The 144,179-nt window shown below is 38.8% G+C and overlaps 1 pseudogene; it reads left to right on the top strand.

The window, feature by feature from the left end:
* Positions 1-119,728: 119,728 nt before the first annotated feature.
* Positions 119,729-120,048, top strand: LOC110200300 (large ribosomal subunit protein eL36 pseudogene; annotated as a pseudogene).
* The last annotated feature ends 24,131 nt before the right edge of the window (positions 120,049-144,179 follow it).

Below are 144,179 nucleotides of genomic sequence, written 5' to 3'. Positions count from 1 at the left end.
AGCAACACTGGAACTCTAGGGGTACAATTGGGTAGTGTGGCTCCTGGAGATTTCCTGCTCACCTGGGCCTTTCCTTCCTTTCTGTTTCTTCAGCTCCTTTCAGATGGATGTTGCAGGGTGTTTATCCATCTGGGCCCCTTGAAGCACTGCTTCTGTTAGTTTTGCTGAGTCACTAGGAGAGCCAGTTGCTGTAGAATGCCGAGGCACCTGGTGGTTTTCCAAGCTGGTTTCCACCATTTCCCCTGCCCTCAGTGAGGCACTCAGGGGTCCAGGTGTTGGTGTTTGCCTGCTCCACCACCTGGGCTTCAGGATGTCCTCCTGAGGTGGGGCTTTCTGTCAGCTTGCTGGGATGCCTCCTGTTCTGCACTGCTCCCCTTCCTTCAGGGTAAGAGAGGCCTTTCCCATTAATCTCTCAAGCTATCTGGGCTATTGGACTGCTGTACCCTATCCTTCTTCTGATTCAGGTGTTCCAGGGTTTTTCCTGGGGTGATATTTTCTGGGCTTTCAGGGGTTAATAAGGGAGAGTAAGAGTAACTCACCTCTTACATCGCCATCTTGGCTCCCAGAAGCAGAAGTCTAAAGGGGATATTCCAAGCAGCATTGTTAGATCTTATCCATTTCCAACTATTCAGGATTTTTGTAAGCCTCAGAATCCCCTATGTTTGTTGAGATACATAAAAAGTTCTAACTAGAACGAATTTATGAACAAATCAGACTTCCATTACAATTTAGAAATAAAGCAGGAGAATAATTAACCTAAGCCTCACTCCAGGAGAGTTGTTTGCTTATCTCTTTTGTGTAAAAAGGGGCTGAGAAAGATTCATTAATGAATATATTAAGGAATTGCCTAACTCACTTCTTGGTCCACATAATGAAGTAAATTTCCCATTATTGATAGGCAACCCTCACAGGCTCTGGATTCTGGACTCCCAGGGAGAACCAACTAAAAGGATGGGATTTCTAGAGGAGTGGTCATGTCAACAACCCTCAGCCACTGAAAAAGAGGCAAACAAGTCAATTAGTGGGGCCCAAAGGGTAAACTCTGTTCCCTGAAATTGTTCTCTCATCTCATGATTGCTTCAGGAACCTTCTAATGTTTAAGTGACTCTTGACAGAGGGGATATATTATTTTCCTCCAAAATGAAAATATCATCCCATGTACTTTGGGCAAAAATAAGCCTTAGCTTAGATTCCCCTCCTGTTTCAGATGATTCCCCTCCCATCCCCTCTCTAGGCACTTCCCTAGTCTCCTATCCAAAGCTAAATTCCAGAAAATTGGCCATATTATACACTAGGTCAACACTAGTGTATCATGGTACATTAGGTGCCAATAATTAAATTGACACCATCTGGACCAAAACATTGACTTCTCCCTGGTGTTAAAAAAGCAAGGGCAGCAGAAGTTAGATTCAATGGGCTAGAAGCTTCTGAACACCAGGGTACTGAGGGATTCTGAAGTTAAACACAATACTTCAATCTAGGAGGCATTACTGTACATAGAAGAAAGACTTCAAAAAGCAAGTAAGAATATAAGCTCTTTGAAGGCAGGGATTATTTTGTTTTTGCCTTTGTCAGCATGCCTTTGAACTTAGTGGGTATTTAAATAAAGGTTTGTGGAGATGCATTGAAGAAGTGACAGATCTGGGTGATTTCTATTGATACCCTTTCCTATAGGCAGATCCATTACTAAGGAAAAGCAGCAGGGGTTATGTTACACTCCATATCACCAAAATTTAGAAGGTGCTAACATTAGGACTTCTTCAGCAGCATTGAAATAACTAAGCTTAGCACTACTTAAAGAAGGATGCTTCCAAATGACTTACTTTCTCTGCCCTTTACCCCCAGACTCGATCCCAGTTGACTTCCTTGTCAACCCTATCGTGTTCCTCTTATCCCTCATAGTAGCCTATAATGCCATTTCTTAAATGTATGACCTTGGGAAAGTCACTTAGCTTCTTGGGTCCTCAGTTTCTTTATCAGTAAAAAAGGAATAATAATAGTAGTAATTGTATTTTTGTTGTTCAGTTGTTTTAGTCATGACTAACTCTTTGTGACTCCTTTTGTAGTTTTCTTGGCAAAGATATTAGAATGGTTTATCATTTTCTTTTCCAGCTCATTTTACAGATGAGGAAACTGAGGCAGACAGGGTTAAGTGACTTGCCCAGCATCACACAGCTAGTAAGTGTCTGAGGCCATATTTGAACTCAGGTAGAAGAGTCTTTCTAGCTGTCTGTTTCAAATCAACAAGTGAAGGTAGAATTTCAAGGTGCCTCACGATGGCCGAAGCAATACCAGATAGGGTGGTAGCACTTAGTTGGGTAGCATTACCCTAGATGGGCCTCCATAAAAATTCTTGTCTGTTATTCAGATCTAGCAACCAACATCAGGTATTTACATTTACAAAGGAAGGGTGGTGCTTGAAGTTCCCAAACAGCCAACCTCCTTCTATACACCAAGAAAAGGGTTAAAATGTTATGCAAACCAGATATTCTAGAACACAGTGGGGCAGCTCTAGTTTAACTGGCCCTTGTATTGGATATTCTAGGGCTGAAGAAGATGTGGAAAGAACATCTAGCTTCCGCAGGAAACAACAGCAGAAAGATTCTTTGTTGTTTGTCCTTCATTCTCAAATTGGACCATGATGTCTGGGAGGTGACTCCATGATTTGCAAATGAATTGGCTTTAAGTGAGGGAGGGCTGTGCAAAGTCACCAGACTATCTTTCTCCTCAGGAGCCATCTGGGTCTAGTGGCAAGATAAAGATCAGGAGGACTGGAGATGGCCCTCAGAGTGGACAGAGCATTGATTCTGGAATCAGAGGACCTGGGTTCAAATCCTGCATCAGATGATGATTATGTTTGTGACTGTGGGCAAGCCAGTCACTTAACCTCCCTAGATGTCAGTTTCTTCATCTATAAAAAATGAGGCAGTTGGGCTAAATAGGCTTTGAAGTGCCTCCCAGCTCTAGGTCTGTGATCCCTTCTCTACGAGGGCCAGCTTGGCATAGTGGAAAGAGCACTGGAATTGATGTCCGAAGGACTGGGCTGGAGTTATGACTCTTCTCATGCTGGCAGTGTGACCTTTCACAATTTATATAAACTCTCCAGAATCTCTATTCTCCTTTAAGGCTCAGAGGAAGAATCATCTTCTACAAGAAACCATTCCTAATCTTCCAGGATTCTACTGTCCTTCTCCCCTCATCAGCTTGTATTCATTTTGCATACACTTTTATAACTACTTTGCTTATACCTATTTATCTACACATTGTTCCCTCATAAACTACAAGGTCTTTAAAGAGCAGGGACTGAATCACTTTTTTCCCCAGCATGTAGTCCATCACCTGACACATAGTAGGAGCTAAATGCATGTTGATTGATCTTTAAAATGAGTATGATAATATTTATTCTACCCTTTGTCTATCTGGGTGAGAGTTGCCATCTTGCCTTCTGATATCCCTTTGATGAGGGGCCAGGCTTCAGAACCTGACCAGTGCCTCTTGGCTCAGGGACATTGGTTCTTTAGAAATACAGTAGATAAGGGGCTGTCATGAGGATCAAATAAGAAAAAAAATACATAAAGCACTTCAAAAACAGTAAAATCCTTTGTAAAATGTTGGCTGTCTTTAAAATGGAAAGAAATCTTAGCCATCACTTCCTGAGCAAGTCATTTACATCTCTCTTTGCCTCTGTTTCCTCAACTGCGGAGGTAGGATAATAACCCCACCAACCTCCCAGGGTTGCTATGAGCATCAAATGAGATAACATATGTAAAATGTTCTGCAAATCTTAAAGGTCTATATAAATGCTGCTGCTGCTGCTGTTGTTGCATAACCAGGTAATGGTTAGGACTCAGGTCACCTAGCTTTAATACTCTTTCCATTCTACCTCATTGATTCCCAGATAGAACTATTTTATATGCATTAGATAAGATCACAAGCTTCTGGAGGGCAGGGACTGTCTTTTGCTTCTTTTTGTCTCTGAAGATCTTAACACAGTGACTGACATAGTAGGCATTTAATAAATGTTTATTGATTGATTGATTCATCCCAGACTTCATCTAGCTTATTTTTAAAAGGCTTTCTGGGATGCATTACATAACCCCCTATGGAAACCCTATTTACCTCACATCTGACATAAGAGGAAGAAAGAAGAGAGTTTTAAGAATGTCTCAGCCCAGCAGTGTTCCCTTATATCTCCCATCTTCTCTGCAGCTTCCAGCATTCAGAGTTCAAATTCCTACTCTAATAAGTTATATTTTATTTTTCTTTTCTAAAATTTAAAAGAAATGTCCTTGATTTCTAAAAAGGGGGAAAACTTGTTTTTTAAGAAAATGGGACTCTTTCTGTCATATAAGACATCTCTTCTTTCAGGAAGGTTCTAAAATTATAACAGGATAAGATAGGAACTAGAGCATTGATAGAATGATCTTCATGATGAGGAAAGCAGGTTTGCCCATTTTCTGCAAATTATAGTCTTCGAGAGTTGCCAAGAGAGTAAGTGATTTGCCCAGGTTTACACAGTCCGTATGTGTCAAAGACATGACTTGAACTGCAATCATCCTGGCTTTAAGGCTGGCTCTTGATCTACTATATTGCCATGCCTCATAAAATAAAAATAATTCATATTTACATAGTACTTGAAACATTTACCAAGTGTTCTCATCACAATAAATCTGGCATCCCCATTTTACAGATAGGGAAACTGATGGGGCAGAGAGAGGATAAATGACATGTTCTAAACATCATCAGAGGTACCAGATTTCACCCCAGATCTCTGCTGACTCCACAATAGCATACTGCCTTTCATGTAAGTCTCTTTAGTGTCTGAATCTAAGAGACTCCAAATTAAAAAAAAACAAAACAAAACAGGGATATAACCTGATGATGTGTTTGAGGCAGATAGGTGATGCAATGAACATGTTGTTGGACTTGGAGTCGGGAAGACCTAGGGTCAAATTCTGCCTTTGACACTTACTAGCTTGTGTGACCTTGGACAAGTCACTTAATTTCTCTTTGTCTCAGTTTCTTCACCTGAAAAATGGGGATAATAATAGCACCTACCTCCCAGGATTGTTGTGAAGATCAACTGAAATAACGCATGTAAAGCACTATATAAGTTCTAGCTATTATTATGACCTTGGGAGTTATATATAGCAGCAGTCCCCCTCATCGGGATTTTTCATTGCAATATATTGAAACCACTGGGCGTCTTAAGAGTGACTTCTGGTCTCTAGGACTGACACATCCTAACGTAGGTTATTGGTGGAGTTCCTAGCATGGAGGTGCTTTATAAAACTGAACAAATTTGGTTCTTGCCTGTGTTTGTGTGTGTGTGTGTGTGTGTGTGTGTGTGTGTGTGTGTGTGTGTGTGTGTAGTACTTCCAGAAAAGCAACCAGGACCTCAAGGAAGCTCATTTCCATATAAAAAGGGGGGCTTCCATCCTCTAATTCTTCCATGTCCCCCACCTACCCGGAAGATAGATATATGATAGATAGATAGATAGATAGATAGATAGATAGATAGATAGATAGATAGATGGATTGTTATGAAGCCACATGGGGACATGGGGGACAGAGGGGAAAGAGCTCAGAGAAATCTTCTCTCCTGCTGACTGCTAGTTAGCAAATCTGAGCTTTGGGGAAATCAAAAAACCAAGCTAATTTGCAAAACACACATCAAGGGCTTTTCGTGTGACTCTCAAGTATAACTTCCAATTTACAAGGCTTTCATCTCCCCTCACTTTTTCATCTGCCTTTCTCTCATCATTTGGCTGCAGTAGCTACATCAAGATGAAGATTCTGGAAACTGCCTAAAGGCAAATAACATTATGATTACTGAAAAAGAACAGACTTATCAATCTGGAGATTTCTTTAGTGCTTTTATCCATCATATTTCTTCCATTATCCATCTAGATACCAAGCTCTATTGATATAACTAATGCATGAAATTTAAATCCACCAGGGAGAATGGCTAGTACTCTGGATCAGAGCTCTGGAGGTGGGGAGAACTGGGGTCATATCCTGCTACAACTACTTACTAGGTATGTGTCTCTGGGAAATTTGCTTAATCTCTCTGAGACTTTGCTTTCTCATCTAGCACCTACCTCACTTGGTTGTACTAAGAGTCGAAAGAGATGCTGCATGGAAATTGCTTTGCAAACCTTAAATCCTATACATTTAAAGCAGTATGGGAGGTATGTGCTATTATTATCCCCATTTTACAGATGAGGAAATTGAGGCAAAGATTAAGTGACTTGACCAGGGTCCACAGCTAGTAAGTGTCTGAGTCTAGACTTGAACTCAGAGACTTTCAGCCAAGTCTTGGGATAAACGAATGGAAAGGCAGAGAAGGGAAAAAAAGAGCCCGTGGATCAGATGTGAAAGGAGAGAAGACAAGTGCATGATGGGGGTTGTCTGGAGCTGAAACCAAGTGCAATTGCTGGCAGTGGTAGCATTTGGGGCAATTGGTGAAAGGAATACTAATCAGCATTTCCTGTTTTTCCTGTTAGAGGTGGTCTTTTTAATAACCACCTCCTCACACCAAGTCGGCCTTCTAAATCTAATTTAAATATATGTCAGTGCCTCTACATTATTTGATAATGCTAATACAGTGCATAGTCATTTAGAGTGATTTTTGTTTAAATCTATCAGTTCAGAGTTTGAGGTGGAAAGAGGTAAAGCTAACCTATGGGAAGAGAGATTTTCATGGTTGACTCTGGGATGGGAGCCAAAATAAAGTTCCTGCAATTTTGGCAATTTTTGAAGATATTTGAGAAAACTCGCCTGCTTTTGAATCCAGGAGATAATGAATTAATAAGGAGATAAGCCAGTAGTACTGAGTGGGGTGAGGGAATGTTGTAACTGTCCACCTTACCGTACACACCCACACCTCAAAAGGGTTCAGACTAGCAAACATATTTCTCTTGTATTTAATACATAAAGTAGGCCAGGTGTCAATCTCTTTGTCTTTACACACATAAAAAGGTATTTAAGCATTGATCCAGTAGTGATCCTCACAATAGCTCGCATTTATATAATGTTTTAAGGCTTGTAATGCATTTTACAAATATCATCTTATTTTTGTCCTTACAATAAACCTAGAAATAGTTGCTGTTATTATCCTTATTTTACATTGAGTAAACTGAGGTAGACAGAGAGTAAGTGATTTGGCCAAGGTCACAAAGCTTGTATCTGAGGCTAGATTTGAACTAGATGGTCTTTAATGGACACTTCCAATTCTGAGATTCTATGATTCTTGTATATATATATAAATGTACAGATAACTTTGAATGCTTATTGTTCAACAAGCTGGATGACCTGCAGAAAAGAAGGGAAAACAGTAATCTATCCTCAATCTATATTCAGTTTTTCAGAGCTGAATGCCACATTGATTCCTGTGAGATTACACCCATGGCCACAAATTGTATACTGGTCATTACATGCTGTTTTTATTAGAGAAGGCATTGAGTTCTGCATGCTGGGCATTAAACTTGGGAAAGGCAGATAGAAGGAGTATTCATGTGTGAAGGAGATTAAAACAGGGAGGAATAAACATAAAATATGTGAGAAGAAAGATCTTCGTGACTGTCCCTGGTCAAATCCATATGGAGTATCCCTTTAGGTTAATGTGAACGTCCCTGGCAGTAGAACACCCCATGCTTCTTGTCCTGAAGAGACCCTGCAGAAATGAAGCCAGTACATATTTCAGCAACTTCCATTAAGCTGTCTTATAGCTTTCCTGTGCTTCCTGCTTCATGGCAGTTCTCTGATTAATAAGATCTCTTCTTGTCAATAAAGGAATTTCTCTTCTCATCCTCCCACCTTCTTGGCATTGCTCCCAAATGTCACATTCCAGCATTTTGGATCTGAATTGTCTAGGGTCCCTATGTGCATTAGTTACATACTTTTAAAAATAGATACAACCAAAAAATGACCCCAGGAGGGTTCACTACCTAGAAGGTTAGTGAATCACATTACAATGCCAAAGCGCTAAGGATTCCGGGATAAGGATAACAGGATATTAGATTCCATTTTTCTCAAACCGCCAACTAAATATCTTTTTGGCAGTGACAAGTGACAGCCAATTGACAATTGTATGTGCATGCGTATTGATGCCTGTCTATATGCAGGTACCTATATACTTGTATGTATACACACACACAAATATGTAGGATAAATATATGTTTATATATGTATACATACACACATGCATACATGCACACATATGTATCCCTCTAGGGGTGTTTACATACATACCCTCATGCATGTATGTGAAAGGCAGCGTAGTATAGTAAGTAGAAAGCCCGGCTCAGTGTCAGGAAGATCTGGATCCAAGTCCATATCTTGTGTCAACACATCATCTGAGCAATCATAAATAAGTCACTGAACCTTTTAACAACTTTCTAAGACTACAAATTGAAATATGTTGATACAGGTGGTTTCCTTTTTGGAAAACTGTTATATTAATGAAATTACTGGGATAATCTAGACCAAAAAGTAAACATGTGTATGTGTACATGAGGATACATGTTTGTATGCTAATAGTTTCAGTTACAACAATGAAATACTAACTGAAGATGGGATGCACATGAAGATCAGGACAGAAGCATTTAACCCCACCATACTGAACATGATGACCCAATATTAGAGTACTGACCCATAAGGAAATAATGAAGAATGAAGGAGGTGATTTTGGTCATCCAAGGTCTAGACATTTTCTGAAGGGACTGCATGACAAGCAAAGAATGGCACCAAAGGTTAGTGATGGCGCAGGCATTGGAAAGTGCTTGCTTTAGAAAAAGATGACATGGGTGAAGGGAGTCATGTGCCAAGAAGAGCATACAGAAAAATAGTATGCTTTACAAATTATAACAATAACAACAATAATAATAACTAGCATTTATATAGTCAAGGGTGTGCTAGTAAATATTTAACATCTCTCTCATATACATAATATGTATGTGTGTATATAATATGGATTATTTTTAAGTTCAATTTTCATTATTAGCACTTTGCTAAGTCTAGATAATCAGCAAAACAACAAATCAAATGCAGATGTAAATGTTCACACTGACACTTTAATAATTGGTTCAACGGGCTGCTTTGATCTGGCTCCAGCACACCACTATATAGTGCTTTAAGATTTGCAAAGTATTTTCCATGTATTATTTCATTTGGTTCTCATAAGAACCCTGTGAGGTAGGTATATTATTATCACCATTACAGATGAAGAAACGATGCTTAGAGAGACTAAGTGACTTGTCCAGAGTAACACAGCTAATAAATTTCTGAGGTAGGATTCAAATTAAGAGTGGAGTATTTGTCACCTTTGACCTAGACTTTCCTCCCAATACATTACATTTATGAAATGTGAGGAGCCCTGTAATTACTATGCATATGTATATACAATATATATATTTATATATATATATATACATGTAAATATATATATGTGTGTGTATATATATATATATATCCTTTATGGTTTTTAATGTTTTCTTTTCTTTTTTTAAATTAAACTTATTTTTAATTAACAAATCTATATTTTCTTCCTCTCACTCCCATTCCATTGGGGAAAAAAAGGAAAACCTTATAAAAATATACCAAGTCAATAAAAAAAAATCCCCTCACTCACTATGTTCAATATCTATGTACGTATAGATATTTCATCCTAAATCCATTACTTCTCTATCTTATATTATAGACATAATCTATATTTGAAAACATCTTATTCCATATTAAGAGTACACACACACACACACACACACACACACACACACACCCAGAAATTTCAGCAACTATACAACTTTGCATTAGCATCTCCTAACTTTGTCATTAAGCGTCAAACCTGACTGAGTATGTTGATGTTAATCCTATATTCTTAATAAAACCCACTGTAGCATAGTGTAATCATCCCTATTTGTAGATGGAGCAGAAACACAGAGATGATTTTGATCACTTAATTGCCCAGAGACAAATCATAATGGGGATTAGCACTTATGAGGTCCTGAGTTTTTAATTAGTCATACATAGTTGAAGAAATTGCATAAAAGTTATCTAGATATTTAGATGCACTGGTGATCTCATGATGGAAGCGTTCCCAGGGCAGATCACAACCATTATGCATCTTTTCTTCCTTATCAATTCTTGCCTACATCTTTCCATAAACCCTCTTAGAGAATCTATCTGACACTCAGGAAGCCCTACTGTGGCTCTTTTAGTATCAGGGGCCCTACTTCTAGGGCTCTATCCCAAAGAGATCATAAAAATTGGAAAAGGACTCATATGTACAAAAATATTTATATCAGCTCTTTCTGTGGTGGCAAAGAATTGGAAATTGATGGGATGCGCATCAATTGGGGAATGGCTGAACAAGTTGTGGTATACGAATGTAATGGAATACTACTGTACCATAAGAAATGATGAGCAGGCAGATTTCAGAAAAACCTGGAAAGACTTACATGAACTGATGCTGAACAAAGTGATCAGAACCAGGAGAACATTATACACAGTAATAGCCACATTGTGCAGTGACTAACTTTGATAGACTTAAGCTCTTCTCAGTGATGCAAGGATCTAAGATATCTCCAAAAGTCTCATGATGGAAAATGCCATCCACATCCAGAGAAAGAACTATGGAGTTTGAATGCAGATCGAAACATACTATTTGCTCTTTTTTTCCTTCTGTTTTGTTTTATTTTTTCTTTCTTGTGGTTCCTCCTATTGGTTCTAATTCTTCTTTACAACATGGCTAATGTGAAAATATGTTTAATAGGAATGTATATGTAAAGCCTATATCAGATTTGCATGCCATCTTGGGAAGGAGGGAGGGAGGGGGAAAAATTTATAACTCAAAAGCTTGTGGAAGTGATTGTTGAAAACTAAAAATAAATTAATTAAAATATATATGTCAGGAGACTTGATAAAGCCTAATTTGTACAGTGTAGAAGAGTTAAGTAAGGACATAGCAGAAGATAACGTTAGTGAGGTAAGTAGTATGTGGATCACAGAGGGTATTAATTACTAAGCTAAGAAATTCCAGTTATATTTCTCTTATAAATAATAAATATTTTTTAGATGACAATGCCAAAGTTTATATTCTATGAAATCAGAAAGTTGGTATTATCACGGACAGGAATAGAACAGTTGAGGGGAAAACGTGCCTCTCTGCTGTGGCTTTCACTTTTCAGTTTCTTGTTCCCCTCATCCCTAATACCCAGAATTATCACCCTACCTACAAACTCACCCACTAACTCCCCTTGTACCCTCATACTTATCCAGCTTGGCCCTGCCTCTCCCAAATCCTTTCCCATTTATACTTAGACTACCTACTTCTACTGCATCCTCTGAAACATCCTTTTTTCATTGTTGTTTACAAAAAATTTCTTCCTCATATATTTTTTCACCTTCTTGAATTAAATGAAGCCAACCATATCCTTGCAATCCTACAGATTCAATTCTTCAATGTTCTTTTTTTTTTCTCTTTAAAAAATTAGGACACTAGAGTGTTGTTTGAACTAAATATCTTCTTTTCTGTGAAGTTTTTTATAAGTTCTTAGTCTAAGGGAAAATAATCAACACCTACAAATTAAATATCAGATTGGCTAAAATGTTTTGAATACATTTTAGAAAATATAACTTAACAATGGATAATTCTCTTCTAGTATACTTTACTTAACTTTTTTTCCCAGCTATTCTAACTATATATTTACCTGTGAAATGATCAGATTTGTTCATATGGAGTCATCATCCCCAAAATCTGAGAGTCAAAAACCTAGGTTTGAGCAAAGTTCTGTCTCTGATATACCCTGGCTGTGTAACCCTGACCAAGTTGCTTAACTTCTGTATATCCCAGTTGATTCTCTAAGACTGTAAATTTCCAAGCAAATCTCAATCTGTTTTAGTAGAACAAGTTCCTTATCAGGAATTCCCTTTATTGATGAAATTATAACTCCAGCCCATACCCCCAAAAGAAATTTAAAAACATGCAATTAAGGAACACTCATTATTATTTTTTCTATTATTATTATTGCAAATTCTCTGTCTTGGGGAAATCTATGACATTAATAATTTCCTCCTTACATTTAGCTTAGGTAGCATTCCAGATTAGTTCTACATTAGTGGATATATTTCTAGGGATCAGGCTACCATGAAGCTGTTGGTACATATGGGGCCCTTCTTTCCAACTTGCAGGTGATTGGGTTCTATGCCTCGTGGTGAGATCTCTGGGTCAAAGGATATGGATAATTTTATGTATATCTATAAAAACAAGTGTCATGATCACAGTGAACCAGTATGGCATTATAAAGAATAAACAATTCCCAGTTAACCTCGTGTCCCTTTTTTTGGCATGGATGCTAAACAGGAGAAGTCTGTATATATAATTTACCTATATTTTAGAAAGCATTTGACAAAGCCTCTTATGGAAAGCATGTAGTAATATGAGCAAGATGTAAGTAGATTCAGAACTGTCTGATGACTAGACCGAAGGAGTATTCATTAGTTATTTTATGTCAGTTTAGAAAAAAATCTTTACTAGAGTGCCCCCAGAAAAGTCTACTTGACCTTCTGCTATTTCATCAGTTACTTGGATAAACAGCATCCTTGTCAAATTTTAAAATAGCTCTTAGCTGGTAGAAACAGCTAAAAGGTTTTCCATGATATTTCATGGAAAGTCATTTTTCATCATATTCTAAACACACTGGATAGCAGATCCAGAATCTAGAATAGGAGTGAGAAAATTATGGCCTGAAGGCCAAATCCAGCCCACTACCTGCTTGTGAACCATATGGAAGCAGGTGGTGGGCCAGATTTGGCCTTCAAGCCATTGTTTTCAGACCCCTGATCTAGAACATTGGACTCAGTGAAAGAAAATGATGTTTAATAGATAAATATAAAGTTTTACACTTGGGCTCAAAAAACTCAGGATTATAAGTACAAGAAAGATGAGGCATGGTTAGAGAACAATTTCTCTAAAAAAGTACTGAGAATTTTAGTTGAGAGCAAACTCAATATGAGTCAACAGAATTATATATGATAGTCCTTCAAATTCATGTATCATGTCTCCTTAAGTCCTGCCTTTTCCAGGCAAAATATTACCAGTTCCTTCCATATCCTTATTTGGTATGTTATCTAATTCCCTCAACATCCAGGTCACCTTATTCTCAATGACCTTCAGCTTGTTGTCCTCCCTAAAATGTGGCACTCAACACTGAATATAATATTCCACATATGTTCTAACAGGACTGAGTATCATAACTATCCCTTCCCATGTTCAAGACACTATGTATTTCTTACTGAAATCTAAGGTTATTTTATTTTATTGCTTCTATATCAACTATTGACTCATACTGAACATGGAGTCCATTAAAACCCCCAAATATTTGTCACATAAACTGCTCTTTAGTCCTGGCTTTTCCATTTTCTACCTGTAATATTGATTTTTTTTTAACCCCAGGTAATAGTTTCTCAGAAAGACCAATTCACAAATCATATATTAATTACCTGGAGTCCCCAAGTATAATGAAATGCACAACAATAAAAATGAGATGGGTCAACCATTCATACTTGAAAAACAAAGCAGATGAAAACACATATAAGGCAGGCTACGTAATGAAGCTACATCAATCAATAAACATTTATTAAATGCCTATTATGTGCCAGGCACAATGCTACCACTGGGGATTCAAAGATAGAAATGAAATAGACTCTTCCCTCTAGAAGCATACATTCTGCTGAGTGAGATAACACATATACATTTAAGTATATATCAAATTTTAGAAGGTAATTTGTGGGAGAGGCATGTACAGCTGAGGAAATATGGAAAGGTTTTATGTAGGAGGAGGCATTTGATATAAGCTTTGAAGGAAACTAGGGATTCTAAGAGATGGGGATAAAAAGGGTGGCACAAGAGTAATTCACTCACATGGGCTTTGCAAGCTGACAATGAGCAGGCTAAAAATTATATCAGAGAAAAATGTCATTTTTAATTACCCCAAACTGTCTGCTTCCAAGAAGCCCCTTTCTCTAACTCTAGCAATTTCCCAGTGATGCTCTATGGATGACGTCTCATAGCAAATAGTGTTTTTTCAACATCTAGGCCTATTCCCTCTAAAGACTGGTGGTAGTTATTATCATCACCATTGTTTTTGCCATTTTCAAGGAGGTAAAACCACACAAACAAACCTTTTCAGCATGCAGAGAGACTCACTCACCAACACTGCCATTTTACTTCAGCAAAATGTCATGAACAGAAACAAAAAGGCCATTTGGAATCCATACTCCTAGATGATAAGCTCCTTATTTCCCCCCAGAGCAGCCAGTGGGCAGGTGATAGAAAGTTTCAATTTCTGATCTGTTGCAGTTGTTATGATTGTTTAATATTCACCGAGCATTTGTGGGAGCACAGAGGCAGACAAGAGATGCGTTTTGACTCTAAATTTTCCTGGGAGAGAATCTTGAGTCTTAGCAGGTAAAGGAAAGAGGAAAGGGGTATCCTTTTTCTTTCTTCAGATCCACTTTTATCTGACTAGCCCCCGAGTCAAAACCCTCCCTCCTGCTACCTCAGTTTCTCTGTCACAAAATGAGAGTGCCAAAGACTAATGCTGTCCGTACCCAACCTCACAAATCTGGGTTAAGTCCCTCCAGAAAAAGATGGCTGAGCTCTCTTAAGCAATGCCTAGCCAGCCAGAATTCTCTCTGTATTTCCCCATAGTAGCCAGTCGGCTGGCGATGGGGAATTTCAAGCTCTGATCATCATTGTCATTGTGATTGTTTAATATTCATTGAACACTGACTGCACACTTGGTATTTGTTGGTGCACAGAAGGAGAGGGGGGATGCATCTCTACCAGCATGACACAGAGGTAGCTGGTGCTGGCTGCCTGACTGACTGAGGGTAGTACGTCCAATGGAGACCATCTGGAGCAGTGCAGTCAGGGGCTCCCAAGACACCTGAGGGGTTTCTGACTAAACCAACTTGCCTGGATTCTGATCAACTTAACATTAAAATTCTCTGAGCCTTCCTGTCTAAGATGCTAATTCTTTGCAAAGAGGCATGTGATGTGTGGGAGCTGGCATCCCTCAAGTGGCTGTTTACTGCTGTCTCCAGTCACTTCTGTCAACCAGATTTCTCCATTGTAACTTAGAACTTCGTTGTTTGAAAGAAAGTGAACTCCCAGCTCTGCTAGAAGCCTTGTCCGCCTCTCACCTAGCACATTACATAGGTGATGGTGGGAGTCCTCTGTTCTTTGCCTATTTAACACTGTGATCTAATAGAAAGAGAACTGGATTTGGATCCAGAAGAACTGGGTTAAATTCCTAACGATTCTACTTACTGCTTTTGTGACCTTGGGCAAATTGTTTAACCTCTCTGAAGCCTTCATTTCCTCACCTGTAGAATGAGAGGGTTGAACAAAAAGATCTCTACATGGAGATAGCATAGAACGCTGTACCTGAGGGAAGAGGACCTGAATTCAAATCCTGACTCTGCCACCTACCACCCATATGACCTTGGGAAAACCACTTAACTTCACTGGGCCTCAGTTTCCTCATATTTTAAATGGACTAGATCACCTGTAAAGTCCCTTCCAGCTAGAAATCTACGATCCCATGTTTCTATGATATGATGCAGAGAGGGAGACAGAGACAGAGACAGAGACACAGAGACAGAGAGAGTATTCTCTCTCTGAGAGAGAAAGTGTAACACTTGGGTAACTCACTTAAAGCCTCTTTCATATTTGGGGAATGAAAAAGATGAACAAGACAGACAAATCCATGGGCAACCTCAGCAACCTCAGGAAGCATTGATCTCTCAATTCCATCTTCCACTACCGGTGGTAGAACCAGTGCTTTCCCAATGCAGGGATCATCCTCTAGCATCCCAATTAGTGATAGAATTAAATTCTCTACAACAAACTGATGCTTGTCATTTTCAGTCTTCAGCTTGCCACCTGCCCATGGCCCTGTTCGGAGGCTTCTGTCTGAGTTTATTTTATTTTATTTTTTTTAGGCAATTGGGGTTAAATGACTTGCCCAGGGTCATACAGCTAGTAAGTGTCAAGGGTTTGGTCTGAGGCCAGATTTGAAGTCAGGTCCTCCTGACTTCAGGGCCGGTGCTCTATCCACTGCACCACGTAGCTGCCCCTTGAGTTTATCTCAAAGTATAGAACATTTGTTTGACAAACCTCTGCCATGCCTATGATGGAATGCTAGGTATTGGTGTTGTCCACATGTGTCATGCTGCCCTTTTAGATGCAAGTTCCATGAGGGCTAGGACAGAGTCTTATCTAAACTCTACATCTCTCAATCCTTAGCCCAATGCTCTGCTAACAAGTGATCATGGGGGCAGCTAGGTGGAAGAGTGGATAGAGTGCACTGGCCCTGGAGTCAGGAGGACCTGAGTTCAAATCCAGCCTCAGACACTTATTAGCTGTGTGACCCTGGGCAAGTCACTTATCCCTGATTGCAAGAAAGAAAGAATGATAGATAGATAAGAGAACATGAGGTCGCAGATCGTATATTTTAGAGATGGAAGGGACCTTCATGGTACCATCTAATCTAAACCTCCCACTTTACAGTTATGGAAACTGAGTCCCAAAGATTTTTAGTAACTTTCCCAAGGTCAGACAGGTAGAAAGTTGCAGAGTCAGGATTTGAAATAAATATTTGCTGAGTAAATGAATGAATCCTCATGTACAATTTGATGAGAAGGCTTGCATTGTAAAAAAAACAAATGACTTCAGTTTCAACAGGGAACATCTGAAACCTTCAGCATTCCATCTCTGGAGACATTTCAATATCTTAGTCGTGGCAAGCTTTCAGTTAGGACCCTGTTACCAGAACCCTCAGATAACCAGACTGTTATCTGTTGTTGATGTTATTTACATAATGCTAGAAGTGTACAACAAATGTAAGCAAATAGCAGACACTGATTAAAAACCCAAACCTGGCATCCTTCCTACGCCCTGAAATGAGAACACTTTCTTCAAGACATTCTGCAGCTAGTGCACTATGATCATTGATATTCATAACCAAAACCCACAGGAGCTGCAAAAACCCTCAGTCATCAAAGGAATATTCCGTTCAGCTCGCTATCCTCTAATATTAACAACTCATATTATGTAACATTTGATTTCCTCAGAGCAACCTTGTGAGATAAGTGAGGAAAGTATTATTATCCCCACTTTGCAGATGTAACAACTGAGCCTGATGAAACTTAGAATCATAGAATTATAGATGTAGAGCTGGAAGGAACCTTAGAGGTCATCTAGCCCGACTCCTTCATTTTACAGATGAGGAAACTAAGGCCCAGACAAGGGAGGTAACATGTCCAACATTACACAAGTACATGGCTAAGCTGAGATCTCAATGCAGTTTCTAGGTCATGTAAGGTTCAGCCCGTCAGGTCAACCAGTCTTGCCATTTCACCACATAAAGTTCATATAGCTAGGGGAGCAAGATTTGAATCCAGAACTTCTGGCTATAAGTATGGTCTGCTTTCCAGAATCCTGCACTGTCATTGTCTACTACAGCAGGAAAGTGGACTCAAATATTTTGATGAGATTTTTCAAAAAGAGAAAAGTTTTTAGAGCTCAATGTATTCTTTTCATCTGACATTTTTTGAAGTGCCTGCTATGGACAGGCTTTTAGAATTGAATTAAAAATTCATTTAAACAGAATTCTCCATTTTTTAAGCATTCCAGCTAATCAAACTTTGGATATAGTTTCCATTACAAAATGGACATTTTTCACTGTCATTGGAAGTGATCAAGCAGAAGCCCTCCCAGGCACTTGTCAGAGACGGTGAAAGGGATTCATGCTTCAGGCAGACTGTTAAGAACCTATGCTTCCAATCCACAAGAAAGGTATTCTTGAATTAAATTCTTTTCCGTGTTATCAAAGTCTTTCTAAGAATCCTGTTCTGGGGTTTCTTTTACCTTTACAGCCATAGTGAGGGGCAAGTCTTGTAGCATGCCCCTCCTTCTTTTCTGTCGTTCTGTACTCATGACTTCAGAACAATAAAGTTGATTTCCAAGGATGGCTTGTGTCAAAGCTTTAATTAAGAATTCTTGTGCTTAGGATAATTTTAGTTCAGTGAGCTGGCAGTGGAGCAGAGGACAGTTCAATTGTCGGTTCGCTTGTGCTAGGGGACAGGACATCTTCTTCCTCAGAGATTTTGAAGGTAGAGGAGACTATGGAGCTTTGGTGAGTCAAGGTGAGGAACAAGTACAGCGACAACTCTCAGAGGGTTTCAATCTGATAGTAGATGTGCCATGCAGTGATGAATGTCAACAGAAGGCTACCAAAAGACGGGTCATTGATATGAGGTATGGGAAAGGCATTTACCACAAGGTAAAATTGACCCACCCCTACCAAGAGGCTTGCACACCGGGCTGTGGTGCAGTGTTAGTTACAGTTCTGACTATTCTAACACATCTCATTATATTACAGTCTCTCTCCATTTCTGTCTCCCTCTGTCTCTGTCTCTCTATTTTTGTCTCTGTCTCTCATAAACACATACATACACACACACACATATACATGTGCACACGTGCACACACGCACATACGCACACCGCTTACTCAGGTTAGTCACCTAAAATGTTAAGTCCAAAGTTTGAATGAAATAAGAAACTCATAACACATCGAACAAGTTTTATTTTAAGGACCTTTACTTGGTTGGTTGGCTGTCCTTTGTTTGCAAAAAGACCAAAACAACATCACTACCCTACAGTCAAGACACAGAGTGTCTGCCTGTGGCTGCTCAGACCAATACGAGCTCAGAATGCTCTACCACAGGTTGGATACCGATAGTCCACGTGAACATTTGGGGTGGATTCTCTAAATTTGCGCATCATATCTTTCACTTAACTACTTCAAGTCTGCTTTGCTCACAGAGCACAGTGCCTTCTCTGATGTGGGCATGCCATGCTGAGCAGTTCTGTGCCAGTATCTCCCATGTCACACAATCAATTCCGAAGTTCTTAAGAGAGACCTTGAGAGTGTCTGTATTGCTCCTTCTGACCACCAAGTGAGCACTTGCCCTGTGAGTTCTCCATAAAATAGTCTTTTTTGGTAAGCGTATGTTTTGCATTCGGATCTTTACTTAGCCATAGCAGGGGAAGGAGATCCAGACCAGAGAATGGATAGCACCCTGGATAAAGCATTGATTCAGCTGAGCACAGATTCCCAGGGTTGGCCATGCTGTTGGTCTCCGTTCCCAAGCAAGAAGGGGGAGCTCCAGCTCCTCAAGCACGAGCTATTTTGTATCCAGGCAACCAGGAGGCTATATCAGTGACCCATGTTTGGGTGCTCTGAGCTAATTAAATCTCAAGGATAGTTTCAATATATTTTAAGAAAAAAAATTAGCTTGAGTTGGATGGAGAAGTAGGAATGAGGCTTAGGACATTGCTGCCATCATAGCCCTTCAATACTCCATGAATCAATCTCTCAATGTCCTTAAAGCTATGTCAATGCCTGTTCATTTCTCTTGTAAAAAACCTGGTTTTCACTTAAGTCTCATGACATTGTGATCACCTGTTGATACACAGTATAATAAAAAAAGATGATTGCATATGAAACTGCAAATCCATTATGTATAACTTGCTATGCAACAAGCTTATCATGTAAATTTCTTTTTTCTCTTTTTCCTCCTTTTTTCTTCCGTCCCCCTCTCCTCACCCTAGAAATGGCTACCATTAGACACAAATAGGCATAAATATTTAAAATTATTCTATTCATACTTGTATTCATAAGCTGTTTCTCTGGATGCAGATAGCCCCTTTCTTCACATGTCCTTTATAGTTCATTTGGGTATTTATAATAATCAAAATGACATACTCACTCAAAACTGGAGTTAAAACAACATTACCTTTACTGTATACAATGTTCGCTTGGTTCTGCTTGTTTCACTCTTCATTGTTTCATGCAAGTCTTTTCGTGTTTTCCTAAGGTCATTGAGCTCATCATTTGTTATAGCATAGTAGTATTCTGTCACAATCATATACTCCAACTTGTTCAGCTATTCCCCAATTGATAGGTATCCTGAAATTTCCAGTTCTTTGCCACTACAAAGAGAGCTGCTATAAATATTTTAGAATATATAGGTTCTTTTCCTTTTTCCCTAATCGTCTTTCATCATTGTTAAACCGCCTATACCATTTGACCCAGCAATACCACTACTAGGTCTATTTCCAAAGTTAACATCTTATTTTAAGAGCGTGAGGAAAGCTGGTAATCCAAGATTCCCATACTAATAATACAAATGATCACAATATTCAATAGCTAACGTTCATTGTGTTCCTACTATGTGCAAGGCACTGTACTGGGACATGAAGGCAAAAAAGCACAAAATGGTCCCTGACCTTAAGGAGCTTATATTCTATTATATTCTACTAGGGGAAAGAACATATATGCAAATAAATACAAGTTAATTTAAGGAGGGAGATATAGGGATGAGTAACAAATTCCTGCAAGGGTAAGCACCTAAGCTAACCCCTGATGGAAATCACATTGTACACATAGGCCATCCTCAACTCTGAGGTTCTTCTAGCTACCTTCAGTTTCAGTGTGGATGTTTTGGGTTGTTAGAGGTACAGATTTTGTCTTAATTCTTCTTTCCATCTAGTACATTCTCTATACCATGCAAAAACTAGCAAAGTATTTAATTAAGATAAAATAGGAAGATAACTGCAAGGAAAATAAATGGGCAACAGAATCATTCTCAGTTCTAACATCCTTTCACTCCTATCACATATAAAAATTGTTAAGAACCTCTTGAAGAGCATGTGTGAAGTAACAGCGAGTATTTCCAGGATAATGAACTCAGTGGAGGCAAAATTGTCCTTATTTGAATGAGACGAAGTGAGGATTCTTCTGTCTTCTCTTTTCTTAGTCTTTGCAGCCAGTATGAAGATTTTTAGTTACCTGTGAGGAACAGGGACTCTCTGGCTCCATAGGCCAGCTGGTCCTGGGTTGGAGGACACTATTACAAATTCAATCGTATGACCCCCTCCTTCTCTATTCTCTGACCAAAGACTCCCTTTCTCTTCAACATGTTTGTTGTGGTTAATAAGAACCTTTTGTTGCCACCATCATACTTTGTCTCTGTAGCTACCTTCTGCTTAAAAATAAGCCCCTACTTTTGGTTGCTATCCCTGTGTCTAGTCACAACTCTTAAGACATTCTGACATCCTAGAGCTTCCTTGGGTGAATGAATACTAGTTCGCTTGCTTCAGCCAGTATTGCCACTGGAAGTGGGCAGAGTCCTCTGTTATAGGCAAACCAATATACTCAATTGCAATTGGACTTAAAACTATAAGAAACCATATAGATCCTCATTCTAGCCAGTAAAAAGTATTTATTAAGCCCTTCCTATGTACATTCTAATCACTGAGGATACAAAGACAAAAATGAAACAGGCCCTGTCCTCAAGGAGCTTGCATTCTAATATGGGCCATTCAGTCTAACATAGTCATCTTACAAATGAAGAAAATGAGGCCTAGAGGGGATTGATTTTTGTCGGGTGGAAATGAAGAAGGAGTACATTCCAGGCCCAGAAGATGACTTGTGTGAAGCTATGGAGGTAGGAGATGGAAAGTATGGAAAATAGCTACAGTCTATTTTGGCTGGTTTTCATATATTGAATTGTCTTAAAAAGGAAAATCTCTGTACTAGCAAGCAGATATAACATTATCCTTACTCCAAGTATATGTTGGGGTACATAGTCCCAGGTCTCCGTTCTCATATTTGTTGTGGATTTAGAGTCAAACATTAAACTCTTGGGAGCAGAACGGACCTAGCCCCATAGAAAAGATGTAACCTGTCACAAACCATATAGTATGGGCACAGAAATGGTACCTTGAATCCTACTGAATGCTTTCTAAGTGTACACACATCTCAGGGAATAGAGAAAAGAGGAAGAGCCCAAGGAGGACTTGGTGCAGTAACCAGGCAGCAATAGGGACACTGGTGCATTTAACCTTCAGAGACTAGAACCGATTCCTGTTGCTGAGTTGCTGGGAGAAAGAGCTAATGTAAGCGTTTGGCAAATAGACAACTTTCCACCAAAGCTGAAAAGCTAATGATCACATCTTTTTTTTTTTGTATAATTACATCATGGTGCTTTAGTGGAAATGCAAACTTTTTTCTTCTACTTCTCAGTTGTTCCTAAGCCCAATTAACTAAGCAAGATGTGGCTATAAAGCAATAAAATGAATGTTCTTGGGCAGCTTCTGGAATCATCTCCTCACTTCCTAGTCACACACAATTTTGATTTTTGTTTTCAGCTGTGGCCATGGCCTGGCAAAGGGTCCATATATTTGAGATGGAAGGTAGCCAGGTAGGATGACACTGAAGCAGCTGCCTGAGTCATGTCTAAGAGCAAGGAATCTTTTATTCACTAGAGATGGGTTTTGTGGGGATTAGCATATTCATGCAAAGACAAATGTAATGAAGGTTTCTACTGGAGCATCACAAGGCCTAGAAGAAGCAAACAGGAACTGGAGAGGGAGATATGCTGGCATCAACCTGGCTTCAACCTTCTGATGTTTCAGCACTTTGGTTCCCCAAGAACGGGCTTCAGAAAGTATTGCCACCTTACTCAAATCATATTACTTAGAGGAGCATGGGTAAAGGTAAGCCAGTAACTAAAGCACCAAATAAAGACAGGGATGTGGAACTCATATGATCAAGCATTAAGAGCTGGAAAGAGCCTTAGAGGACTTCTCATTCTAAGGTTGTGTAATGGTTGTATAATGGATCTGGAATACCTGAGTTCAAAAACTGTCTCCGTTATTCAGCTATGTAAACCTGGGTAAGTCACTTAACCTGTCTGAGTGTCAGCTTCCCTACATGAAAAATAATGAGGATATACTAGATGACCTACAAGGTCCCCTTCCGCTCTGAATTTATCCCTTCCCTAGCCTCGGTTTCACAAGCCAACAAGCATTTTATTAAGTGCTTACCATGTGCCAGGCACTGGGGATACAGAGAAAGACAAAAACATTTTTTGACGTCAATTTCCTAAAACCAAATGACCTCTAATTTATCTAGCTCTAAATCTATTATACTATGTGTTATTTCATTTTCTGACTTCTTCCCATGTTCTTTAACATGCCCTTTTTGCCATAGTGTAATGGTTCTCTTGTCCATGGCTCTCAGAGGGCATCTGGAGAGTGTGGTGGGCTCCAGGATGCTGCGAGTTAGTCCCCATTTCTAATGCAGTAGAAGTAGACATTTAACAGCACTAGCAGGAAAATCAAGAAGGGATATTGTTGGATTAAAATGTGATTTGGTGTCATGAGAAACAGTTTGTGAGATGGATTTCTCTGATGTGAAATGGCAAATTAACCCAAACACCCTTCATCCTTATATAGTTTCACAAGATGTATTAACATTTTTAAATAGACCTCAAACAGGTGCCCAAAAACAGAATGACAAACCTACTTGTGAAATGGAAGAGTTGGGAGATGGAGCTGCATATGGTCATTCTTTTTAAAACATCCTCCTGAACTGGACTGTCGAGAAGTTTCATCCTTGCCCCAGCAAGCAGGTTGTGCAAAACTTGGATTTTTGGTATCCATGGACAGCATTTTCTCAGTGCTTTTAATGACTTCTGTAATTAGTCATTTAAACAGATTACCCTGTGATCCAAACCAGGGAGTGCAGGGAGATGAGCTGAGACAAACATTTCCTAAAGGCACTTTAGAGCTAATTGCAGAAAATGAGGCTTGCTTGTCTCTTTGCAGACTCCTTTGGGTCAAATTTCACTTGGTTGGGGGTAGGAGTGGGAAGTAAATATTCTCCTTGAAGTTGGTAGGATTATTTCTAAAGGTCTCTTTCACCTCTCAGATATATGATTTCTATTATGATTCCTAGGATTTAGATGATTAGGGGAAGTGAATTTGCACAAGGGTGATGTAAATCAGTGAGTTGTAAGACTTTATGCATTAACAAGATGAGCCAAAAACACCAATAAAAGCATGTCTATAGAAAGAAGCCATCCAAACAGGACAGAAGAGGGCTACTTGGAGATTGAGATGCATGCAAAATGGGACTTCTACCAATATGGTAAACACTGTTGGTGGGGTCAGAAATGGGTCCATCCGTTCTGGAAAATAACTTGGAATTAGGTGAAAAAAGTTCCTAAATGGCTCAGAACTTTGTTTTCATGACCTCTTTACGGGGCATGTACTTCAAGGAAGCCAGTTACAAAAAGAAAAGTCCTAGATATGCCAAAATGCTTATAGCAGGACTCTTTGTGGCAGCAAAAAAAAAAAAAAAAAACCAAAACCTGGAAGCAAAGTAGGTGCCAATGACCTAGTCTGACTTAATAAATGAAATGGACTATTATTGCTTCATATAAGTAATGCATGTGAACAATTCAGAGAAACAAGGGAAGATTTGAATGAAGTGATAGAGAGAAAAGAATGCAAAACGCTATGCTAAATGGCAACAGACTAAAGCAATGAACAAGGTTGGTCCCAGAGAACAGAAGATGAAACACATACTCTTACTATCCAAAAGAGAGGTGGGCAACTTTGAACGTACCGTGTTATGTACACTGTTACATGTGGTTCCTTCATCAGTTGGCTTTGCTAAACTGTTTTTCTTTGTTATAAGAGAAGGTTCAATGAAGGGATAAATTCATGTATATTAGGAAATAACTACAATGTAAAATAAAGGTATTACTTTGAAAAATAAAAAAGACTTGCCAGGAATGGAGGCAGAAATTGCATAATTATAACTCCCACCCTTATGATTACATGTCACTGTTATGATTATATATCATCTTAGCTAGTAAATGTTCATTGTATAGTTATTTTTACCATCTGTTGAAAAGTGGAAACAGAAATGTAGGACTTTGCATGGAAAGGGATTTGAAACTTTCATTAAGTCTGATAAATGTCTTCATCTTTCCCATCTTTAATTGTTTCTTCTAAAAGAAGGGACTCCTCAACTCTTACCAACAATGTTAGAAAGATTTTTAAAGGTCAGAATATGGACATATACGCAAGCATGCAAGCACAAGTCCCAGAATCATAAATGTCAGAGCTGAATGAGATATTAGTGACCATGTAATTCCACACCTGCTTGAACAAGAAGCTCCCAACATAACAAAGTGGTCATCCAGTACTTACCTGAAGATCTCAGATGAGGGGAAACCCACTATTCTCTGAGGTAGACCTTCTCCGGGCTATTGGACAGTTTAACTATTAGGAAGGTTTTCCTTAAATCAAGCTGGAATGTGCCTCTTTTCAACCTCTATTCATACACATATTAATATTTTGGCATACTGGAATACATCCACAAAGTATTCCTCTGAAGCTTCATCTTGGCGTAAGGGTGACTCTGAGTGCTTGAATGTTATGCCAGTAGAATATAACATCTGATCAACTCTAACAAGCCAGAAGGACTTTGAATATGCTCTCAGAAACAAACTATATACACTGTCCAAGGACTAGCCTAGTTCATTTGCCATGAGGCTGGCTATTTGGTGATTTAGCACTCACAAAGCAAAGCAAACTTCAAAGTGACCCTGGGTCTTGCATAGCCTTTGCTTCTGATTTTACAATACAGGTGACAGTGAGGGAAAGGGAGGAGAGAACTGTAACAATAGCTTGGCTATTGATACTTTAAGCATAAGTTCCTTATCCAGTGACCAATAAATGGCAATATTTTTGGAGAAACAGAATCAAATCTATTTTGACATTCTTGCTATAAATTAAATCAAAAGACAAAAGGAAACTGCTGCTAAATGGAAGGATGGCCACCAGCTTCATCTTGGAGAGGAAAAAATAGGAGCTGGAAGATTTGCTTTTATCAGACAATAGGAAACATTTCAGGAGACACTCTATTACATTGTTGTGCCCATGATATGCATTTGTAAAAAAAAAAAAAATCACCATTAAAATACCAAAGCCTACATATCAACATCCATTACAGATGATGAAGACAGTTTTTCTGCTTGTGTCTTCAATGCCTAGAACAATGCTTAACACGTAGTAGGAGTTTAATAAAGACTTGTAGTTGATAGAAAAAGAAATGTTCTATGAAGAACTTAATAAGACAATCTAAATTAAATCAATACATACATTAATACTTGGTTACCTTAATGCAAAGATACAAATGGGGAGGATAGTGAAATATATGTTGGAAAATATAATTCAGGAGTAAAGAATTAAAGAGATCAGTATCTTCTAGAGACCTTACATCAATGAATGTAATGATGATGTAATAATGAATATTCTTCGAGTAAGCAATTAGGAGGAGCTGGAAATAGAGAGAACAAAATGACCCCTAGAACAAAGTTTATGATATATTAGAAGAAAGGAAACAAATGGATACTGATGTTGAAGTCATTTCTATGTTTTGGGAGATATTTGGAATGCAACATCATGGTCCTTGGTGTGCTGCATTAGGAAGTAGAAATGGCATTGAAAAAAGATGCAAAGGGCAGTTGAGCTTGATTAGTCAAATGCAGAAGTCTGTGCTAGAGGTGACACAGTTGAGGGCACTGAGGGAACGGTTCTCAAGATATCTGAAAGTAATGACAGTATTCAATGGTTGGAAAAAATCATAGGTGCTGTTGTCAAAATAAACTAAGAAAGCATCAATAACTGTTCATGTATATATTTGATTTCCCATCTCTACAAAATAATTATGAAAATACTTTACACACACATCAATTATATTCAATTCAATATCTATTAAAACCTCATAGAACTTCAGAGTTTGAGAGTTGGAAGAGACCGTTTAATCCAACTTGTACAGAAAAAGAACAGAAAAAGTTAATGGCCAGTGAGCAGAGCCAGAAATGAACAGGAAGAAGAGAGGGGACCAGACTGCCTTTCAGAAGTTGTGCAATGTTTTTGATGAACCAAAGCTTCTCCTTGAAACAAAAGGTCACCTATTTAACATCACCAGTCTCCTGGTGTGGTATAAAGACAGCATGGTGTGGTATAAAGAGAATCACCCTTAGAGTCAGGAGTGCCTGTGTTCAAATTCTGCCTCCATCACAAACTGGCTATATGGCCCTGTATGGTCAATCTCTCATTTATTCAGGCAACTATTGAAGTTTATGCAGAGCAGGCATTGATCTGGATGAATAGAGGGGTGTTTCTTCATTGGGAAACCAATGAAATCAAATGTATAGTAAAACATATAATATGTTTATAAATTCACATATATACAGTACATATTACATATTTAGACACATATAAACATATTGCATATTATATACTGTTTGGCTGCATGTCTTATACCAAAATTCTGCAGAGTTAAAGTTGTGAGTCACCCAGAAGGAAATAGAGAAACACCATGTTGTTTATCAATGACAAATTGCTCAGGAGAGTGTCACCTTAGAGATGTAGGACCAGAAAAGAGTTGGGCTGATTATTCAGTGAGAGCAAGGGAAACCTAACATGCAGCCTATGTGCTGCATTAATATTCAAGTATTATCAGGAGATTTAAAGGAAGGCCCCCCAGAACACTGAGCAGATCTCCTTCAGAATAGTTTCAGGAGGAGATGAACAGAAGTCGCAAAGGATGAGGAGTAAGTGGATTGTGAGCTGCAACCAGGAGGGGAAACACATGAATGCAATCCCAGACACAGTCATCAACAACTGAAATATTATATGTGCGTGCATGTTCAAGTGTGTGTATATATATGTATAGATGTATAGATATGGTCATATGTATACATATATAAGCTTAACCTAAATGACATCACTGGAAACACCATTTTCTAGTACCTAGTTAATCACACATTAGTACATTATGACCAAACCCCATACCCAGAGGAAGGATATTTCTCCAGTCACAAATAAAAGTCAGTGATGATCTGATCTGACACTTGCATTTAGTTAATCAAAAAGTGTTCACTAAGAACCTACTTTGTCAGACACTGTACTAATCGCTGAAGACCAGGAGTTTGTGATCTATAGTAATTCCAGAGGGATTAACTCTCTTGTGATTACTTCTGTAATGCAGTTTTACCTAACCTCATATGCTCACATATACTATTATATTTCTCTCTCTATCCTTTCTCTTTCTCACTCCTTCATGCTATACTGTCCTCAGTTTCTTATCTACAGATGAGTCTTTTCAAAAAGGAAATGAGAATGGGTGATTTAAGGTTCTTTTCATTTCTAATATTCTGTGATCCTGTTTACTACAGTGCTTCTATATTCCAAGGATCCTTCCTTTGTGGGGTTTCAACATGCCACAGTATATACAGTACATATTACATATTTAGACACATATAAACATATTGCACATTATATACTGTTTGGCTGCATGTCTTATACCAAAATTCTAGCTAGAGAAGTCTTATTTTGGAACCCAGATATTTGGACAATTCAGGCACCTATTTCCCACTGAGGATGGCAATACAGTTGGAATGGTCTATGACTTGGTTTTCTAACCAACCTAATACAATATGCTGATCTATACAAGGGATATATTCGATGGATTTGGATTCTGGGATAATAGCTAAATCCCTGGCAGCAAGGAAGATCGGCTGTCTCCAAGTGGAAAAGCTATAGTACTTTTTCAGATATTCGATAGGTAGTAATACCAACTAAGCCTAGTTAATCTTCAGGAAGGCAGAAGATAGGGGGAGAAAGGGAATGAGATATACAGGATTCATATACAGTGAGCTATAGTCCTCTGATACTGCGCATCTGCTCTTTCCTCTTAAAATTATCACTGCTTTATCAAGGGGGAAAAAAAGAATAAAATGCCCAAAGCTTTTTGCCTCTCTGGCAGAGTTTCTTTGGGATTTTTGAAGAAAGTTGTCTTGAACTCATTTGAATTTCATGGTGGAACAACTCAAAGGACCAGCACAAAAATATGCTGCAGTACTTAGAAGTCCAGCAAGTCAGAACATAACCAATTGGGTTATTACAAACAAGCAGAGGCCAGGTGACCACTTTCAGGGATGCTGCATATGGAATTCCATCTAATTAAGGTAAGAGATGGATTAGTTTCTGTGATTTTGTGATTTTGAATTAAGATTCCATGGGAAAAAAATCATAAAATCCAGAATTTCAGAAGGGAAAAGGGATTTCTAGTTCAACCCCTATATCCATGAAGAATTCTAAACCAGGCAATCCATTACCTCTTGAGGAAATCAATTGATAAGCATTTAAACACAGACTGTTAAAGGTGAAAAGAACCTCAGACCACCCATTCTCACCTCCTCAGTTTCAAAAAGCCTCACCTGTAGATGTGTCCCTCCAGAGTCTAATATAATGACTAGTGCATGGTAGGCATTTTAAATGCTTACTTAAAAAGGACACCCCCATACCCTATTCTACTTTAAGATAGCCCCAATAATTAAGAAGGTTTTCCAGATACCTTGTTCAAATTTTCCATTTTGCAACTTCCCCTCATTGTAACCAGTTCTGCCCTTTGGGCCTGAGCAGAACATAAGAGAAAGGAAAGAAATGAACATTTATTAAGCATCTACTGTGTACCAGGGACTATGATAAGCACTACATAAATATTGCCTCATTCGATCCTCACAACAACCCTGGGACACATACTACTATCATCCCTATTTTTCAGTTGAGGAAAGTGATTTGTCCAGGGTAATACAGCTAGTAAGTGTGTGAGATGGGATTTGATTTCAGGTCTTCCTAACTCATGCCCAATGCTCTATCCATTGCACCATGTAGCAGCCTCATGGAAGCTGGAATCTCCTACCAGAGGCTAGCTGGTCCAACATTGTCTGTTAGAGATGAGAAAACTGAGGTGAGAAAATTTAATTTCTGCAAGGTCAGGTTCAGATTTAGGGTAAGAGATAGGATAGAAACATAGGTCATCCAAATCCAGAGCCTGTGCTCTTTCCTCAGAACCAGATAGTAACCTACCCAACCAAATTGTTCTCCCTGATGAATGCTTGCCGCTTGGTGTATTCCTAACTCAAAATAAAAAGTAAATATGTGTTTTAAACATAAATTTTAAAAAGCCCAAGTTTTGCTTTTTAAAAAAAAGTACTTGCTAGGGTGTTTGTTCTTAAGGACTTAAGAAAAAACTCAAACACTCTTTTCAACATGAAAAATGAAAAAGCCGGCTTCTTCAACAGTACTTAAGACACCGAAAGTAATGTGGTGACAGCTAACCTTTACCCCCAGGGAACAGGATAATGCAGGAGGCAGCTAGGTACTTGAGTGACTCTAATCTCTTTTGCCTAACATGTGTTTACTGAGGTAGGGAACAGGGTATTTGTCTCCCTGAAAGGAAGCTTCAGCTGCCAACAGAATGCCAAGTAGCTGTTTCAATGGTGCTGATTGATTCACGGAGAAGGAACTTCAGCAGTCAACTTGAATGTCCCCTTAGACCTCTAAAGTTTAGGGAAGTATGAGTACAGATGAAAAATAAAGGACTTACTGACATTGAATGAGTCCAGTACTGACTCGTGGCCAATAATTCTAGCAATTTACTCAGTCATTCAGTCAATAAGCAATTATTAAGCACCTATTTTGTGTCAGGTACTATTTAGGAATAAAAAGAAAAACAAAACACAATCCTTACTTTCAAGAAGCTCACAGTCTAACGGAGAAGCCAACATGAAAATAGCTATATACCATCAAGAAACACATGTGTGTATGTATGTATGTATATGTATATATGTATATATATATATATATATATATATATATATATATATGATACTCAATAGAAAGAAGACACTAGCTTTAAGAGGGATAGGGAAAGATTTGTTATAGAAGTTGGGATTTTAGCTGGGACTTGTAGGAAGCCAGGGAAGTCAGGAGGTGGAAATGAGGAAGGAGAGAATTCCAGGCATAGGGGACAGCCAGGGAAAATGCCCAGAGTCAGGAGATAAAGTGTCTTGTTCCAGAAACAGCAACTAGACCGGTGTCACTAAATTACAGAACTGGGGGGGAGGCGGAGGAAGGTGGGGGGGGGGAGTAAGGTGTAAGAAGACTGGAAAGATGGAAAGGGCCAGGTTATGAATGGTACTGAACACCAAAGACAGGATTTTATATTTGACCCTTGAGGTCATAAGGAGAGACTGGAGTTTATTGAAAGGAGTCTGATATGGTCAGACCTGTGCTTTAGGAAGACCAATTTGATAGCTGAATGGAGAGAGATTTGAGGAAGATAAAGCAATCATTAGGCTATTCCAGTTGTTCTTCTCAGAATAAGCTATTGTTTTCCTCTACTCAGTACTAGGCACTGAGAAGGCTACAAAAGGGGCCTTCAGAGCTTACACAAAAAAAAAAAATACATGGAAGAAGAAAGAGGAGAAGGAGGAGAAGGAGAAGGAGGAAGAGAAAGTAAGGAGGAGGAGGAGGAGGAAGAAGAAGAAGAAGAAGAAAGAGGGGGAGGAAGAAGAGAGGAAAATGAGGAGGAGAAAAAGGAGGAGAAAGAGGAGAAGGAGAAGAATTCCATATATAGAAAGAACACACATTTAGAACTGAAAGAAGAACCTCAGAAATCAAAAATCAGAAACTCAGAAAAATAAGTTCAACTTCTTCATTTTATAAATGGAGAAACTGATGCCTAGAGAAAGGAAGTGACTTGCTCAAGGTCATACAGACTTAAACAACATAGCTGGGATTTGAACCCAGGAACTCTTGGTCCAAATCCAATACACAATACTGACCTTGACAAGTCATCAAGAGTCCCATGCCTTCAGGTTGGTGTAGGTCTAAATAATTTTTAACATATTGAATTTTTTTGGTAGTAGCAAATGTATGAATACAAGTTGTTATTTGCTCTTTTCTTAAAAATCTCTAGGGATAGAGACTTCTGCATATTGATGGGGGGTAGGGGAGAGAGAGAGAAAAAGAGAGAGAGAGAGAGAGAGAGAGAGAGACAGAGACAGAGAGACAGAGAGATTTATGTGCGTGTGCACACATACAGGTGTGTGTTTTACAGCATAATACTCAGTGGAAAGAAGACTATTCTAAAAATAAGATCACTTGATTTTCCAAAAAGTGATGGGAAAGTGGTTACGTAACAGTTATCCATTCACATAGTCTTTCACTTTCTTCCTTCCTTTCCTTTGCTTTCCTTTTTTTCTCTCTTTTTCTCATTCAAGAATTAAGTCCTTATTATGTTTGAGGAAGTAAGCTAATTACTAGGGCTCCAAAGACAAAAGCAAAAATAGCTTCTGTCTTCAAGGAACTTAGGTTCTGATGTAGGAGACAGCATGCATACATATAGGCATACACAAGATAAATATAAAATAGATATATTCCTTAGAAGGGAAGGCATTAATAGCTTGGAGGTGGAGGGATAGGCCTGGGAAAGACATAGAAGGTGGTATTTGAGCTTAGTCTTAAAGGCAGCCAGGAATTCTAAGAGATGAAGGTGGGGAAGGAGAGTATTACAGGCATGGAGGAGAATTAGTACAATTGCATAGAGGTGGAAGATGGGGTGCTATGTATAAAGAAAAAAAGCAAGTAGACCAGTATAGTTAGACTACATACTCAATAGAGAGGAATAACCTTTGAGGAAACTAGAAAGATAGAAAAGGGCCAAGTTGAGAAGAACTTTAAATACCCCCTCACCCACAAAAAGCAGTTTGTATTTGATTCTAAAGGAAATTGGGAGCCACTGAAGTTTATTGAATAGGGAGGTAACATAGACCTGTGCTTTAGAGGAAACAACCTGGCAGCTATGTAGAGAATGGATTTGAGTCAGGGGAGACTTGAAGCAAGAAGACCAATTAGAAAGCTATTACATCACTAGGTAGAGGATGATGAGGACCTGTAGGGTGGTGGCTGTGTGGGTAGAGAAATGGGTATGTATGGGAGAGATATTGTGAAGGTAGAAATGACAAGACTTCCAATATTAAATTTGTGGTGAGTTAGAGTGAGGAGCTAAGGATTTCACCTAGGTGACTGGAAAGAATAGAGGACCCTGGACAATCTTGTTGTATGGTTACAGTTAGTGGACAACATAGATGAAGAGTCAAGAAAAGAGACTAGTGCAAGAAGGCATGGATTAGCCAGATAGAAGAGTGAAGAGAGAAAAGTGTCAGAAAAACAGAGATAAGAGGGAATTTTCAGGATGGAAAAGTTGTCAGGATTATCAAATGATGTAGATAAATTAAGAAGGATGATGGCAAAAATTCATTAGATTTGGCATTTAAGAGATCATCGGTAATTCTGGAAAGAGCAATTTCAATTCAGTGATAGAGTGGGAAGCCAGATTGCAGAGGGTTTAGAAGAGAGTGAGGAAAATGGAGACACAAAGTTATTTTCAATGAGGTTAGCTAAGAAGAGAATAGATATAGAAATGGCAGGATCTAGGGAGAATTTTTTAAGATGGGAGACTTTGGCATGTTTGTAGGCATCAGGGAAGGAGCCAATAGATAGGGAGAGACTAAAGACGAGTGTAGGGAAGGGCAAGGAGATGATAGTGGAAGCAATCAGCTGCATAAAACCCAATGAAATGTAATTAAATAGGTGATGTCTCTGTCTCCTTCCTTCTGTTGTGTCAGTCAGTCAATAAGTATTTTTAAAAGTCTATTATGTGCCAGGCACAGTGCTAAGCACCAAGGATACAAAGAAAGGGTAAAAGATAGTCTCTGCTTTCAAGAGGCTAATAGTCTAATGGGTCTTCTTCTCTCTTAGCCTGTCTGCCTGTCATTTTTCTCTCCCTCCATCTGACAGTGTGTTATTTTTGATATTTTGAGATTGTGTCCAGCACCCAATTTTCTGGAGGACCCTGAAGGTCCGTGTTCTGGTGTGCCTAGAAGCAAACTCTGATAATTCAGTGAGATATACCTTAGAATAAATAATAAATACACATCATTTACATGTCTCTATTTTGTGTAATATTACAATTCAAGTTTTCTGGGGGTGTTTACATACAACCAAAGAAATGATTTTTTAAAAAAATTTGCTCATTCTAATCTGCACGCTGACTACAAAGGTCTCCAATTGTTCATCTTGCAGACTCAGGTATAACTGGGGTGATAGGGGAACCTTGGTGTTTCTCAGCTTTGCTTTGAGATGTTCCAATTTATATTTAGATGCTATTATTTTTGTAATCCTCAACTCTATTATCACTAACACACAAGCTCAACTGGTTCTGTCTTTTAGCCTTCAATGAACTCGAGCCCTGTATTCCACCAATTCATGTCATCCAACACAATCCTTACACATAGCTTAGCTTATATCCTTTAACATAACCTACATTTCCCCTGTTTTCATTTAAGCACATCTCCCCTTGTTTTGTTGTCCAAGGACATAATGAAAAACTGCTTAGCTTCCTCTTCATAAAAGATTTTCATATACTTAGAGAAAGTAATTAAATTAGCACCCAGCCTTCTTTTGTCTAGGCCAAATAACTCTAAATCCTTTAACCCAAGGGTAATCCACTTGACCTAGGATGGGGGCTATTAGCATCATGAAAAAAAGTGCTGAAATAAATTATTTCTCATTGTAATATTTAGTTCCAAAACACATTTTTCTTGATTTTTTTTCATTAGAGTGTCCATATAAGTTTCTCTATTATAACATTATTTTTTGTCTCTTATATCCTCCTTATCCTCCTCTCTGTCTTCAACCAACCTCTAGGATTCATCTCCACCTTCCTTCAAAATGTTAGCACCTGGTCCATAGTCCTCTCTTTACCCTACCCCAACGATCATGCCTTGTGTCTTCAATATTCACAGTAATGACCCTTGCCATCTCCTGGTCTCATAGTTCCTTGACATCCTTCAAGACAGTGACCTTCAACTCTACCTCAGCCATCTACTACCACTTTGGATGTGGTTATTACCCAGAACTACTTGAGTGCTATGATCTTGTTCTCCTTCATGTCTTTAGACTCTATTACAGGCTCAACAGCCATGGCCCAAGCTCCTAGAAAAAAAAAAAAAGAGAGAGAGAGAGAGAGAATAGGGGCAGCTAGGTGGCACAGTGGATAAAGCACCGGCCCTGGATTCAGGAGGACCTAAGTTCAAATCCAGCCTCAGACACATAACACTTACTAGCTGTGTGACCCTGGGCAAGTCACTTAACCCCACTGCTTAACCAAAAAAAAAAAAAGTCAGAGAGAGAATGTAATGACTTCAACAATTCTTCATATAACATGATAACATTTTTGGATGTGAAAAGATAACTTTATAAAAATAATTCACAATAAATTTTTATTAGCAAGAATTCAAGTAAAATGCTCAACTAACCTCTTTTCAGTGCTTAGATAATGCCAGGTATTTAGATAACAACACCAACAAGATCAACAACATCAATAAAGCCCCTCTCAAGGCATAGAGCCCTAAGGTCGATACAATCTCATGTACCTTTTTTAGTTTCTCTTATAGTTCAATACAATGCTCAGAATTGTGATCCTCAGACACTGGAACAACCTTAATTAATAAAGAAAGATTCAGAGAATGTGGTACACAGTAACCGCAATACTGTTCTAAGAACAACTTTGAACAACTGGTGTGAGTATTATAAATACTCAAATCAGCTGCAAAGGACCTATAAAGGAAGATGCTGACCATATCCAGAGAAAGACCTGATAAACAGAAGTATGTCTAATAGTATGGTTTTACTCATATATACATATTTGTGTCAAATGGTAGCTTTCTCTAAGGTGGGGTGGGGAGGAAAGGAGAAAAAAATAAAAGATGCATAGCAGAGAACAAAAGAAAACTTAGAAGGAGGCACAGAAAAGCAGGGTAGCTTTGAAAAGTATGTGTTGCATTTATTACATAGGTTTTTTTTAAAAAAAGGTAAACAGTGTGAAATGCAAATTCATGGTTTTATATTGAATCTTCTTTTTATTGTGCTATCTATGAACATGGAAATGTTCTTTTTTTGTCCTATTTTGAAGTTCAAAATGAATGAAAAATGTTTTTGAAAAGAGATTCAGTTATCTTCATTATATAAACTTTGGTGAGAAAGAAAACACAATTTTTAAATACTCTCAACAAACAATTGAACAACAAATCAACTCAATTGATCACAAGGTTCAATTAAATACACTCCTTTCTCTTTCCTAATAACCACTCTCTACCTTCACTTCATGTATAATGAAAGCATCGGTTTAGTGACCCTAGACCAAAATACACAAAGGAATAGGCTTTCCCCCCCCCTCCATATACCTTGATACTTTCTTCCAACTCCAACATTTAATTCATGACCTTCAGGCAAAAAATGTAGTCAGCTTTTGATAATGGAGCTCAAAAGTACAAATATTTATGGTCATTGTAGATAACTTGGTCTAATGAGATGCTGTGTAGAGGTAGGCTGCTGCCAAAAGGAGATCAAGGAGTCAGAAATTTTTATCCCAGTATTTTGAATGATTTGCACTGTGACCTGGAACCAAATTCCCTTGCCTTTAGAGTTTTTGTTACTTTATAAAAATGTAATTCATTTGTAAGCTTTTCTTCAGTGGAGAGCAAAATAGGACAATGATCTCAATCATGCTTATCCTATCTTTGAAAACCAGGTAAATAAACAATATTATTTAAGCTCCATTTGGGGAAGGGAATATGGTTACTAGGAGAGACAAAAGTTATTCCCCAAATTACATAAGAAAGCATTTGGAGAGAATCATAGTGAAGACTGATATCTCTGGGAACCAGGGTTCTTCTCCATCTTGCTGTTTCTCTTCATTTCTGTTTCTCATGTTTCTTTGTCTCCTTCACCCCATGGCCATGCTTTTGATTGCTGCTAAGGCTGCATTAAGTCCAACTCCAACCAACCATCCCAGAAATAGTAATATGTGGATAATTTGAGGGATGGTTAGTTTTTTATTGCCTCTGGCTACAAACAGCTGTTATTTTTGGTCCCAGTCAAAAGTAATCTAGATACACATTTTATAATTGAAACGCAGCCATTGATGGATGTATAATTCAATTGATTGATAGATCTAATACATCTTCCTGCATGGTGGATAGAGCCAAATAAAGAATCATAAAAATGTTCATCGTACTGTGTCAGGAGTTTTTCAACTTCTTCCTCCAATTCCTTGCTACTTATGCTCCACTGGGTGGCATAATCCATACTGATGAATCGCCTCAGGTAGGCAGATGACACTCAACACCAAAGATGTTAGTCCTTGGGGCCTTGACAGAAGATACAGTCTGCTTCCTGGTCTGCTTTTGATTCTATCTGAATGGTAACTGAGTGAAGGGCAAAGCTGTTGCCAAGCACTTCCATAATCTTTTTCAGGATGAGCTGATGATCCTTGCTGGCTGCTGCTGACAAAGAACAGCCGAGAAGATTACCTCTGATTGTTCACATAGGGTTCTGCAAAGATTCCAGATTGCTTTTTTTACATACTAGGAAAAAAAGAATACTCCTGAGCCAGATTAATTTGGACCATTCCATTCTTTTGCACAAATTGGGCAGGGGAAACCTTGAGTAGCAGATGGATTCATAACTATGAGAATAACTCTCCCAGCACGGAAGTCCCCTGTGTGTCTGGAGATCCCTTAGAGTTCCATGTGTGAAGGGGGGAGATAAGTCCTGAAAAAGTGCAAACACTCAAGTCTAATTTCTCATTCAGCCCTATTCATTGGTGTCTAGGGATATCTAGGATGCAGTCTTTGCATCTAATCCTATTTATTTCTAAATCCTATGATGGGCACCAGGCAGAATTGAGAGTTGAAGTTTACAAATCATTGAGCAGTGTCTCTGGCGGTCATCTCCTTTTTTGTCAAGATGTCCCAAATTAGGTACCTTCAAGGTTTACTTAAAAGTATCAACGAAATATGAGCTGTCTATTAAAAAAAACATAAAGAAAATTTTGAAAGATTGATTGCTCGACTAAAGTCTTGCTCTGATGCTTTTTCCTGGCATGGCTATCTATGGACCTGGGTTCTCAAAGTCTATGCCAACGGAATTCAGCCTCTGGCAGGTTCTATGATGCTGGAAAGGCTTAAGATATGGGCCAAGCAATAGATAATGTGTCTAGCATCTGAGAACTAGACTAAATGAATTTGGAGAAGTCCCCGACCAGCTTGTCCATGAGTGACAAGTTTTTTGAGCATAACATTTCTCAAAAAAACATCTGTTAAGTTTAAAGGAATGAAATCTATGAAAGGTAGTGCCCACACTAAGAAAATCCACACATTTCGATTTTGATGTAAAATCATGACAGAGTGAAATCCTGCTGCTTTGCTGGGGCCAATTTTGAGTTTCACTTACAGGAGAGTAGGGTGTTATAAGGAATTAAAGGCTTCATTTGGCAGCCACCAGTGTTCCTATACCATACTCAGTCTCCTTAAATTGTTCCTAGGTGGTCTCTCATTCTCTGCCTTGTTTGAGATCTGTCCTGAAGTAAAGAATGTCTATTCCTGGAGTTCATCACCACAATCCTAGAGCAACCCTGTACGGGTGACTGGCTAAGTTGTCCTCTATTCTGAGAAATTCTTCTTTAATATAATTCTCACTTTAATGCTATAGATTAATTCAGTCAGTCACAGTCTCTAAGAGCCATAAGCTCATAAGGTTATAGAGTTAGAGATGGCAGGGACCTTACAGATCATTTGCTCAAACTAAGGTTCAGAGAACTACCAAGGATCACAGACCTTGTATGTATCTAAGGCATATTCAAACCTTTAGTGTTTCATCTATCTTTATCTATCCAACCATGCTATCTTTTACAATTTCCATGCAAATAAGGGTATTATTGTTCTTTAATTGATAGGTTACAAAGTCACCAAGATGATATATATGGAGTAAGACGAAAAAGAAGAAGAAGAAGAAGAACTAACATTCATTTAGCACTTTAAGGTTTGCAAAGTGCTTTAGATGTGTTATTTCATTTGATAGAACAATCCTGTGATATAGGTGCTATTATCCCCATTTTATAGATAAGGAAACTGAGAGTAAGGAAGGTTAAATGACCTGCCCTGGGTCCCACAGCTAATAAATGTCTGAGGCAAGAGTAGGATGAAGAATATCCCAGAGGCAGAGTGTAGAAAGGCGTGTTAAAGAAGGTGGGATTGAGCTGAATCTTAAAGGAAGCCAAGGAAGCTGTTTTTCTGCTGTAGTCCATCTCAAATAATTTTTCTATGGTCACTCTGTTTCTATGGCAACCTCCCTAAGGGGGAATTTTTAAAGGTCCTCTGTAGTATAAAAATTATTGCAATTGTTTTGACAGGCAACAGACTCAGATAAGTGGTTTTAACCAAAGGGGAAGTCACCAACTTTACAGAACATGAATTGAACATTAGTCCTCTGTTTAGATAAGCTCACTCACCTGTGGCAACACAAGCAAAGAGAAGCACTTGGTTCACTGTGAAAGACCAGAGGTGAAGGTGGTACAATCTCTACCATGTCCACAGCCAAGATATTTGCTTTGACAGCATTGTAATTCATTCACTTTGGCAGCCCTGACAAAGAGAGACACAAAGGATAAAGTGGAGACTGGTGATAGTCAACAAATACCTACTGAGAAGGGAAAAATGGTTACAAAACCCTCATCAAAGGGCTAAGACAGGTTTTGAAGGGCAGATTGCTTAACTTTTTGCTAGTTGTTGAAAAGCATCAAATGTTAAATTAGATTCATCTGGTTACCTTAAAGGGATACACACATACACACACAGACACATTTTGTGTGTGTGTGTGCGTGTGTGCGTGTGTGTGTGTGTGTGTGTGTGTGTGTGTGTGTGTGTGTGTGTGTTAGAAAGTTGGGGTCTGAACCTGTGATTTTATTGACATGGGCAATTAAGAGTTGGGTAACTCTCCACTGGTTCACTTCAGCAACTCTTGTTAACAGTCTTAAAAGTTCCTCCATGGTCACCCAGTTAGTAAGTCCCAGAAAGAAGAATTTGAAACCATGTCTTTCTGATTCTAAGATTCCCCCATGTCATTGTGCCTCTTAAAGGATTAGCAACAGAAAAAAAAAAGTCCATATAAATAAGCATTTGTAAACTTATAATAGGCAGCATTAAAGGCAGGTAGGTAGCACAGTAGATAGAGTGATGGACCTATAGTCAGGAAGACCTGAGTTCAAATCTAGCCTTAGATATTTACTAGCTGTGTAGTCTTATATTAAAGGTCATTGGCACACTAGGGGATATCCAAAAGATGGCAATCCCAGAATCATAAAACCTTAGAGATTTTGCTGTCATCTTTATCCCAGTCACCCTGAGCAGCTCCAGTTTAGTTTCAAACCCCATTTTTGTTGTCCTCAGCTTTTCACTTCCTCTCACTCTGGGCTCCTTGCTCCTCTCTCTACCTCTACCAAATTATAATGAACTTTCTTTTCCTTAAAGATTGAACTCAGGAACCAATCCCTCCATGAAGCCTACCCTGATCCAAGTACTTGAATATGATCTCTTCCCACTTAAATTTCTTATAGCATTTGGTCTAGACCTCTCCTTCTCCCTTATCATGATTTATTTTGTATCATACTTATTTATATATGTGTCTAATACCCCACCTTCCATTAGATTATAAAAATCCCTGGAGGGCAGGGATTAAATTGTTCATGAGGTTTTTTTTTTAATTTGGGTAAGCCTATAACCTTGCATGTATTAGGTTTGTATTAAATATTTGCTGACTGACCAAGTCTACAGCTAAGACCACACACTAGAAACAACAGAGATACAGATTTCAGCCCAATTATAAGAATTTTTTAATTAAAATGGTTCAACAATGGAATGGCCTCATGAAAAAGCAAACTGGATGGCACTGCAGCAGAGTTGGCAATGAGGCTGCCAATGACAAGGAGGATGAGTAATGGGACCAGAGAAGCATGAAGGAAGAAGTAATAAAGGAAGTCCAAACAGATTTATACTAGATTTCAAGGCCGTGCTGACCCAAGAGTGCTGTGGGAGACAGGAAGAAGACACTGAAATCATTGGCTCAGGAGATGCATGAGGGGAAAGGTCAAAAGGAACTCTGGGAAAATCACTATGATCAGTAAAATGTATTATATTATACACATACTCCCATGAACACCCATTAGCAATGAATAAAAGCTTGTGATCATTAGGGTATAGCTAATTAGAAGCTAAAAGAAAAGCACAGATGACCTCTAAAGTTCCCTGCAGCTCTAAATTGTATGATTCTATGTCATGTATCTGTATCCATGCACAGGGCATGGAAAGGATTGTTACAAAGTTTGAGGGGTGTCCAAACCTCACTCACGGTTTATTTCTCCTTCATGAAAGACACTGATCAAGGGTAAACTGTAAGAGCTTCCATTATGGGAAGTGTAGGAAAAGAAGTAGAAGGATTTTGCTGCAGTGGTGAGTGTCCCATTGGGTGTAAATAGCATGAAATTTATAGTGGACCAAGCTATCAAGGTTTGGGGACTCCTAACAATTTCTTTAGCATTTGGGGAGGAGGAGCTGAGAGACAAAATGGTGGGATAGGGTGGGGTAACACAAGATTTGGAATTAACAGGGCAAGAACAGCTAAATACCAAGTGGGCAAAAAGTTTGACAAAATCCATGTTGGTTTAGTTACTTCTTTTATGAACTTTTATGTCTGGGAGTCTCAGATTTTACTGTCATAATTATGAGATAATCTGCTGGAAGATAACCTCCCCTGGGAAATGCTTAGAAAAAGAGAAAATACAAAGAATATGACTTACCAACAGACTTGATATTATGGGAATCATCGACCAATTAGCCTGAAAGACATTGTGAGAATCTTTGTCCTTAGAGGAGGTCATAATTATTAACTGTAGGGGCTAATTTGCCTAATCCTGAAGGAATTATGTACCTATTAGAAGCTGGTGCCACTAGGGACCTCTCCAAAGTTCTTTTTGTACTTTAGAATTCAAGAGATTCAGTTGGGGACCATATTCTACATTCTCAGAATGAAGTAGAAGGTTCAAGCAAAAGATGAAATATCCTGAAGAAGGACTTGGGTAGGAGGTTGGTTTAGATGTCTTTCAACTTTAAGGTTCCGTTATTTTTATCTCCTTGTCAGAACACTTCATCATCCCAGCGCTACTACCCACTAACAGTGTGACCTTGGGTCAGTCATTTTACCCCTTTCAGCCTCATTTTCATTATTTGTAAAATGAGAGACTCAATCTATGATCTTATAGTTCATGGCAGTGGAACCATCATTTATATATGCCAACACCTCATTGAACTGCTCTATAATAATATGGAAATGGCATTAAACAAGATGAGGTAAGGAAGAGAATTGCATCTGATCAAATGCACAAAGAAAACTGCATAATGGGTCTTTGAGACTATCTGGGAATCATTTTCAAAATATCTCAGAGAAGAAGATTCTTAATAAATAGAAAAGATCATGGATGGTATTAATAAAATAAGGCAAATCAAAAAGCCATTAGCAACTACCAACACATTGCTTCTTTTCTCATCTCTAATAAAATCTTTAATAGAATGGTCTACATATATATTAAGGGTATCAGTGAAAATATGATGCAAAGAGGCAGAATTTTGCAGAGAAATGTTCATAGTAAACTATATTTGCACAGGCACACAGTAGAATCCAATACCCTCTCATGTCAATTGTTTGCTGATTACAAAAACAAAAAACCCAATACCTTATAACGCAAAACTTTCTCAAAGAATCAGTGCCAGCAAAGCATTTATATAATTAGATCTTACAAGTTCCTTTGACAGATGCAGCCCAGAGCTAACTTTATTTTATGATTCTTCAACTATCAATAACAAAGAAGGAAAAACAGAGAGCAATATACTTACCAAGAGTGTCATAAAGGATGCTCTAAATAGATTACAAATAAAAGAGGGAGTTCATGTTGATAGTGAGGTTCTGCAGAAGTTCCTGTTTTCAGACAATATTGTTTAGTCATTTTCAGTCATGACCAACTCTTTGTAACCCCATTTGAGCCTTTCTTGGCAAAGATACCAGAGTGGTTTGTCATTTCCTTCTACAGCTCATTTTACATATGAAGAAACTGAGGCAAACAGGGTTAAACAACTTGCCCAGGTTCATACAACTAATGAGTATCTGAGGCCAGATTTGAACTCAGGAAGATAAGACTTCCTAATTCCAGGCCCAGTGTTCTGTCCTAGATACCCCTTTTCATTACATAGGGAATCCTCAGTTACATGCATAGCTACTCAAGAGATTGGCCTAACCAACCGTATGAGGAATCTGACTGATTGCCTACATTTTAATGTAGGACCACAGGTTTTTGAGCTAGAAGGGACCTGGACTCCAGATGCACAATGAGCCAAGTCCTACATTGAATAGGAGGAGGAGAGTGGGCTTGATTACATGTGGGGAATTGTGTGGACCTTCAAATGATCCAAAGCTGAACACTGACATAGGAGGTTCTCTTTTCATCATCGAAATCTTTCTATTAAATCTACATGGCTACAAGTCTTAGAACAGCATGATACCCAAATAATCAAAATTGCAATTTTAGGTAATGGTCAACAGAGAATTGCAAGGATAGTATAAGTAAGGTACATTACAAGCAATGATTTACCAGCATGAGAAAGGAAGGGAAGGGAAGAGGAGGGAAGAGGAGAGGAGAAGAAAGGAGAGGAGAGGAGGGAAGGAGGGAGGAAAGAGAAGAGAATCACTGGAGCATAGCTGCACAGATAGGTACAAAGGCTGGAATGTAGTCATCTTGAATTTATACAAATGTATCTGCTCTTCCCTTCAAGGCCAATGTCTTCTTTAGCAGAAACAACATCTGTACCATACCACACAGCCTCAGCAAGGAAAACTCATGCATCTGCAACTTAGAAAAACAAATGCTTAAGCCCGAAGCTGAAAACTTTTAGTGCTAAGTGAAGTGTTATTGCATTAATGAAAACATTTCTGCAAATTAATCACCAACCAAAGTTTCTGGAGCATCCATTGATGGTGAAACCCTGAATTACATGGCATGTCATGAATCCCAACTTTGCTTAAAAGTTTCTTATTATGAAATTTGGGGATTACAGGAAATCTAAGGCTCATTCTACAGGATGCCAAATATCTGGATAAATTATTTTTTTTAAAAAGAGTCAATCAGTTATCTGGATATTGCAATTGTCTCAAAATTTGGTATCATATAGAGCAAATATGAGTATTTGATTGACTTCTTCAGTTGTCATCCAAACATTTGCGCTCATATGGACAAAGCTTGTGCGAAGACCAGAGCTGGAACCTGATCTGCCAACAGCGGGGACTTTAAGCAAATTATTCCAAGAGTCTTTATCACCTAGAATTGAGTAAAATAGCATTAGCGATGGTATCAACAGTGAGATGGCCAGTAATTAATTATACTGGATTACTTGGGAAACAAAATAAAATGCTAGGATAATATAGTTGACACATCCTAAGTAGAGCTCATAGTTTGAGCTAATTTTTGTTTTCAATAACAGTAGTTAGTAGTAGGTGAGGAATGTTCTCAAGCTCAGTTTTCCTGGTATCCAATAAGTCTTTGAAAGACTAGAGCATGTCATGTGGTCCACAGCTTCAAATATGAGATGACATGGAGTACAAGCCTATAGAGTGAGACAGATAGGAATGTAACTTATAGCAGGAATGATTCTTAGAAATATGTAATTAGTAGACAAAATAATGTGGCTTATTCTGTCTGGTCTCAAAGGAAAGGAAAAAAAAGAGTAATGAGTAGAAGTTACTAATATTAGTCTGATGTAAGGAAAAATATGTTCTAACAATTAGAGTTTAAAATGGAATGGGCTGCCTCAGGAGATGATAGATTCCTCCTTGATAGAGGTCTTTAATCAGACACAGGATGACTACTTGTTTACTTTTGTGCACATATTTGCGCATGCATGCACGCACGTACACACATGTTCATGTGCGTGCACACACACACACACACACATACATACATACACATACACGTCCTCCACATACTCTGCAATCTCAAAGCACTTAGAAAACATGGTGGCCCAGAAACAGGGCAGCTCTGGGAATGCCCTGTTACTCTACCTTAAGGGTGCCATTCCTCAGCTTGATCCTCATGTAATCCCACTCCCCTCAGCCATGTGGTCCAGACTTGGGGTTTCATCAGTGTAGGGAACCCCCACCATGGAAACTTCCTCTACCAAGGCAAATCAGCAACTCTTTGCAACTTACAATCTTAGATAGTTGCCTGAGGAAGTTAAATGACTTATCCATAGTTGCATAGTATGTGTCAGAGGCAGATCTTGAACCCAAGTCTTGCCCTGAAAGCTGATCTCTGTGCACCCTGCCACTTCTCCCACCACTATATATTTCATTTAATTTGTGCCTGTCTAACTTCGTTTAAAACCTAATTCTTCCTGAGATGGAAAAGACTAGAAACTTCACAAATTTCCTCATGACAAGGAACTGAATTATAAACTGCTTCTTGAAACAAATAAGTCAGCCCAGACAATCCCAATGGTGTTCATGAAATAGTCATTATAAGATGGTATACGCCTAAGACCCAAAAAGGCAAATGGGTGTAACTTCTCTGACCCTGAAGGTACTCTTGATCAATTTTCTAACTTACTAAATAGCCCATCTTGAAACATAGCAGGATGAAGAAACACATGCAAAGATACCAGTCTTCTGCCTTTCTGGTCTGGCTTTGACATGATTTGTCTAACAAAGATGTAACTACTAGAAAATAAATTTCCCCATGGCTAAAGGTTCAGTCTCTCTCTCTCTCGCTCTCTCTCTCTCTCTCTCTCTCCTCTCTCTCTCTCTCTCTCTCTCTCTCTCTCTCCCCTCTCTCTTTCTCTCATCATCATCATCATCATCCAAAAATCCATCAAAGTCACTTTTTATAGAGAAAAAATAGGCTAGCCAACTCTGATTTCTGAGATGATAATCATTATCATCATCATCACATTTATATGTCATTTTAAGACTTGTAAATCACTTTCCTCAAAATAGCTCTATGAGGTAAGTAATATAAGTATTGTTTTCACCATTTTACAGATAAGGAACATGAAGTGCTGTTGACAGATAAAATTAATTGCCTATGATCACATAACTAATAAGTATCTGGTGGAGATTTGAACCCAGATTCCAAGTCTAGTACTCTACCCACCGTGCCATGTTGCCTCTGTATTGAATACTTATTATGAAGGATGATAAACTCAGCAAAACTGACCTTGAAGAAGATTATCAATATACTAATTACCACACTGACACTCTAAATTGATTTCCTATAGAATACATAAAATCTGCCCAGACTCTGGCATTGACTTCAACTGTCTTGTGCTCCTTGAAGGAAAAGTGTCCCATTACTTTGGCCTGGGGATTATGTTCTGGTCCTGTCCAGTACAAAGTTAAACATAGTCTGAAAGACACTACAATACCACCAGCATTCGGGAAATTAATCTTTTAAAAAACATGTCATCATCCTAGAATAGTGGGCAGTGGCATGAATAACTTCAAACACGAGAACGTCTGCATGATCTTATACACACATTTAAGTATGACCATATCAGTTATTCTGAGAATTCCCAACACTTCACATGCATAACAAATACCATGCTGAAAAAGCCCATCCCTGATTTAGGTTTCTCATCATACTCCCTCAATCCTCCTCTCCTTCCTTCTATCCCCGTCTCCTGCCCCTTCATCACTGTGAGGGACACAGACAGCATCACCTCTCAGATAGAGGCTAAGCAACATATTAAGTTGCACTATACTCTAAAGGTACCAAAATATTACCTTAAAAGCAGTAGGCTACAAAAAGGCATAAAAGTAGCGAATTCTGTCAATGTAGGGAAGAGAGGAGAACCATCACTTATCAAGCGCCTACTATGTGCCAAGAACTGTGTTAAACACTTATAAATATCTTATTTGATAGTGTAGACTTAATCACTTATTATCTTTAAGTTAATGAGGATTTGAAATTTGAATAACTTCTCAGTTCCTAATTGAGTTGATTTACATATATAAGGTATCCCAATAAGTTTCAACTTTAATAATCTTGCACTAAGACTTTAAGCTTCAATAGCTTAAAACTGCACTGAGACTTTTAGAACGCTTGGTATAATTGTGTGCATTACACAAGCACACACAATACATATTTATTGAGATTGATAAATTTATATATATATGCATTTTATATATGTGTGTATATATGTATTTATATATATATACATATACATACCTATGTTATATACAATATATATTACATATACATACACACACACACACACACACATATATATATATATATATATATATACACATACATATATATACATACATATATACAGAGAGAGAGAGAGCGAGCAGAAGCAATCTTTCTTATGGCTTGATTGATTGATCATGGAAAGAGCATTGAACCAAGAATAAAGAAACCTAGGTTATGTCCTGAATCTATCTGACACTAACTATGCGACCTTGGCTAAATCATTTAACTTTCCTAAGGTTCTCTTTCCTCAGCCACAAAAAATGAAAGTATTGGCTGAGTTGATATCAAAGGATTCTTCTAGCTCTAAAACGCTGTTGCTCATTTTTATAAATGACTCGAAGGAAGGTACAGAAGGCATGCTTATCAAATTTGCGGTTGACTTAGGAGAAATCAAAAAGCTGTCTTCAAGCATTAGGAGGATTGTCATTTGGAAGACGGATTAGATTTGTTCTGACTCCCAGAGGGCAATACTAGGTAGAAGCAATAGATCTAAGATGGAGAGAAGATTCAGGTTTGATGTTAGGGGAAAAAATTCCTAATGTTGAGAGTTATCCAAAAGTGGAATACATGCCAATGCCTTGGATAATAATGGCATCTCCCTTCATTCAAGTGGAGGCTAGATGACCATATGTAGGGAATGTTGGAGAGAGGATTCTTGTCCAGTATAATTTCCAGATTCTGTGATTCTGGTCTATGATCCTACTACAACCTTCAGTCATTATTAGGTTCGTGTCTATGAAGCAGACTATTTTTTTGAAACAGGATCAACCACAGGTGAGATCATTAGAAACAAGTGCCATTCACACCCAACCGAAATAAGGGAGGAGGGCAAGTGTTTAGGACCACCAGTCCCTTGTATCTGGTTTTCACTCCGAGTTCCAGCTAGTAGACTGATTCCCTACGATAAAAAAATGTTATATACCCCCTCCACTTAGCCATTTAGAAATCACCTGTCATGGTCTCCAAGGGAGGCTTGGGTTTGAAGAAGGAGATTAGAAATCTGACTGACACTGCACTGTAGTCTGACTGCTGAGCCATGTGTCCAGGATGCAGCCACCTTTCTCCCTCCCTCCCTCCCTCCCTCCCCCCCTCTCTATTTCTCTCTCTCTCTCTCTCTCTCTCTCTCTCTCTCTCTCTCTCTCTCTCTCTCTCTCTCTGTCTCTTTCTCCTCAAAATTCGTACAGTACTAAGACAATCCTTCTCCTTACTCCCTCCAGTCCTGATCTTAAATCATCTTCCTGTGTTCCCAAGCTGGGGAAAAAAAAAATATAACTCCCAGGATCTTTGCAAGAACTAGTGAAAAATTGACCACCTCCTATCCAATTCAAAGGAGATTATGTATCTCAGTTCGAGGTGGAGATTATTCTTAGCAAGCATTTCCAAACCATATCCTATTATTTGAGCCTAAATACCTATTCTTTCAATTTATCTTTCCAGACTTAGAGAAGGATATTTAACTAGGGTCACTCCAAAGTCCATTGCTTATAAACCTTGGATTACCTTGCAGAAAGAAACAATATATGGCTTAGAATCAGTTGTACCCTATTTATAACTAAAAATTTGATCACTTTTAATATTGACTACTACTACACAGCCAAATATGATGAGCCTAATTGTCATCTTGATCTGATAATTGGGATATAGTAGGTGCTCAGAAGCACACTAGTTACCACTCAAATGCAAATGATGAACAGCAGGACACCAAGAGTTTCTAGGGATTCAAGGACAAAAAAAGAGGCTTTACTCCAATATTTCTTATTTCAAATGATCCACAATTTCACCAATGTATGCATTCCCTCTACCATGAGTGCTCCACCTCTTCATCTCTCCACAGACACCATCAAGACTTGCTATGACTAAATACATGAATGAATGAATAAGTAAATAAAATATTAAAATTAAATAAATTTAAAAATAAAATAGGTAAATAAATAAACAAGCAAAAATATTAACTAGTATCCAACATTCTGATAATAAACCTCATCAAACTTAGGAAGGCTAGGCCTTAAATGACAAGCTCACAGTCAATCACCAGGGCCATCATTGAAGCTTTTCAAAACTGAGAGAACTTTCCAGAGCTTGTCTCCCCAACCATCGCCTTTGTGAACCCAGATTCACTTCTGTGTCACTATAAGCCTCTAATGGAGTAGGACATCAGTAGAGAGCTCTAAGTTACTAGAAGTGAGATTTCGACAACAGGAATGATCGCGAGCCACATTTTTGCAGTTTGGAGATTTTCAATGTTCACATCAATCTTGTCAAGGAGTTTGTACAAGCATTATCATCGCCATTGGGCAATTAAATAAAATGAGACTCAGAGAGGTTGTGACTTTTCCATAAAATGAGTTGCAGAGTTGCTAAACATCTTTTCCAGTATCACCCAGTTCATGTCAGAGCCAGGAGTTGAATCCAAGGCTTTGTACTTCATGGCTAGTCCTCCAACCTTTCCCTTCCACTGCTTCTATATATGCCATATCATATTTTAAATTAGGTTTAGTGAAGCAAAAATTGTTGAGAAATTGAGAGAATAACCTACGGTACTTTGATGTCCCATTAGTAAAACACTGGCATCTGAGTTCATTATGCTCCATTTTACTAAGTATTTTTCTGCAAATTTTTAAAGCACGCTAATTGCTCTCTGCCCCCCACCATTTTCCTTGGGGCTCTCACTTTAAACAGGTGCTAAAATGATTGAAACTTATTAAGAGATGAAATAATGAGAAGCAAAGAGTAAAATGTGTTTAGAAGCTCTTAATTTTGCCATAAAACATTTATGACTCTCCAATACCGGCAGCTTCGGTGGAATAAAATAGTGAAAATAGAAGGCTTCAGAGAGTACTCAAGAAAAATGAGTTTCATTTGCCAACAGGATAAATTAGTCATACAGAAGAGAGCTCAGAGGCTTATCAACACACTAACTACATTTTAAAAGCAACTGGAAGGAAAGGAAACATCATAATGAAGGCATTTACATTAATGTTTAATGCAAAGACACCATTTGACCCATTCACTTATGTGGGGTATATTCACTTCTCTTAGAAGAAAAGCCAGATACCTTACTCTAGTTCCTGACTCAACCTTGCAGCTAGGCTGTAGATGAGATGCTACTATCTTCTCTCTAAGGTATTTTTCCTTGATAGTTCAGAGAAGCCACAAAACTTCACTAGGGTCTAATAATCAGCCCATTTCTCATTAGTCATCATCCCCCCAGCAACTCAATCACTCAGACTTGTTTCCCTCATCACTTACAAAGTTATGCAGACTTGCATAACTCCTACCAATGAGTGTACCCTTTCTTCTTGGAACAGAAGGACAAGAAGCATCTTCCTTATGCCTTTTCCTAAGGGAATTACTTAGAAAAAGACACAGACTGTCCTTAGACAGTGAGTGGAATTCCAGGTAGTTCACTGGACTTGGACTCGGAAAGACCGAGGTGAAATGTCACCTCAGACACTTAACTAGCTTTGTGGCAAGTCAGTTAACCTCTCTCAGATTCAGTTTCCTCAGCTGTAAAATTAAGACAATTTACCTCTACCTCTCAAGATTGTTGTGAGAATCCAATGAAATAATATACGTAAATCACTTTATAAAGCTTAAAAGTACTATACAAATGCTAGCTTTGTTTATTATTATTATTATTATTACAGACACACACAAAGCCCAAAGAAAAAGGACTTCTTAAATAATACAGAAACAAAATTATCTCCAGTACCAGATTCTGTATGAGCATCTTGGTGGTGCAATCATTCAGTTCCACATTCTGAGCAAGCTAGGAAAAACAGTTAATCAGATCACTAGTACAGGAGGAGTCCTTGACACTGATAAACATAACCTAAAGCTAACTGCCTTCAGCAGGAGGGGAAGCTAATCAGGACTAGATTGCATAAACCACGTGGAAAATTCAATAAACATCAATTAAGCACCTACTATGTGCCAGGCACTGTGCTAAACATTGGGGGTACAAAAAAAGGGAAATGCCATCCCTGCCCTCAAAGAATTTAAGATCTAATGGGAGAGACAACAAACAAATATATACAAAGCAATCTATACATAGGATAAATAGGACCTAATTAAAAGAGGGAAAGCACTGGAATTAGGGGATCAGGGAAGGCTTCTAGATGGAACTCTTGTCTTCACTAAATTTGCTCATTTGAAATCAACTGAAAAGCATAATCTGTGATTATGCCCTTGCAGTGTCATATGTCCCTCTTGGCATTTCCATTTTTAGAACAAGCTCCATTAAGTCTGACTAGTTGGTGGGAGTGGCTTTAAGTAAAGTGTGGGCTTGTGTATGTTTCCTGCCAAAAGCCTATAATCTGAAGCTCCAAGGCATCTCCTATTGGAATTGCCTTACCTCATGGATACTTAGAACCAGATAGCCTACACAAGGTTTTAAGCTGTTAAAGCTTTAAAATGCACTACAACTTTTGGGACACCCTGTAAACACTCTTTTCAGTCATCCCCATTCTTATTTACCAATACCACTTATCATTACTTGTCACTGTACTAAAAAGAAAGGAAAGAAATCTTTGACATTCCAAACTCACCCAGAAATATGTGTTGCTAAGACAAAAGTAGTAAAAAGGATGGACAGGGATTTTTGCAATGTTTTAGATGTTAACTAAATGCAAATATACACAAAGGACCATAATTCATGAGCCATGAAGAGGTATACCACCTTTTTTTTTTCACTCATTGAGAGGCAATAGAATTACAGAATTACATTTATAGTCTTAGAGAGCTAACGCTGAGAAGTTAAGTGACTTGGACAAAACCACTCAACAAACAATCATTAGAGATATCCCCTATCTTCCTGAGTCCAAGTCCACTACATCAGACTGCCTTTGATAAAACTTAAAGTGCTAAAATAAATATGTTGTTTTTTGTCTCCCCAGGTCCCACTATTGGTAAATAACAAAGCTGAAATTCAAACTCATATCTTCTCTTTGTAGATTCTGTGTTTTTCCCATTATTCCACACTGCTTCTCCATTTCTCTTAGCTGATATGGGGTAAGAAAGGTAAAAGAAGTCCCAAGTTATTTTCCTGACTTGTCTATGTAGTTGTTTTTCACTCAGAGCCAAGTCCCTTGGGAACTCTGTTCCTGCTTTTCCCTAGCTCTTCAATATGGCAAATAGTTCCTGTCACCTACCTAGACCCCAGGGATGCTGAGAAGGTTAATGAAGAAAACCAAAGCTATGAAAACACTGCAGGAATCATGGGAGAAACAAGTTCAAGGGATACCCTTTTCTCTGGTCCAATGGAAAAAGGAGGTACTAAAAATCTGGCTGCTTTTCTCAGTCTATGTTGAGAAAGTACATTCCCAAATCAACAATTTCTTTTTTCTTGAATACTAGCAATCCAACTCCACATACTATCAGAGAATAATGCCCTGCTTTGTACTTCTTGAGCTGGGTACTTGATCACATTATTCTGGTTTGCCATTGTCAAACAGTACGCAAATGTTACCCACTCTATGCCATCCCAAGGTCAGCCTTTTGGAAAGGGGTTTTGAGGATAACCACAGAGAGAGAAAGCCAAGCAGAAAGCTTGTCAAGTCAAGCACATGTGGTGTGGTGGGCCACATCAAGGCTCCTGGTGTGTCTACCTATAAGACTAGAATACTGCTTATCATAAGACAAGGAGCCAGAAGACAGTGAGACTTACATAGCAACAGATGTTTCTGTAAGACATGGAACATTGGCAGTTATGGGAAACTTAAATATCACTTGTCATTTAACATTGTAATGCAGAGAAACCTTCAAGCTCAGTTTCTTTTCTTTCCATGACCCCCCTCTAAGACACTGATCCATCTTCTCTACTTTCCCTAGTTCCTCTGATTATCACCAGTGTAAGGGTCAGGTCCTAATTGGAGAAACAAAGGCTCAAGGAAACCTATCTTCTCTTCAAGCATTTGAAAAGCTGCCTTCAGAAACCTCCTTTCTCATGTTATTTTGAATTTCTATACAGTAGAATATAAACTCCTTGAAGGCAGGGGTTGTATTTTGTTTTGTCTTAACGTTCTCCACACAATAAAGGGCTTTTCATATATTAGGTGCCTAATAATTACTTGCCAAATTGACATTGAATTCCCATTTCCCCCCATTCTGTCTAATTCTTCTTTCAGAAAAGGCCCTCAACCTGAAAACACAAAATGAAAGATAACATTGCCTTTTCCTTCCAGATGAAAGAGTGCTGTGTAATAGCAGTCACCTTTCTGACTCAACATCATGTTTCCAGCAAATGGCTTTGTCTGATGGATTATTATTCATTGCAGCTGTTTATTGCTTTTGCGTACTACGAAGAAGTGGAGACTGTCAGTCACTCAGCCCTCCATCATGAAGCGTACCCTGTCTCGCCTAATGATTTTTTAAAAATTACATATATGGCTTATAATTGCAATAATCCTCACAGACTGCTAGCTGTAGCTGCAGTTAATAACGGGTTTGTCAAAGTTTAATGGTCTGAAGCAAAGTCGTCTTCAAGCTTGTTACTGAGCTGCCAGAGCAAAAACTTGAATGATTCATTAGCCAAAAAGCAACATTTTGCTAACAGATCAGCTGTCCTTCCAATTATCCTCGAACGTTGCTCTATCTGCCAGACTTGAGCCTGATATTAAAGCTGTGTTAATAATGCATTATTTCTCACCCAGGAAAGCACTGCACCAGGATAAGCAGCAGGCACCAATTTTAGCAATGAATAATGGGGACATGCCCAAAGCTTGATGCTGAAATGTTGACCTGAGCTGAGGAACTCAACTATCGGGCTGAACTAGAAGACAGCCGGGAAAGAGGAGAGACTTGTTTGGAGGGGAGGGTGTTGATACTCAGTGCTTTTCACCAAGTTCACCACCATCACAACAACAATTCAGAAATATGGATGCTGACACTGACTATCAGAAATGGAAGGAGGAAAAGAGGGAACTTTATGTGATCCATTGGCTTCGGAAGGCAGTCTACAGCACTAGATTCTTTCTTCCACCTTTCCCTCCTTTTTATTGCTTTAATTTTGTTGCCGAAAGGAGCTACCAATGCTGGGACTCCCTCTTCCAAAGCAGATCAACACTTGCTCCACAAAGTCTTTTCTTAGAGCATTGCCTGGGACACTAAGGGGTTAAATGATTTGCCCAGGGTCACCCAGCCAGTAGGCATCAGACTCAGGACTTGAACTCAGTTTTTCTGACTGAGTCTAGCTCTCTTAGGATTACTCCATGATGGCAGGCAACAGAATATCATGGAAAGAACAGTGGAGTTTGTGTCAGAAGGACCTGGGTTCCCAGCCCACATTTGATACATGTCAGTTTTGTTACCCTAGGATAATCATTGAACCTATCTGAGCTTCAGTGATGTCATCTACAAAGTGGGGAAACTAATAACGCCCACCTTACAGGATTGTTATGAGGATCAAATAGCATCATGTATGTGAAGTGCTTTACTAACTAAGATGCCATATAAATTAATAGTTGCCATTATTATTAAATTTTTATTTCTGTGGCATAGGGGCAAATGAAAAATGATCACAACCAAAAATATATGTGTCACAGAGAGGATAAACACACACACACACACATACACACACACACACTCACACAAAACACAGTACCTCGTGGAATTAGAAAGATCAACTCTGGTACTATTCATGTAGGGAGCATCCTACCAACCACCAACATCTGGCAGCAGAATATCAGTAGATGGAGTCAATACAACTGGGTTCAGATACTGATTCTGCTACTTCCTACCCTTGTGATCTTGGGCAAATCATTTTGCTTCTCTGGGCCTCGGTTTCTTTATCTGTAAAATAAGGGGGTTGTACCTGATTATTTCAAAATTCCCTTCTCTATCCTGTGATCATTCTCTACTTATGAAATGAGGGGAAGATGCTCTGATGCCAAGATCACTGGTTGATAATATCATTGCTCAAATGTAAAAACTGGAAGACATTTGTTAACAGAAAAAAAAAGTGAGAGCTGGAAGATACTTAAGGTCATCTAATTCAACACCACCACCCCAATTCTGAAGTTGATTTTATACACACACACACACACACACACACACACACACACACACACACACACACACACACTCCTAAATGTAAATCCTATACTTGGGTTTTAAAAATAAACTTCAGTAGGAGAAAGTGAGGAAGATGAAGTTTAAACACACTGGGGTGGGGGAGGTAGAGGAGAGGATTGTTGACTGGGTAGGAGCTCAATAGAAGTCAACACTGTGGCCATTAATAAAAACTCAAGCTGCTTAAAAAAAAAAGTATAAACTTTGGAGGATTTAACCCCTTTATGTCTGAGGGAGTGATTGGTGATGGGTGCCTGCTTCAGTTGCACATTACAACTAGGATTGGTTACAGCCAGGTTTCACATTGTACTCCAGCAGTCTCACCAGCTGCCATGACCACTGAATGTATATTCCCTTTCAGCACTCCCCAACACCACTTTACTATTCTTTAATTATTAAGAAAAATAACTCTATGATTGCTATTGCATAGGTTATGTCCCTTATAGCTCCAGTAGTCACCCCTAAAACTCGCCAGACCAAAACATCCTCCCTCGGCACCATTCTCTTATATGTGTAGGCTCTTGCTACTAAAATGTAAGCTCCATGAGAGCAGTGATTGTCTTCAATTTTGTATTTATATCCTTAGTACTTAGCACAATGCTTGGCACACAGTAAGTGCTTAATAAATGCTTATTCACACATTCATTCAATACAATAGAGATGATAGGTCCACCACTCTGGTGAGAAGATCTCGTCTGGAATACTATGTTTAGTTCTGATGACCAGTTTTAAGAGTTTATGATTTTAGCAGTATATGAATAGGGCTCACTATGCCATACACAATAATTTATCATAAGTGTATTAGAGAGGCACAAAACCAAGTACTATAAGACTCAAAGGGGAAGGTGATACTGACTGATATGGGAAATCAGGGAAGGCTTAGTGAAGAAGGCGGCATGTAGGCTGAGCTTTAATAAAAACAAAGAAATTCAACAGGCAAAAAAAAAGTAAGGGAGGACATTTCTGGTGTAAGGAATAGTCTGAGGAGACGCAGAGGAAGGAACATTCATTGGTCATGGTCAAGAGAAGGAGAGTCATTTAGTTTGGCCAAAATGCCAAGTGTCTGAAGGAGAATCATATAATGATAAGGCTGCAAAGGTAGGCCAGTACCCAATCACACAAGGTCACTTTATTTGTTAGAGTGTGGCAAACCGATGCAGATTACTGAATCAGAAGAGTGGCAGATCTGTGGTTGAGGAAGATTAGCCTGACTGCTATGTAAAGTATTGAATAGAGAGAGGGGAGAGTTAAGAATGCAGATGATTAGACTCATGAGGAGCCTGTTCAAGTAGTCACTAATGAGGACCTAAGTTAGTTGTTGGAAGTGGAAGCAGCTGGGAAGATGGATGTGAGAAATTGTATGGACATAGATTTAACAGGACTTAGTAATGGACTGGATATGAGAACTGAAGGAAAAAAGTTAAAAAAAAAGTTTTATGCATGGGATATGGAATAGTGATGCAGCAGACAGAAATAGTGAAGCCAAAAGGAAGAACAGATTTTGGGGAAAATATAATAAGCTTAGTTTTGGGTATGACAAAGATGTCCTGTAGAATGAGGATCTAGGAAGTCAGAAGAGAGTTAAGAAATAAAGATTTAGGAATCACCTTCATAGAGGCAGTAGTTGAAGGTGTGAGAGAAAATAAATTTACCAAGTAAAAAAGAAAATAATATCTAGACTAGAGAGAGAAGAGAAGATGGCTAATGATGATAAGAACATTTCTGTAGCGTGGGAGGCATGGAAGAACAACAGCATGGGGTTGACAGAAAAAAATCAATAGCAAGGAAGCTGATGCTTCAGGCATAGCCATTCTTTTTAAGATATTTGTCAGTGGAGGTAGAGGAAATCATTAGGACTGTAGTAAGATGGGATAGAAGTGCCCAGGCAAAGCATTCCAATGATGGGGAGATATATGAAAGCTTTTGGCAGTTGAGAATGAACCCTTACAGGGGGACAGAGTGAAAAGATTCTTAGAGATCGAGGGAATGATCACTGGAGTAACATCCTGAAAGAGGGAGGCAGGAAGGAATGGGATCAAGGGCAAAAGGGAAGTGATTATCTTTAATGCAGAGTATGATTTTTCTTCTGGGATCAGATGGAAGAAGAGTTTCAGTAATGATGATGAGTAGTTTTGAGGGACGCAAAAAGAGGGCTGAGGAAACTCTTATAGTTTGTCATTGAAGTAGAAGGCTGACTCACCTGCTGTGAATGTGGGGTTTGGACACTTGAGGAAGAGGGGCAGGGTTAGAGTTACCATGGGAATGACAAGTAGGGAGTTAAGGTTCAGATAAAGGATGCTGAGCAGCTGCAAGGGTTCAGCTTAAGGCATACACCATAACCTGGAAGTGAGAGAAATAAGCTCCATTTCAAGTTTTTTATCTGGCAGCAGCCGATTAATCAATCATGCAAGTAAGTATTCAGTATCTACTGAATATACCTACTGTATGCCAGACAAAACAGATCCTAACTTCAGTGAGTTTTCATTCTACAGATAACATGTACTTACGGAGATATGAACAAAATAGTTGCAAAGTGATGATGGGGAGAGGGGAACAAAGGGCACTAGCAGCTGATAAGACTGGAAAAGGTGGTACTTTGAGTTGAGTTTTGCAGTCAGCAGATAAAGTACAGTGCTAGAGAAGTTAGCCAGTAAGTCTTTGAAATATAGTTTCATTAGTTTTTTAAAATTTTTTGAATTTCCAGAACACCAGATTTTCTAACTTAAGAATAAAAAATGCATTTAAAAAACAGATAATTAAGCATTGCTTTTAATCTCATAGATCTATGTAATAAAAATAGAGCTCCAAAAATATTCTCTGTTGACAAAGATGGCTTTCTGAAAACTGTGAAGTGTCAGTGTTTTTCAAACATCTGGAACTTGGCAGCCCATATGCCATGTAGTAGCTTTTATTTTTTTTTTTTTTGATCAGAGAACCCTCCTTGAAAAATACTCACCCACCACCTTTGCAAACACGAAGAAGCAGATTGCAGATGCAACACACAGCTTCTGTTTGGCATAGATTTCTTCTTTCCCCCTGTTTTCTATGGCTTGTGAGTTGCTATGTGAGACTCTCAGTTCTAGCTCTTGTATGCATGGTACTGGTCTTTATTTGACTGCATCTGTAGGAGTTTTGCACTGTAAGGTTGACAGGAGCAGGAGTCTTAATGCTATTTAACACCATCCTGACAGCATCACCTCTTCTCAGAATTACTGTTCAATTGGGATTACAGGGTGTGTATACAGGCAATCACAACACCAGGAGACTTATGTGAAAACTAGGTTTATTACAAGCAAAATGAGCATGCATGTGGAACCCAGTCCTTATAGAAGTTTGCATATTTATGACAGTACAACAAAGGGAAGAAGAGAAAAGAGGAAGGGGCATGGCATGGGAGGGGAAAAGTGCAGTAACCCCTCCCAAAGGGGGGGAGCAAGGTGATGGCAAAATGTACCTTCTTTTCCCTTGGGAACTGCTACGCTGTGAAGATAAGAGGGTCCACCTATCTACAAAGGACCCCAGCTGCACAAGCATTTTCCCAGCCTGGCCCAGACTGGCTAATGACTGTCTTGCCTCCCAAGGACATACAGGGAGTCCAGCTTGGGGTGCAAACAACAAATTATGTCAGCTGGGGAGGGATTGGTCTCCATTCTTGACACCTTCAGGATCTCCTATATGCTCTGGGCCCAGTGTTTCTGAAAAAATATGGCAACTGAGAAAGACAAGTTCAGGGCACCCGCTTAATGTCCCTTAACAGTAGACAAAGGAAAAAATGAATTCAAGTCTCTCTTGATCACCAATCTGTCCTCCACAAAGCAGTTATGATGACATGCTGAGAGCACAGAACTGACCATGTCATCCCCTTGCTAAAAAAGCTCTACATTACCCTGTTGCCTCTAAAATAAAATAAACATTCTGTAACTTACTATTTAAAGCCATGCACAATCAGTCTCCAACCAACTTTTCTATCCCTATTACCCATCACTCCCTTTCACATGCTCTATAGTCCAGCCATTGTTCATCCTACACAGTCCTCTAACTGCCATTTCCTTGTCTTTGAACTGGTTGTCTGTCTTCCATCCTCCTTGGAATGCACCACCCCCTTACTTCTAGCTATTAGAATCCTTAGCTTACTTCAAATATTACCTCAAGCACCTTCTTCTTCAACTGCTAGTGTCTCTTTTTCTACCCATTTCCACCAGTAACTGCCTGATATTATCTTTGTATTGATATTTACTTCTCTGTGCATGTTATTTTCCCCAAGAGCATGTAAATCCCTTGAGGTTAGGGACTGTTTCCTTTTTGTCTTTATATTCTCAGAGCCCAGAGCTGTGCCTGACCAGTAATAGGTGTTTAGTAAATGCTTGTTAATTGATGAATTCATTTCCTTTTTTTATTTTTTATTTTTCCTCAGTTACATGTAAAAACAATTTTTAGCATTCATTTTTAAAACTTTAATTTCCAAGTTCTCTCCTTTCCTCCCTCCCCACCCCCCTCACCCTCATTGAGAAGGCAAGTAATTCAATAGAGATTATATATATGTAGTCAGTCATACAAAACATATCCATAATAGTCATGTTGTGAAAGAAAACATAGACCAAAGAAAAAAAACCTGAAGAAAAATAAAGTTTAAAAAAAAAGCATGCTTCAATCTGTATTCAGAAACCATCAGTTCTTTCTCTGGGGATGGATAGAAGTTTTTCATCATAAGTCCTTCAGAGTTGTCTTGGATCATTGTATTAGATTGAACTCATTTTCAAGACTTTACTATTCTACCACATAATAATATTAACATAGGAGGAGGCAAAAAATCTACATCTAAATTTCCAAACTACAGATTTTTAAAACAAACTATAGATGTCTTTATCTTATTAGATATACACGAATAAGTCATCTCTATCTACAACACAATAAAATAGTCATTCATTAGTTGCCTACAGTGTACAGGTAGATACCAAGTTTAGAAAAAACCTAATGTCTTAAGAAAGAAAATGAAAGCCTTAAGTTCACAGGTCATGCTTTCATAATCGCCACAGTTCAAAGGCAAGGAGTTCAGAAGAGAAAGGCAGATTTGAGAAGTGAAGAGGTAGCTAAGTTGATACCTGAGAAAGGACCTCATGGTTTTAAACCACATCTTAAAATATAAGACAAATGGGTTTCTGACCAGGGACAGAATACAACTAATAAGAATTATTAAAAAATATATTTGCCAACAGTCTTGCAAATGTCATCAAAATGACTTCAATTTGAAAAGAAAAGAATGATAGGAGAAATTGCCTATATCTTTAGCCTGAGAACTAGACACATTATAGGTAGAAAACAGTCATAATTACAGGACAAATAGCGTTAGAGACAACTAGAGGTTCATTAGAAGCAAAATCTAAGCCAGAAACAAAATTTATAATATCAGATCTATCTATAAATGCAGAAAGTATGGGTAACATTTTAACTTAATCTAAACATATCTCAAGAAGGCAAATCAGGCCTTATTGATATCATTGAGGAAATGGAACGAGATACATAATTGGACTATCTATAAAAGGGTATATACACTTTATGAAAGAGGGGGAAGGAAAGGAGGAAGGAAGGAAAAAAGGGATGAGGAGAAGGAGGAGGAGGAAAAGAAGAAAAAGAAGATGATGATGATGATGAAGAAGAAGGAGGAGGAGTCACACATTAGATCTCACCATTATCACAAATGTTCCACTTTCCTCATTAGAAACTTTGATATTCCCCACTAGAACATAATCTATAATTCTGCTTCTGCTTATGGTTCACCCCTCCTAAACTTATTTTTGCCTTCATCAAGAATTCATCCATCATCCAATTCCTCTAAGCCTGGAACTTCTATTACCCCTTATCTGAATTCACTTTCCTCCTTCTCTATCCTCAACCCAATAGTTGGTCATTTCAACTCAACACTATCTTTTGCTTTTGAATCTCTTGCTTTCTTGTCCTACCATTGCTCTTCTCTTACCTAACTTTGACCCTAGATTACTACTGTTACGTACTTCCCACATTCCTACTCAAGGGCTGCTAAAAACAATTGAAAGAGGTCTCACATCCATGTTTACTGAATACATTAATAATAATGATGGTGATAACTTTATACAGCACCTATTTATGTGCCAAGTGCTTTACATTTGATCCTTACAACAACTCTGAGGTAGGTGCTATTATTATCCCCACTTTACAGCTGAAGAAACTGAGGCAGATATAGGTTGGATAATCAACCTTTCCTTCTATATACTCTCCTGGTTCACCTACTGCACCATCCAACTACTCTTCTCTGTGTCCTTTGCTATCTCATCACACCATACCCCTTAAATGTGAATATCTCCCAAGATGTCTGTGCCAGGCCCTCACCTCTCTTCTCCTCTTCTCTCTCTGTCTTTCTGTCTCTCTCTGTCTTTATCTCTCTCTGTCTCTCTCATCACACACACACACACACACACACACACACACACACACACACACACACATACACACACACATTCACCTTTATGTAGATGACTCCCAAATATCAAGCCTCAGGCTCTCTTTACTGATAAATACAAAAGTCTAATTGGCTAGCTCTGAAAGGAAAGTTGTTCCCTGCCCCTCCTCCCACCAAAGATCTTCAATCCAAGGCTGGATGACCATTCACTAAGTAATTTATAAAGAAGATTCTAGTACAGGTATTTATTGATTAGAGTAGATCACCTCTGTCCCTTTACAACTTTGAGATTACGTGATTCTATGACACCTCCCCCCTATTAATTTATAGTATAATGGGAGATAAAGCAACACACAGAAAGCTATAATACACAATATTAGATGCCAAGAGATACAAATTGAAGTGCTATGTGAGGCATGAGTGAAAAGATTGTTAACAATTGGGGAATTAAGGAGGACATCCTGGAGCGAGTGGTACCTGAGCTGATCTTTAAGGAATGGGTAGGAACTCAACAAAGAAAATGGAAGAGTATTTCAGGGGTGGAGAAAAGCATGAGCAAAGCCATGAAGGTGTAAGTGTAGCACATATCTGGAAGTAAAGAATAATCAGGTACAACTGAACTACATTTAGAATCTGTGGTGGCAGCAAAATGAAATGTCTGGAAATATGATCACAGTTTTAGAGATGGAAGGGTCCTTCAAGGTCATCTAGTCCAATCCTCTCATTTTACAATTGAGGAAGCTACATCCTGAAAGTTCTCTGTGTCTTCAAACATTGAATTTACCCCTTGATGTAAAAAGAGAAATGAACCTGGAGGATTCTGGTTGAAAGGTGCTGCAGCGCAAGGATAAGAAAGAAGAGGTGCTTCAAAGGAGAGAAGAGGGGTGTGAATTAGATAAAGAATCCTGACTTTCCACTTGTTTCCAGTTGCTGTGGTCAGAGTCCAATATGTGCTGGGTTTTGAAGAACAAGAGAAGAAAGGGGCAGAGGGAAAGGAAGGATTTAATAGGCACCAAAATATAGAAAACGAGAAAAAAATGAGAATGGCTGAGTTGTTTGTTTGTCTTCAAATATAAGGGGAGGAAGGAGACGGCAGAGACCTGGCACTGAAGGAGTGTCAAATTCAGGCTTTATTTCTGATTCTTTCATAATTTGTTTTATGACCTCAGGCAACTGAGTTTGGAGTGCCTTCATTTGAATTCCTCATTAATGATGGCACTAGATTTTTCCACTTTTCCATTTCTATAGGCTTAATACATTATAGGAGCTTAATATGTAATAGGAAGCTCAAAGTATTCCTTCCATTCCTAGAGGACATACAGGACTAGAGCTCATCGTACATTTCCAAATAATTTTATATGGTGGGGTGGGCAGGTGGGAAGGGGTAGAGTAGTGGCCATAGCATGGGATCCTGCACATAGACCATACATACAACTGAAAGCTACGCAGTAGAGAAATGACATCTCCTTGCCCTCACTTACACTCCCTTCCTCTTCTGTACTGAGAGGAAGAAAAATAAACCCACCTTCCAATACCCCTAAACTTCCTTATCTAAAATAAACCTTTATTTAGTAGATGCAAGCCACTTTGTACAAACCTTTTCTTTTTACCATATGAGTAAACTACAATATTAATAAAAATATTCTAATGGATTTGTGGTCTCATTCATATCAAATATTGTCACCAATGATGTGGATTATAACCTAGTCATGTCTGCTAATCCTGGGACATTCTTATCCATGTTCTGCTATAAGTATGTCACCAAATGTACTAGGGGCCTTCCATATATTCTCTTGATACTGGTATCTACATATACCAACGGAGCACCCAATCCATCCATGATCATCTCTAACTCTCAATACATGACCAGCCCCTCCTCTTCTCTGGCTTGTATTTCTCTGATGACATTCTTCACACCTGCAATGCTATGTTACAATAACTGACTTATTTTAAACTTAGGGAAAATATAACGACCCCTCAGGTCCTCAGGGTTCCCTCCTTTACTACTGCAAAGAGATTATATTAGATGAAAAGCTTGTAAGTAACAAGCAGAACCCCCATTGGACTCTTGTAGTTGAAGCAAACTCAAGTTATCAGAAATATTTGGGTAAAGACAGAGCAGAAAATGTGTTTCTTTATAGATAAGCACCAGGAGGCAAAGTTGAAGAAAGGGCAGACCTTTCCTTGGAAATTCCAAGAGATGAGTACAGCTGATAACATCAAGCTGAGTCTTCTGCTCTGAGGTTCCTGTAGGGCAAATAGTCCCCCCTCCATATCTCCCTTCTTTTCTACAACTCAGCCTTTCATTCCCTCTCTCCTTTCACTGGTTGTCTGAGGTCTCCTCATTATTGGCAGCTCAGCTCTGTATATTCCCACTCCTTTCTCATCATTGCCAGACCCTCAAAAGCCTTGTCCTTACTTGAATCTCTATCCCCTGATATTTTATAGAAGACATATAGGACTCAGCCAAGCTTTCTCAGCCAATTAGAACACTCTTCCTGTGTGCATCTTAAGTAATTTAGGGTGACTTGATTTACTCAACCAAATTCCCTTTACACATTGCTTTTCATTCTCCTTGATAATTTTTTTTTGTCTATAATGTGTAGCATCTGTTTCAACCCACCATAAACACCTCTGCATTGCTAACATCTTCTCCATAAACTATCTCCATCAGTCTTACACAGGATAACTAGAGCTCCACCAAACCTGTGGAGTTATAAAAATGCCTTTCTTCCAATGGATTTCTGAGTTTTGTTGGTCTGATTTCCCCAACAAAGTTAAATGGTCGTATCGAACTATTGCCCTGCGGTATCTCTTCTCAAGTAGCCTACCTTCTAAAAATCAAGGTTATTGCATACACTATGGAGCTGTCCCTATGCCTCAACAAATCAGAGAGACTACTGGAGGCTCTGAGTTTTGTTTTATCTAATTGTGTTGGAAGAAGAAAAGAGATCGTAATAATCATATATTAAACACCTACTATGTGCCAGCCACTGTGCTAAACAATTCACAAATATTATGTCATTTGATCCTCACCACAGTCCTGTGAGATAGATACTATTATTATCCACATTTTACAATTCAGGAAACTGAGGAAGGCAAAACTTAAATGTCTTGCCCAGGTTCCTACAGCTAGGAAGTGTCTGAGGCTAGATTTGAACTCAAGTCCTCCTGACTCCAGGCTCAGCTCTCTATCTACTGTTCCATCTAGTTTCCCTAGGGAGACGGCAACTGCACCATGGGAAGGTAAGATGCAAGGGAAAAGTTGACCACCAGCCGTAAGGGTCACCATCCATACTACTTCACTGTCACCAAGGCTAGGGTCCTCTCTAATTCCAGATGCTCGTTTTATCACCTGGCCTTCCCTAATCCCTTTAAATGTTACCACTGATAATCACTTTAAGTCTGATTTCATTTGAATAAAGGCCTTAAGGGAAGGTAAGAAAGCAGAGAGAACTAAAAGCACATTGTGTCAGTTAAACCTACTACACCAGAGGTTTTCAAACAGTTTTTTGCTCATAGCAAAGAATCTCTGTGAAGAATTTAAGCACACTGAAGTTGAAGTTATTGACACCATACACACATATAGTCTCTCTTCAATAACGGCCCCCATTTTGTTGAATTCTTTGTGAGTTCAAGGTCTGACATGTTTTGAAGTTAATACCTACATAATAGGCAAGTTTCACATACTTGTAAATACCTTACTTTTTGTACTATATATGCTAGGTAAATAAACTTTTTTAAAAATCATTTCTTGCATTTCTGTTATTTCTGTTATTATCAGCAATAACATGACATCCAAAATTTCACATCACACCTAACATACAGGGCATACAAATTAAGAACCATTGTCCTATACCTCTAGGAATTGTTCTGGGTCATTTATCCCTCTGGAGATAGCCTGGAACCCGAATCTGGTTTCTAGACTTCTGTCCTACTCCTTCTCAATGAGCTACTAGTGCTCTTAAGCCTCTCTTTTCTCCCATCAAGCTTTGTTTCTTATACCATTTGAAGCCATGTATCTTAGCATAACATTATGAACTATTTGGTTGTAGAAGAAAGGGAAATCTATCCCCCACAGCCCCAAGGTGTGGAGAATTGTATTATAAGAGAGGAAATAAAAGTTGCAGAATAATTCAATCCAATTTAACAAATTTTAAGTATCTACCATGTACAAGGCACTTGTGCCCTCTGCATGAATCTAGAGGATGTATCTATCCAGTCTGTGATCTGTGATTTTGTCAAGTATGGGAGCTCCTTCCACTAATGCAGACCAGCCATAACATAATAGATAAATCTTTTGGAGGCCAAACAGCCCAGAGCCACACATCTAGTTAATGTTAGAGATGGGATTTAGAGTGTTTCTAACTCTTCAGACTAACAATTTATCTACTCTATCATACTGCTGCTAAGTTCTAGGGACACAAAGACAAAAATGAAAAACATTTTCCAGCATTACTCACTTTCCAATAGTAAAATTTCTTCCCGTCTTTATCTTTTTCATCGTCCCTTCTTTCCTTCCTTCCTTCTTTCTCTCCTTTCCTCCCTTCCTCCCTCTACTTTTTCTTTCTTTCTTTCTCTTTAAATCCCTACCCTTCTTGATCTCTCTACTGTATTTGGTATCGTTGACCACCCTCTATTCCTATGTTGTGATGACGCTGCTTTTTCTTGGTTCTTTTATTTTTCTGTTGCTACTTATCAGTCTCCTTTGCTAACTCAGCATCACTACCATACCCCTGATTGTAGGTGCATACCAAAGCTCTGTTGTGGGCTCTCTTCTCTGTTCTTTATTCTCTGTCGTGGTAACATCAGCATTTCCCATGGATTTAATTGTCAGGTCTATGAAGAGGACTTTCAGGCTTACATATCCAGCCCTAGTGTTTTTTTTCTCATCTCTAGTCTCTAATTTATAATTAACTACTGAATATTCAAACTGAATTCCTGTAAGTATCTCAAGCTCAACATGTCCAAACAAAGCTCATTAACTTTGACCCCAAAGCCACCATTCTTCCAAACCTCCCTTTTTCTTTTCAGGGCATCATCCTCCTTCCAGTTGCCCAGGTTTGCTCACTAAGTGTTAACCTCTACTCTTTACTCTTTTTCACACACACACCCCAATTAGTTACTCCTACTTGTCATTTCTACCTCCACAACCTCTCTCACATCCATCCCCATCTTTTAATTCCCAGACAACACCCTAGCCCAAGTCTTCATCACCCTTCCCTATACTATTTATTACAATAACCTCCCAATTGTTCTCCTTACACAAGCCTCCCCCCCATGCCAATCCATACTGCACCTCTGCACAGGTGCAAAAGTAATTTTCCTGAAGTTGTTATCTGACCATGTCATTTGAGTGCTCAATAAATTCCAATGGCTCCCTATTGCCTTTAGGATCAATTAGAAACTTCTTTGATCAGCATTTTAAGCCCTGTGCAACCTGACTCCAACCTACATTGTACATTATTGCCCTTCACATACTTTGTAGCTACAGTGGCCTTTTTGTTGCTCCTGACATCCAGCTCCCATTTCCAACACCTTTGAATTGGCAGTCCTCATGCCTAAAAGGCATTCCATCTTCAACTTCTGCCCTTAGAATCTGGTTTCCTTCAAAACTCAGCTTAAATGCCACCTTCTAGAGGAAGCCTTTATTGATTCCACCAGTTACTGGTGCTTTCTCTTCCCCTCAAAAAGTATCTTATGTACTCTTTTATTTATTATTTTTGTATATAGTTAAGCAAAAATATTGTCTCTAGTGATAGAAAGTAAACTTTTTAATGGAACAGACTATTTCATTTATAGCTTTTTATACCCAATGCTTAGCACAATACTTGGCAGTGGTAGGGGACAAATGAATAGTTATTAATTAATTAATTCCGATCTATTTTTCTTTCTATTTCTTATTTCTTTGAGTTTTTCTTTCTGTCTCTCCCTCATTCTTTCTTTCTTTTATTTCTTCATTGCCTCACTCCTCTGGGGATTTCACAAATACAGCAGAATTAGGTAGTGTCATCTTCATTTTCTGCAGTTGAAGTCTTGTAGAAGGTAAAATGAAAAAAGAAGGCTAATGATAAGTGGAGAGAAGCAAAGAGAAGATGAAGGAAATGGCAGGAAACCAAGTGAAGCAAAGTAATTGAAAAGGAGAATGAGAATATGAAGTATGTAGGACAAAAAGGAAATAAATGAGACAAGGAAATGAAGTGTTGAATTTAAAAAATTATTTATGAGGCACCACAGCATGGAAGAAAGAACACCTACTGGGATGTCAGGAGACATAGATCTTTTGCCACAACCTAGCCATGTCACCTTAGAGCAAGCCATAATTACTTGGGACCTCAGTCTTCTCATTGATAGGGTGGGTGGTAGAGTGGATAAAGCACTAGAAATGGCATCAGATCAGAGTTGTTAACCCCTCCCTGGTTGCTACGGCTCTCTCTCTTCTCAAAATATACTATTTCAACTAATTTGTATAAGTGTATGCTCTGCCACCCACCCACCCAGTGGAATGTAAACTACTAAAGCTTACTCAAGGAATAAAGGATTGCTTTTTTTTCCCTTACCATTGAATCTCCATAGGCTAGTACAGTGGCTTGAATATGGTAGATGCTTAATAAATCTTGTTGATTCTTTTTTAAATCAAGTTCCATGTTCCAACTCTACCACTCACTTGTCCTATGACTTTAGGCAAGATACTTATCAATTATTTAATTACTATAATTAGTATTATCCAAAGATTGAAAGGGCTGCCACAGAAGTTTGGATTTACTCTCTGAAGGTTTTCAAGAAGGTGGCCCATCATTTGTTGGGTGGGTTGTAGTGAGGGTCCTTTTCCAAGTATGAGTTGGATGGATGAGGTGGCTTCTAAATTCCTCATCAGTTATAACTGTACTAAGCTCACAGGGCTGTTGTGAGAGTCAAATAAGAAAACATACATAAAAAATGAACAAACTAACTAAATAATGAAACCTTTATGTAAGAACAAAAAGTATTCACGTAAATGTAAACTAATATTAAATCATCCATGAAATTAAGGAATTAGGCTAGGTAATCTCTATGTTTCTTCCAAACTACAACATTGCATAATAAATAATAGGAAAACTCATTTCAAAGTCCATAGATTGTAAAACCATAGGAAAATGTGCTAAAACTCCATGTCCCTCATGAATTAAGAAGAGTCTTTGAATATATACATTACCTTGAAACTAAGAATTATCATTTGGCTTATTCTTGCATTAGAAGAATTGTTGTTGTTCAGTCACATCTATGGATCAAACTGTCCGTGAGGTTTTCTTGGCAAAGGTATCAGAATGGTTTGCTATTCCCTTCTGTAATGGATTAAGGCAAACAGAGGTTAAGTGACTCGCTCAGGGTCATATAGCTAAGAAGTGTCTGGGGCCAAATTTAAATTCACATTTTTCTGCACTCTATCCCCTGAGCCATCTAGCTGCTTTTAGAATAATTACCTATGTATAACAAATAGAAATGAAAAATAGTAATTGCCATATTTGTCATATAAAAGACAATATTAATGTCCTCTACATACATTAGCAACTGATATACTTTTGTTCTTTCTAACTGGGTATGGAGAACTATTGTTTGTGCTAATATCAACAATAACTGTCTAACATTATTTTCCACAGGACAACAGCTTCAGAATTAGAAGGAACTGTCTAAGCTGACCCCATCAAGAAGCAACTAAATGACGCAGTGGATAGGGTCTTGGACCTGGAGTCAGGAAGACACTTGTTAACTGTGTCTCCCTGGGCAAATAACTTTACCTCTGTCTACCTCAATTTCCTCATCTATAAAATAGGAGTAATAATAGCACCTACCTCCCAGGGTTGTTGTGAGGATCAAGTGAGATAATATTTGTAAATGGTTAACCTAGTGAGTAACACATAGTAGGCACTTAATAATGTTTGTTCCCTTCCCCCTTCATTTTATAGATGAAGAAACTGAGTACCCAGAGAGGTTAGATGACTTGCCCCAAGTCGCACACAGGTAGCAAGTTGTGGGGCTGAGTTTTAGATACAGGTTCTCTGCCTCCAAATCCAACACCTTGCCCTGTACACCATAAGCCATTCTCATTTGTTAGTACAAGAGATATGCTAATGTTTTTAAAGGTGAAATCATAAATATTCTGAGGGAATGCCCATTATCATCCATCATACCCCAAATGCAATGATTCTTACCAAGAATAATGCCTCTACTCCTCAACAAATGAATGTGGTTTTATGTAACAAATAATATAAGCAAACTTAATTCATAAGCAAAGTCCTCTCCTCAATCTTGTTTCTGACATACAAAGGGAATTGAATGTTGAACTTAGCTTCAGAAAGTTCTTGATACAAATCTTCTCTTCTTACACTTACTGGTTATTTGACCATGGGCAACTCACCTTTCTCAGCCTCAGTATCTAGATCTGTAAAATAGATATAAAAATACCTACAGTGTCATTATCCTTGGGATGTGTTAAGACAAACACAAGAATGTATGTCAGGCCCTGTGCAAAGCTGAAAGGACTATTAACAATGTCAGCTATTATTAACATTAAATTTCTTCCATATTCGTTACAAATATACTTGCTGATATTAATACTTGATTACTAAAATGATTAAGTCTACGATCAATATACCAATGCCATTGTTAACATACATAACACCTCATTCTTTGTCAAGTTATTATTCAGTAAATTCTGTCAACTATTTTAAATATGTTAAAAATTAGAAAAAGAGAAAGGAATATATATGAGTAAATGGCTGCTATATTAAGAGAAACTCTGCAGGGGGTTCAATCATTCAATCAACAAGTATTTATTAATCTCTTACTATATACCACCACTATGGTAGGTGCTGGAGCTGGAAAGACAAAAGAGAAATAATCCCTGCCCTATTTCTCTGATCAGCTCTGGAAGTGACTCTAAAGGATACTGCATTTTACAAGTCATAGAATAGAAAGCAGCCAAGAGTTTTTAATCCTCTTATCCTATGAATGGCCCCTGGTCACATAGCCCTAGTTTCAGAATCCTGAAAGTTTACAATTCTGTTGCAGTCAAACTTGCAGATTAAGTAGCTCATCTTACATTCAAAGTGCAGAGGACTGTCAAGCAGGCAAGATAGCTCTGTTACCTGTCTAGTGTTAAGGCATATGTCTTGGTGGCTCCATCATTCACAAGATAATTTCTTTCAAGGATCTCCATGGTGGCCATGATAAGAGAATTTTTTTTTAACTTTCTTTCCCCCTGCTTCCCCCAAGCTAACTGACAGGTTTGGGAAGCAAAACAGAACTAGCAATGTTCACAGGCTCCTTAAAAAAAGGGGAAAAAAAAGGTTTCTGAGGCTTAAAGTAGCAAGCCTCTTACAGTAATCTTCTCGGTAGGTCAGCTTCTCTCAGATCTTGCCTAGGCTCATTTGCTCCCGACAGTGTCTCTTTCCCTATTGAGGCCTCATTTTGGCTCATCTGAAGGCTTATCTTGTTTCTTTCTTTTCTTTTTTTCCCCCATGGTCTATGATAAGCTCATCTTTTCACCAGAGAAGAGCCCCAGTGTCCTACAAGTTGCTGACTCAAGGGCTCCGTTTCCAAAGCACACATGGAAGACAGGTGATTAAAGCCAACCTAGAGGTGTTGGTGGCAGCAAATCCACTGTGAGCCTGCTTCCTTTTTCTCTTCTCCCTTAGTCTAAAGAGGAAGGACCTTCCCTGGGGTCACCTTTGAACAATACAAAGAACTTATTTTCTTCTTCTCTGGACATGGTTGGATTTCAGGGGTAAAAAGGAGCAGGGTTGTTAATGACCGAGGCCTGTAACTTGAAACATGTTTCTGGTACAGTATATTTGAAAATCTCAGTTTGATAGACAAGAGATAGGTAATCACAGCTCCTACAGAAAAGGATGACTCTCAGACACCTGTTAGCCTATGGCTAAGAAGAATAAAAGCTTCTGTTGCCAGGATTTTCTAGTCCTTGACTGCCAAGGAAAAATTCCTCATTTAGAGGTCTCAGGAAAACCATCTGTTGAATGGCAGGTTTTAATTTGCCCTACTAATATTCTCTTTTGTCCCCAATCTCCTAAGCATTGACATGTCTCCTTGTTGCTAAAGCTCCTCATGATTGAAAGAAAAGTAAGACCTATGAAGAAAAAGGATCAGATTATCACACACCCTCTGCAGGCAATATGTGGTCAGGTAGATGGTAAAGTGGGAGGTAAGCTCTGTTTTAGACAGGGTTAGGGTAGCTGATTGCTGAGGGTTGTGTCTTCTTTTCCTCATTATCTGCTGACACAAAACAAGATGGTGTGAAGTCTAAGGAGGCTATTAGTACAAGCCTGGCTTCATGGGCCTTTGTCCATCCTACTGGCCAGAGGCTGTTCAACACTACATCTCCTCATCTCTCTCAGATTTTTTGTGAGACACCATCTTTGTTCAACATCAATGGGCAGGCAGTGTGGTGGCAGAGAGTTCTGGCCTTAGAACTAACAGACCTAGATCCCAGTTTGGGGTCTACCATTTGACCGTGAGACCATGATCAAAGCCACTTAATCTTGTCTGAATCTATTTCTTCATCTCTAAAATGACAAACAACTGGTTTTTAAAACATATTGCTACTAAAAATCCTGCACCCACTTTTTAAAAAAATAGCTCATGTTTACACAGGGATTTCTAACTTTTTAAAAACATTTATGGCTTGAGAATTCCTCTAAAGTCCTTTTCCCATGGCTCATCCATTTGCCAAGGAGACCTTGGATTCTCAAAGGCTAAGCCAGTGGAATACAAGTTATGGCAGGTCCCACCAGGCTGGCAAGACTTCCTGTAGGGACTCAATGGGGGAATATGTGCCTGTTGTCCAAGGATCAATCTCAATAGGTTCAGAAAAAGCTTATCACCAGGTATTCTCAGAAAGGATAAATTTTCAGCCACAGCAACTCCTGGCAGAGAAAATATCCACAAAAATGAAATTTTGGAGCCTTGAAATATAAAGTATTAAATGAATGGGGGTGGGGAGGGGGGTGGTCGTATTAACATTATACATTTTTTTCCCTTCAAATCCATGATCTCATAGGCCTGGGGAACTCATGCTGTAGAAACTCCTTCAATTGGAAGGAGATCAGCAATTCATTTGTGACCTATAGCCCTAAGATATTTGTGTGGGTCACTGAGTGGTTATGAGACACTTTTGAAAATATTAAATTATTATTGTTGAAAATGTATTACCTGAACCTAGAGTCATGGAATCTGAATTTGTATTGTTAGCTCTACCACTTACTAGCCACTTGACTTAGGGCAAGTGACCTAACATCCCTGGGCCACAGTTTTCTTATGGAAAATGAAGGAGTTGTAGTAGATGGCTTCTAAGATCCCTTAGAGCCCTATTGAACCTAGGTTCAAATCCTACCTTTGATATCTACCACTGGTGTGACATTAGACAAGTCACAACCTCTATGGGCCTGTAAAATGAGAGTAACTAAATGATCACCAAAGTCAGTTCCAGCAATGAACCTATCTGGGAACTATTAAGAACTATGAACCTATTAAGCTCGACAACTCTATTAACAAGTAATATTACTTTAGTAGTCTTATCAAACATGCAAAATGAGATATATTATACACATATATATGTAAATTTATATTTGAACATAGACATTGCAAAAATTTACTTGACTACATATATATTTTATAAGTGTTTTGTTGTAGGTTTTTTTCCAGTTGTGAGAAGGAACATTTGGGAGGGAAATAATTTTTGTTAATTTAAAAAACTAATTGTAAAAAGACTAAAAGAAAGAGAAAGAAGAAAGACATTGCTCAAAATACAAGAATTTTTCTGAAAATTAAAAATGATCCTACGAAACATCAAAAAGGAGCTTGGTATTGGAGAAAGAATTCTTGACTTGGAGTCAAAAGACCTTGGTATGTATCCTTTGACACTTATTTGCTGTGTGGTGCTAGGCAAATCACCTAACTTCCCTGAATATCAGTTCCCTTCTCTTTAACCCGAGGGCTAACACTGCTCCTATGAAAGTACTTTATAAACTATAAAGTTCTATGTAAATGGGAACTATTGTTCCATAACATGGATCAAAGCTCTCAGAGCAGTTCTGGTCAGAGACTGATTTCCCTAGTGCCCTGTGGAACTCTTCAACTTAGAGAGGCCATTTCTTATGTCTTTATAAGCATAAAGGTCTTACTCTCTTGAACAAATAAAAGATTTAAACAATAAATCTTCCTTCATGTGTGAACCCTCCCTCCCCTATGTCCCATGCCCCCAACCCATCACCTAATTTCACTTTAACTTTACTCCTCCGTTTCGTGGAATGACTGGTTCGAGAAGATGACCTGTGAACAAAGAAGTGATCCGTCCTTCCCAGAAGTGCTCATGGAGCCCTGACTCTTGGTAGTAGGGTAAAAGCAAAATTCTCACTATATCCTTTCCCTTTTCCTTCTACATAATTAGAAGGTTTTTTTTTCAATAGATCTGAGAGACAGAAGAGCCAGCAAAACACAGGGAAAAAAACTGTATCTATCCATGGCCATATTTCACAGCTAAGATTATTTGAGAGGGGTTTCCAACAGCTTAAGAGATAGAAATTGGAATTCAAATTGACCTTAAAAAAAAAGTAAAACAGACCAGGATTCAATTAAAAAAGGACAAATGTAACAGAAAAAAATCCTTTTTTTTTATGTTGAAAGCAAATGGTGAGAAATACTTGGCTACCTATCAGAAAATAAACAAATAACCTAGGAACTAGTCCAGCCTCCTTGTCTGTCTCTTTATGTATAACTCTTCCTTGCTACGCATTCTATGCAGTAGTAGACAGACAGACAGCATCTCTTCTAATCCTTAATCAGAACTACCCTTTCTCTCTCAAGCTTTGCTTACCCTCTCTCACTTTCAACTCTCTTAGGGATAAGTGAGGTAGTTAAAGGGTTTAATATAGAAGAGCCATCCTACTAGCTAGGAAGCCAACAAGCCAGCAGAAGCCTCTAAGGTAAAATTAAATCTTTTCTTTTGATTGCCTTTTTCCTGATGCCAGACAGTTATCTGACTTGGGGTTAGGAAATTCCTTGTTAGATTTTGTTAAATCCTTGATTGTCATATCCAAAACTCATTCCTGGGACTCTACCCAAAAATCCCCATAAGATCTGAGTGAGGGTCTGGCAGTTGAGGCTTCCTTCACCTCCCATGATGCTTCCTGATTAGCAGGTAAATAAAGCTAGAAGCAAGAACAAAGGGGTAGGCAAATCCAAAAGGGCCCTATGTTTTTTCTTCTATTCCAGTGTTTCTTGCTTTTATTATGCATTTCTGATGGTAACAAAAATCTCTGCTCCTTGTTTGGCACCGTGTCCATTAATAAATCTGCAAGCTTTTATTAAGGGCCTACTATTTGACAGGCATTATATGAGGTACTGGGAATACAAATGAAATAATCCCTACTCACAAGGAGTTTACATTCTAATGAAGGCATCAACAAGGACATATGTATATATGTATATCTATATATGTATGTATAGATATACCACAAATATGGATTGAATAAATAAAATATGTGTACAAAATGGTTGAATTCAAGGTAGTATGGGAGGGGGAACACTAGCAGTTGTGGGGGAGGCAGAGTCAGAAAAAGCTTCAAGCATAAGATGATGTTTGAGCTGTGTCTTAAAGAGAAAGATGGCTCTGTCCATCAGAAAAGATTGGTTTCTCTCTATAGTTAGAATCACTTTTGCAGCAAATGCCTTCATGTCTTAAAGGTACTGAAAGCAAAATTTGCCCTGATAAATCAAGATGCAAACGGTCAAGTTGATTGCCTCTGCAGGTGCAAACACTGATAAAATATTTTCCATCAGTTAACTACGATCTCTTCTCTTAGAAATCCATTAATTTTGGCTTTTTTTTCCCCTTACTATATATTTTTGTCCTCACAATTTTCAGGAAAAGGCTATAGTTCTACCTGTGTCACTTATGGCCTAATTTGACATGCCCTACCCACATAGGTGCTCAGGTACTAATCATCTTCTCTAAATCAGTAGAGCATATGCTTACAGGGCAAAAGGAGATCAAGGGGAAAAATCAGCTCCCTGGTTGACATTTGATTCTGGTAGGCTATTAAGTTGCTCATCCCTGTTTCCTAGGCAACCGCCTTTCACACAATCCTGAATTACAGGTTGTCTTCTCCACCCACTCTCAATCACAGACATGTAGCAACTGAAAGGGGCAAAATGCAATTTATAACAGTTACCACTGGGAATAAATATTCTGTCAACAATATAAACATCTCTGACACGAATGCAATCATTCGATCTGTTCCCTGATGCTTGCTGTTGTCTTCAGTTATTTCTTAATAAGGTTTTGCAAGCTATATTATTAGCTAAAACTAATATCTGTACAAAAATAATCTGCTACACCTGTCTCACATGTTGCCCAATCTTTAACTTCCAGAAAGAGTGCATACAAGTTTATGTAAAGCTTCTCATAACGTTACCCAAGAGTTCTAATAAATTAGACATTTAAATATACAAGGACAAGAAAGACTAGCCCTGGAACTAATAACTGAGAAAAAGCGTAGCCTTTATTAAAAAGTAAAGGATAATTTTCATCATCAAAGCTATGGGCTATTCTAAAGTCAAATGCCAAACATTCTCTTTCCTAAATCGGGGCTGAGAAGCAGCTTGAGGGTAGGGGAGGGGGGTAATAGAGAGAGTAGTGGTCTTGTCTTTTGTGGATTCAAAGCCTGCCCTGGGATATGGGCAAAACAGGCACACAATGTAGCATCCCATGACACTCTTAAGTGCATCTACTCTACTTTATTGCTAGTGATATCCTCTTCACAAACTGATACATTTAGGTTATTCTATTCTAGGTCCTGACAGAGTCCCAATAAAGCCTTCATATTCTACCACAGCTCCTTGTTCCTTCCTGTTAGAGTCATTGTTTTGACAATTTTCAGTCTCACACAGCATATGTCACAAGCCTCCTCGAGCTTTTGGACCTAAAGGAACCCCTACACATTATTTAATTCAATTCAACAAACATTTATTAAGCATCTACTGTATACTATGTTAGCTGCTGAGGATACAAAGGCATTACTTTCAAGGACATTACATTGTAATGGTGGAAATAATATGTACACAGAGAAGTAAATTCAAGACATTTTGAGGAGGAAGAGACCACGGACCTATTAGACAATCAGGGCATCAGGGCAATCGGGACAGGCTCCACATAAAAGGTGACACCTGAGCTAAGCCTTGAGTAAGCTCCAGGGGTAGGAAACCTGTAGTCTCCAATGTGGCCTTGAGGCCACAGGTTCTCCATCCCTGCCTAGAGTTTCTAAAAGATGCATGGGAAGAGGGAATGCATTATAGACATGGGGAAAAGTCTTTTTGAAAACATAGGCACAAAAGATTGAAAAGAAGGAAGGAAGGAAGGAAGGAAGGAAGGAAGGAAGGAAGGAAGGAAGGAAGGAAGGAAGGAAGGAAGGAAGGAAGGAAGGAAGGAAGGAAGGAAGGAAGGAAGGAAACATTTATTAAGTCCCTACTATGGGCTGTTTTACAAATACCATCTTATTTAATCCTTACAACAATCCTGGAAAATAGATGTTATTATTATATCCCTTTTACAGCTGGGGAAAATGAGGCAGACAGATTTGCCCAGGACCAAATAGCTAGTAAGTGTCTGAGGCCATATTTGAACTTAGGTGTTCCTATCCACTGCACCACCTAGGAATGCCTTAATAGTAAACTTTGCCTTGCATGTAGAGTTGTGTACAGCAGAGAAGTGTTCAATAAGCATGGGAAGGTAAACAGAAGCCCAATTGTTGGGAAGGGGGCGTTGTTAAATGCTAGACTGAAGAGTTTGTATTGTATTCTAGAAGCAATAGGTAGCCACTGAAGATTTTTGAAAAGGGCAGTGATGTAGTCAGACTTCCATTTCAGAAATATTAATTTGGCAGCTATAAGGAGCCTAGATTTGAGGGGGTGAGGGAGCATGTAGACCAGTGGGTCTATTGCAATAGTCTAAATTTTAAAAAAAGCAAATGGGATCTGAACTAGGTTAGCAGTCATCTGAGTGGAGGGAAGAGAGAAGAGGATGGATACAATATAAGCTGTGACAGTCAAGACAACAAGACTTGGCAAGTATTTGTCTAGAAAGGTGAGGGAAAATTCAACAATGATTCTGAGGTCGTGAACTTCCTACTAAAAGCATGGTGGTACATTCAATAGAAATAGGGAAGCCTGGAGAAGGGGATGATTTGGATGTTAGGATAGATAATGAGTTCTATTTTGGACATTTTGAGTTTGGTATGCCAAAGGTCTAACTAGATAGAGAAGCCCAACAGTAAGTTGGCAACTCGGGAGTAGGTTTCAAGAGAGAAATTAGGGCAGGATATTTTGTTTAGAAATCATCTGCAATAAAGATGATCTCTAAAATAAATCATGGTAATTGATTGCCAAAATCACCAAATTGTGTGATTTGATAATCACCAAAGATATAACGTAGAAGGAGAAGAAACTCTAAAGAAAAGCCTTAAGGTATATCGAATTTTAATGGTTAGGATATGGACCAGTGATGAGTAAGGGATCCTGAGAAGGATGAGTCAGACAAGTATGAGGAAAAACAACAGAGAACAATGTCAGGAAAATGTGTAGAAGAGTTACTATCCAGGTAGAAAGAGTGGTCAACCCTGTCAAATGCTGCAGAGAGGTCAAGGAGCATTAAGACTAAGGCCATTAGATTTAGCAATAAAGAGAATGTTGAAAACCTTGGAGAGAGCAATTTCTGTTGACTTGTGGGTTAAAAGCCAATCACTGTCTATTACAGGCACTTGTCTGGCAATATTGGTGACTGAGACAGTCATTGGGCCTAAGTGTAAGGCCTCCAGCTTGGGAATAGAGAAAAGGGTTAAAAAGTACAAGTGTAAATCAGTAGTAGCTGGGACAGGTCAAAAACCAATTTCTTAGGACATCAAATTTAAAAGGCTGGGACCAGAGCAGGGAAACAAGGTTGTAATTCAGCAAAAGCTATACAGAAAGCAGGAGGTGTGCTGACACAAGTCTTGGAAAAATGACTGTCTGACTCCATGGACCTCTCCTACAACTCTGCCCTTCTATTTTTGTGGTTAGTATATGTGCTAACACACAGGCCAAGACTCCTCCTTGTCTTGCTGCTCAGGTAAATCTGTGGGAATGACTACCTTTGTAAGTCTTCCCACAGAGACCACAGGCTTAGGGCAACTAGGTGGTAGAATAAATAAAATATTGGACTTGGAGTCAAGAAGACAGTTCAAATCTAGCCCCAGACAATTTCTAGCTGTGTAATCCCAAACAAGTCATTTAACCTCTCTCTGCCTCAGTCTACTGGTCTGTAAAACAGGGATAATAATAGTCACCCTCTCCCAGAGTTGCTGTAAGGGTCAAATGAAAACATATGCGTAAAGTACTTTGTAAACCCTAAAGCACTATTTAAATGCTAGCTCTTCTCTCTCTTGATAGTGTATGCAAAATATTCAGTATCCATTTTATAATTGTAGTTTTATAATTCATTTCTATCATAAATAGTTTCAGATACAACTCCTACGTGAAGGAAGTTTCAAAAGACAAGAAAACAAAAGTGTTAATAACAAAGACTGGCAATGAAGCAAACTTACATGAATCTATTTTTAAATGTCAAATCTCAAAAACAGGAAAAAATCCCACAAATATGAAAATTGCTCTTTGCTAATCCAAGTTTACATCTAATGACTCTCATATGCGGTGTGTATTGTTGCCCAATGGAAAAAAAGTTCCTTTATTCTGACAAAATTGCAAAGGTATTTGTTTACAAAACCCTAATGCAGTAACTAGGACAGAGAAATCAGGGCTTTGTCCAGGGCACTGAAATGGAAAAGGTATTGACAGTACTCATATAAAGTATAAACAAGTGAGCTCAGCACCTCTCAAAAGAACAATTAATTTGTTTTAAATTTCTTCTTCCAACCACTTCTACTCTTGATTAGCAGACTCCATCCTGGTCCAGAACTACTCCATAGCCTTTCCCTGCTCCCAACAACTGAATTTGTCTTTAAAAGGTGAGTTGAAGGCACATTACCTGCTTCTTGCCTCAGGATTGTGAAACATAATAGGGTTCTGTAAAACACAGCAAATTTGAAAAACAAAGCATTCAAAGTTTTAAACCAATAATGTGATAAACTGAAACTCCCTTCTTCTAAATATTGCCTTAAATAAGCAAAGTGGAAAATGAAAATTATTGTGAAGCATCTTACAAGGTGAGTCACCAAATCCAATGTTGTTCCCAATTCTACAACACTTATTGATAGCCAACAATCGCATCCTCACTAAATAAGTTGTTTGCCATGTTGTTAAGTGCAGCATAAAATTTATCTGGAAATATAACATTAAAAAAACTTTCCTCAGCAAGAGGCTCTTAGAAATTAATTTTCAATGATTCCACTTCAAACATTATGCTGAAATTTTGTTTAAAGGGAAGGATTCCCACACTTCAAAAAAATCCGGTGGCCCAGAAAATCACTTGAGAAGCAGGTTAAATGGATTACTCCCTCTCTTGACATTCTAGGGCTACGAGACTTGGGAAGGACATTTTCTCCACTCATAGATGAAAGGGCAATGACTGCATGTATGAATCTTAAAAGTGGAATATTTATGCTTGCTATGCCCTCCATGTAGGAACCTGTCTGATTGGGTAGGTTTACCCTCATTATCTGGGGAAAATAGATCTCAGAGGAAATAAATTCCCAAGAATGGTGAACCTTTACCTGATTTAGAAATAATAAAAGTCATAGAATTTAGAGCTAAAGAGGGCCTTAGAAATCCTGTAATCCAATCCTTTGATTTTGCAAGTAAAGAAAGTAAGCTCCAGTCAGGCAGATTTTGATGGTCACACAGCTAATGAGAAGAGTTGAAACTCAAACTCTGGCCTCCAGCACTTCTTCTGCCACACCAAAATAAATCCCTACACAAACAAGAACTAATTTAACTCTCCTCTGTTTTTCAGAATCAGGTTCCCAAAGTCGTAATGTCTCACAAGTCCCTACTAAATAGTATCACTTTTTTAAAGTATTCATCATTATCAAATCAAATGTAACTTGAAATTTTACATTCCAATAAGCTCCTTTTTTGTTATATAGCTCAAAGAGGGCACCTCACTCTAAGCTGCCGGTTAATGATTTCTGTGAGGCAGCCAGGTGGCTCAGCAGATAGAGGCTGCAGTCAGAAAGTCTTGAGTTCAAATTCAGCCTCAGACATTTACTAGCTGTGGGACAAGTCAAATCTCTGCCTCATTTTTCTCAAATGAAAAATGGAGATCATAATAGTCCTTACCTCAGGGGGATGTTGTATAAGGATTAAACGAGAGAATATTTGTAAAGTGCTTAGCACTGTATCTGACACACGATGTTTAGTCATTTCAGTCATGTCTGATGGATGCTCCATCCATGGTGTTTCCTTAGCAGAGTGGTTTGCCATTTCCTTCTCCAGTGGCAGACAGTGGTTAGGTGCGGTAAACGCTTAATAAATGTTTGTTTCTTCTATGAATTTTGTGGTTCATAAAGCTCTCTAAGCCATAGCTTACAGACCCTACCTTACCCCATAGTAAAGTTTTACCTATTACATGTTATCCAGCTAGCATACTTGGTTTATAACAGACATTTTAATTAAATAGCAATGCAATAAAGTCATTACCTAACACATTACCTCCCCCCTCAATAGTACTGGAACTTAATCTGCCAAGAGCATATCCACACTCAGTTGGAAGAGTCAGCCTTTTTAGCAATTATGTATGGTACATTCTTACGTGCTGAATGCTTGGGACCACACATGGGAAGGGATATATGTGCAGGGAACACATGTGACCTAGGTGTATACTTGAAGGGGCAGATGACACATCCCCTTCTACAATGCTGATGTCTTCTCCTACTGCCCTAGCACTGATCTCTGCTGGATACTCTCAGGCAGGCTTTGATCTTAGCTTCTTCCCACTAGGTATTATTCTCTGTTCCCAGCTTCTCATCAGCTCCCACTATTTTCAAGTTCCCCTAATATACCTTGCACAACATTCACTAGAAATGTAGTTACAGCTTTTTCACCAGCTCTTTTGGCTCTCTCCACCATCCATGAGGTCAGAAATGGGGTGCTATGGCTATAGGTTTTGTAGTCTACTCTTTGTCCAGCTCATTTTTGTCCTAGTTATAGTCTTTAGATTAGGTGCTAAGTACATACAGCATTGCCTGTAACTCAGCCTTAAAGGTGCAGTGTAATTAGTAATTAGTGCCAGGTATGGAATCAAAAGGAAGACTCATCTTCATGAGTTCAAATCTGACCTCAGACACTCACTAGCTGTGAGCCCTTGGCAAGTCACTCAACCCTGTTTGCCTCAGTTTCCTCTTCTATAAAATGAGCTGGAGAAGGAAATGGCAAACCATTCCAGTATCTTTGCTAAGAAAATGCCAAATGGGGTCACGGAGAGTCTGACAGGACAAAAATAGTCCTTAGTTTAGGTGCTATGTACCAACAGCATTGCCTGAGACTCCGTTTTTAAAGGTACAGTGTGATTAGTAATCATCTGAAAATACTACAGTTCATTTCAGCGAGCACTTGCCGCCGACATGAAGCTTTCTTTAAGTTTCTTCAGCCAAGCTTTTCAGCTAAGTTTCTCGGTCGGTAACTATGAGACTACCTTCTTCTCATCCAGGCTGTACCAGGAGATACAGAGGCCTAGACTAACAAAAGGTTGCTGTTTGAATTCTCCTCTGAATTCTTCTGTGAAGTAGTTCTCTCTGTTCTGCACTCTTCTTGAAATTGAACTTTTTAAAATTACCATGTACTCGACAACTTCCTCTGGGTCTTTCAACTGGAACCTAACATAATCAGAACCCCAATTTATTTTTAGCGCACCCCTCCACTGAAGTCAATCTTCTGAGGTTCTATTTTCTCAAATGTAAAAGGGGTTTAGAGACACCGTGGTAAGGAAACTGCTTTAAGCTCACCTCCATTTTATGCATAGTGGCAACTGCTAGAAATTTTTGAGATATGCACTGTACTTTCTCTGTCTCTTCCCCAATTTATGTATCAATGCTTGGTCTAGCTCTAACCTCTCTACAGATATTTTGGTTGGTTTGGAATATTTCTAGATCGTTCCTTGAATCTGGGCAGGACTCATTTGACCAGTCACTAAGAATCATGTCTGTGTGCACATTTCCATATTTATACATTTTACTCTTTTGAGGTTTTATATTGCAGATTGAATGACTCTTTGGGTCATTGGCATTAAAAGGGAGAACTTTAAAAATACTTTTTTGGGGTTAAACTTGTGATTTCATTGTTCTGTAAAATTTGGATTCAGTCAAAAGGCCGAACTTAAGGATCTAGAAGGCCACATGTGACCTCAAGGATACAGATTCGCCATCCCTGGTGTAGGGAGTTCCCCCTATCAATGTAGATTGGTATCTCCTCTGCAACTTAGATAGTTTCCTGTGGCAATGAAAGGTTAAGTAGCTTGCCCAGTTCATAAAACCAAAATGCATCAAAGCGGGACTTGAACACAGATCTTCCTGATTCTGATACCATTTCGCCATATTCACTATAACATTATTTTTGGTCAGTCGTTTTTCAGTAACATTCAACTCTTCACGAATCCATTTGGGGTTTTCTTGGCACAGGTACTGGAGAGGTTTGCCATTTCTTTCTCCAGCTCATTTTGCAGATGAGGAAGTGACTTGTCTAGAGTCACACAGCTGGTAAGTGTCTGAAGCCAGATTTGAATTCAGGAAGATGAGTCTCCCTGACTCCAGGTCCAGCACTCTATCCACCCCACCACCTAGCAGCCCTGTAGTGCAGTACCTCTGCAGAACACATTTTCTTGGGGGGGGGGGGCAGGAATATAAGGCCAAAAACCTTTTTGCTTACACACAGCAAAATAAGGTTGTTTACCTTAAAAAATTAAAATTAAAAAAAAGATCCAAGGGTATATGAGAACTGGCATGATTTAAACCCCTGGAAAGTAGCTACAATTCAATGGAAAGAATGATAGCTATATTCAGAAGCCCTGGGTTAAAGTGCTGGCCCGCAATTGGCTAGCCTTGTGACCTTCAGCAAAAAGCTGAAATTCTCTCAAATCATGTTTTCCCATCTGAAAAGTAGAGATAAGAATATTTGCAGTAAATCACTGAGTTGTAAGAATCCAACAAGACAATGCACTTTTAAGTGCTATGTAATGTTGAAATGCTATAGAAATGTCAACTATCCAATGGATAAAGTAACGGGTTCAACTCTCTCTGCTACAGTACTGAGCATGTTACTTTATGTTACAAGTACATAGTTCCCACCCCTTAGGGAGAGTGAATATTACACTTCTACACTTCAAACCCTGATAGCTATGATGAAGCTTCTTGTTCATTTAATCACAGTATGTGGAGTCCCCAATTTTACAACCTTTTCCCAAGCTCATTTCATTTCCTATGCCACTTAGCACTGAATTCATTGCAATTTTCATTTCTCACAACTTGCACCCATGTTTTTGAAAAGATTTAGGAAATATTTCCATTGTTTGCAGTACAATTGGAACCTGAAGATAAGCTATGGTTTCTATAGCAAAAATGTGTCTGTGGTGGCACAGGTGGTGCAGAGGATAGAGCCCTGGGCCTGGAGTCAAATCTGGCACTTACTAGTTGGGTGACCCAACCAAATCACTTAACCTCTGTGTACCTCCATTTCCTCATCTATAAAATGGAATAATAATAGTACCTACCTCCCATATGATATGACATTTTGCAACTCTTTTTTTTTAACTTTTAGCCAATTGGAGTTAAGTGACCTGCCCAGGGTCACACAGCTAGTAAGTGTCAAGTGTTTAGTCTGGGTTCAGATTTGAACTCAGGTCCTCCTGACTTCAGGGCCAATGCTCTATCCACTGTGCCACCTAGCAGCTCCTTGCGACTCTTAAAGAGCTATATAAGTATGTTAATCATTAGCCATCTCACTTTCCCTCTTGTCACTTACAAGCATGACTTTCTTCCTATTAGACTTTAAACTCATTAAAAGCAGGTAAATGCTGCAATACCTGAGAACAAGCAGTGCCTACTTTGTACTTCTAATGCCTCATATAAATATCTTGAATATAGCACTAAATTCTTGGGGTTTGTTTTTGTTTGGGGGGGGTTGTTTTGCATGGAGAATAGAATTAGCATTTCCTTTAATGATTAGCGAAATTTCTACAGCCATACTACAGTTAAGAGTTGATGAATACTTTTAGAATGACGAGTACTTTAAGAGATATTCCTTGGGCTAATGAAAGGAACTGTGAAAATTTGTACCTTGAAAAACTTCTGCTGGGGACTAGAGGCTGAGAAAATTCTCATCATTAAATCTCTTTCATTTGTTGTATGCAAAGCATTGTGCTTAGTACAGAGGGACTTGTAAGTCCATTAGGACTGTGATTGTTTTTCTAGGTGTTGAAGCATGAGTAAAAAAGGGACTAAAATGTCCCTTTTATGTATTATCTTCCCACATTAGAATGTAAGCTCCTCGAGGTCAAGAACTATCTTTCTTTTTGCTCACATTTGTGTTCTCTGTGCTTAGCACAGTACCTGGCACATAGTGAACCCTTAAATGTTGTGTTTTGTTTTTTTTTTACCTATCTACCTACCTACTTCAAAATGCTCTCTGACGGCAGAGGCCACGTCTTTTTTCCAATCCAGATAGCCTACCATCTACAATGTGCTTGTAATCCAAATACAAAAGGAGAAACAGTTCCACCCCCGCCCCAAGAGTTTACATTCATTTTTTTGTCTCTCTCAGCTCCCACAAGAGTTCTTCTCTGTTGTTATGTGATCATAGACATAGGCAGAAGGCAGTGCCAGTAGGGCATAAGTTCTGAAAGGTCATCTCAAAACAGAGTCTTTTAGTCCAGTCTGGAGGCTAAACTATATGTCTCTAGTCAAGGGACCAGCTTGTTAAATTCAGAGAGACTGCTTACCAAAAGGTTAGGCATTGTTACAATTTCATTTTGGCCACCGCTACTTAAAAAAACTGTTCTAAGGCATCAAGGGGTTGCAATCTGTGTCAGTGGAGGAAATAGACACACTGAGGAAGTCCTGGATCTTTTTTAAATAAAGCACTTAATCAATAAATGCATTGTACTGTATAGAACTAAAACTGAATTGAAGTGCATTATGAAGTTCTTGTGTTTCTAAATATGAGTAAAAGCATTTGTTTAGCAAAACAGTTTGGGGTTATAGTCAGATTCTGAATAATTCAAAAGTTCTATCCAGAAACTCAAAATAAATGCATTGAGGATTTAATTGGATTGTATTTTAGCAACAAATATTATGAAAATTTCATTTTAATCTGAAGTACACATGTATAAAACACAAAGTGCTTCCTGCTCCTTTATGCATTAATGGGGAACCGAGTGAAAAGTCCCTTGGTTTTTATTCCTTGTTTGATGGATTGTTGCTATATAACTGTATCCCTTTTTACCATATTTGTGTTTTTCAGGAAGACTGGGCTGTAGGAATGTTTCTGTCAAAAACACAGTTTGTATTTGTCGAGAAGAAAACCTTGCTAAAATATTGATACCAAAACAATAAAGAAATATTTTTATTAAGCATTATAAAACCAAATAAATAATACAGAAAAAGACAAGTCAGATATTTTTGAGTGGGGAAACATTGGTTTAAATTTTTAGAAGGCATATATTTTAACAAGAGCCCTTACAAATAATACATTCCTTTCAAGCACTCTGCAAACTTTAAGTAACCCTTAATGTCCTTGTGAGGGAAATGCTAGGCCTTGGAGCTGAATGCAGATGGAGTTGGTGCCTTACTCAGTGTTCTGAAAACCGCTGCACACATAGAACAGTCAAGCAAACTGCCACCCTAGAGCAAGTTTTTCAGGAAGCAATTTTTTTTAAGTGGGACAGCCCCTTAGCAGGAAGCAGGGCACTACATAATACTTTGTAATATTCAGTCTGTGAAAACATACCCGCTGCAAATCAAAGCTTTGGACACTTAGGGTTTGTAAAGCATAAATCAGCTCCCTCAAGGATATGACCCAGAATGTCCCTTTTTAATTTTTGTGGGTGCAATTCACTTTCTTTTGGTTAAAAGTCTGAGAGACCCTTAATGTATGTTGTCGGGGTGGATAAGGTTGAATGTTTTTGCAAAGGGTCCTGCAATGGATGTCAGCCAAAGAAAGTCATAGCTCATTTTCTCCACTGAATCTGATGCTGGGATTTATTTGACTCGAGGCTGACAAGTTTAACTCTCAGGAGATAGCCAAAGAGATAAGAAAGCAGCATCTTTGAAGTTTTTTTCAAAAAGCTTGAGGTATTACTTTTTATATTAAGTCCAAAATACGCCCAATAGCAGCAGCTGCCTTTTTTGCACAGCCATGAGACAGCTACACTTTTTAATCTCTTCTCCTGGTAACAGGGAATTTTTGTTTCTTTGAGAAAATATTAAAAATGCCATTAATCCAATCACAACAAATCTCAGAGCCTATGTCTTGGAACTATTTCTCTGAATTTGTATCCAAAGAAGACAAGGGAGGCAGCCCATTTTCTCTTGCACCTGGGAGTTCTCTGACGCAGGACTGAAGGAAGGTCAGATCATCCCAGAATCCTCGTGCCTTACAGCCAGAAGGAACCTCAAAGGTCATCTCATCAAACTGGTACTTGAATAGGAGTCTCTTATACCAGTAATCTGACAAATATTCATGCAGCTAGGGTAGAAGAGCACCAGCTCTGGATTCAGAAGACCGGAGTTCAAATTTAACCTTGGATATTTACTTCCCATTTGACTTGGGCAAGTCCTTAACTTACCTGAATCTCAGTTTCCTCATCTGTAAAATGATAGGCTTAGATTAGATGGCTTCAGAGGTCCTTTACAGCTCTAGAACTTGGTTTACTTGGTTGCTGAACTTGTAGTCCACTAATACCCACAAGCCTCCTGCTATGTGATCTTAGACAAAGCATGTAGCATCTCGGTGCCTCAGCTGTAAAAGGTGGGGTTGGACTATATGGCTTCTAAGGCCTCTTCATCTAAGAACCCCAAAATGTCTTAATCACTGAGAGGTTCCCTAGAGTAATCCCTACAGTATGTATCAGAGGCAGGACTTGAAACCAAGTATTCCTGACCCAGGCTACCTCTCTGTCCACTAGCATACTACCTTTCTTGGGCAATACTCTAAGGCCATAGATTCCAGAGAAGATTCTAATCTGCATTGGTTGAAGAAGTCCTCGGAACTCTCCCTATACCACCAAGTAAATTACAGATATGGGTCAAAACACGCACGTGAGCACTCACACACACACACACACACACGCACACACACACGCACATGGAAAAATGTAGCATTTACATTAATCTCTATTAAATTTCATTTTATTAGAATTATCCCATTATTCAGACCTGTAGAGCTCTTTTTGAATTCAAATTCTGTCATCCAGTATATTAACTAAAAATCTCATTTTTGTATCATCTACTGATTTGCTAAACTTGACATCTGTAACTTTATCCAAGTCATTGACAAGATCTTTTGATAGATAGAGCTGGGTCTAAAACAGACCTCTGGGACACTCCATTAGATACCACTCTAGGATGTTGTAATGCCACTTGTCACTATTGTTTGAGTCCAATCATTCAACTAAATCTGAGTCAACCTAGCTGCTTACTATCCAGTCCACATTTGGATTTTATCCTCAAGGTTAACATGAGTGATTTTGTCAAATTCCTTGCTGAAATCCAAATATACTTGATATTTATAAGTATTCATTGCAGAATTTTACTATGCTTGTCCTATTTTTTTGAACCCTAAGTTCAGTAACTCTGTCAAAAGAAAAGGAGTAAGACTACTTTATCATGATTTGTTCTTGACGAATCTATGCTGACTTATAGTGAAGACCACTTTCCTTTCTAGGAGATCACAAACCATATGTAAGGTAGTTGATCTATGATTAGGCCCCAGCCCATAAAGGTCAAAATGTGATCACAAGCTATTAATGATATGATAAACTAGCTGTAAAGATTATCTATGTCATATTTTATAACGTATAATACACACATCCTTCTTCCCAGTTGAGTTAAAAAAGGAATGTGATTGGCTGAACAAACAAATTAGCCAGGTTCCTGGGGGTTTTAAATATCTAAGCACTGGAGCATTGAGGGGAGTGACAAACTGAGAACCAGATGGAGAAAGAACCAGGTTCCTGAGGAAAAAAAAATCACTCTTGGGAGACAGAAGAGGGTTTATCATCCCTTTCCCAACCTATCAGCCATGTCTCTGAAGAAAATGTGTTCAGTTGGTAAGATGCACTATATGCAGTAGGGAGCAGAGCCACATACCAAGTCAGACACAGATCCAGAGAGACAGTCACTCAAAGGATGAAACTGTTTCAAGGGGCCTGATCATTGGCAACACAGAATAAATACATGCTGTGGAGAGGAACAGACCCTGGGAATCAGCTGAGCCAAGCACCCAGCAGACACTTCCCCAAGGGGAGTCATGTGAGGATTCCATAACAAGAGTGAACTTCTTGGCCCTGCAGAAGCAGGGACTGTGAGTGGCGTTTGATACACCAAGTACTCATATACTTCTCTATTGTTCTCCAAGGTTTGGTCGCCTCCTCTCAAGGGTGGTGGTGTGTGCACTTGCAGGGGAGTTCACCTCAGCTTTACAGGAGAATGTTTTATAACTACTGTTTTACTATTCTGTCTTAGTGAATACCTTTGTCAATTCTTAATAATCAGCTGAATGTTAACGGGAAGCACAGTTATAGGGGCTGATGAGCTACAGAGTTAGGAAAGCAAATCCACAGGATTCCGTCAGGAAAAGAAGCCAAGCCTGTCAGCTCATAATTTGAAGAATCCAACTTCTCTTTTTTTTCAAAACTGAGTGATAGCTGTTCATTTGTAGTTCTATAGCACCTATCTGATTCTACCTGATTTTTCAAAGATCAACAATATCTGACCAATCACACCCACAAGTTCTTTCAGTACTTTGGGATGTAATTTGTTTAGTTCTGGTGCCTCGAATTCACAGAGGAAAGCTCAGCTCTCTCTTACTATCTTATCATTTAATTTGGATTTAAATTCTCTGGGTTTTGATGTATACTTCAGGTTGAAGACTATAACTCATGTTTGAGAAAATAGGAGTTGAGTATTACTATCTTCTCTCCATGGTCTATCAGTTAGTTGTTGTCCTTCGTTCTCAAAGAGGGCCAAAATGACATCACTATGCTAGAGTCAGGTTTCAGTGTGTCTGACTGTGGCTGATCACACCAACATGAGCTCGGAATGCTCTACCACAGGTCAGGCACAAATAGTCTGTGTGACTCAAAATGTGTGCATCCTGAGTTTCCTTTGAACTGCTTCAGTTCTGCTTTGCTCATAGACTACAGCACCTTTTCTAACATGGCACGACAAGCTGAACAGTCCTGTGCCGGTGTCTCCCATGTCACAATCAATTCCAAAGTTCTTGAGAGAGACCTTGAGAGTCTCCTTGTATCGCTTCTTCTGACCACCATGTGAATGCATTTCCTGTGTGAGTTCTCCATAAAGTAATCTTTTTGGCAAGCATGCATTTCGCATTTGAGCAGCGTGGCCAGCCCATCAGGGTTGCGCTCTCTGAAGCAGAGTATGCCCCTATCCACCAAAGGAGTCTATTTCACCTTTGGTCATCTAACTCCAAGAAGACTGTTCAACTCATCATAATGGAAAAGAACATTGGTTTATGGGAGAACATTAACAATTCACCGAAAATATCAGAGTTGACAACCGTTTAAAACAAAGCCATCTTGTATTAGGACGAAAATCTCCTCTTTTCCTTCTGACTTTGAAACAAACAAATTGTGTTCCATTCAATAAGAGAGTTATTTTGTCATTCATCCAGCCATATGTTCACTACAAAGCCATTAACAAAGTCTCTGTTAAATTGCATTAGAACAAAATCTATCACAACATAATTTCTGTTATTGCCCTGCCTCTCTACAGAAAAAAGAGTATTTCCAATACCTAGTCAATGATCCACTTATGTCATGCAATAGTCAAGGTGACAAAATTCTACACAATAAAATAATTTGGACAGCCTTGGTTTTTTTTGTTTTGTTTTGTAATTGGATTTGATTTGACCTCTATTTAGAAGTGTCTTCCAGCCACCTATTAGTTCACCCTCACAGTATATTGCTAAGTTGTCAGGTGTATTATCCTCATTTCCTACTAAAGCAAAAAGATGTGCTATTCAGTAATGGGGCTAAGAAAAGTTCCGGAGCTGCCAGAGACTGAACCACTTGGTCTCCATGGAGTCTCTACTTTTCTGGGGTATGTTGACAATGAATGAATAGCAATTTTCTTTCTTTCACTATCTTCTTTCTGCTGGCTATTCCTTTGTCTTCAAAACCTTTGGCTCCTCTATGCCAATTAGTGGCCTTTTGAATTTAATTCTAAGGTTTGAAGGTAATGAATTTCTTTAGCTATGTAATATTCTCTGGCTGAGACTTTTCCTTCCTTTTTCTGACTGGATAGATAGATTAAAGACCCTTGGCTTTTTATTCCATTCAGTTCCAAGCAGAATAAAATATAATCCAGAAGACATTACTTTAATGAAGATTACTTCTCTGGGTAGGGTAGGTCTGACTATTTATTTCACTGTGCAAAGTTTAAGAAGTATATTTGGCCATGTCACTCCCTCACTCAAGAAGCTACCTCTAAGTTCCAATGCCACGTTTCCTCTGTGATCAACCATAAAGTCTTCCATCTGGCATTTAAAGCTCTTCACAGTCTGGCACTAGCATATTTTTGTAGCCTGATTTCACATTTCTTCCCCTTACACAGCCAAAATAACCTAGTTGCTATTTCTTGTATATGACATCCCATCTCTCACATCTGTACTCTGGCCCTGAAATGTTCACCTATTTTTTAAATCCCTAGGTCCCTCCAAACCTCAGCTAACATACTACCTCCTCCAATAGACTTCCCGGGGTTCTGCAGTTGTTAGTGCCCTTACTTCACCCACCTTTGCCCTGTCCAAATTAGTTTGCATTTATTTGGTGTGAGGCAGCATGCCATACTAGAAAGAGAGTCGACCTTAGAGTTAAAAAACCTGTGTTCAAGCACCATTTTGGAGCTTTCTTTTCTATGTAATGCTAAGTAATGTCACTTAACCTCTCAGAGTTCTCGCCAGCTCCCTAAGAATATAAATTACAGAAAAGGTGCCACCCTGCTTTGAAAGATGGAGTCTCCTCCTCTGGGTGTTCCTGAATCAATGAAATTACAAATTCCTATCTTTATTTATTATTTACTTGTGCTATTCTCCATGTAAACTCCTTGGCCAGCAAGGGCAGGGCCAGGTGAGGAAGATATTGTGATTTCTGTCTTTGTATCCTCAGCACCTATCACAGCTCTTGGCACATAGTAAGTACTTTGTAAACATTTGTTGAATTGAATTGAATTTCAGTGGCATAAAGTAAGGTTGGGAACCTTTTCTACATAGAGCTACTGGATTTGACAACTGAAATCAGACAAGAAGCCCCTTTTGACTGATGTTTTCAATGACTTCACCAAATCATCATTTAAACATTGTGCAGAGCCCGTAACTTAGAGGGCAGTGAGTTCTAATTCTGTCACTTTGCCTGAGTTTCAGCATGACAATTAATGAATCATGTGCTTCTTTCTGCCCCAATTTCATAACCCGAGAACAAATGTAATTACACACCTATCTACCTTGGAAGGCTACCGTGAGGAAAAGAAAGTAAGATTATGAAAGACTTTCCAAAAGGCAGGTGGTTTATCACAACATCAAGAAGACAGTAGCTGATTCTTAATAGTAATTAACAATTCATACAGTAAAGCAAATGAAACACTGCCAGTGATTTCCTTTTAAAGGCAAACATTCTAGTTAGAAAGTTTGTGATGATGGTGCTTTGACTGCATCTATAATGAAGCCATTTTCTTTCCTCATGCAATTGCTAGGAGACTCCCAGTCCTGTCCTCTAGCTACTGGACCAGGGAGGTGTGATGGCAACAGCAGCTGTCCTGTAACTCCCCAGTGAGACACTGAGTCCTGTTCACTGCTTCCCTTCCCTTATTATTTACCAGTAATTTGGGAAGACACACAGAGAGACAGACAGACAGACAGACAGAGGAACAGAGAGGGAGAGACACAAAGACAGAGAGAAGAAAGGAGAGAGGGAGGGAGGGGGGAGAGAGAGAGAGAGTTTACAGGAAGTGGGGGGAAAGGGGAAGGCAATGTGATAGACTTGGGGGGGGATGGTGTGCACCCAAGGCAAATGAGGTCTCTGAGTTGTCCATAGCAATCATTCTCCCACTTCACCCTCCTCTCATGTTCACAGGATCCCAGAGTTGGAAGGTACATGAAATACCACCTAGTTCAATCCACACGTGAAAAAGAAATCACTGTATGATGTACCCAATAAGGAGTCATCTCACCTTTGTTTGAAGACCTCCAAGGAAGAGAAACTCACTTCCTCTTGAGGTCTTCTGTTCCACTTTGGGATTGTTCTGTTAAGTTTTTCTTTGCAAGCTCCTCTCATTGTTCTTAGCTTTGCCATATGGGGCCAAGCAGAACAAGTCTATATCCCTCTTCTAAGTAACAATCCTTCAGATAATTGAAGACAGGTATCATAGCCCTTCCTCCTAGTCTTTCCTCCTCCAATCTTCTTTTCTATTCTTCTAATCCAATAATCCAATATAAATTTATTGTTGGTGGTGTTGTTGAAGCACCTACTATGTGCCGGGAACTGTGCTAAATGCTGGAGATGTAATTAATAAAGACAGTCCCTGCCCTCAGGGGGGCAGCTAGGCAATTCGGTCACTAGAACACAGGTCCTGGAATGAGGAAGACTCATCTTCCAGAGTTCAAATCTGGCCTCAGATACTTACTAGCTGTGTGACCTTGGGCAAGTAACTTAATCCTATTTGCCTCAGTTTCCTCATCAGCAAAATGAGCTGGAGAAGGACATGGCAAACCAGTCCGGTATCTTTGCCAAGAAAACACCAAAAGGAATCACAAAGAGTCCGACGGCACTGGAAACGAACAACAACAAGCCCTTAAGGAACTTACGATCTAATAAGGGGCAGGGAAGAGACAACATACAAAAGTAGGCAAGAAAATGGGAGGGAGGGAAATGGCACAACACAAGATACCTGGAGTGGGGAGACTTATTTGGTGAAGCTAAAACCAGGCAGAGCAGCAGACACAAAGCAGAGTGAGTTGAGAGTCCAATTTCTGCCCTTTATGAAGGAAGGCGTTGGGAGAATTTGGTACTCCATCTGCCAGCCCTGGACCAATCAGAGGGGAGGAGGCTGAGACAGGTGGTGTCAATCAAGGCTAGAGTTAGCAAAATGGTGGTGAGATTAGAAGCTATGAGTTTATCCTGGGAAGGGCATCTTAGTCGAAATCAGGCAGAGAAGCAGATGCAAAGTGGAGTGAATTTTGTCTTCCTAAATTTTCCTAAGACTCTTTTTCAACCTCTCTGAATAAGGTATGATCTTTAAGCTGCTTACTGTACTTGTTAAAAGGCAACAAAACAACAGCAACAACAAAAGCAGTGTGGTATAGTGGATAGCACATTGGACTGGTTGCTAGGAAGATCTGGGCTCCAAACCTGCTTTAGACTCTAAATCAATAAACCTCTCTCTGCTCAATTTTTTCACCTGTAAAATGAGGGGAATGGATTAGAGAGTCTCTATGTTACTTCTAGCTCTACGCTTATAATCCTATGACCTTGTTGCCTCTGGATACTTTTCAGTTTATTTATATCCTGAAAATATGAAATTCAGAATTAAATAGAATAATCCAAATGTGACCTGCATAGAGTGGCATATGATAGGACTGTCTCCTCTTTAGTCCTGAAGTCCATGCCTCTCTTAACATAGCCTAAGATCATTTCTTAGCTGCTATGTTACTCTATTGGTTCATATAAAACTGGCAATCCACCAAAACCTCCAGCATTTTTCAGATGACTTACTGTTTAGCCACGCTCTCAGATAGGAAATACTCTCTGAGTAGTCTATTAGGATCCAACATGATGGCCACAAGGTTTGGATCACCTGAGTCTGTTATGCCACCTCAATCTTGTACTCTTCTCATCCTCCCATAACCTTTCTGGAGATCTGTTCCCTAAAATATCCATAAATTGAAGGGGTCCATATCTAGATAGACTTACGTGCACCAAACCCATGCAGATTCATATCTAGAAATATACAGAAACTTTTTTTCCACTGATTACCACTTTTTCCAGCTTTTATACAGTCACACATGGCCCCAGGAAAAGCACAGATCTCTGTGGCACTATGCTAAAGACTTCCAACTTGACATCAAATAGGACATTACTACTCTTTGAGTCTCATCATTCCACCAGTTCAAAATTCACCTGATTATACTGTTGCCTGGCTTATATTTCTCCATCTTTCCCACAAGAATAATGTGAGAGACTGCTTAACACTTTGCCAAAATCTAAGAAGCGTGTGTGTGAAAAAGAGAGAGAGAATATTCCCTTTCTCAAATGCTTTGCCAAAATCTAGATGGACTATCACCAGAATTTTACTGATTTGTAAATCTCGTAACCCTGTGAAAAGGTTATACCATTTAATAACCATGTCAAAGAGTTAGTATGGCATAAGGGGACAGGAGCCTGCCTTGAACTTGGGTTCAAATCCTTCTTCTGACACATCTATGTAACACACACTATGTAAAGGTTAAGTAATACTTTACTTTTTGGTGCTTGAGGCAAATCTCTGCAAGTTACGGACAAGTTATCAGTCTATATTGATGAATCCCCATACTTGGAGCTCTTCACACTGATAAAAGTACAGGTCTGCACAAATTTGCTGTCAAAAGGTTATAAAGGAGTGATCAAGGGAGTTCTTCTAATATTAAAAAATGACAGAGTAGTGACTATGAAACCACGACCTGTTGTATGAAGTGTAAAAAGAATGTAATGTGGATAAAGAGTTAATGTTACGGTCAGAGTGATAAGTGGTGAGGGATGTGTGTTTGTCTGTGTGTGTATTTGTGACAGAGACAGAGAGATACAGAGACACAGAGAGAGACAGAGGACAGAGAAAGAGGGAAATAGAAGGAGGGGATAAGGAGGAGGAGAAAAGAAGGAAAGAAAAAGAGACAAATACATAAATACAGAAAAAGAATGGAGAATGAAAAATGAAAAATCCAACACTGTGGTAATCAGTACAAATAAGTAGTTTCTATGGATGCATTAATTTGTTGAATGTGGGTATGTCAGTTTATGAATGTGTTTGGGAGGAGATACCAAGAAAATTGACCTTGTCACTTAGGGGGATAGGAAGAATAGAACATTAAGGCTACATGCAGAGCCAAGGGCTCCAGTTTGTGAGTCAATAAGCTAAACTAAATATGTGTCGGGTCCTATTTACCTACTGGTGGAGTTATTCCACTGTTAGGGGCCAATGATAAAATATCCCTTTCATATTGGGTTTATCTAATTGTCGTTGTTCTGAGACTTAACCTTCGTACAGGAAAAGAGAGTGTTCAGGGTGGCGAAATGTACATTTAGCACTGTTTGTTAGATTAAATAATACCAAATTGAAAACAACATTATGACCTTATCATATTGCTAGTGCCCTAATACATGTCTTCTTCAAGGTACTTGATAGCTTTCATGGCTTATAATTCTCAGAACATACTGGAGAAGCAAAAAATAATTGTTTTCCTAGCATCCAGTTTACAGGTTGGTAAACTGAGGCAGAATAGTGCAGAAAAGAGACTATATTTGAGAAAGAGAAGGAAAAGCTATTTTCAGGACCCACACAAAGCTAAGAAATACCTGAATTCCTTAGCCCATTAGATCATTAATCTTAACTTTTTGGTTAAATATAGTACCATCAAATCATACGATACTTCAAAGTTTCTCAAAGCATTAAAAAATCCTATAGTTTAAAATTTTATGTAAATTCTAAAGCTTGAAAAATTATCTTGAACATCTAGGCTCCACTTAAACATGGATCTTTAGTTTTATCACTGGAAATCCCAATGTTTTCTTTTCCTTACAGAGAAATAACACAGGGTGGTAAACCTTCTGGGCCTAAAGCCAATGGTAGTAATACAGCAGCACAAAGGGAAATCATAACACATTCCAACACCCTAAGGTCAAGATTATCTTTGTCTCTTCACAGTGTGGATCTCTTTCTTTTATAGAGAGTTTCATTTCCTTTAACATAGTACAATTTTTAAAAATATGTGCCAAATTATTATTTGGTAAACCAGAGGATCTTATTAGGAAAGAAATAAAGTACATTCACTGAGACATTAAGTGATAGGAAATTTCCCATTGTAAAAATTACATATAATAAGCATAAGTTGCTAACCTATCTGGATCTTTTTTTTTCTCAGCTTTCAAAAATAAGTTCAATACATACTACAAATAACATATTTCACTATTATTGGTGATGCCAGTAGTTTGGTATAAAAAGTGAAGGATTCCCTTCTCAAACTATGGAAAACAAATTAATTTTGCCAGAATACCCTCCACTGACTTAATTCAACTCTAAAGTGTCTCAAATCATGTTTGTTAATATATAGTTAAAACTCCAAAAACAAACAAAATCATATTTGACATAATTACCCAAATAACTGCACACCCAGAAGTCCTGGAATTATCCAGAATGGTCAATTCTGTCTAACCTCCCTCAATTTACCAAATAATTTCTAAAATCCACTTCATTTTGAGATATGTTGGAAGACTAAGCTAAATGAGAGGCTCCTACAACTAACTTTTGCTTCAGGTGGTAATAAGGTTAAATATACAAGTCTCTAAACCAAAAGGTTATCATGATTCCTTTTATGGGGTCACTTATGAGTCATATATTTCCATCTAATTGTAAGTAAAACTTTTCATGTTTTGAGCTTTGTGAGCCTGTGTGCTTGAAAGAGGAGCCATTGCTATCTTTGAGAGGGCTTTCCTAGTTTGCTTGTTTTCTCTGACAAGGAAAATTATCTTTTGCAAAGGCCAAAAGATGGCTAACTATAATGTCTACCCAATATGATTAAGCAGATCTTAAGAGAGTCCCTAGCTGCCCTTGATGAGGTTAAATCATTGGGAGATAGAGTACTAAAGGAACAAACAGATAATGATGGCTAAGTCACTCTCAAAGAACTTTAAAGTGTCATAGAGAATGGGAGAAAAACACTACATGCACAAGAAAGGGAAATCTTTTAACTTTATTTTTCTTTTTTTTTAATGGTAAAAAATGGAGTGTGCCAATTATAGGCCAGCAAGCTTGACTGATTCCTAAGAAAACATCAGAGGTATTAAGAAAGAGATAGTGAGTGGACATCTTAGAAAAGACAAAGATACACTGAAATTATCCAAAGGAAGACAACCAGGATGGTGAAGAAGCATATGAGGATCCATTGAATGAACTGCGGTATTTAGTCAAGAAAGGTTTATTTCCCCAAAGACAGCTCTTCATTCTCCTGAGAAGGGGTGTGGAGAGGAGAAGGAAGAAAACAGCAGGAGAAGATTGTAAAATCCCTTCTTTTTCACTGCCTTTGATCAAGTAGTACTGCTCCCAGAATTTTACCTTACTTTTTAAGTAAAGTAAAGTTTTCCCTTTCTCCTAAATCTGTTGCATCTTTACCAGACTGGCCTGTCCTCTTATTTTAAAGACGACATCTGGAGATGACTGGGACACTAAACCTGTAATTGCATTGCTAATATATATACACATCTTGGATACCTTTATGCTTCCTAGGGGGAAAGGACAGCTAGAGGGAAGAAGAGATCATGTGAGTACATGCATTTTGTAAGGAAAATAGACAATTCTGGCATGTTGTAGGTTAAGTTATTACGCATCTAGAATCCATTTAATTATTTTTTCTTCTAATAAAATATAGAAATGTTATTGCCCTATTCCCTCTAATATTACAACTTGCAGAATATACTTTGTTCTAGTGGCACTTAAATTTCCAAACACCCTAGGACTGCAAAGATACATTTTAGAATATACATGGAGAGCCTACATGGAGAGGCGAAAAGCTGTGTATTATTTCTCACCAGTGCAAAACTAATTAGCTTTTCCCATCCATTGCACAAATATTTATTTTCCATTTTATCATCTCTGTAATTGCAGTTGGAAGCAGGAAGAGGCACGGCAACCTGGCAAAAGCCAAGGCAGGTAGAATTGGATTTTCATACTCCCAGCAACAGTGATTTCCCAGGTCCAAACAGCTGCTCCTAACAGGAGGGCTCACATCCTTCACAACATTGCTTCCCTTCTGGGGGCCCTGTTTTCATAATCATTTCCACATTCAGCACCAACATTTTGTGTATTTTCCTCTGATTTGGCAAGAAATATAAATGGATATTCAAAGAACAGATAACTCCTGGCTCTTTCAGAGCAAGAAGTGCATGGCAAGGTAAACTGAGTGCTAGACTTCAAACCAGAAAGAACTGGGTTTGAATATCATTTCTAACACTTGTTGCAATACAAAAGGCAATCCACTTAACCTTTCTAAAATTTAAATTTTCTCATCTGTAAAATGGAAATTATAACAGCTACCCACAAGGTTGTCATCAGGCTCCAATTAAAATGATTTTTAGGCACTCTAGAAACATCAACTGTTACTTAGCACAGAGGTTCATAATCTGGGGTTCATAAACTTTTTTAAAAAAAAATTTTGATGATTGTATCTTAATATAGTTGATTTCCTTTGTAATCCTTTGTATTTTATTTTGTACATTTAAAAGCGTTATTCTGAGAAGGGGTCCATAAGCTTCCCTAGACTGACAAAATGTTGTGATTTAGTTTTCTTTGCAAACATCAAGGGGAGTGGAGGGAAGAGGGATTCTAAATTATAGCAGAGTGGAAAAGGAATAGGGATTATCATCTGCCTGCCAGGGTCATTTTTGACAAGTCACTTCCTGGGCCTCAGTTTCCTCATCTGTAAATGAGGGGCCTGAACAAGATGGTCACTTGATTGTGTTTAATCTTTAGAGAGGTTATGTCCTGCAAGTTACCTATGCTCATAGCTCAGTATCCCTCTTCTCTAGTCAGTGTCCTAATGCTTGGGGTCACAAAAATCATTCAGCCGGGGCTCAAGAACTCCCTTTTTATGGTCAAGGCCAAGTTACTCACAGCTATTTGCACCCTGGAGACAAAAGAGAACCACGATAGGAAAAAGTGGGCACAAAACATGAATGTCTGTGTATTTGTCCCTTGTGTATGAGCATCATGCATATATACCTATACCTCACATTCTGTAGCCTGGGAAGTACTGTTGGAGCCTCCCCTGGTCTTGCAATGGCCCTTAAATCCCCACTTAAGAAGACAAAGCATCTTTGTTTTCCTCCATATCCAAGTTCCACAGACCTGGAACTTCTGTTGCTGCCATTTTCACCATTACTGGAAGAGGGGTGGGGACCTGGCTACTCTGAGTGTGTTTGGGAAAAGAGGAAAAGAAACACTGATTCTAGAGACTGATATTCCTAAGACCACCTTGGTAGTGGTCTTAAAGCATTCAAAGGGTTCTCATGGGAAAGAGAGCTTAGACTTGTCCTGCCTGGCCCTAGAAAGCTGAGCTAGAAACAAGGGGTAAAAGATACAGGGCAGATTTAGGCTTGATGTAATGAGAAAACTACCTAACAATGTGAGCTCTCCCAAAGTGGAAGGTGGCTGTGGTTGGTTTTGAGCCAAGGTCTTCAAACAGAGGCTGGATGACTGCTTGTTGGGTCTCAGGTAGTGCCCAAGCTTGTCCTCTGCTGCCATATTGTGCCCAGAATACTCCACGGAGGCTAAAGAGCTATCCAGGTGGTTCAGACCAGAGTGTGATTAGTACCTGTCAATCTAGGAGCCCTGGAACCAGGGGCACTCAGTATTGTTCCTCCCAGCTGAGTCTCCTCCAGCCCTAGTTCAGCTCAAGGTCCACCTCCCCAGGAAGCCTTACTGGACACTGCAGCCGACATTGGTGTCTTCCTGCCTACTCCTTATCTCATCTGTACCCTTCAGAAAATGCCTTTCAAATCAATCAGCAAACATGTATGGTTCTCTTTTTAAGTGCCAGGCATTCTGCTAAGCACTGAGGGTACAAAGACAAAAGCGAAATAGTCCTTGACCTCAAGGAGCTTATATTCTAATGGAGAAGACGATGTGTGCATAAATAGATATATACAAGACACATACAAAGTAGACGCTATACAAAATAACTGTAGAAGAGAAGGCATTAGCAACTTGGGGAGGTGGGGGCTATAAGGACAGGGCAGAGACAGGAAAGGCCTCCCTCAGAAGGTGGCTGCTTCAACTGAATCTTGAAAGAATCCAGGGATTCCAAGAGGCAGAAGAGAGGAAAAAGAGATCATTGCAGCCAGTGGAAAGGCATAGAGATGGGAAATAAAGCAATTGTGTGAAGAACAGCCTGGAGAGAAAGAAGATACATTGGGAAGAATTTTACAAACCAAAGGGAGAACTTAATATTTCTATCTTGAGGTAATAGGGAGCCACTGGAGATTTCTAGGCAGGAGACTGCCTTTAGTGTTTTTTTCCCCTCATATTATGTTCACCTTAAATGTGTATTTACTTTTTCCATCTTAGAATATGTTAGGTGGCTTAGGTGATAGACTGCTGGGCTTAGAGAGAGGAAGACTCATCTTCCTGAGTTCAAATCCGGCTTCACATATGTACTAGCTGTGTGACCCTGGGCAAGTCACTTAACCCTGTTTGCCTCAGTTTCCTCAACTGTAAAATGAGCTGAAGAAAGAAATGGCAAACCATTTCAATACCTTTGCCAAGAAAATCCCATGAAATCACAGAGTCAGAAACAACTGAAAATGACTGAATAACAGCAGTAGAATATAAGCTTCTTGAGAGCAGTGATGTTAGATTTTTGTCATTATCTCCCTAGCACCCAACAGTGCCCTAATTACTTAATAAATGCTTGGGTTTTTTGTATGATAGATAGATCCCACTGCAACTGACTATGAAAGGCTTACCTGATCCCTCATCCTATCACTATTGTAAATGGAGAAATAGAAAAAGTTTCATGTTTAATTTGGATTTTTCTTCACATTATTTTTCTTCTCCAAAGTCCCCCAAATTTTCTCACCTCGTAGCTAGGCAAAGATGTGTGGCTTGCATTTTTCAATGGCATGGAAAGAAGATTTAGCCAGTGGGCTGATTCTTTACATCAAAAGAAAATAAGGATGCCTTAGAAAAGAAAAGATGTGTTCAAAAATAGGGCTTGATATGCTTCTGAGAAGCTAACACTAGGAACAACAGATCTCCTTTGATATGGAATTTATGCAAGAAATGGTCCCAGTAAAACCTTACTTTCATCATGCCCAATCTCTAGTAGTTTTAGGCTGTCATAAACTTTCAGGCCCTGTAAAAAATGACTTATCTGATCAGCACAATACATTTAGAATGCACTGAGATAAAAAATGAGCTATTGATCTCAGAAGATTTTAATTTAGATTAGTTCACTTAAAAGAGTAATAAACTGGGAACTGTCTCTCCAGAACTTATATGTACAATGATTAAGCCTGCAATTATTTTAAGGGTACCAGTCACCTGAATCCCCCCTCCCCATTCCATCAAATCTTTGCAAACTTTTTAGACAGGTGCAAAAAGAAATTGTCCTGACAATTTATAAAGTCGGCATTTTGAGCGAGCTGTCAAAAGTTGAAGGAAAAATTAGAAGTAACTAGCTTTAAGATACAAGTGACAGATGGGATATCACCTGTATTTTATTTGTGAACAACTGTTGTTTTCTTCTCTTTAAAAGAAAAAAAAAGAAAAGGTAGAAAAATTCAAATGAGACCCATGATACAAGATGTTTCTAAGTTAAATTAACATCAACGAAAACTCACTTAAGAAGTCAGGACCTGAGCTTTGATATAATTTTTGGTGACTTATGAGAAGTTAATTAGTATTCTTGGTCATGTTCCTTAGGGACATGAAAGAGGAAAAACAAGCTTCACAGCAGCTGCAGGTCTGGATGGGCAATTTCTCATTCAGCTCCAAGATGTCTGCTCTGAGCCCCTCTTCACTTCCCATTTTTCCAAGGTGCAGGACTCAGAAGAGCAGATCTACAAGGAGACTTCACTATCTACTTCAGGCCAGGCTACAAACCAAGCTGCCTGCTGGGCCCAGATGAGGACTTTAATGTCTGAAGCCTAGTACTGTGAATCCTTTCTTAGGAGCAATAAAATCCATTTAGAGCAGTCTTTCTTGACATCTGTACATAAATAAGTATAACACATTGCAATATAAATTAGAATGAATGTATTCATCTAAAATTATATTTTACTATTTAATAATTAAAAGTTGAAAACCTCTTTGAAGTTTCATTACTCTCTCTAATAAGAATAAATTTTCTAGATAAGGCATCTTCCACCCAAATAGTGAAGGTCTTTCTGGAGCATTCTACAGAGACAATTTCAGTAAATTGTCAATTTTCCAGGATCCCACCTGCACCTTGGGGTCATCTACAAGATGACAAATATCCAGATGTTTCTAAATATCCCAGTCATAGGTTCATAGATATAGAGATGGAAGGAACTTCTCTGGTATAATTCTCTTATTTTAAAGATGAGGTTAAATAACTTCCTCAACTGGAACACCCAATTGTGAATGTGACACTCTTCCCACAATACCAAGCTGCCTTCTCACTGTGTCATAAAGCCCAGTAAAATGGACATCCTCAGAAACAGTGAGTTCCCCATCAACATATGTCTTCTAGCAGAGAGGAATCTTATATCAGATAGGTGGCTGGATTTGATGACCTATAAGGCCCCTCTAACTTGGGAGACAGAGGGGATCTTTTGAAGGAGCACTAGCTCTAGAAAAAGGATGTGGGTTCAAATCTTACCTCTGAATAATTATAAGCTTTGTGATATTTGACTAGTCACTTGTCTTTCCTATATTTCATTTTCCTCATATGCAAAATGAAAGGTTTGGATTACATGACATCTGAGGTCTTTTCCAGTCTAGATCTATGATCCTATATAAACCTAACTCTATGATTCTAAGTTAAACAATTCCACAAAAATGGTTATGTTGACCCAGAAAGATGGTGAACCAGCTATAAAAATCAAGCCTCATACAATATGTCAAAATCTGTAGAGTCCCTCGTACCTTCTACCAGAGTCCCTTCCTCTTTTGACAACAACTTCAACCTCAGAGACAGCACCAAACATCCCATCATCATTCTCATCTCAGTGCTGCCAAATTAAAGTTTTGGTACTCACCTTCTTTGGATATCCAACTAATGGGGCTTCATAGTGAGCCTGCAGAATCTGTTTGATAAAGCAGTGATACTATGGCTAGAATTTTAAAGTAACTTTGTTGTTCATCCTTCCAAGAGGACCAATGACATCACAGAGTGATGTCTTGATTTGAAAGTGAATTGCATTTAGGTGAGTCATGAAGTCATCAGCCTCACTCTGTGTTCCAGAGTCATCAAAGTTTAGCAACAAGACAAAAACCAGAATGACTGGTGATAGCCCAGGATGCAGTGGATGACCTTGAGGTCTTTAGTGTTTTGACCAGGATCTAACACTCCACAGTGCCTTCTTCAACTGCCTTCATAGCCACTGGAATCAATTGTTTTCATCCGTCCACTCTGCCAGGGGAAGTCTTCACATAATTAGAGTAGACGTCCTCCTTAACTGAACGACAGGTTTGACCTGTTGGTTATCCTCAATCGGGTTTAGTCCACCTGCTAAGATAGTTTTACTGGGGTGTGGCTACTGTGCATGCTACAGTTTCTTGGGACCACAAATGAGAGAGCCACAGGTAGACACCAAAGGTAGATGAGCAGTCCTAAAAAGGGCTCAGCTTAAGCTAATGTTGTGCCAATCTTCTTAGCTCTGCTATGTATCTTCCAAGGAAAATAATATTTCCACTAGGCTGCAGGCTTCAAGAGAGAAAGTCAGCAATGCAATGTCCAGCTACTATTGCAGATGACTAATATTGAAACGTATTGCTCCCCTCCTGACAAAGAAGTGATAAACTAAAGGCACATAGTGAGATAGCTGTTTTTAGACATAGCCAATGTGCGGATTTGTTTTGCTTGACTATACTAACTTGCTATATTGAGGGTTTGAGGGGAAGGGGAAGGAAGAGACTGAATGGGGGAAGAGGACTAATAAAATAACTTTTTGCCAAATAAAAAGAGCTTTCATTGAAGTATTTTTTAAAGCACAGAACAGAAAAAAGTTCAGAAGGATAAACTATCAGAATGGTTTTTAAACTGTTGAATTTACGATATACTTTTAAAACACAACAATTGTACATAATAGAAATTCACAGTTTTATATACAATTCTCTTTTTCTGCTCTCTGTATATGGAAACATTCATGTTTATTGGAATTTATCAAATTCAAAAATCACAGAAACAAAATAAGGCAAAATAAAATGAGAGGGTTAAATTTTAAATAGAGAGAAAAGTATCAGTGAAGTTATTTTCCATTCCAAGTACATGAACCACCATCACTGCTCCCCAGACACACAAACACAAAAATAACAATGCCCACAGGGCATGGTGTCTACTGAAGATCTGGACCTCCTTAAAAGAAACTAAGTTTCTGCAGAAAATTAAGATTGTAACTGGACTTTTGACTCTTTCCAAGTTGTAATGCTCTGTCTCCAAGGAGGCATTGATTTCTGCACTTCCCAGACCAGTACAGCATATTTTCTTTCTGCTATGGTCAACTAATGGGAATGATAATACTATGAGGCATCCAACCTTGGGCTCTGACCTATCTTCCCTTTACGGCAAAATTTTATTGAGCACTACCTGCGCCATTAGCCACTCCCAAGGCATCTGTTCACACACACACACACACACACACACTCAAATAAGCAACACAGAATCCAATGTGAAAGTAAGGGCACAACTAGGAAGTTTTTGTCTATTCCAGAAAAGCCCTCCCTCCCATTTGACATTCAATTTGGAAACTATTCCCTTCCTAGAAACCATGTGAGGGGTTCCAGTAACCTGGAATACCCTAGAAAGAACTGTGTATAAGAGTGAGCTATTCCTCTGAAACATTGCAGCAGCTTAACTCCTATTGGTGGAGTCTAGATTCTGATAGCCTATAAATGTATTGGCTCTTATGGTAACCGTATGGGCCCAGAAAAAACCCCAAGAAGATTACCTGGATCTAATAAGAAATACATACCTCTGGCCTCCAATACTTGCTGCAGTGAAATTAGTTTGTTCTTGTTGAAATAGTACGATCAACTCTTGTTCATAATAAGAAAAAAAGCCAAATATCCTCCAAACAGGCCAAAACATAGGATCAAGAAGGACCACAGAGGTCTCATTAATTGCAGAGTAGAAGGCCAGAAGTGCATTAGCTAGATATATAACCAGGAATTTTGGGTCCTGAAGTAAGAGTTCAGAGGAGGCTGGGAAGGAGAGACGTTATGGAGAGACCTTGAGGCCAGTGCTGTCAAGGCCAAGGAGGAAAGGGCCATTTCGGGAAGGAACTAATCTAGAGTACAGGAAGGCTTCAAAATCCTTTCTCCAGGGTGAGCTGGTCTTTACTTCCACTGGACCATAGGTGGCTTTCTTACATGTCACTCTCATTAAATGTAATTGTGATGGGGAAGGAGAAGCCTAGCCTCCTAAGGGGGTTTGGACTGTGTTCCTGCAGCACAGTCAATGAACAATCCCCACTCCACCCTCTCTCAATCTCTGAGAGGAGGAATAGGGCTCGGAGGCAGGAAGGCAGAAGCTGTAGCAGCTTGACCTGGAATAGGTAAAAGAACATGTGGCAGTAACAGGCTACTCAGGTCTAGGAAAAGGGCACAGAATACTAGGTGGTTACAGCCCAGGGCTTAAAGATAGCATGGTGATTGCAAAGAGTATTAGGAAATGAATACCCTAGTGAGCAACTTTGTTAAGATAAAAACACATTTTTTTTTAGTGAAAATGGCCTGATGATGCCAAAGTGCCAAGATTCATTTCAGCTTCATCTGTACAGTGTGAATTGATGAAGTGCCCATAAGATAGGAAAACTATTTGCCCGCACAGTGCTATTCATAGTGATCTGCACATGAGAATGATCCACAAAACATATGCACATACGTACACAAAGAGCTAGAGACTGTGTTTACCTACCCATCATGCAATGGAAGAAATGATGTTCAAAATTTCTCTCTTGGACTACTTAACAAAGAAAGAATTCTATAGAAGGTTGGGAGTGACAAACACAGTGTATGTACCAAAGGTCTTAATGTGGTTTTAAGCTATTAAGGCTTAATTTGACTTTGGGGACAACCAGTATATTATAGGAATTGTGTCATGCAAAAAAAAAATGCTGGGTGGCCTATGTAGTATTTGATGAATAATGGAAAGTTCACTCTGTTGCCACATCAATGAAGACAGGGCAGCTTAATTGTGGTAACAAGCAGCAGCAGCTACAAGCAATAGCTCCAATGTCACCCCACTTTGTGGTTTTTTTCCAAGAAGCAAGGGAAACCAAAGAGATTCAGAGCTTTTGAGCTGGTATTTTAGATGACCCATTCTGCAGCTATTGCAACCTTGATCCTGTTGGAAAGGGAGAAAGCAAGAGCATTAAGTGAGACTTCTTTGTAAAAGAACAGCATGGCTGAAGGGCTCATGGAATTTAATTTTCCCTATGTATTTCTGTGTTCCTCTTGTGTTTTTATATATCTCTGAAGAATCAATTAATCAACACACATTTATTATTTGCTTAATATCTGTCAGGCACTGTGATAAGCATTGGAATTATGAAGACATAAGTCAAACAGCTCCTACTCTCAAGGAGTTTATAATCTGTACATAGAAGTACGTAGAAAATAGATGTATGTAAGAGCACTCAGTCTAGACAATTACCCCCCCCTTACTTAAAGAAAGTGACAACGATGCTAAACTCTGATACCTTAACCTGATGAGAATACTCTTAATTGTTCAACAGTTGTGTGTAAGGCCTGACACCTCCATTGACTCAATCAATAATAGACATTAGATTATGATTAATTTGGATATCTTTGAAAATTATCAGATGAACCAGAGTAGAGTTGTGTGGGAAATCCTTTTTGGATTAGTTAAGAGACTTGGTCATACTCTGTGGAGCTTGTATAGAACCAAAACTCGCTGGCTAGTTGGGAGAATAAATACAGAGAATGTGCTACATATATACCAAATATATACAAGATAGTAGGGAGAGAGGCACTAATAGCTGGAGTGATGAGGAAAGGTATCATGGAGAAGATGGTATCTCAGTTAAAATCTGAAAGAAAGTAGGGTTCTAAGAAGTAGGGGTGCATTGGCTCTAATTCTTCTTTACAACACGACTAATGTGAAAATAGGTTTAATAGAAATGTATACGTAGAGTCTATATCAAATTGCACTCCTTCCTGGGGTGGGAGCAGGAGAAAGATGGGTAGAAAATTTGGAACCCAGAATCTTATGGAAGTGAATGTTGAAAACTAAAAATAAGTAAATATAAAAAAGACAGAAACAAAAACAAACAAAATAAATAAACAAGCAAACAAACAAGAAGAAGTAGGGGTAAAAGGCAAATGTATTCCGCATACTGGAGATAGCCTACAGTAGGCCCAACAACAGAAGATAAAAAGTCATATATAAGGAATCAAATTGCATAAAGGAGAGTAACATATAGTAAGACAGGAAAAGTAGTTTGGAGTCAGATTGTGCAGGACTTGAATTGCGGAGACAGGAGTTTGTATATGATCCTAGAGCAAGGTTTCTATGCCACAGATCCCTTTGGCAGTCTAGTGAAGCCTATGGACCTCTTCTTAGAAAAATGTTTTTAAATATTTGAAATAAAATGTATAGGCTAATGAAATGAACCAATGATATTGAAATATAGTGATTTTTTTAAAGTTAGTGCACACCAGGTTAAGAACTCTTGTAATAGAGATAATTGGAAGCCACCAGAGTTTATCAAGCAGGAGATGCTCATGGCTCTGTGTTTTGGGACCTATACTTTAGGAAAATTACTTTGGCAGCTTTGTTCAAGATATATTGAAGAGGGAACAGATTTGAGATAGGGAAGCTAATTAGGGAGTTATTATAATGGTCTAGGTGAGAAGTAATAAGGAAATGATCTAAGGTGGTGATGTGAATGGAGAGAAGGAGAGGGATGCAAAGTCATAATGTGGATGTGTAGAAGCAAGAAAGCTTGACAACTTGCCAATGGATTGTGGCATAAGTAAGAGTGAAGACTTTGAAGTTGGGAAACTAGATGACTAGAAAGATGGTGATGCCCTTAACAAAGATGGGGAATTTCAGAAGAGGGGCAAGTTGGGAATGAAGGGAAGAGAACAAGTTCTATTTTGGACATGTTGACTTTGAGAAGGCTTCTGTGCTAGGTTATGCTGGAAATTACCCAAGGTTAGGGGCACAGAGAACCCCAAAGGGTTTGTCAGTGACAAATCTGTGTCCTTGACCACACTTGCTAAGTCCTTTCTCATGTGTGCATATGTCAAAGGTTGTCTATGACCTTTGAATGTTGTTCGGTTGTTTTCAGTTGTGTCTGTCTCTTCGCGACCCCAAATGAGGTTTTCTTGGCAACAATACTGGAGTGGTTTGCCATTTTCTTTTCCAGCTCATTTTACAAATGAGGAAACTGAGGCAAACAAGGTTAAGTGACTTGCCCAGGGTTACACAGCTAGCGTCTCAGGTCAGATTTGAAGTCAGATCTTTCTTATTCCAGGCCCGACACTCCATCCACTGCCCTACTTAGGTAGCTGTCCCAAGGTTGTAGAACACTTACGTATAGAGCTCCAGATCCCTGATACATTGCAGCAGAGGTGTCAGAAACAAGGGCCTCAGTGAGGCCTGCTACATTTCTGAGTGCAGCCCCAACCAAATGAAAATGTAATCAGGAAATGGTTAACAAAATAAATAAAAACTCAACAGAGCACAAGTAATGTAAATATGTGGTTTTCTAAGTCAATCTGCAGCCCACAGGGATTCTTGTGTTAGCTTAGCTGTTTCTATTTGAGTTCCATATCACTGCACTTAGGTAGCAGATTGGATTATACATGAATACAGCAGGAAAACCAGGACCCTGAAAATTCAGTAGTAGGAAACCATAGCTCTTTGGACAAAGGAGAAAATACAAAGTTTTTTGTGATTCAGTCGTTTTTCAGTCTTATCCAACTCTTCGTGACCCCATTTGGGGTTTTCTTGGCAAAGATACTGGAGTGGTTTGACATTCCCTTCTCCAGCTCATTTTCAGATGAGGAAACTGAGGCAAACAGGGGTGAGTGACTTGCCCAGGGTCAAATAGCTAACGTCTGAGCCCAGATTCAAATTCAGAAAATGAGTCTTCCTGACTTCAGGCCTGGGACTCTATTCATCGCACCACCTAGCTGCACTTATATTATGACATATGAAAACCTATCAGGATGTAGAAATGGATATATCACGTAGTTGTTGTTCAGTTGTATCCGACCCTTCGAGTGGTTTGCCATTTCCTTCCTTAGTGGATTCATTTTGTCAGGCAATCAGAGATTAAGTGACTTGACTTGAGGTCACACAGCTGGGATGTGTCTGAGGCTAGATTTGAGGAAGACTCATGTCTCCCTGACTCCAGGTCCAGTGTTCTATCCACTGGACCACCACCTGCCTCATATCATGCAGTAGGGATTACTATTCTCACTTTTCTTCCCCTTAGAGAATGATAAAGGGTAATTAACTAATGGAGCTAGAAACATAATTCAGATCTCCTCTCTTCCAATCCAGAGATTTTACTCCAGTCCTCTCTGTCAGATGGCCACCTACCATCAATTATTCATTCAATGTTGTTGATATGCTTTTTTCACAGAGTATTCAAAGTGATTCTTGTCTGTGAAACACATGCAGCCTGTCTTCCTCTCAGTGGACATTTAACTGAGAATTTATTACATAGTAGTCAGGATGGAAATGGTGTGAGTTTGGAGAGGTAGTGAGAGGTCCAGGGCTCACTAAGCGAGGTCTTCTTTCTGGCCCCAGGTCAAGCAAGAAATTCAATTTTTTAAAAATGAAACACTATGTAGAGAACAAGGGATTTCAAATTCACATGGATCAGGTCTAACCTTTGACAGGAGAATTCACTGCAGCGATTATTTGGTTACTTACATGTTGCACAGTAAAACAATTCCTCCAGATCTTCTGAGTTACCTATAACCAAATTGTGCCATTAGATGAATAAATAGCTAGACAAGCAGGCTTCTGATGTGATTATCCTATATGATGACAAAAAAAAATCTAGTAGGATTTACCCAGCAATAGAGAAGGCACTGCAGCAAACAGCTATGGAAATTCAGAAGGAATAAAGCACTAAGAATTCAGAAAGACTTAAAAACCCAGATATTACAACATGGCACCCTGGTACACATAGCATAATCATTTGTACTCTCTCTCTTCTCAAATTATCTTCTAATGACTTGCTTATTCAGATATTGTATTCCCAAGGAGAATGTAAAGTCCTTGAAGGTAAGGACATTTTTTTATCTTTGTTTTCTTATCCCCAGTGCTTCACATAATGCCTAGCACATAGTAGGAACTTAAAGCTTGTTTGCTTGCTTGAAGCTTACTCCTGAACATGAGAAAGGAGAATGTACCTCCCCTTCCTTGCAGAAACTGGGGACTCTAATAATTTTGATTACATTAAGTTAAAAAAGGTTTTGCATGAACAAAATCAATGCAGCCAAGATTATAAGGAAAGTAGAAAACTGGGGGGAAATTTTTACAGCAAGTCTCTCTGCTAAAGGCCTCATCTCTCAAATATATAGAGAACTGAATCAAATTTATAATAATACAAGTCATTCCCCAATTAATAAATGATCAAAGGATATTTCAGATAAAGAAATCAAGGCTGTCTATAGTCACATAAAAATGCTATTGATTAGAGAAATGCCATGAAAACAGCTCTGAGGTGCTGCCTCACACCTATCAGATTGGCTAACAAAAAAAGACGACAAAAAAAGGAAAATGAAAAATGTTGAAGGGGATGGGAAAAATTGGGACACTAACGCACTGTTGGTGGAGTTGTGAACTGACCTAACCATTCTGAGAGCAGTTTGGAACTGTGTCTAAAGGGTCATAAAACTTTGCCTGCCCTGTAACCCAGTAATACCACTACTCAATCTGTATCCCAAAAAAAATTTTTTTAAAAAGGGAAAGTACCTATATGTACAAAAATATTTAAAGAAGTTCTTGTGATGGCAAAGAATTGGAAATTGAGGGGATGTCCATCAATTGGGGAATACCTAAACAAGTTGTGGTACATGACTTTGATGGAATACATAAGAAATAATGAGCTATAAGAAATGATAAGCAAGGGGCAGCTAGGTGGTACAGTGGATAGAGCACTGGTCCTGGAGTCAGGAGGACCTGAGTTCAAATCCAGCCTCAGACCAAACACTTGACACTTACTATCTGTGTGACCCTGGGCAAGGCACTTAACCCTAATTGCCTAAAATAAATAAAGAAAAAAGAAATGATAAACAAGATGTTTTTAGAAAAACCCAGAAAGACTCACATGAAGTGATACAAAGTGAAGTAAGCAGAATAAGGAGAACATTGTACACAGTAACATTGCGTAATGATCAATTGTGAATGACTTAGCTATTCCCAGCAATACAAATATCCAAAACAATTCTGAAGGACCTGTGAAGAAAAATGCTATCTATCTCCAGAGAAAGATCTGACAGAATCTGAATGCAGATCAAAGCATACCTTTTTTTTTTACTTTCTCATTTTTATTGGAGTTTTTGGTCTGTTTTCTTTCACAACATAACTAATATGGAAATAATGTTTTGCAAAACTGCACACATATAACCTTTATCAAATTGCTTGCCTTCTCAATGGTAGGGGGAGGGAGGGTGGAAGAGAATTTGTAACTCAAAATTGCAAAAAAAAAAAAAAGGTCAAAAATTGTATTTACATGTAATTGATGTAATTGGGGAAAATAAATTTTTTTTTAATTGAAAAGGTTTATAAAGCACTTACTTCACAAAGACTCTGCTAGGTAGTATAATCAATGAACACACATTTTTTAATTACCTACCACATGCAAAGAACTGTTCCAGGTTCTAGGGATACAAAGACAAAAAGTGTTATTATTTCTGTTTTATAGATGAGGAAACTAAGGCCTATAGAAATTAAGTGATTTGACCAAGGTCTCACAATGTCAGAGCTGGCCTTTGAACCTAAGTCTTCCTGACTCTAGGCACTATCACCACCTTGCAAATGGAAAAACAAAAACCAAAACGGCGACAGTTGAAGTGACTTACCTAAGGTCACACACCTAGTTAGTGACAGAACCCAGTACTAGGCCTCATATCTTTTGATTCCTAACAGTACTCTTTCCACTAGATCACAATCAAGGTCAGTCAGGCTATAATAGTTTTTATCTAATGTCTGCTGTACAGAGCACTGTGCTAGGAGCTAAGGCAGAAGATTGCACTGAATTTGAATGTGATAAAAGGATAATTCTAAATATATCCCTCAACCTCTGTCCCCATTGTGGCTATTAAGAACATTATGATGGTAATAACTGCTTTTATTCATGTAACATCAATCATCAAAGTGTCTTTTTGATTGTTATATTTTGAAGGAATCTTTCTTTAAGTAGCCAACTGAAATTTAAAGATGTTATTTCTTTAATCTTCTTTCCCTAAGATCCAAAGAGGTAGGATATTGTCATCACACCCCTTTTCCCTCCAGGCAAGGGGAATCTCAGAGCGTTCCAGGGGAACTGTGTTGAGAATCCACATTCTTTGCCTCTTGGAATAGATGCTGAGACTGAAGCTCTGAGTGTTTTTCCATAAAAAGTAATTCCTTAATATTCCCAGAACTCCTATGTGGTGGGTATGGGGATTGTGTTTTGAATTAAATATTTTAAAGTTCTAAAGTGAGTTATAAAGCAAAGTGCTTTATTAAGAGTAAAGGACAAAAACAACCGTGCTTAATTAAGCCTCTCTGAACAGCTGGTGAGACAGAACAAGACAGTCCACTTTGAACCGCTTCTCAGGAATCCCAACTCTCTGAGTCTCCTAGGGGCTAACGTGGTCTTTGCTGTCAGTGCCTGGGAATTTGCAGACATTATCTGGTATAGGGATATTAACTTATTGATGGGAGGCATAGATCCAAATTTTCAATAATGGCTGATTTAGTTGAGGGAATAGATGAGAGTTTATATTCTATTATTTGTTGGGGATATGAGGGAGAGGAGATGGAGGCCATATAACATGCACTGATAATTATAATATGATACAGAGTATGCTGGGTATAAAGGAGAGATTCAAGGAAAAAGTGTTTTAGGTCTAGATTCTAGGTCTCTGAAAGGCCAGGATAAGGCTTGCCTTTCTCAATGGTGATGAGCTGCTCCTATGGGGCAGATACCCTGATATAACTTAAGCACTCCTGGACCTTGACATCAGCCCAGAACCCTAAGGACTTCCAGGACTTTTCATCTCCTTGTCAGCTGAACTCTCCTACATCTGGTCTTTCCCTCAAATATACTGTAAGCTGCTGGAGAGGACGAACTGTCTTCTTTCTCTGTTTGTATCTCCACAGCTTAGCACAGTGCTTGGCACACAAATGCTTCTGCCTTCTTTCTTTCCTTCCTTCCTTCCTTACTTTATTCCTCCCTTCTCTTCCTTCCTTCCTTCTTTCCTCCCTACTCCTTTGCTTCCATCCTTTCTTCCTTCCCTCCCTACCTCCTTTATTTCCTTCCCTTTCTTTCTTCCTTCCTTCCTTCCTTCCTTCCTTCCTTCCTTCCTTCCTTCTTCCCTTCCTCAGAGCTCTACACTAAGAAGATTAATCTGGCAATGTTGTAAAAAACATTCCAGAGAGGGAGAAATTGGAAGAAGACAAGCTGGTTAGCAGACTACCACAATAGCCAATGTGAGACCTAGTGATGGTGCTAACACCCATGGGACACAAAGGCAGACATAATCTTTGCAGATGAAAATGTGCATACAGTTGAATGCATATCCACAATGTAAGACCACAATTCAGATTTATTCAATACAGTTGGCTTTAAAAATTATTTTACCTAATTCCTATAAAGCTCTGAGGGAGCAGAAGATACATTCTCCTTCCCCTCAGATAGCACCCAGCTCCTCGACAGAAGCCCTAGCTTATCTCTCTTCCTTCTGCAAAGGATTTGTTAATTTAGGAAGAGAATTTTTATTCTGTGATAGCACCAGAAATATAATGTTCCTGAGGCCTTCCTACCTTACAGGGTTGGAGTGAGAATTAATAGCTCTGAGATTCATTTTTTAAGTGAGCAAAATGCTTTTGTGGTCTTTGTTTGCTTTATTTGGGGGAAGGGAGGGAAAAAAGAGGAAGCTCAGTCTAAGTAAATAAAGAATGCATTTAAGGGTCTTTAGATGCTTTAAGTGCTGAGTTGGCTGGACCATGGAGTCTCTTTTTGCTGTTAAATCTCCTCAAAAGAATTTCTTCTTTGTACTTTTAGTATTTGTCTTCTTTGCACAACTAAAGCTTTTTGTAAAAAGCTTTGCTTGGGAGATGAAGTTAAAAAAGCAACCGGGATGATGAGATAGCAATTTTTCAACTTAATAATAGCATGCCTCCAGCAGACATAAATACAGACATTGTAGTTTAAATGGGTGTTTCAGTGTTGTCAGATAAGGGACTATTCATTAAACATAAGTGTACAAACAACTTTTCAACTAAAATATGCTCATGGTTATTCTGAGGATAAAAGCTATTTCTTCCCTTTTACTGTGCATTCAGTTGCTGGATGCACAAGGTTAGCAGGACATTTTTCTCTCCACTCAAATGACCACAGCAAAACTTAAAAGACATTAGCTTAGAGGTAGGAGCTAAGAACTTCTGGCCCAGGCCTTTCCCTGCATGATATTATCCCAACTCTTCAGCCTTTTGGATTTGGTTTCCTCCTTAGGAAAATTAAAAGATGCTGAGAAATTTGAAGTTCTTCTCTGTCTCAGTCTCTATCTCCATCTCTCTGTCTCTGTTTCTCTTTCTATCTCTGTCTATCCTTTGCCCCTCTCTCTTCCTCTCCCTCTCCCTTTCTCTTTCCCTCTCTCTTCTTTCCTCACTCTTTTTCTCTCCTTCTCCACGTTCCTCTCTTTCTTCACCTCTCTCTCCTTCACTCTCCTCCATCTTCCTCTCCTTCTCCTCCACCTCCTCCTCCTTCTTCTTCTTCTTTTCCCACTCCCCCTCTTTCTTCTTCCTTTCCCCTCTTCCTCTCTGTCTTTCCCTCTATCCAAAGACAAGTCCTATTATGCTAAGTGTCAAGTTAGACTCTAGGCAAATATTTTCTATAGTGTGTGATCTTGCCATAAAAAGGGGCAGTCTTGATCTTCATCACTCTTTTCTGTATATCTCCTTTGCATCCTGTTTCAAATCTCAGAAATGGATTTCTATAGAAACTTGGTGAAGAATACAAAACATAGGACACTAGGGTGTGATTGAGTGGGTCATTCTATATAATGCCCATTCCACCAAGTTTCTAAGGAAGTCTCTTTCTGGTTGGACAAAACTTTGAAAGAAAAACAAAACCCAACATGTAGCATAAAAGGGTGTTGAAGTCAACGAGTCCATACGTATTTATTAAATCCCTATTCTGAACAGCTAGGTGTCACAGTGGGCAGAGCACTGGCCCTGGAACCAGGAGGACCTGAGTTCAAATCCAGCCTCAGACACGTAATAGCTGTGTGACCTTGGGCAAGTCATTTAACCTTGTTTGCCTCAATTTCCTCATCTAAACTGAGCTGGAAAAGGAAACGGCAAACCACTCCAGTGTCTTTGCCAAGAAAACCCCAAATTGGGTCACAAAGAGTCAGACACAACTGACCAACAGTAACAACAATGTACAAACAAGCTGTATCCAGGGTAATTTGGAAATAATCAGCAGAGCAAAGGTGCTAAAATAAAGAGGGATTGGGAAAAGCTTCCTCTAGAAGGTCAGATTGTAGCTGGAACTTGAAGGAAATCAGGGAAGCCAGGAAATGGAAATGAAAAGGAAGAGCATTTCACGCAGAAGATCAAGATTACCTGCTTTTAAGGAAAGAATAACGATAGTGGCATGCACAGCACAGAAAACGCCTGGGCTGCCAGCCAGGGTTCAAGGGTGAAGCCCAAAGCAACCCCAATAGAGTGGAGTATAAAGGTCTAGAGTGAGCACAGGCTCTGTTTTTCATTTGACTTGCCACCCTACCAAAGGAGAACTGGAAATTCATGACACGGAAGGTGGCATTCTCAGTTCCTGAAGTGTCTTGGTTAAAATAAAGTTGAAACATATGTATAGATATAGATAATACACATGTACATAGATAGATAGATTTAGATAGAGATAATATAGCTAGAGATGACATAGATAGCTAGGCCAGCTGTGCCCAGCCTGACACATCCACATTCTTCTTTCCCAAGGTTAGTTCTTATCATCCCAACACATTTTATTTTCATTTATCTTTTATAGTAGTTCTCTTCAGAAGCTGAAATGCAATGTTTTAGAGTAGACATAGTAGTGGGCTTTGTTTATTAGCTGTGTGACATTGGATAACGCAATTAATTTTTCTGATTCTTAGTTGCCTGTCTATAAGATAGAGATAATTAGTAGAACCTTAATTAATAGAACATTCTGCCTTACAGGAATGTTTGAGTCTCAAATGAGATCATAGGCACAGGCCAACCCCTGATCAATTGGTTGAGTGGTGTCAGGGTGGGGGTGGGGATGACATTCCCTGATGCATACTGTGTATAAAGTACTTAGCATACTTAAAGTATTATATAAATTAATCTATTATTATTATTAGCTGCTTCTTCAGGAGCTTTGCCAAGCAAACGCTCATTTAAATTAAAATTTTAGACATAAAATAACGATAAAAGTGATCTGATATTTTATTCATGATGCTGATGGTTGTTTTAAATGTTTTAATTACTGCTTTGGTGCCCCAAGGCTAGTTAAGGGAAGGAAGCAATTTTACATATAAAAGTCACAATTGTACTAATAAGATAAAAAACCTTTTTTTTTCCAGTCTGGATCTATTATTTCCTTGGTGCAGAGAACTCCCACTACAGAAACACTGTCCACTAAAGTGAACAGACAACTCCATCATAGTTCATAGGCTTAAAGAGTTTCCCAGGGGTGCTGAAGAGAAAGAATTTCAACCCTGGGTATCATAATGAAAAAGCTATTCCTCTCTACCACATCACCCAAACTTATTGAAAAATTCCATTAAGTACTCTAAATTCCATAGAAGTTTTGAGTGTAACTTAAGAGCTAGGGACACTATAAATTATCAGTTATAAACTAGAGAATGACCTAGTTTACAACAGGGACATCAAAGTTAACTAAAGCAAAGTAGATCCTCTAAAATTGACTTAGTTTTGTGGCATTGACTATGGCTTATGAACCTATCTAGGGAAAAAGTAATTATAGTCACTCCCAAGGACCAGCTATAAAATGTAGTTGATTTTTAGAAATAGGGCATCTTCATACCACAGATTTTTTCACAGTCACTCTTAAAAGCACATACAACGAAGAACTGGGCAGATTATTTGGAAACTGGGCTCAAAGCTTAGATACTCAATCTAAATTTAGTTCTCTGATAGCAATGGATTGATGACTAACCACTCATAGGAATGATGAGGCTTGGAGAGTTAGCAGACAATCACAGATAGTAGATTGGAAAATCTAGCCCTAAATAATAAAACTCTACACCAAGAGATAGTATTGTCTGCTCCCTTTAAATAACAACACTCATTTCTTGCTGGCATATGAATTTCATCTTCAACAATTGTTCAGGGTGACAGAAAATCTGTTGCTGGTGATGTGAGTTTAAAATTATATTATTCCATCTTGCTCATCTTGGAGGCACTCTTACTCTGCTCCTCAAATCCAAGGCACATGGCAAGATGCAGGTCTGTTTTGTGGGGTAACTGATGGTCGTGGTTTTTTGAAATTCATTTTATTTGAAAAGAACAAAGGCTGCCTTCCCTCTGAGCTCCCTGCTGCCTCTGTGTTGTACTTTAGTATTGAATTAAACGCCAAGTCAAAATGACATCTGGTTTTTGGTGTTGTACTTAATAGCCAGGAGCTCATTTAAACAATGACAATGTCCTGGCAAGGGAAGATTGTTACATCAGTAACAATCTGTTTATTTTGCAGGATGGAAACAGACAAACACAACAAAACAGAGACTCTTATAGGAAAAGATGAAGAAGAATAGGGGCATGGTGAGGAAGCCTGATGACATCTTGCCCTTTTCTGTTACTGATCCCTTTGTGCAAAGGATCTAGAGTGGAATGTGTCAAATGGACCAAGTGACATTTTCATCTGAAAGAAAAATAGAGGAAGTGGTAGGAGGAAAAATATACTGATTACTCAGAAAATGCCTGATCATCCTGTAGTAGTTAAGGCAAAATCACTCAAACTAAAAGGGCTTCTTTGAGAGACAGTGTGGATGGGAGAAATGCAAAAATGAATAAATATTTATTAAGCAACCACTTTGCACCAAACCCTGTGCTGGGTGCTGGTGATACAAACACATGCGTGAGATCACCTCTACCCTCAAGAAACTTCCATTCATTATCATAGCAGAGATAGCACAGATAGGGGACTGGAGTCCAGGGAAGGGACTCTTGGTCAACTGGGAAGTAGGGGTGGGGGAGGGCAGGGAGAGAGACACAGCAGGACAGAGAACAAGATGTCCTAGTGGAGGGATATGAATTATGGGCAGGGCCTATTAAATATAACAGATTAAGTGAGTTGCCATTCCCTCTCCAAACACCTCAGCCCTAGGTGGGAATTTCAAAGCTGAACAGATTAATTTAGGGAATGGGGTGTGGTCTCTGGAGGTCTGGTCCAGAGGGTGCTATTCTGGGTGGAGAGAGAGGTTAAGGAACAGGGCAGATGGCAAGATCTCCAAAGCGGAAAGAGGACTGGATTTGAAATCAAAATATTTGGATTCAGATCCCACTTCTGGGATTGTCTGACCATGTGACTTTGACCAAGTCAAAGTCTTTCTACACCAAATCAGTTTCCTTATCTGCAAAAATAAAGAAAAGGAAAATAGGAGTTGGGGAAAGCATGGACTGAATGGTCCCATGTAGTTCTTGACCTTATGATTTCCATAATTCGTGGGTCTGGGTAAATACTTCCAGCACACAAAGTAAGGTTGGCTGCTGGCTGCCATTGGGCTTACAGTAGCGCCGCAGCCATGGCCATCCAGTACCTGATGGCTGTAAGCCTCAATAAGGGCCACAAAGTCACCAAAAACGTTTCCAAGCCGCCGACACTGCCACCGCCATGGGCGCTTGACCAAACACACCGAGTTTGTGAGAGATATGATCCGGGAGGTATGTGGATTTGCCCCATGTGAGAGGCAGGCCATGGAATTGTTAAAGGTCTCCAAGGATAAGCAAACACTTAAGTTCATCAAAAAAAAGGGTGGGAACTCACTTCTGGACCAAGAGGAAAAGAGAGGAGCTCAGCAATGTCTTAGCTGCCATAAGGAAGGCTGCTGCCAAGAAAGATTAAGCTGGACCCCCCAACCTTCCCCACTTACCCAATAAAGATTTGACAAATAACAAAAAAAAGAAAAGAAAAGAAGAGAGGAGAGGAGAGGAGAAGAAGGGAGGGGAGAGGAGGGGAGGGGAGGGGAGGGGAAGGGAGGAGAGGAGAAAAGAAAAGAAAGAAAAGAAAAGAAAACAAAAGAAAAGAAAAGAAAACAAAACAAAACAAAACAAAAGAGGAGAGGAGAGGGGAGGGAGGGGAGGGGAGGGGAGAGGGAGGGAGAGAGGAGAGGAGGGAGGGGAAGGGAGAGGAGAGGAGGGGAAGGGAGGGAGGAGGAAGAGGGAGGAGGAGGGAGGGAGAGGAGAGGAGAGGAGAGGAGAGGAGAGGAGAGGAGAGGAGAGGAGAGGAGAGGAGAGGAGAGGAGAGGAGAGGAGAGGAGAGGAGAAGAGAAGAGAAGAGAAGAGAAGAGAAGAGAAGAGAAGAGAAGAGAAGAGAAGAGAAGAGAAGAGAAGAGAAGAGAAGAGAAGAGAAGAGAAGAGAAGAGAAGAGAAGAGAAGAGAAGAGAAGAGAAGAGAAGAGAGAAAAGAGAAAAGAAAAGGCTGGAGCACAGTTGAAAGCCAGAGAGAAGGATGACTGTAGCCAGCCATCAGTGCAGAGGATGCCAAAAACAGTTCATTGAGGCCAGGAAAATGGTTCAGGTCTACCTCCATTTAGGGACCAAAGGAACCAGTTATGCCAAAGGACATAAGAAGGGCAATACAAGGTCAGAACACCATTGAAGAAGACCCTGAGTGGGGTAGCTTCACCAGAGAGCCCCACAGGTCTGATGCTCTCTTAATTGAATAGAAGTAATAACAACAATAGCTCACATTGAAATAATATCTTACACCTTAAAAAACACTTTTTTCCCCACTGTGAAGTAAATAATATGAGTATTCTCCCTATTTTACAGATGGGAAAACCAAGGTTCAGAGAGTTTAAGTAATTTGTTCATAGTAACACTGATAAGTCTAGACTTAAACGCAGATCTTTTGAACACAAATCTGTTGCTTTTCCTACTACCTCACTGCCTAAACAAGCACACAAAACACACACACACACACACACACACACACACACAGAGTTTGCACTTCCATAAAAAATTCCACTTTCTTCACAAAAATCCTGGGACTACAAGATAGGAGTTGTAAGTATAATCATCCCCATTTTACAAATGGGGAAACCGGGGCTTACAGATATTAAGCCCCATACAAATATAGTGGGAATTTTCCACCCTCACCATAATTAATGTAACCACAGAAAGTCCAGGGATCTAAATTTAATCACTTAATCAAAAGTGCAAATTAGGTGTGAACACGCTCTTAATTTGAGGGGGATAAAGGGCTTTGATCATTTCAAAAGACAGATGATGCTGCACAGGAATTATCTTGTGATTGACTCAAAGATTCAGACATACCCTTAGATGGATGTATAGTATAAAACAAGCCAAAATTAGGTACCTGGATTTCCAGCAAGCAGGCCAGTCTAGTGATGGAGTTGCTGTAGGCAAGACCTTGAGAGGGAATTGCTGGGTTCAAGCAGGGAGTTTCTTTCTTTCCTCTGCCCTACTCCCCAGGGCCATTAGAGGCCCCATCAGTGAACAGAATCAGCAACAGAGTCCACTGGAGCAAATAGCTTCCAACAAGCATTATCAATCAATCAATAAACATTTATTAAGTGCCTGCTCTGTGCCAGGCACTCTGCTAAGCCTTGGGGATACAAATAGAAACAAAAAGCAGTCACTGTTCTCAAGGAGCTTACAATCTGAAGAGTGATGTGCACTCTGGGTCCCATGTACATGTCGGCATGGGTTTGAGGGTAGTGGGGAATATGGAAAAGGGTGTCGAACTATTCTTCTTCTCACCCTTATGGCTGGCGATGTTGCCGGACCCTGATATTTCACGTTCGTATCAGCCCCTGCACATTAAGGCTGACTCCATGTAGGCACTTAACATCTGTCTGGTTCTTCGTATAGGAGACCCTCAGACAGCAGCCACTGCTGCTGTCGTTGTTGTTGTTTGCCCTTCATTCTCGAAGAGGACCGCCACATCAGGAAGGTGATATAATGATGCAAGTGAATTGGAATTAGGTGAGGGAGGACTGTGTGCCAAGTCACCAGCCTCACTCCCTCCTCTAGAGCCATTTGGGTCCAGTGGCAAGATGTAGATCAAAACTACTGGAAATGGCCCCAAAAGCAGTGGGAGACCTTGGCCTTTCTAAGCTAAGGTCTTTGCTGGGTCTCAGTTTGACTGAGGCAACATCCCTTCAGTGATTTAGACTAGGTAGCAAGTTAGGCAAAGAATGGTCTCTTTTACCTAGTCAAAAAAAAATCAATCTAGGAGAAGACCCTCAGGATTTCTGGACAAAACAAAAATAATTGCTATTTCCACTGATTCTGAAAGGCCACTGCTAGGGTAACAGCCAAGTGTTCACCCAGGGTGTGGCTAAAAGCACAGAGGAAATATGCTAAGCTGTGGTTTTTTCTCCTGTGGGGAAAACTAAAAGTCTTTGGATAGCCTGTTTAATTTCCATGCCCTGAGGCAAAAATCCAGTCATACCATCCTAGTTATTGCTTTGGGTTGACTATATAACCTTAGGAGTCATTTTGCCTGGAGCTGATACTTGAACCCATCTGAAATGATAAGATCTCAGAGACTTCTGAGGAATACCCATTCCAAGGGAGTATTCAATGTATGGTGAAATGATCAGTCAAGTGTAAGGACAACTAAAACAAGAGCCCTGTCCAACAAGCCAAGTGAGGAAAGTGAGTGTCCAGGAAGAGAGGCTGGCTGATAGCAGAGAAGTGAGAGGAGGATTGGGAGGACTTCAGATTGGATTTTGTAGCTATGAAAGCTTTGGTCAACTTGGAAAGAGCAGCTTCTGTCCAGTGAAAGGGGAAGAAGACCAAATGCAAAGTACTGAGAAGTGCATAGGTGCAGAGCAAGTATGAATGATGTTGGTCTTCTTTCTAGGACCTTGACTGTGTAAGAGAGCTCATTATTCCCATTGAAAATTACTTCTCCCTACTTTGAACTCCCACCCCACTTACTGTTGCTCTCCACTCATTTAAATACTTGCATTTTAATGCCTTTTATTTTTCACCATCTTTCTCTATGTATATGTCATGTCCCCCAAAAGATTATCAGGTGTTTGAGGACAGGAATGTATTTCATATGTCTTTATATCCCCTATTCCTACACAATGCTTTCTGGATGATATGTACTTAACAAAACTTTCTTGACTGATTCTTTCTGCTAGGAAGTTTTTCCTAAGTTCAACCTTTCAAAAAGAAAAAAAGAGAAAGAGAGAGAGAGAGAGAGGAAAAAGAATTCTTAACTAAGTTCTATCATCCGTGAGTGAATCCCTTTGCAACCTAGCTAAGTAATTCCCCTCCCTCCATGGTGTTTATGCCTTCCAAGCACAGTAATTGTAGACTATTATGATATTCACTTAGTCAAGGTAGGCATTCAGCTCCTTTAATCTTTCCTCAGAAGCCAATCATCCTTTCTTTTCATGGCTCTTTTCTGAACTTCTTCCAATTTGCCTAAATCTTTCTGCTGCTAAGGTAACAAAATTGAATATTCGTTTCCCTAGAACTGTATCACCCAAATGCAGGGGGACTATCACCTCCCTGGCCCATGACTCAGCGCCTCTTTGTGCACCATCCAAAACAGCCTGTTCAATTTCCCCTCCCAGATCCCATTACAGTCTCAGTCTCTGCCTCACTGCCCACAAGTCCCTTGTCTCTCCTACAGCCTGCTTTCAAGGTTTCTTCTGCTCACTTAGAATGTTCTGCAGATTGCCTTTATTTTGATGTTTTCCAAGCTGACTCTTAACTTATTCTCTGCCTGCTTCCAAACCTATGGAGTTCTGCCTAAATGTCTGGTTTTTGTGGTATCTGGGCGTTTGATTGGCTCTCCATGTTTTGTAACCCCACTAAGCTGAAGTGAGAGTTCTAAGCCCTGATCTTTCCAGTGTTCATCCTTAGAAGAACTAAGAGCAGGCACTTCCCCTGTGTGCCACTCTTAATTTCTGACACTATCTTCCATTTTCCTTTTCAAGCAGTTTACTTGGAATATAGTTTTTCCTGGGATGAAGTAGAAGAAGGTGACTTTCTGGACACTTGACCTTGGTAATAATAAGGATTCTCAGGAGAAGCAACACGGCCTAATAATGTAAACCTGCTTCTACCCAAACCGCCCAAGTTTGGGTGGATAGAGGGCTATCTGTGCAGTGAGGAAGACCTAGGTTCAAGTCTCACCTTTGACAACACTGGCTGTGTGACCTGGACGAGTAATTTAAACTTCCAATGTCCCAGGACACTCTAAGACCACAAGTTGCAGAGAAATTATTGATCTGCATTGGAAGCAGAAGTAACTCATTGGGATCTTCTTTTGCCAATATTAATCACAGGTCTGGTAAAAATAATAATAATTCCCATTTACATAATTACTGAAGGTTTATAAGTCATTTCCCTCACAACCAACCTGTGAAACAATTAGCACAAACATTATTTTCCTGTTTTACAGAAAGAGAAACTGAGACTCAAAGAGGTAATCACATTATCATTGACAAAAGAGTCCCTCTTTTGCTGGTTTATATTCCTTAGTTGGTCACTGAGTACTAAGGGCGAAAGTGACAAGACAGTGTTGCTATGGAAAGTTGCCCATTTGTCCTGCAGACTTTCAGATAATTCTGCCTTTTGTCCATGATTACGTAGCTCACTGAGTTTCCCATTGCCCAATAAATTTTTCTCTTCTTGTCTATTCTTGAAATCCATCTAAGCCTGGAATTTTCCCCATCATGGAGTTTTTTTTATAACTCACTCAATTTCTCTTTCTGAGATTCTATTGTTAAGTTTATGTATCTACTGTTAACTTGTCATTAATATGGTTGTAGATATTTTGTTCAAGTTTTCAGTTTTGTTTTTAATTGTAAATTTGTATTTAAGTGAGTTTTTGCTGTTGTTCAATTGTTTCAGTTGTGTTTGACTCTCCATGACTCCATTTGGGGTTTTCTTGGCAAAGATGCTGGAGTGATTCAGCCATTTCCTTCTCCAATTCATTTTACAGATGAGGAAACTGAGGCAAACAGGATTAAGTGATTTGCCCAGGTTCACATAGCTAGTAAATGTCTGAGGCTGGATTTGGACTCAGGTCTTCCTGACTGACAACTGCACCACCTACCTGCCATTTAATTGAGTAGTTGTGATAAATGGCTTTATATTCTCTATTCATTGGAAATTCTCCCTTGTGGGTTTTTTTTTTATTTTAGTAATTTGTATTTCCTCTCTTTTCAAAATTAAATTACCTAATGATTTTGTCATTTTTATTGGTCTTTCAAGAAAAAAAATGCTTTATTAATTCAATTTTATTTTCAATTAGTTCAATTTTAATTCTCTTGAACTCTCACCTTTGATTTTAAGATTTCTTCTTTTGTACCTTTTTTGAGATTATTAATTTGTTGGGTTTTTGCTATTTTCAGTTTCATGTTCATTTGTGTTCTATTTCTTCTTTTGTTAATATGTGTTCAATGGAGTAAATTTACCTCTAAAGACTTTAGATGCATGTGATAAATTTTAGAATATTGTATCATTATCATTCTTATTATAAATTTTAATTTTTTCTATGATTTGGTCTTTGACCCATTTATTAGGGTATTTTTGTTTAGTTTCCATTTAGGTCTGTATCTGTTCATGTTTTCTTTGTTGATTACCATTTTATTGTGTTATGATCAAAAAAAGGATGTGTTTATCATTTTTTCACTTATGTATAGAATGTTTGTGCCCTAGAATGTGATTATCTTTCGGAAATGACCCACATGAGACTGAAAATAAATGTAATGTCTAAGATTCCTAATCAATATTCTTTATAGGCCAATTAAATTCAATTTAAAAACTATATTGGTCTATAATTTGCTTCTCATTTATCTTTCTATTACATTTGTCAAATTCCAAAAGAAGAACATTAAAGTCTTTAATGAACTCTTCAAGTACTCATTAGATGTGAAATTCTAGACAAGTCATTTCATCTCTCCAGGCCTCAGGTGCCTCATCTGTAAAGTGCAAGAATTGGAGTCAATGTCCTCTAAAGTTTCTTCTAGTCCTGAATTTATGCTCCTGTGATAGCTAAGTGGAGCAATGGGTAGTGCACTGGGCCTGGAGTCAGAAAGACCTGAGTTCAAATCCAGCCTCAGACACTTTACTAGCTGTGTGACCTTGGCAAGTCACTTAGCCCTGTTTGGCCCAGTTTCTTCATCTATAAAATGGCCTGGAAGAGGAAAAGCAAACAACTACAGCATCTTTGCCAAGAAAACCCCTAATGAGGTCACAAAGAGTTAGACACAACTAAAACAACCAAACAACAATAAAGCTCTTTTTTGTTTGTTTGTTTAGGCAACAGGGTTAAGTGACTTGCCCAGGGTCACACAGCTAAGTGAGTGTTATGTGTCTGAGGCTGGATTTGAGCTCAGGTCCTCCTGAATCCAGTGCCGCTCTATGCACTGCACCACCTAGCTGTTTTTTAAAAAAAAAAAAACTCTTTTTTTAAAAAAAATTAGCTATTATTCTAGTCAGTGAATTAATAGCTCTTATTGAAATTGTTTCAGTGTCTATAGTGCCTTTAAATAGAAACATAGGATTATAGACTTAAAGTTGGAAAATACCTTGGAATCTATCTGGTCCAAACTCTGTCCTTACCCCCTTTTTACAGTTGGGGAACCAAGGCCCAGAAAGGTCAAGTAATTTGTCCAGCGTCACGGGTGTAGTAAGTGGCAGAATAAAGATTTGAATCCAGATCCTCCAACCCCAAATCATTCTTTCCAAAGTTCATCTGGTATGTTTTTTTTATTATTGCCTTATTTCTGTTATTCATGATTGCAACTGCTATTTTAAATTCAGCTAAAATATAATAAATTTTCTTCCAGTTCCTCATTTTAAATCTGCTTGTGTCCTTATGTTTTAAGCATATTTCCTATAAGCAACTTATTAGTTTATGTTTTCTAATCAATTTTTCAAAGTACTTCTATTTTATGAGTTTAATCAGTTTAAATTAATGTTTACAGAGATCATAAAAAAGGGAAAAGGACCTACAAGTGCAAAAATATTTACAGCAGCCCTTTTCATGGTGGCAAAATATTGGAAATTGAGGAGATGGCCATCAGTTGGGGGATAACTGAATAAGCTGTGGTATATGAATGTAATGGGATACTATTGCACAATAAGAAATGATAAACAGGCAGATTTCAGAAAAACCTGGAAAGACACGTACTAACTGATGCGAAGTGAAACGGGCAGAACCAAGAAAACATTGTACACAGTATCAGCGATATCATGTTATAATCAACTACGAATGACTCAGCTCTTCTCAGTTACACAGTGATCCAAGACAAGTACAAAGGACTCACAAAGGAAAATGGTATCTACATCCAGATAAAGAACTGATGAACTCAAAATGCATATTGAAACATATTTTTGTCATTTACTTTATTCTTTCTCATGGTTTTATTTCCTTTTGATCTGTTTCTTTTTGTGATGAATATGGAAATGTCTTGCATGATAGCATATGTATAAACTATATCAAACAGCCTGCCATTTTCAGAAGAGGGGAGGAAGGGAGAAAAGTTTGGAATTCAAAATCTTACAAAAATGAATGCTAAAAATTTTCTTGATATGTAATGATTGTATTTTTAAAACACCTTTTTTCATTAATAAGTATGTTTAGTTTTGCAGGCTAGACAATTTGAGAATGAAAGATGTTTTTTCTTACTTTTCAGTTCACATATTCCACTCTCATTTTGTTGAGTAATTGTCATGAATCAAACTGTGCTTTAAAAAATACACAATTTTCTTCTTCCAGGCTACTTAAAAACTCTTTTTCACCAAAACTCTAAATTGGTTATTATATTTCTGGATTAATTAAACTTAAGATTCCTATTTGATGGTAGCCTATGAATTCTCTCAAGCTGTATTTTGTCTTCTATTTTCAATTTTTTTGTATGATTTAGCTGGAATATGCTGCTCAGACTCCTTACTGAAATTTTTCTAAAAGAACTATAATTTTCATGTTGTCTTAGCAAGTTCTATCCTCTAGGATTTTGCTTTGATTTGTAGGGATCAAAAATCTTTTATTCTGATTGTTCTGTGTTTTGTTTTTGCTTTATTACTTCTTCTACCATGTCTGCATTTTTGTTCTCCATCTGGGATATTCTATTCCTCAGAGAAATGACTGCTTTATTTAGATTTTTCATTGAATTCAAAACTGTCAAATTTCATATTTGTCTTCTTGTTGTTTGTTTTTGCTTTCAAAGAGCTTATAGTCATTTTTATAGATATCATATTTTCCTTCACAACTATTAGTGTGCTTTTTTAACTTCTATGTAGGTTATTGCAGTAAATTTATTTTTTCATCTCTGAAGTTCATTTGTGGTTGCTGTAATAGTCTTTCCTTCTGGAGATTTTTTCTCATGTTCTTATAACTCATAATATTAATCTGTTTTATTAGACTCTCTTTTTTTGCTTATTTGTTTCTTATATTTTGTAGTTTTCCTATAAGGTTTTTCCTCTGAGGATTTCTTTTCTTTCCCTTATCTTTTGGGTGTTTTTTCTTTTACTGTATTTGAAACATTTGTTGATATTTTGAGAGAATGTAGGAGAACTGAATTTAGTCACAATTTCTTATTCAGCCATTTTGCTAAATCTCTATTGGATGCCATTAAATGGGATCTGATTATTAATAGGAAGAACATAAGGAAAAGTCAGATACTTTTCTCTACCTATAGACTACAGCAATCTGCATCATCTCTCCTGCCTGAGTATCTGACCAGAAAACCATACCTTTTCACTTTCTGTCACCAATATCTCTCAGGGGTATAATGAATCTTTTTGAAGAAGCTGGAGCATAGCTGATCTTTGAGGATGTAAGTTCTGGAAATTTCTGGCTCCCTTGCTTTCTCTACCACAACACTCTGTAAATGCAAAAGATTCTGGAGAGAACTAATTTGAAAGAGGAGTCAAAGTGCATGCCAATCCCCATTATTGCTGGTAACAGAACATTAGGTACTTGTACTAGATTGATGAAAAGAGTTTTTGCAAGCACTCCTAAGTTGGACATGAGTTAAATGCTTTTAATTCTGTCAGTTTTTCACCTGTCCCTATGACTCCCCTCACAAAACCCTAGTCTTCATCTACACCATGACCTCCAAACTTTTGACCTCTCAGTTCTCTTCCAGGCCATCTTCCCTGCACTATTTACTCTCTATTCTTCTACCCATTTTGATCTCTTGGTGAACCAATTCAACTCTACATTATCCTCCTCTCTTGAATCCCTAGCCCACTTATTACTGATTATGCCCGGGCAAGCTTCAGTCTTAGATTACTCCCACCATTTGCCACCTTCACTCCTAAACACATGATTCTGAACAAAGATGGAGAAAATCACACAACCATTCTCCCTGGGTCTACTACAAAATTATATTATACAACCTCAAGTGGTCCATCACTGATTCTAGGAAATCTGCTACATCTCCTCTGTCAGCTCTATTGCACTCTCCACAGTGGATCTTCCAAACTTTTTCATCCCTCCTCAAACTTCCCATGGTTCCTCCTCCCTCCACTTTTTAGCTGAGATGCATGGCTCATTATTACAGAAAAAAAAAAAGTTGTGGCCATTTATTGCAAAATTCCTCTTCTCCCCTCTTCCTCATCTCCTATCACTCATATGCCTTCTGCTACTATCTCCTTCTTCACTCCTGTCTCACATGATGAAGAGGCCTTACTCTTTAGCAAGGCTAACCCCTCTGTTTGTTCAAGTGATCCCATTCTGTCCCATTTTCTCCAAAACATTGCTTCCTCTGTCGTCCTCACTTTTTTACTTATTTCCTATCTCTCCCTGTAGATTGGGTCATTCCTTACCAGCTACAAAGTTCTATCCTGGGCCCACTTCTCTATACTCTAACCTTCTCCCTCCATAGTACATTACTTGGTGATTTCATCAGCTCTCATGGATTCAATTACCATCTCTATGCTGATGATTCTCAAATCTACCTATTCTGCCTCAAACTCTTTGCTCACTTTTCATCTTTCATCTCTAACTGCCTTTCAGACATCTTGAACTGGATGTCCCGTAAATATTTTAAACTCAATATGTTCAAAACTGAACTCAATAAATTTCCCCTAACAACCCCCCACCCCTGCTCTAGCCACCTTTACCTTACCTATTATTGAAGAGGACAACACCATCGTCCTAGTCTGTCATGCTCACAACCTAGGCCCTTCAATTTCACCTTTGCAACATCTCTTGAATATGCCCCCTTTTCTCCTCTGACACTATCATCACTCTAGGGCTGACCCTCATCATCTCATGCCTGATTATTTCAATAGCCAGCTGGTGGGTCTGCCTGCCTCAAGTCTCTCCTCACTCCAATTCACCCTCCGTTCAGCCACTAAAGTGATTTTCCTAAAGCACAGGTCCAAATGAACTCCAGTAGCTCTCATATGGCCTCCAGCATCAAATTCAAAATATTGTTTGGCATTCAAAGCCCTTGAAAGCCTAGCCCTTCCAGTCTTCTTACACCTGGCCTCTTGGTGGTTCCACAAACAAGCTATCTCCTGGCTCTGGGCATTTTCTCTGGCTGTTTCCCACTCTTCCTGCTCTGCTCCAACTAATGACCTCCCTGACTTCCTTAAGTCCCAACTAAAATCCCATCTTTTTCTGAAAACCTTCCCCAAACCCTCTTAATTCTAATGACTTCCCTCAGTTAAGTAGTTCCTAGTTATAGCTTGCTTTGTCTATATTTATTTGCATGTTATGTCCCCCATTAGATTGCAAGCTCCTTGAGGGCAGGGATTATCTTTTGCCTCTTCTTGTATTTCCAGTGCTTAGCACAGAATCTGGCACATAGTAGGTACTTAGTAAGTGTTTATTGACTGATTAATTGGTTTTGCCTAACCTACACCTCAGATAAACCAGAAAACAGAAATTTCTTTTTTTGTCTTTCAGTGTACATGTCACTCATCCTAGCAACTGTCCCTGTGCCAGCAAATCTGATTTTCAAAAAACAAGGATTGACAAAGTCAAAGACAGAAAGAAATGTCATCCAGCTATTGAAATATTTATGGTGACACTTGCTGTGATAGCAATACACTGTAAACAAAGGGGTTGCCTATTAATTGTGGAATGATTGGACAAAGTGTGGCATGTGAATGGATGGGAATATTAATGTACCATACATTATAAAAGGTGATTGTGAGTAATTAAGAAAAATGTAAGAAGACAGATAGGAACTGTTACAGAAAGAAGAAAGTAGAAGTAGGAGAGCAATGTAAATCATAACTATACTAATATAAATGAAAACAACATGAAAAGACCATTAAATTCAAATCAAATATTAAAACACTGATATAAACATCAAAATAATGACACTAGAGGACAAATGACGAAACACACCAACATACCTCCCTACTCTCAAAAGAGGCAAATCACTCCAGCCGCCATATTTTGCATATGCCCAGATACGAGAGCTGAGCAGTTGGTTTCTTTTATAACAGCTATTCTTTGTTACTAATGATCTTTCCATTTAAGTATGGAGAGCAAATGATGAAATTACTATGGTAAAAAAAAGGGTCAATAAAGCTTGAGGAAGAGAAAGTATAAGGGGGGACAGAAGAAAGAGCTGAGGTATGTGTTTTATGCTGTTAAACCTGTCAGCATCCTAGTGACAGGGATAGAATTTCTTCACCTTTCACAAAATGGTTGTTAACATTATTAACAACAACAGCAACAACCATTCGTTTATGCTTTAAGACTTTCAAAGTGCATGATGTGTGATCTCATCCGATTCCCTTAATGTCCCCAAAAGGTAGTGCTATTACTATCCTCAATTTACATATGAGGAAACTGGGGCAGACAGAGATTAAGAGATTTGAGCAGACTTTTTCACTTATACAGCCAGTAAGAGTCTGAGGAAGGCTTGGAACTCAGGTCTCCTCACTCTAGTGTCCTATCCTCTACATCATTTAGCAGCCACTAAAGAAATCTGACTATATCCCAAAGAAGATATTAATTCATGGCGTTTGTTTTACAAGAAATTCCTAAGTCAGATAATGGTAAAATTAGGGGTAGAGAGGGAGGGAGAGGAAGGATGTACTGGGTACCAAAAAGAGCTTTGGAAATACAAGCCTCAGTAGCCATGTGACTCATCCACAGAACTTCAATCATCATTACCATTAACTTGGGATGCAAACAAAGATAAGCCTTATATCTATTTAATAATTCAAATCAAAGAGTACCTATTATTAATGAGGTACTCTGTGTCTCAATCATGTAGATGAGTCTCATGCAAAACACTACTGGCTTAGCTTGAAACCCAGGTTACCCTAGGTGATGGGTTAAAAAGAGGAAAGCAGAAATCAAGGGAGGGAACCTGCACCAGGGAAGGGTCTTGGAGCCTTTCATTTCACCCCTTAACTATGAGAAATAATGACTGAGGCAGGCAAGCTTAAGCATGATTGAACAGGAAATACTCTTGGAAAAACCAGTAGGGACCAAACTTATTTTCAGTAAAAAAAAAAAAAGTGTCTGAGGGAAAGTACACATACAGAGGGTGGCCATTTTTCTGTGCTGTGCATAATATCCCCTGATGCACACCAGTAGGAGGCTAGGTCTGATATAGCCTCACAGGGACAAAAATTTACTGAGAAATAGGATGCCCAAGAGGAGACACAGAAGTGGCAAGCTAGCTCTTGGGGGCTGCTGTTTCTGGTCCACACTCAAGTGTTACTTACTCACTTAGGGACATTAAGAAAGCATCAGAGTGGAGGCTAATGGCCGGCCTAGTTCTGGGGAAGCCAGAGAAACATACTATATAGAACAGTAGAGAATTTATAGCTCAGTAGAACAAGATAATGATCTGAAATCCAGGGAGGGCTTTTACCTCAAGGTGGTCATGAGATCCCCTCATTATTCATCCATGTTTATAATTTAGAATAATTCCCCAGGATTTCTTTCCATTCTGTTTGTAGCCTGAGTGATTGGTCCTATGTGTCAGCTTTGACAGGAACAGGAGCAGAAAGAAACCAGTTCTGAGTTGTGGGAGCAAAGTGGGGGAAGGTCCAACCTTGCCGGTTTACAAAGGGAATCAGCTCTATTAATGGCTACATGATTGAGGTATGTCATTTGGAGCCTTTCTTTTTGTCACCCAAAGGAGTTCTATTGAACCAAGGTGCAAGTCTGGTGTAAGGGGCAGCTAGGTAGTACAGTGGATACAGTGTGCTGGGCCTGGAATCAGGAAGGCCTGAATTCAAATCCAGCCTCAGACACTTAGTAGCTGTGTAAACCTGGGAAAGTCACTTAACCTCTGTTTGCCTCAGTTTCCTCAACTATAAAATGAGCATAATTACAGCAGCTACCTTGCAGAGTTGTTGTAAGGATCAAATGTGATAATATTTGTAAAATGCTTAGCATAGTAGGCACTATATAAATGCAAGTTATTCCTTTCCCGTTTCCATTTCCAACCCTCCCTCCCCTCTAAAATAAAGGATGGCTAGCTACTTCCTAGTCCAATTCTTGTGATTCAGGCATTGTATAAGTTGCTCCTGAATTGTTCACACTATCAACCCCAGACAGCGTGCATATTCCTTGAGATAATATTTGTAAAAAGCCCTTAGCATAGTGCCTGGCACATAGTAGATGCTGTATGGATGCTTATTCCCTTTCCTTCCCAGGAAGTGAGAGGAGGGAAGGAGAGGGAAAAGGAAGTAAAAATATTGGAAATAAAATCATTTATATTCATTTTCAGTTTTTCTGTTTATGTTGTCAATAATGATCTAAACTGTCCTACAACTATTTGACATTGTGCCATCATTGATTGGTTACAGGAATGGAACGATATATTGTGTTTTTAGAGGTGTCCTGTATCTTGCAAAGTGCCTGCATATCCATTAATCTTATTTGATTCTCACACCAGCCCTGTGAGGCAGGCAGAGCAGTGGCTGCTGGGAATCACAGCATCACAGAATCTCAGAGGATATTCTGGGAGTCATTTAATCCAACCTATCACTAATGAGAATAACTGCTACAACATATCTAACAAATGGTCATCTTTGTCTCTTCAGAATCTCACCCTTAGGATCTTCTACCTGGATTGACTTCCCCTTTCAGGCAATGAGATTCACTTCACTTGCACCCTGCACAAGGTACTACAAGGGCTATTATCTATCCTTACTATGAAGCTTTTGAAATCTGCTCTTTGAAAATCTGTGATTCATGATGGATTATGCCTAGTCTTCCTCTCTTCTGTTACAAATGCTAAGATAGGGTAGTCACTTCTACCCCTCTGCTCCTCCCGCCAGCAAGGTTGCAATACTTTCAACTTCAGCAACTGATTCCTCCTGATTGATGAGAAACAGGTCCACAATAGTGGTTCTTCTCATTGATCCTTCCACTTTTTAAAAAATGAAATCATAACAAGTTATTAGCTACTCTGTTTTTGTTAGAAGTAGAGCCCCAGAAGGTAACCAGTAAATAGATGTTCCTCATTAATGTTATGTCATGCTCCTTTTCCAGCTTATTATTTGCTTCTAGAACTCCTCCTTCTGTCCAGGTGGTCTGTAGTACACAGTGCTGCATCCTCTCCTCTCACTCATAGGATCATAGATTTATGACTGAAAGAGATGTCTGATGCCATTTAATCTTAGCCCCTCATTTTATAGATGTGAAAACTGAGGCACTTTGCAAGATTGGTGAATTGACTTGTCCAAGGGCACACAGAGAGTGAGCAGTGGAGTCAGGTTTTAAACCTAGGTCTTCTGACTCCAAATCCAGCATTCTCTCTTCTGTACCATGTTTCTCCCCTTATCCAGTGGAAGACTGTCAAATTGTCATGGATCAGAGTCACACAGGATGAGAGATGAGAGAACATGGAAGGTTTGTTATCACTAAGATCATAGACCCATCAAAATATATAAAAAGGACCATGTTATCAGAACTGTGGCTCTTTTGCTTTCAGGCCAGTAGAGTTTTGCCAGTAAAAGAGCTGGCTAGAAAAGTTTGGAGATGTAGCCTAAAAGTCTGAAGATGTAGTTTTGAAGATGTAGCTACAGATGTAGACCAAAGGCAAATAATGAGACTACCGCTGTACCAGCATCTAATCCAGAGGTTTCCAAACTTATTTGGCCTACCACCCCATTTTCAAAAAAAAATTTACTCAGCCCCCTGAAAATCTACTTTCTTTAATCCTTTAATTTTTTTAAAATTTGCATCATTTAAATATATATATATATATATATATATTCAAATTATGCATCTTAAATTTAATAATCTATTGTATATTTGTGTATTTTTTCCTGGATTGAAAATTTGATGATGCAATATTGTGTCATGTAACCATATTGTATAGTACTATAAACAAGTCATTACACAAACATATTTCTACCGATGCATGCTGGACTTCCCATGTGATACACTTGCCTGTCAACACTTGTTTGTTAAGACCTGTTGGTGGACTTGACCACTGATAGGTTATAATTTTCATTTTGTGTGCTTATTTGGAAAATAATGTAATAGCTATGACTTTGACCCTGTTAAACAACAGATGAAACATGTATGAATGGTTTTCAAAATTTTCTTCTCTTCTTTCCTTATGCTTCCACCACCCCTTTATTTTCATTCAACACCACCCAAATGCAGCTAAGGCTACTGCCACCCCTATGGATCATTCCAGTGCCCCCTGGGGGGCAGTTATCACCCACTTTGGGAATTTATGATCCAGATATTTCTATCTTACTCACAATCACCCATTATAATTAAAGGAGTCTATGGACCACTGCTTATATATTATAAATCGTCAGATACTCCATGGCAGTTAACCTGTTTCAATAATTGACTCAGACTATTGATTCTTTTAAGGATGATTATATATTTTTCCTCTTAGTGGAACCTGTTACTAGCTTACTGACTCTCCAGAACTTTGATACATTATGATTCATAGGTGTAGAAAACCTATATCTTCTGTCTTTAGATATGGTGTGGCTGGATTACATTTTCAGATCCACCCAGTTATAATGAGAACATAAGAATAATAATTATTATAATTTATATAGTAATTTAAAATTTGCAAAGCACTTTACAAATACAATGTTACTTCAAATGATCTTCACAATAAACCTGGGAGGGAGGTGCTATTATTATCACCATTTTACAGATGAGGAAACTAAGGAAGACAGATATTAAATGACTTGCCTAGGGTCAGGCTAGTAAGTGTCGAGGCTAATAAGTGTCTGAGGTCCTATTTGAATTCAAGTCTTCATGTATCCAGGCCCAGTGCTCTATCTGCCCTACCACTTAGCTGACACTAAGCCCCAGTGGCTTATGCAATATGGAGATAATAGTACTGATATTTGTGAAGAAATGATTTGTAAACTTTAAACCACTACATAAATGTATTAGGGAATTATTTGCTGCATAGGAATACCTTTCACATCCATATATGTGTGTGTGTGTGTGTGTGTGTGTGTGTGTATGTGTGTGTATACATACATACATATATATATATATATAGAGAGAGAGAGAGAGAGAGAAATAGAGAGATACTACATATACATATGTATATGTGTGTGTGTGTGTGTGTGTATATATATATATATATATATATATATATATATATATATATATATATATATATATATATATATATGTCTGGTGGCGCTGGGGGAAAGGGGGGAGACAGAAGGGAGAGAGAAATCCCCCTTTCCCCTTACTGGAAGTCCAAGTAAACAACTAGTCTGGAAAAGAAGGCTGATCTATTTCTCTTTATTCATTTTTTCCACCACAAAGCTCCTCACTGCAAGAGAAGAGTCCCCTGTCTCTTAGTCCCTAATCATTTTTAGTGCTGCTCCAATCACTAGTCTCCAATGAGGATTTCCCTGTGTCATTCCAGCAAGACAGATGAACCTTAGCAAGGAATCAGAGTGTATGTCCCCTCCAAGGGAGTTACCCCAGTTCATCAAATCAAGGGTTCTTTGACCACCTTTGCTATATAAAGAAGGGCTATTGGTTTTAATTTTACTTTGAGACAATCAGGAGAGGCTGCTTAACTACAAGAAGGAAAATCATGTCACATACTGTGTCTATCTACCACTTAGCACTTAAAACAGTGACTTAGCAAGTGAACTCAGCAAGAGTTTGATAAATCTTTGTTGAATTGAATTGAATTGCATCATGTGACATGCCACTGTATATCCTGATTTGTTAACTTTAACCAATACTAGAATTCAAGCAGCTCTGAAATGGAAAACAACTAACAGTTTGAATGAAGGCATCAAGGTAGGTATAAACAAAGTGGCTCAAACATCTGTTAGAAAACCTTTCTTATATTTTTTTCTCAGAATTCTTTCCTGCATGAAGGATGCATGCCCTTCAAGAACACTATCTGGAAAATTGTATCTGAGAAAGTGTACCTAGCAGTTGCCATTAGCAATAACAAGGTATTACAGAAGCCAGCAAGCATTGTATGCAAAGTTCATTCTAAGCAAAGCGGTTAAATAGTTGATGAGAGGGGAAAGCAAGGAAAAAGAAAAGAATTAAGTGAAAAGTACCTTTTTTTTCTGCTTAGAGAAATAAAAACTCTTTTCATTTTTTCAGGAACAGAATGCCTTCTGCAATTTTTTCTTTCCCTCTCTCTTTTTCTTTTACTGCATTGGAATAAAGAAAGCAAAGCTTGGAAAGCAAGCAGGTGGAAAAGACCAACTAAATTCTTCTCCCTGATTAAACCCAAAAGCTTAGGTTGGAAAAATAAACCACTCATGACTCAAACATATCCCAGGTATATTATCTAGGGTTGCTCTTGGATGAACCACATTCCAAAGGTTTGTTTCTTAACTCTGAGCCAAAGTCCAAGGTGAATTACTAAGAAAAAGATTAAATTGTACCTAAATGTTTATTTTAAAAGATTGAGCCATGAGAATATTCTATGTTACTCTTTGGTGTTTAAGTTGAGCTACTTTAATAGCTCTACAATAATGAATGATTTGGGCACAGTAGAAGAAAGTTAATATCTGCTAAGGCATAGAGGAGCTGCAGTGTATATCAAGTAGACAGAGGACCCATCATAATGGAATCATGGGTGCTTGGAATTTTAACATATTTTAGTAAAGAATTGGATAGATAGATAGATAGATAGATAGATAGATAGATAGATAGATAGATAGATAGACAGATAGACAGACAGACAGACAGACAGACAGACAGACAGACAGATAGATAGATAGATAGATAGATAGATAGATAGATAGATAAGATAGATAAGATAGGTAGGTAGGTAGATAGATAGATAGATAGATAGATAGATAGATAGATAGATAGATAGATAGATAGAAAGATAGATATAGCTATAGATATATGTATATAGATATACCTAAGATACATACATGTATCTTGGGTATGTCATTGACACCTGGTAACATTTATTTCAGCGCTTCAAGGATACATTATTTGAACAATCATCAAACAATGGACACTTATTAATTGGCTACTGTGTCACAGCTGCCAGGAGAGGTGCTGGAAATACAAATACGAAAGTGAGACACCTCCTGTCTACAAGGAGCTTATATTCTATTGATGTGGGTACCCACTTCACTGGAGTAGATCACAATCCCTCAGGACCTTAATAAGTGATCTTCATGAATCGAGGTGGCAAAAAATAAAATAGTCACCAATTCTAGCGATGGGCATTTCCAAATTTAACTTGACTGGTCCTTGGAAAATCTTCATGTGGTCAAGCACTGGGAATTTCTAAGTTGGGAAGCTAGTTCTTCCTGAGTTAGCTCTCCACTGCACAGCCTTTGAGAATAATGGGTCTTCTCTATTTCATTAAGAGAGATCTAAGTAGGATTTTAGTAGAGGCAACATACACAGGTTTCAGAAATACTATCCGACAGGAGCAAAAAGCCTTAAGGACTCTAAACTAGCTATGGCATGACAGCCAACATCTCAGTCAAAACATTAGCGATCTCTGATTTCATCAATGTGAAAATTCCCTCCACTAACAGAATGAAACCTTTCAATAATTTAGAAAATAAATCTTAAATACTTGTCTGTACTAAAAGTGGTTAAGTGGCTTGCCCACAGTCTGAGGTATGAGATTTGAACCTATATCTCCTTGACTCCAGGTCCAGAATTCTATCCACTAATACCACATTGCCTTTCAAAGATCATAGTAGGTCTCTAACAAATATCACAATTATGTGTGACTACAAGATGAATTTATGGAAAGAAACTAAAACCTCCTGTAACAGAAACTTAGAAACATGAGGGGCTACATTTATTTTCTTTAATAAACATCAGTATTGAGGACTTTCAGGTAGGCCTCTAGCCAACCATTTCCTAGCACATAAATACACACGTGCATATACACATATACATACAATCATTAGTATAATCCTGTTTTTTTTCCATTTCCACTCCCATCTCTGCTCTCTTTTTTAGTGGATGTGAGCACAGGCCAAGGTGGGGGAAATTACAACATAGAGGATGCTTTGCAACTTTCTTCACTCCCACCAGCAAGGAGCTATTATTTATCAGGTTTTAAATTCTGAAACTTGAAGCATAAACATGGGGATTCAAGATCATATCTTTAAATCTTGTTTTACCTCCTTATCATGTTCCACTTTGGGTCTTAGACATACTGTCTCTCTCCCTTCCTCCCTCCTTCCCTTCTTCCCCTCCTTCCTTCTCTATCCTCCTCCTTCTCTCTGTCTCTGTCTCTCTGTCTCTTTCTCTCTTCTCTCTCTCTCTCTCTCTCTCTCTCTCTCTCTCTCTCTCTCTCTCTCTCTCTCTTGCTTTTAGCTTTCCTTTTCTGCCTTTTTCGTGAGTAAAACAGTTGTTTTTTCCACTGAAATTAAGATAGGAATGACTCACATAGCACTTTAAGGTTAGCCAACCATTTCCCTCGACCCTGTGAGATTAGTGCTACAATTATCATTAACCAGAATTTACAGACAATGTAACTAAGGCTTAGGTGGTGTCTCCACAGAAGTGTAAGATGATTGAGGGCACAGAATATTCCATTTTGTCTTTTTTTCCCACTAGCACTTGGCTCATAGTAGCACTTAATAAATACTTATTCCTTGATTAACAACAAATACTATGTCTCAGAGGCAAAATGTGTATGGGGGCTTCCTGATTTTAAGTCAGGAAGGAGTGGGCAGTGAGAGGAAAGGAGAATGGTTGAGAGTGGGGGAGAAGCCTGGATGCAATAGAGACTGGCTGTGTGAGGTAAGGGAAAACCAGGAAAGAAGGGAATGTCATGCAACATGTGCCAATGGCATGTCCTTTCATGATTTATCTCAGCTGTCCAGCTGTCAGGCCCTAAGCATTTATTACGTGCTTCCTATGTGCTAGGGTACAAAGAAAGGCAAAGGACAGTCCCTGGCCTCGAGGGTCTCACAATCTAATGCAATATCCATGTGACTGAAATAGCAGGGCTTAAGAAAAATCCCTGGGAAGGGTGTAGGGATACTCACCCAGTTGGTTAAATGCGACCTGCATACCCGTATATCCTTTCCAAGCCAGCTAAATCCAATCACTCAGAAACTCTAAATCCTCTAAGTCAAGGAAACCATAACGACTTTTTTTTTAGCTGTACATTCTGAGAGTGCACAGCAGCTTGTTATCACCTTCCTCCCACTGTTGACAGCTGCCTCTTTCACCTCCTTATACTTTTCAGAATTCTCCTACCTCCTATCAGAGGGGAAAGGGTCTTGCCAATTAAACAAGCATTTTGCTGCCCCCTGCTTGCCTTTTTTCTGGCAATGAGAACCCGCTTATCCTAATTCCCAAGGGTAGAAACTGAGAAAGGGGTCACCGGAGCTGCACCCACTTCCCCTACAATTAGTACCTGCTCTTCCGAACAGGTTGCAATGACCTTAACCTGATGCAGAACCCAAACAGGGCAAGGTCATCCTTTCTGCAGTGGGGATTTGCGGTCTTAGTGAGTCCATCCCCAACCCCCACTGACTTAAAATAAACCTGAGAAGGAGCTGGTTCAGCCTCCAAGGTGAGAGGTTGCTTATTTTCAGCTGGAAGGAAAGGTGTTTTGATTGTTTCATGGGAAATGCTATTGAAAAGGACTAATAGGTTTTCGGGAATTTGAAAGAGGATGGTGACCTATTTAGTAGACAAAAAGGAAGGACTATTTGAGGAGCAGAAAGAAATAATAAAGAATGAGGAGGAAGATGACACAATAGCTATGTGACTGACAAAACATTCCCAGTCTTTGGAGAAATGAGCAGCCTACCATGCAGAATTGCATCTGCATTTTTTAAAACGTACAAAAATGAACATTTTTCTAGTGAAGCCACAATAACGGTTATTGAAATGCAGTAAAATGATCCAGAAATCAAAAGGTTTAAATCAATCACAGCAGCAGGAATAAAACACCAGACACTACACAGCTCTCATATCATACATAAATGTCAGAGACCATATATTTCATGTCCAGAGTTACTGTTAAATTTAATGGGAATTTTATATGCACAAGGACTCTAGAGTTTGGATACATAAAAGGAATAGAAATTTAAATTGCTAATTTTTAAAAAATGGGTCAGAGTGGCCCCAAATGTCCTTGGGAAAGGAGTATTTTTTATGGTGGATTGTAAGGATGTTCTCAGTTAGGTTGCCTTGTTTATATTCGCTGGATGTGGGCACAGGCAAAAACTGCTTTTGTGGATGAGTCTCTAAAGAAAATATTGATGAATAAGGGGAATGATAGAAGGAGTGGGTGAGGAGAGAAAAGGAGAATGATGCAGAGCAGTGTGAGGGAGAGGCTTGGATGTCTAAGGATTCTGATATAAACTGTTAGAGCATCTAGGTGGTGTAAGAGATTGCATATTGGACTTGGAGTCAGGAAAATCTTGAGTTTGATTCCTGACTCCACCACTTACTAGCTGTGTGACCCCAGCCAAGTCACTCAACTTCTGTTTGCCTTAGTTTCCCCATCTGAAAAATGAGGATAATAATACACCTACCTTCAGGGTTGTTGTATCAAATGAGATAAATATGTAAAACATTTTGTAAACCTTAAGGGCCTGAATAAATAATAGCTATTATTATTGTTAGAAAAAAATCCAGAGAATGGCATGTAACCTTCCGCAACCTTAACAAAAAAAGGATTAGAAAATTCTGCCCTTACCTGAGCCTTACCTTACCTTAGCCTGAGGTCACAGAGCCAAGTGTTGAAGCAGTAATCACATATTGACACACGTAATATACATATGCTGAACATCCAAGACAAAAATTCAAATTCAAATGCCACTTAGTACTTTAAATTAATGGCACGAATAGAACTACCTGTAGCCTACATTATCAAAGTAATTGTGTAGAGGCCAGAACACTAGATTTGGAGTTGGGGAACTTGAACTTGAATTTTGGCTCTTTTATCTTTGTGACCTTGAGCTTCCTCTTGACTTCCCTCCCTGAGCCTCAGTTTCCTCATCTGTAAAATGAAGGGACTAAAGGACCTCTAAGATTCCTTCCAGCTCCAAATTTAGTTGTCCCGTAAGCATAATACCTCAAAATATTCTGTAGTTATCTAAGTACATATTCAGTCAGTTATCTCAATTAGATATTAAGTGCATCAAAGAAAGTAGCAGCATCTACTATAATGTCTAATTCCCCACAGTGCCTAGTTCCATGCTGGGCACAGAGTATTTGTTGCTTAACAATATATGACTGATATAATACGGCAGCACTGTAACTTGAGTGAATGCCATTGAGGAGGGGGAGGAATCCTAGTAAAGGAAGTCTTCAATAGACTCTTTACATTGGGATCTGTGAGACAAGGGATGAGGGAGGACAAAGAGAGGAACTCTCTACATAAATACAGATCACAATTCTTGTATAGCTTAGTAGATGTCGTAGGAAGTTGCCTGAAGCTAATACAGGTCAAATGGTTTGCCCAGATTGCCACTGCTTTTAAGTGCCAGAAATTCTTTGAATTCCATGCATTTGTACTTTATTACTAGGCTGCCTTTTCAGATTTCAGTGAGATACTGTCATGTCGTAGATGCCTTCAGATTACATACCTGATTACTCTTAACATGCTTGATTTAGGCAAATAAATTCATATGATGCAAATGTTGCTAGAAAAGAAACCTGTTATTAAAATGACTTAATAATAACAATAATAATAATTTATGCCTTCACTTACATTGTCTCACAATAGCCCTGTGAGATAAGGACAATAGATAGAATGAACAATAAAGTTTGGAGCTTACACTTCAGTATCCTTATTTATAAAGTAGACAATAATAGTGCTTACTTTACAGGGTTTTTGTGGGGATCAAACTAAATAACATGTTAAGGTGCTTTGCAAATCTTAAAGCACTATATAAATCTACCTATTGTTATTATCTGCTAGATTTCCAACGGTAGCCATCATGGCCTTAAGCTATTTATGATAAAAACTTTTTAGCCCTACCCTGTGAGAGGCTTGCTAACCATTGCATACATGGTAGTGAAAAGCTAGTCAGCAAAATTTCGATTTTGTTGTTGTTTTATTGTTCAGTCACTTTTCATGCATGTCCAACCCTGTGACTCCATTTAGGGTTTTCTTGTCAAAGATACTGGAGTAGTTTTCTATTTCCTTCTCCAGCTTGTTTTATAGATGAGGAAGTGAGGCAAGCAGGGTGAAATGACTTGCCAGGGTCACAGAGCTAAAAAGTGTCTGAGGCCAGATTTGAACTCAGGAAGATGAGTCTGTCCACTGCACCAAATTTCAACTATCTGCCAGTGAAGATATAAAGTAGAAATAATAGAACAATAAGCAGAGTTGCAATGTCCAGCAGAAATGTGTGATTTCCAATAGAGAGCAGCATGGTAACATGATAAGCACCAGAGGACACTGGTAGCTCTGTTGCTCAAAAATGTGCATTGTCCCGAGTATGAGTGTGCCTCAGCCACTTGTGTCCTAATGTGTGTGCTACCTACCCATGGAAATGACTCAGTTCCATCAGCTGTAAAATGAGTGGTTTGGATGAGTTGACTTCTAAAGTTCCTTTCAGCTCTAAATACATGATCTGATATATCCAAACTATACATACTCCCCCTCCATGCACATTCCCTGGT

The sequence above is a fragment of the Phascolarctos cinereus genome, unplaced genomic scaffold, assembly GCF_003287225.1.
Source record: "Phascolarctos cinereus isolate Bilbo 61053 unplaced genomic scaffold, phaCin_HiC Scaffold_4;HRSCAF=312, whole genome shotgun sequence".
NCBI lineage: Eukaryota > Metazoa > Chordata > Mammalia > Diprotodontia > Phascolarctidae > Phascolarctos > Phascolarctos cinereus.
Note: the sequence above shows the minus strand (reverse complement) of the source record. Positions and strands in the feature narration are given on the sequence as shown.